The sequence below is a fragment of the Eleutherodactylus coqui genome, chromosome 3 (genome assembly GCF_035609145.1).
Source record: "Eleutherodactylus coqui strain aEleCoq1 chromosome 3, aEleCoq1.hap1, whole genome shotgun sequence".
Lineage (NCBI taxonomy): Eukaryota > Metazoa > Chordata > Amphibia > Anura > Eleutherodactylidae > Eleutherodactylus > Eleutherodactylus coqui.
This window is the reverse complement of record NC_089839.1, coordinates 259336364-259480542: the sequence shown is the minus strand read 5'-3', so window position 1 is coordinate 259480542 and position 144179 is coordinate 259336364. Positions and strand designations below refer to the sequence as shown.

At 44.9% G+C, this 144179-nt stretch overlaps 1 protein-coding gene across 1 annotated transcript; it reads right to left on the bottom strand.

Annotated features, from left to right (window-relative positions):
- Positions 1-84010: 84010 nt before the first annotated feature.
- On the bottom strand, positions 84011-130218 carry CDC7 (cell division cycle 7). Its single transcript, XM_066597342.1, has 11 exons — positions 130112-130218; positions 123111-123185; positions 121589-121724; positions 119908-120001; positions 110643-110785; positions 107366-107591; positions 106805-106900; positions 103522-103697; positions 99964-100046; positions 87853-88002; positions 84011-84472 (listed from the first exon to the last, which is right to left on the bottom strand). The coding sequence occupies exons 1-11, from the start codon at positions 130131-130133 to the stop codon at positions 84087-84089; spliced, it is 1587 nt and encodes a 528-aa protein (XP_066453439.1). The 5' UTR covers positions 130134-130218; the 3' UTR covers positions 84011-84086.
- Between the last annotated feature and the right edge of the window lie 13961 nt (positions 130219-144179).

Below are 144179 nucleotides of genomic sequence, written 5' to 3'. Positions count from 1 at the left end.
GGCGTTTCCCATTCTTGGGCTAGTGCATCTAGGGCTAGAGGTTGGTCTGCTGGATCTAGGGAGAAGAAGTCCTGGCATTTTGTGTTTTTTCTTGAGGCAAACAGGTTCACTTGTAGCCCCCACTGGTCCGTAAGATGTTGGAATACTTCCGGGTTGAGGGACCAGTTTCCCGGATCCAGTTTTTTCCTGCTCAAGAAGTCCGCCACCTGATTTTGAGTCCCTTTTAAATGGACCGCCGAGAGGGATGCCGTGTTGACCTCTGCGCAGGATAGTATTTTGCTTGTCATATACTGCAGGCAAGGATAGCGGGTACCTCCCTGGTGACGGAGAAAGGAAACCGTAGTCATGTTATCTGATAATACTTTCACACTTCTGCCTCGTAATACATCCTCTGATCTAATCAGGGCCTCCCAGACCGCCATTAGTTCCCTATAATTGGATGAGTGGGTACTGGTGGACCTAGACCAGGATCCCTGCAAGGCTTCACCTGCCACTTGGGCACCCCATCCTGTACCGCTGGCGTCCGTATTTATAGTGACGCATGGAGAGAGTGCCCACTGGACTCCTTTCCTCAGGTTTGATGGGGCCTGCCACCAATCTAGGGATTTTTTTACCCATAGTGGTAATTTGAATTTTTCTTCCAGGGATTCCTGGGAACGATCCCAGGTCGTCAACAATTTTTGTTGTAAACTCCTGGAGTGAAACTGCGACCAGGGAACCGCCGGAAGACAGGACGTCATTAGGCCCAGAATATGCATTGTGTCCCTTACTGACACCTCTTTTTTTCTTCTGGAAATTTCGAATCTCTTTCAAGATGTGGGAAATTTTTGATTCGGGTAGAAAAGATCGATTTTTATTTGAATCCAGCAGGATCCCTAAAAAAATCTTTTTGGTTTCTGGGACTAGACTAGATTTGAGATGTAGGATGGATAGGGATGTGGAAATACGCATCTTTTAGGTCTATAGTACACATAACGTTACCCTGACCTATTAATGGGACCGTTGAGCGTATGGTTTCCATTTTAAACGTATAATTATTTACATAAGCATTTAACTTTTTAAAATTCAAAATAACTATATATTTGCCGTTTGGCTTTGGGACCAAAAATAGACGTGAATAATAACCCTGGCCTTGTTCCGCCGCAGGGACAGGAATAACTGCTCCTATATTAATCAAATTAAATACACCCTCCTCCAATTTTGCTTGGAGGTTAGGGGGCTGCAGTGGTGTTATGCAGAAATTATCGGGGGGATTCGAGTTTAGCCTAATTTTATAGCCTGTAGAGACTATCTCCAGAACCCAGGGGCTTTTTGAGATCTGCAGCCAGTTTTCTGAGTATTGGAGAAGTCTCCCCAGCACCGTGACTTTTTTATCTCGGGTCAAATCTAGAGGGAAACCCCGAAGTTCTCCCTCTTCCCCCTTTCGGGTAGGACCACCTACCCGTCTTCCCTTTGCTTTTTCCCCTTGGGATATATTCTTTCCGAAAGGGAATGGTTTTCTTGGGCAGGTAGTCTGTTGGGAAGCCTAGTTTTTTATCTGCTGCTTTCTCCAAAATTTTGTCCAGTGTTGGCCCAAAAAGATATTCGCCCATCAAAGGATCGTGCATAGCCTGGACTTGAACGTCTGGTCTCCTGCCCATGATCTGAGCCATAAGGCGCTTCTGGCCGCATTTCCTAGGGCTGCATTTCTTGCCGCGAACCTCACGGACTCCCCTGATGCGTGCGCTAAAAAAGCTGTCGCTTTTTTGATTAGGGGTAGGCATTTGACAAGCTCTTCCCTAGGGGTTTTTAAATGTAGGTAGGAATCCAGCTGATCCAGCCACAGGTGCAGGGATCTTGCCAACGATGTGGCCGCTATGTTGGTCTCTATGACCGTGGAGGCTGATTCCCATACGCCTTTCAGGAACCCCTCCATTTTACGCTCCATCGGATCTTTTAACTGGGAGCAGTCTTCAAAGGGGAGCGCCGTCTTTTTTGTCAGTTTTGCGACTGGAACATCAACTTTGGGGATTATACGCCATAGAGAGGAATCCTCCGCCGTAAAGGAGAGTCTCTCTCTGAACTCTTTTTGGATGCTGGCTCCTCGTGTGGGTTTACGCCACTCGTCTAAGATCATGTTTCGCAGGTTTTGTTAACTGGAAAGCATTTCTTGTAGCGAGTTCTGAGGCCCCCAAATATTTCATCTTGCACTGATCTGACCTGCGGTGTATCAGTGAGCTCCATGGTGTTACGAACTGCGGAGATTAGTTCTTCCAGGTCTATGTTTGAGAAAAAGAACTTTTTATCCCCTTCTTGTATGGGGGTTGACACTTCCGAGGAGTTGTCCGAAAACTCTCCCTCGGAATGTTCAGGTGAAGAGATCCCATAAATTTCGGTGCGGGCCCTTTTCCGGGAGGGTCCTGGCTGGGCATCGAGGGTTTGCTCTTTTAATGCCTGCACCTCTTCCCGCACCATTACACGAATACCCTGTAATAGGTTATGTTGCTCGTCATTAACTATTTTGGAAGTACAATCATATGGGTCTCTTGGTGTTATCGTCCCCTTTTTTTTTTTGCGCATAACGCACACCTCTTGATCCTTTTTTTCTCCTGCTTAGTTTTTAATGCTTTCTCCTATAAGGAGAAGTCATTACTAATACCAGGTGTGAAAAACTTCATTACTCACAAAACATGTCCCCCTTGTTTGTCCAAGTGGACTACTTACAGTTGGCACAATCTTATCCCCTTCAGCACTATCCATACTTGCTCAGCCAGGAGGGAAAAGCCAACTTAGGACATGAAGAGGATCGTTGTATTTGAATCTGGCACCTTTAAGCGCCCGTGCTACGTCTGACATCATCCCGCCGACGTCTGACGTCATCGCGCACGACGCGGCGCCGCCCCATACCCGGAAGCCGGCTGCCGCGCCACCGCTAGACGCCGGGGAGTAGGAGCGCAGAGCAGTCACCCCACACCTGCCGCTCCTTCCCCACTGAAGATGCTGATCTGTGGACGGAGCGAGGAAGCTGCCTCCCCCGGCCGGATACCCCGCGCCCGGTGAGTAGCACTTGCAGCTCCCCCTGCCTCCATCCTCAGCACGGAGAACTCCTCCTGTGTCCGTTTGGGACAGGAAGACACTGGAGTCAAGCGGTGGGAGGTGGCTTTTAAAGAACTCCTTCTTCCTGTCCCAAGGATCACAGGCGGAGCAACCTCCATGTGTGCTGTCATAATGGACGCTATGGAAAGATCCATTTTCAAATGACTCCTGATTCATCCCAGCATTGCCTTATAATGGGGTCTGTCAGGTTCCTTAGGGATTCCAGTATTTTTGAACAAAAGAATAGCCCTGCACATTGTGCTACTCTTGCCTCCAAAATACTGGAATCGCTGACGATAAGAAAAAACTGTCATTTGAACAGACTCTGAAGCTTTCGCCATATGTTTTGACATATGTTTCAAATAAGGTAAATTTGTTTTCACAAGACAGGAAGTCATGAGAAGACCTTTGCTACTCCAACCCAACGCTTAACCGTCTCTGTATGCTGTATGATAGTACTTTTCTCCTACAATCAAAGCGGAGTGGTACTTTTCTTATTAGACTTTCTTTCAGGAATTGCAGGATTGGTGATAGATGCAGAGAAAACAAAGGCAACTCCACTGGACATTTATTGGTTTCCTGCTCTTAGAAACCAAGCTTTTCACTTCATGTACAAATATATATGTATCCAAGGGAATTATTCATTCAGTTATTTATTAGGACTTGCATGTAAATTTGTGGTTAGAAATCAGTTATAACTCTCATTATATGATGTAAGCTGTATCTCTTGCTTTATATACTTTTATGAAAAATGGAAAATTATACACAGGTCTGCAATGAAAAAATTGTAGTATATTTAATTAGTGGGTTTAACAGTATTTATTTGTGCTGATTACGGTAAAAATAGTGAAAAAATTCCATCACCCCTAGATAAGTCACAAATTTCACTGAAATTTTCTTATTTTCAGGGTTTTTCAGGTTCGGTACGTGTACGACAACGAATCTAAACTGTCTGCTAGGCATGACCTTGAATGCAGTCAGTAACTCAGTGTGGAGCCAGCCACTGTGGTGGACGCATCAAACAGTTTTGTGATACGGTATTTAGAAGAAATGGCTACTAGAAGATTTGTCAACTCTCCTAACTGTTTCTGTTATATTTGTGGGTCTTATACCGTCAAGAAGCAACAAAGGAACATTTCTAATTTTGTTCAGAAGGTGTATTTTGCATACTTTGGTATGAAATTAGGGGACCAAGATAAATCTTGGGCTCCCCATATAGTGTGTTCTGTGTGTGTTGAAGAACTGAGACAATGGTTTCGTTTTGGAGTACCCATGGTTTGGAGAGAGCCTAAAAATCACAGTGATGACTGTTATTTTTGTTCTTGTTCAGTGCAAGGTTTCAATTTAAAAAACAGGAAGGACATTTCATACCCAACCAACATACGTTCGGCTATTCGCCCTGTTCCTCATGGACCTGACTTGCCTATTCCTTCACCTACGGATACCCTGGACAATATTTTAGACGCTTTAGACCAAATGTCACATAGTAGCAGCGTTAATGATGACAGCTATGATCCAGGTACCAATGACCCTGAACTTTTCTCTCAATCAGACTTGAACGATTTAGTACGAGATCTGGGCCTACCAAAGGATTCAGCGAAAGTGTTAGGGTCTAGACTTAAAGAAAGACATATGTTAGCCTCCGGTGTTTCATTTTCATGGTACCGACTTAGAGAAAAGGAATTTGTCCCTATTTTACACAAGAGGGTGAACTAGTTTTCTGCAACAATGTACCTGGAATCATGGAAATGTTCAAAATAACGTATGACCCAGAGGAATGGAGACTTTTCATAGATTCGTCAAAAAGGAGTTTGAAAGCCGTACTTCTTCACAATGGTAACCAATATGCTTCTGTGCCTGTTGGATACTCAGTCCATTTGAAAGAATGCTACGAAAATCTTGGGTTTGTTCTTAATAAGCTCAGCTACTCTGACCATAAATGGACCATTTGTGGGGATTTGAAAGTTATTTCCATGTTACTAGGTCAACAAAGTGGATACACAAAGTTTCCATGTTTCCTCTGTGAATGGGATAGCCGGGACAGGAAACAACACTATGTCAGGCAGACCTGGCCAATCAAAAAGGCTCTTATTCCTGGAGTTAAAAATGTTGAAAGACAAAGTTTAGTGGATCCTAAAAAGATCTTACTTCCACCACTTCATATCAAATTGGGACTAATGAAACAGTTTGTGAAAGCATTACACAAAGAAGGAGAGTGTTTCAAGTATCTTTGTGAACAGTTTCGTGGTCTATCAGATGCTAAGCTGAAAGAGGGAGTCTTTGTTGGGCCTGACATAAGAAAACTTTTAAAAGATGAAATCTGTCACTAAAATGGAAATGGAAGAAAAAAATGCCTGGAATTCATTTAAACTTGTTGTAACAGGCTTTCTTGGAAATAAAAAAGACCCAAACTACAAAACTTTGGTTGCTGAATTGTTACAAAACTACAAAATCTTGGGCTGCAATATGAGTGTCAAAGTCCATTTCCTTCACTCACATCTGGACTACTTTCCAGAAAATCTTGGGGCTGTAAATAAGGAACAAGGAGAACGTTTCCATCAAGATCTAAAAGAAATGGAGCGCAGATACCAAGGTCGATGGAATGTTAACATGATGGCAGACTACTGTTGGATGTTAAAAAGGGAAAATTCACAAGAACACAGCCGAAAAAGTACCAAAAGAAGCTTTGATGGAAAAAGAAAACGTTTTTACAAAGACTTATAATAACTTTGCAACACATGTGTATCACTATTATGCTTATTTTAGCTAGGTATTGTTTTTGTTTTTTTTTTGCTTTTACTTCATGTTAAAATAATAAAAACAAATAAAAAAATTTCCGTTTTTTGTATTTTTTCCAAATACTTCAACTTTATTTTGTAGGCAAGCCTTACGTGATAGAAAAAAAACCATGTCATTTTTTAAATCTGTGCAAAAAACTATATAAAGATAATTTAACAAAATCAAAACACTTTTTAAAAAAGTTTTTTTTTGCAGACCTGTGTAATTTCTCTTCCAGCACCTTTGCAATTCACTATCTGGCATTAAGCATTTGGCTTCTCTAGTAACAGGGACATGGAGACACTGCTAGTCAGAGGCGTAACTTGAAGCTCCTGGGCCCCAATGCAAAACCTGTAACAGGGCCCCCAACTATAATGCTTTATTCATAGTACTGGGCTCCTTATATGGAGAAGAGAGGCCTAATGGGCCCCCTAAGGCTCCTGGGCCCGGGTGCAACCGCATCCCCTGCTCCTCTATAGTTACGCCCCTGCTGCTAGTTACAACATGCAACAGAGGGGCAGACATTCAGATGTTGCTTTGCAGCTGATTGAGATAGGGCTAGGCAATGCATCTTGGGAAGTGTGGGAGAGGAACTGCCATCCAGTACAGTACTGACAGAATGTCTGGCAAAGTAAGCCCCTGATCTGTATGTCAGTGGCATAGGAAGTGGGTTGCGGCTGGTGCCAGCCACACTGGGTGCTATCATCGAGGGGAGTAACAGCTCCCTGTACTCCTCCACTCCTCACTGCAGCATCAGCAGCACTCAGCAACCACCATAAGGAGCCATCCTGAAGACCAAAGGGGGAACGAGGCACAGAGGAGCCTCTCTGGGAGGAGAAGCTGGGCCACCCCACCGCAGACAAAGGGGCGAGAAGAGGGGAGACTGATAGGAGAGAGACAGCTGAGGGGAGAGATAGTGGAGAAATAGAAATGACAGGACATCAAAGACAACTGAGGAGGGAAACATGATAGGAAAGAGACTGCAGAAAGAGACATGATGCAGCGTCCCATAGGGTGACCCTAGATACAGGGCATATGTTGAGGAGTGGGGAGGGTAAGACGCTGGCTTGTCAAGGCGGCACTTACCACGCTCCCTCCCGGACAGACGCATGTAGCCATGGCCAGGGCAGCGCTGGGCCTCTTCCGCACACCCCCAGGAGAGGGATGACTACTAAACAGTAGAACGGGGATAGTAGTTGTCATGGGTAATGCCACCATTCCAATACACACCAGAATGAACTTTGGCAGAGAATAAATGAACGGCAGACAGATATAACGTACCTCAGATCCCTGGGAACGGCCAGGGCCTGGAACAACTTTACTTAAACAAACTCAAGCAGTACAAGGCAAAATAGACAATCTTCCAAGTGCAGGCATTTAGACAGACTTGATTGGGAGTACCTACACACAGCACAAGGGTACCTCCGTGGTGACTCAGTTAGAAGGTCCTGCCAGTGACCGCAGGGATAAGTGTATTACTAGGGCACTTGTGTAGCAGTAACCAGTAAGCAGATACATCGTTAGCTCGGAAATTGTTAAATCGCTCACATTCGCTGTATAAGTGAATGAGAACGACTGAATGATCAGTATTTAAACAGAATGATTAGTTAACGAGCAAACGATAGCTTTTATGCCTGCAGAAAATGAACAATAAATGATAAGCTAATGAATTATCATTCGATCGTTGACTGCATTTAAACGGAACGATTATCATTCACTTTCACTCGTTTGAATGAAAATGAACGATAATAATCGTTCTGTTTAGGAGCATCTTTACTTGAATAGGAAGGCACAGATATGCTACACAATGGTATGCTTCATGGGCCCCTGAGGGCCCTGGAACATGGATTTCAATTTTGTGTTTGAGATGGAGACTAAAACCTAATTGCAAAGTTAAAGAGTAGCATGTGAGAAGCAGAAATCAACTTTTTGCATCTCTCCACGTCCCGCGGGACCACGGCTATGACCAAAGTAATGAAAGTGTACTCAACGTGGCCTCATTGTGCTGCAATAGGGGCAGATATTTCGACTTCTGTACCAAATCTGACTTTAGCCTTAAAATTCTTGTTAAGGCTATGTGTTTCATTAGCATCGTGTGAGAGAAAATTTTTAAAACTAAATTTAATCAAGAGCTCTTAGGTCGACTATGAGTCAGGCTCGGCTCTCTGGCTTAGCCATCTTATCAATTGAAAACTAAGTAGCGAAAGGAATTGATTTTGATGATGTGATTTCAACATTTGCAGAGAACAAAGTTAGGAGACAAAGGTTTACCACAATGTTAAGTAAATAAACCAGAAAATTACACTTGCATCTGTAAATATCTTGTTTTTCTTCTTTTAATAATTTCAAAATTAGGGAACAGGGATTGAGAAAATAAATTCTGCGTTGGGTCCCACCTGACCTTGTTACGCCACAGCTGTAAGTGGATTGCAAACAGCAGGGCAACAGAAAATTAGGAAAATTTACGAGGGGTGCTGATAAGTATTGAACCTTAGCTAGAAAAAAATTGAACTAGGAAGTCGAAACTCCCCCACTATTCTACATATTCCCCCAGAATGTAAATGCACTTGTGGCGTCTCTTGTGAAGTCCCTGCAAATAGAATTCTTTTGAATATTGGTCAAACCACTCATTTGCAGCATTAGTTGCCTCCAAAACACCACCAAACCATCGTCCCTTTAGGTGTTTCTTGAGAGTAAGGAACAGATGGTAGTCAGACGGAGTCAGATTGGGCGAATAGGGCAGATGGGGCATCAGTTGAAAGCCTAAGGAGGTCATTTTTGCAATACTGGCACCTGCAGTGTGTGACGGGGCATTGTCGATAATGAACAGTAATATGTTGTCCTGATGGCTGAACCCTTTGGGGGTGCTGATAAGTATTGAGCCTTACCCAGAAAAAAATGGGCAAGGAAGCTGTAAATTGCAGTGTGTACTTGTTTATTTGTCTATATTCAATGATGCAAAAATCAACTACTAATATTTTTAACTTATCTTTTTTTTCCGGCCCAAAATGAACATTGCAGCATCTCCAAAGACGTTCAGTGTGGAAGAGCAGAGGACCATAATCAAGTTCATGTTTCTCCAAGGGAAAGGTGCCAAGCAGATCCTTGATGAAATGTTACAAATGTATAGAATAATGTAGTTGACTACACTAATCGAGACTCTAAATGTAAAATAAATGAATGGAACCCTCGTCAAATGGATCCATTTCACTAATGACAGTGAATGGATCCATTTGTTTCCGTTCGGGGGTCCCATCATAAGGTTGTTTTCGGCACCTGTGATATAGCCCTCAGACGGTTTCGCACAGTGTAGTGCAAAATGTGGTGGGAATGCTTCCTTAGTAACAGAGAAACATAGCCCACGACATAATGCACATACGTGACTACATGGATGCTATATACAGTATGCCCTGCTCCTGCTTATCATGTGTTTTCTCCCCTACATGTTTTCTACTTTCTGAAATGTGGCAGCAAATTCTTTGTTAATTCATCTTTTTTGCAGAACTTTTTATACAGTTCTAATTAGCATTCTCTTAATATTAACATCATTAGTTTTGTACGAACATGAAAAATATTAGCGACCTTTTAAAATTGTGGGAAAAAAATGATGGATGCAGCCCACATAAAAGTGCAAATAGACTTCATAAGCAAATTCTCTTCAAAGGGTCAACCTCTGTCTTCTCTTCAGTCCCTTATGGACCATCTGCTTCAAAGAGCACAGCCTTTAACTAAGCCATAAAGTCTTCAAAAAGATCGGCATGTGTGCCTGGATTTAATACGAAAGTCATATTTACCATTAACTATTCAAACTTATTCAGTTTAGGACTCTTCTCAAGAGAAGACCAACTATATTATCACCAGAAAAGGAAAAAGGGACTTGTTATTTGTATAGCACCAACTTATTCTGTAGGGCCGTCAGGTAATTTGTTTATAACCCCCAGCAGGCTGGGTACTCATTTTACCGACCTTGGAAGGATGGAAGGCTGAATCAACCTTGAGCTGGCTACCTGAACCATTGCGGGGATTGAACTTGCAACCTTCAGGTCTTGAGCGAGGGCTTAGGATAGCATATTGCTGCCTTAACACTCTGTGCCATTTGTAGCCTGTGCACTGTCTGTGTAAGTCCATGAACAGCAAACAGCCCCATTATAGCTTATGAGGTGATACACATGCACACTGTTTCACATGGACCCCTGGGTCACATGGACTGGTCTTTTGGGCAATACTAGCAGTTGCGCTAGTGTGCCTCTAGCCTAAAGGCAGCTTCACACGGGTGTATGCATAATTAGTGATTACACATGCCTCAGTGCAATGTATTTGCGCTGTGAATGAGTCTTTTTTGCGTGCGTATCGGCATTTTAAACTGTAATTTTTCCTCGTGCAAGGTATGTTTTTTTTTGCCCGTGGGACACAACCACACCCGATTTAAATGGCTATTACACACTTGTTCTTTTTCCCATGGAATAGTGCGGCGCATTGCACATCTCCTTGCATATTATACTCTCCTTTGCGCAATCCCCATAGACTTTTATTGGTGTGCAACTGCACACAAAAGTAGAGCATTACGGAAATGAGTAAAAACTCATTAACATCAATGCTTTCTATTCTCTGCATATTACGCACACAAATTTTGCGCATGCAAAAACGCTCACAAATACGCCCTTAAAGTAGAATTCTAGTTGAGGTTCAAAAATATTTGAGCCACTACCACTTAAGAAAGGCTTATTTGATATCTATTTTTCCCATTTCGACTGCAAGGGTTATAAACTACTAGCATGATTTGCATAAGTGAATGAAGATCCAATCATTCACTGAAGTGGAATGCTGCCAGATTTCTTCCCTGGTTATTTAACTGAATTACAGAATTTGGGGGCCAGTGTCTATGGTGGTATAATATTTAGACATTTCAGAAAACGAATGAAGATTTTCTAGATTGCTGTGTACTCATGTCCACGGGCAAAATAGGATTTAAAATCCGCAGCGGATCACCCGCATGCGGATCCGCATCCCATAGGGATGCATTGACCACCTGTGGGTCGATAAATACCCGCGGATGGTCAATAAAAGGGAATTTTTAAAAAATGGAGCATGAAAAAATCCAGACCATGCTCCATTTTCGTGCGGGTCTCCCACGGGGACGGCTCCCGCAGGCTTCTATTGAAGCCTATGGAAGCCGTCCGGATCCGCGGGAGACCTAAAATAAGAATAACTTACCCGCAGCGGACCGGGCAGTTCTTCTCTTGTTCACGGCCGGATCTTCTTTCTTCGGCTGGGTGGATGTGCCCGGCGTATGCGCGCGGCACGCAGCCAGCGTGCCGAGCACATCCACCGGCCGAAGAAAGAAGATCCAGCCGTGAAGAGCAGAAGATCTGCCCGGTCTGCTGCGGGTGAGTTAATTCTTATTTTAAGCGCTCCTGTGCGCGGGGCAGGAGGGACCCGCTGCGGATTCTCCATGTAGAATACGTAGCGGGCCTGATTTTCCTCGTGGACATGAGGCCTTAAGGTTGATGAATGAATTTTGAATTCTTCTGCACTTTATATATTATCCTTCCAATTACCATCTTCTCCTTAGCCCTTGCTAATTCCAATACGAAACAAAAAAGGGATAAAAAAAACAATACCTCTGCAGTGCCACCTATTGCAAGGCAGAATTCCTGCAAGTCAACATTAGACTCTTTATACAAGCCTTGTAACAATGAGAGGGAATTGAAGGCCAAGCCAGAATCCATACACAGACAGCTGTTTTGGGGTGTTCGCTCCTCAACAGTGTACAGTAGGTTTCTGGCTTGGCTAGTGAGAACCCTGTGATGTGGATCAGGAACGCTATCTTTTCTGCTTAGGGAGAGAACCTAGAAGGTAAGTGAACGAGGAGACTTATAATGCTATTCATGCTCCTCTGGGTAATATTCAAAAAAGGGAGATGGAACAATACCTCCACAGTGCCACCTATTGGAAGGCAGCATTCTTGTAAGTCAATGTTAGCACCTTCTAGGTGCTCTCCCTAATAAGAAAAGATAGCATTCCTGACCCACAATAAGAAACAATGACTATTGTACTAAGATTGCAGAGGGGAGGCATTCCAGTATTTGGGGAAGTCTACCCGAAGTCCAGTATAAATTCTGTACGTGCTCCTCTGCACAGACAGTATTTGTTTCAGGGATGAATAAGATGACACTTTAATATTGTAGACTGTATTGCACAATAGCGATGTATTTTACCTTAAGCTTACATTCGCATACATACTTGAGTGTCACATATTGAAATGATCACTCACCCAAGACTCTTTAGAAGCGAGTTCGGGCCTGGGGAACACCCATGACTGTGTAGTTACAGTCAGTTCTTGACTAATCCAGCTGAGGAAACACTTGGAAGAAACCCAATTTTATATTATTTCCCAAGGGATTCATTCATGTGATGTTAAACATTGGGGTAGGATGATTCACGTGAAGCCACTATCTGTTTGTGATTGTACTAATTGCTAATACTGCTATATTTCTTCCACATTGTAAAAGTTGCACATATTAATAGGTCATGATTGGGCGATTAAATAGTCAATGCCGTTACAGATGGAGAAATATGATCTCCGGTTGTCAGAAAAATCACTGATTAGGGACCATGTGTTTCATATTAACCTTTGTTTTAGAGAGCATTCTCTGCTCGGTTCATGTACTTATTGTTATAATACGCCTGGTCATGATGTATTTAATTAGGCCTGTATTAAAGTGAACCCTTAAGAGTTACAAACCATTAACTGTGTCCTTGCCAGAAATGTACATTGTTTCATTACTCAGAAGTAAGAAGCATAGTCAGAGAGTTCTATATCAGAAGTAGATTCAGTGAGGAGTGAACTACAAAACCTCAATATTGTTCTGTAAATTATGCTGCCCAGGGTTCAAGACCCGGCATATATGGTGATTTGCAGCATGCAGTGCCTTTTATAAGCATCACAATACCCATGGTTTTTTGTCAGGATGCACATTTTTTTCTTCCTATTCAAGGTCAGTTTTTGGTGTCTGAAATAGAATTAGCATTATATATTGCTACACCCCAACCTTCTGCTGCTCTACCGAACTGATCCTAGTCTGTAAGAGGGGCTCTCATCCTTAGAAGAACACTCATGCACTTGCAGATGAACAGAATAACTTTATTTTCCAACAGTGGCACGGCAATTTTTGAGCCATCTTTATACCAGGATCAGGGTCCTCAAAGTATGCCTGAGGTTCCCCCAGAGTTGGGTTAAGCCAAAGTGACTGTTGGCTTTGGCCTATACTACTGTGCTGCTATGGGTCTTTGCTAGGCTACCCTCAGCCTGCCTCATTTAGACTGAATGCTGCTTTGTGCCTCATCACTACTATGCTACTATCTTTCACAAATGTCCAACTGCCCATAGCGGCAAACTTACAGGATGCACATCAACATTCTGTGCACACATGAATATGGCCCCACTGTGTGGTTAAAACAGTTCTAGTCCTTGTCAAAAAAGGGTTACCATCCCTTTAAGGACTATTCACTTATCTCGTAGCAATGGTGCAACTTTAGCTTTAACACCAATTAGCTTCAGTATGCAGTATATAGTGCAACACTTAAACCTTTTCTTTTTATGCAGGAAGAGTGATAACTCGCTATGCTTGAACCTGTATTGCAAACTTGGCTTGCACTGTTACTCTTTGTCCACTCAGTAGGCTTGTATGAACAGATCCCTCACTAGCTTGGTTGAGTAGCCAGTCTCTCACTGTATACTGGTCACTCTATTTGATGGCAGACTCACTCAGAGCCCTCATACACCAACCCATGACTTTCCTCCTGGTCTCTATCCTTAGTTTACTGACATCTCATGCTTCATCAGCCTCTCTATCTCCCCAGCATTTGCCTTCAGCATACTGGCATCTTATGGTGGCCGTACTCAGGCCTACTTGCCCAGCATACACTCAGCAGGTCCTCCAAGCACTGCAAGTGGCTATATTGCTCACTGCACCAAATCTCCAAATTTAACACCTCTTTTCTTTCCTCCTCTCAGCATTCCAGTATAGCGCTGACAGCCACACCATATGCCAATACTTTATCATCAGGCTCTGCGTCGGGCCACACTGGAACCCGTTGCCTCCTCCTGCAAGCTGGAAGCCAGGAAGTTATGATTCCCAGTGCCTATCGGGACTGAGAGGGTCTGGTGGTAACCCTGCTACATGCAGCAGCCCATCAGCAACCAGTCACAAAAGGTACACCAGATACATTAAAATATGTAAACCCACAGGGGCAAAAATGGAGAAGAGCATAACAAATAGGGAGCAAAAAACTTACAGGGAAATATACTCTATTTTACTGTAAATGGGAAATATCAGGGTTGTGCAAACAAACATTCAGCTGTATTAGAACCATCTTAAACCATCCATAGTCAAGAGAACTCTGTATACAAGAGTGCAAGTGGCAATGTCCACTGGATTCTTTGGCCATTGAGTGTATATAAGGCAGTATTGGGGCAATTTTGTACACATTTTTTAATCCAAAAACGAGTCAACATAAGACAGTACAATAAAGCCTACTGCTACAATCACACATGCGATTTTTGATTCTATTTTTACTTTAAACTTCCCATTCCCTTCTGAGTCACTCCTGGCATTGGCTACAACAATTGCATGCATGAGTAGTTTTAGAAAGCTTTGGCAAAATTACTCACTTTTTAAAATTGGATCATTAAAGGCGTATTCCGGGACTACACAATTGATGATCTATTCTCAGAATAGGTCATCAATACTAGATCAGCGGGGTCTGCTGCTCGGGATCCCCACCTAGTGCCTGGGTGAAAGTTGTAGCCACTTCTTAGGCCTAGGATATCATGTTCATCAGTCACATGGCCTGAGAACAGTTCAGTTCCATTCAAATCAATGGGATTGAGCTGTTATACCAAGCAAAGCCACTCTACAATGTACAATGTTGTGCCTGATATGGACTGAAGCAGCTGCAACGCTCAGCCAAGCACTGCTGTCACTTCAGTCAGCTGATTGGCAGGGATCACTAGTGGCGGACCCCCTATGATCAACTATTCATCACTTATCCTAAGGATAGGTCATCAAGTTCAGTTCCGGAAAAACCATTTTAGAACAATATTTCTGTCAGACATATTGGCATTCCTATGGTAATATACACAGGCACATTGTCTCTCTTCTCTCTATACCATAAAGTCTAAATGGATGCTTTGGACTTCAGCCTTAAAAAACAATTAAATGACTGCGCTAATTAGCTCAAGAAAATCTAAAATGTGACAATTGAGCCTGACGTCTAGAATTAAGGTACTTATTCCTAATAAGATTTGATCATTTGCCCAAATGTAATTCATTCATAAGGCGTACGCTGTCAAGTGAGCGGGTCTGGGCAGAAGAAAGGGTTATTTCTACAGTACAACTTCAGGATAATATCTCGGAGGCTGGATATGTTCTAGGCAGTTCCAAACAAAGCTGAAGCTGTCAAGCCGCACACAATTGAATTATAGTAGCAAAATAAAATCAGTGAAACATTTTAACATGTTAGATTTAAAAAGTGCTTTAAATGAACCATCTTTTACGTATAAATCAAAAAATTGACATTTTTCTTTCATGAACCTTTCAGAAGGAATTTACACTATCACATTGTAAATGTTTTATCTGGCAACACTCCTTATCCCAGCCATTGCCAAGTCTCAAACTAGTGAGGGGCATTTTGTAGAAGAGCAGGAGTATAACGATGGACTAAAGAAAAGTTTAACTGCTGGTCCACTTTATAATGTACAAGTGATGGCCTAAATGTGTATAGAGTTCTGTATCAAACATGTCAGGAAAGCTGTTAAACTTGCATTGGAGATACTATTCGCTAAAGGCCCATTTACATGTAACGAATGTGTGCGAATCGTTCAGTGTAAATGGACAAGAATCGTTCCCTTGTGGATTGTGGTTTGTTAATCTGACTTTTCAGTCAGCTTAGAAAAAACATCGTATTTCGCTGGCTTCTTGTCCCGTGTTAACGCTCCCTGCCCAGCGTTTCACATAGGAGGGGAAGCGCTGAGCGAGAAGCGGACGAGCAAGTCTTTCTGTATAAATGCTCTGCACAAGCGCTGATGGCCAGGGGCGTAACTATAGAGGGTGCAGGGGATGCAGTTGCACCCGGGCCCAGGAGCCATAGGGGACCCATAAGGCCTCTCTTCTCCATATAGGGAGCCCAGTACTATGAATAAAGCATTATAGTTGGGGGTCCTGTTACAGGTTTTGCATTGGGGCCCAGAAGCTTCAAGTTATGCCTCTGTGCAGCATGGTTTAGGTATGGGTACAGGTACAGATACAGATACAGATAGAGGGGGGGCTCCAGCTCACCTTTTGCATCAGGGCACCTGAGCCTTTAGTTACGCCCCTGCTGATGGCCTTAGCGGCGACGTCAGCAGTCCTTTAAAAGACTGTCAGCCCGTGTATATAGGCCCTTAATGTGGTTTTCCAGAGACTTTGGGCCATTTTGGATGGAACGATTGTCGCTCAAAAATTCATTCAAACAAGCAAAAGTGAACGATAATTGTTCAGTCTAATTGCAGCCAACAGCCGAATGCCAAACGATACCGCTCACTTTTCGATCATCGATCATTTTAGCCTGGATTCACATGAGTGTAAGCGTATTTGCATGGGTTTTTGCAAAATGAAAGTTGCATATTTGTGCACACAACTATATTTTGTACTGTACTTTTTGCGCACTAATGACAGTGAATGTGATCATACTGAAATCCAACAGGCTGCAGTCATAGAAATTTACATGTCGCTGTGCAACCATATTCATTTTAATTAATTGCAATGTCGCAGCACGATACTGCGATCTTATGTTACGCAGCTACAAGTTTTGGCGTAGCCCAACCCTAAATAGAAGAGATGGAAGATTACTGATGAAGATCCACTCATATACCTGCAATTCGGGAGTGGTGTGGATACTGTAGGGCTTTTTATGGGTCAGTGGCCAACAGGGACACTGAATGCGGGAGCCGGGTGACTGCAGTATCTATTCCTTTTTTAGCTGTGCTCTAGTGAGCCATCACTCTGTGCATATCTCCTGCATATCAACAGTGACAATCTGCACTTCTGCCCCATTGACTCCTCAAACTTCCCCTGAGGTAATAGCAAGATGATCAGCAGAGACTTGGCGGTGGCTAAGAGAGGCTCCCTGCTATGCCTGGTCACAGGGGAAGGGCAGGCCTAGCAGGGTACTTCTCAAGGATTGGTTCCAGCTTCCAGCTCGCCCACCCATATTGCCCTATGGATATTCCAGAGAGGCAGCACCCTAACGCTGCTGGGACTGTCTATGAGAACACAGATAGTGGCCTCTTTCCACAGCACGGGGCAGTGTTCTGAATTCACTGCAAAATGTTCTGTGTGAATTCTGCCTCTAAAAACCCCTGCGCAATTCATGGCATTCGTTTTTTCCATGGATCTGCATGCGGATTTAGCCCTGTTAAGAACTAAGGGTGGCTTCACACGCGCGTGTTTTTGTGCGTGCATACGCACGCACAAAAACACGCTTGTATTTGCAACATTGCATTCCCTATGGTGTGTGCACATGTCCGTACTTTATAGGATAGGACATGCGTGCACCATTGGGAATGTGCGCATTGATTTCAATGGAGCCACTGCTGCCGGCGGCTCCATTGAAAACAATGCTCTGCCGGCATCCCTGCATTCTTTTTCAGGGAAGGGCTTTACCTATAAGCCCTTCCCTGAAGAAGAAACATTTCAGTGTAAAAAAAAGAAGAAAAAAAATTACTTACCTCTCTGCCGCTGCCGTGACCCCCGCAGGGATGAAGAACAATGCACGCAGGTGCATACACCCGTGTTTTTGTTCGTACATGGGTGCGCACCTATGTACGCACAAAAACACGCTCGTGTGAAGCCACCCTACCAGGTGACTTTGCCCACTGACAGGGCTAATTCGAGTGTGGACTCTGTTCTATGGTTTTTGAGACAGTTTTTAGAGGCGGAATTCGGACAGAATATTCTGCAGTGAATTCTGTGGTGTGAACATACTATTATACATACATAGAAGCACTTTTACATACATATTTGCTGAACTGTACAGAAGCCTTAAGCAAGTGTGGAAAAAAATGCTGTAAAGTAAGAACGCTTTCAAAAATAGAAGTGTTAACAAAAGCGTGAACAAAAGAGAAATCTAAATCTAATCAGTATTTGGTGTGACTGACCTTTGCCTTCAGCATTAATTCTTCTAGATACACTTGCACACAGTTTTTGCAGGAACTCGGCAGATGCCTCCCTGATGGTATTACATGATGGATAAGTATCTGCCTGTATTTCACACCATTAATCCTGACCAAATCCACAATTCTATTTGCTGAAATGCAGCCCCAAACTAGCAAGGAGCTTCCACCATGCTTCCCTGCTGCCTGCAGACACTCATTATTGTACTGCTCTCCAACATGTTTCACTGCTGCCTGCAGACACTCAATATTGTACCGCTCTCCACCATGCTCCACTGCTGCCTGCAGACACTCATTATGGTACCGCTCTCCACCATGTTTCACTGCTGTCTGCAGACACTCATTATGGTACCGCTCTCCACCATGTTTCACTGATGCCTGCAGATACTCGTTATTGTACCGCTCTCCACCATGTTTTACTGCTGCCTGTAGCCACTCATTATTGTACCGCTCTCCCGCCCTTCGGCAATAAAACTGCCTTCTGCTACAGCCAAATATTTCACATTTTGACCAGGGTATCTGCTACCATTTTTCTTCAGCCCCTGTTTTTGTACATAGTTCAGTTGGTTGTCCTTGTTTCTACATTAAAGGTATGGCTTTTTGCCCACAATTCTTACATAAATTACATCTCTGGCAGACTTTTTCGAACAGTAGATGGATGTATCTGGGTCCCACTGGTTTCTGCCAGTTCTGAGCTGACGGCACTGCTGGATATCTTCTGATCTTGATGGAAAGTAATCATGTTGTGTTTTTTAATTTGCTTCAAGTTTCTTTGGCCAACCACTGTCTCTACGGTCTTCAATGTTGGTTGTTTCTTTGCGCTTCTTCATAAGAGCTTGAACAGCAGATTTTGAAACCCCAGTTTGCTTTGAAATCTTTGTCTGAGAGAGACCTGGCTGATGCAGTATAACTATCTTGTGGCTTGTTGCTATGTTTAGTCTTGTCATGGTGTATGACCTGTGATATTAAACTGTCTTCCACAACCTCAGCTTTGTAGCAGAGTTTGGCTGTTCCTCACCCAATTTTAATCCTCCTACACAGCGGTTTCTGTTTCACTTAATTACTTTGTTTTACCCTACATATGTCAATGATGGCCATTATCACCTATTTTTTTGTAACTGATTAATCATACACGTGACTTTAAATTTCTGGTAGAATACATGGTCAATCTGCCTCTGCCTGTAATCTGACGTCTGTGAGCATGTTGAAAAGTTTTGCCATTGTTGTATGGAGCCTTATTTACAGTTTTCTTGTGCTTCCTAGGTTCTCGTCACTCTGAAACAATGAGTGTGATCTTGTACCTGGCCAGGTCACTTGTCCATTTAGTGCTGTGGATGAGGGCAAAAGGCTTTGAATCCCTCCACCCACCACAGATAGGTATTTGCTTACCTCTTCTTGCTCCTTTCTTCTTGCTTTGATGTGCATCATTATGTCAGAGCCTGGCTGGTGTATAAAATATGCAGCACTCTGAAACAACTAAATCGACAGGTAAAAGAGATTCAAGAGCAGGTAAGGTGCAATTTTTTGGTATTTTTAGATGTACAGATGAACAGAGCACTTACAGTGTTTCAAAGTGTTTTTCTGAAACAACTCGTTTAAAGAAGTTGTCTCTTCTTGACAAGCCTTTCGTGACATTAACTTGTCCTACCAATTAGAAAATTTGCGCTCAACAATACATTCCTTCTGCAGTGGCTACTACAGGGTAAATGTATGAACAGGTGAAACTTTTCTGATTCCCCTCATCTATGACATCTACTTTATATATCTTAACAGAGCAGGTGGAAATATATTGTATTCACAAGACAACCCCTTTAAGGGTCATTTGTAAGTGTACTTACCTCAATGATATCCCAGATCAGAACCCTTTAAAGACCATGGATTTGTAGGAAAGACTGCAAATTCATACAGATCCTAACCTAATCAGTTCTTTTTGGATAGCAGTTCCGCCTTCCTCATGAACTCCAGTGTGGAGAGTAGTGATAACCTCTGCTTTATATTGGAGGGGTATTCCTGTCTGAAGCTTATACCAGCTATTCACTGGACAGGTGATAAAAGCTTGATCATTGAAGAGCTGCCAACTGGGACCCCACTGATCACCAGAATGGAGGGTTCTGTTCCCCTTAGCCTCAGGGCTGCTGCTAGAAGCTATTCTAAAAACTTAATAAAAGACAATCTCAGTCATGGCCAATCATTAGATCATTTTTAATTACATTTATACCAATATGGTGGCTTTGCCTCTTTGAAGATTTGATAAGTGTGCTATTTTAGAAAGTAATGAATTCCAGAAGCAAGCTGCTGTTTTGCCACATTTGTCTATGTTGCACCGTCCAATGTCAACTGGGTTCTGCAAGGGGAAAAATACTTATTATTATTTAGTGCATTTAAAGGGGTTTTGCAGGGAAAATAATATTGATGACCTATTCTCAGGATAGGTCATCAATAGTTGATCGGCTGGGGTCCATTGCTTGGAACCCCGACTGACCGGCTGATTGTACGCCTGCTAACAGCGCCTCAATTACACAGGGGTTAGAGTGGAAGTATCTGTACTGACCTCTGTGTAGTTGCCGGTGCTAGTAACAGTGCAAGTGCAGCTATCAGTTAGATCAATGCAAGCCCTGCCTGCAGTTACAAGTGCCGGCCACTACACTAAGGTTGGTGTGGAGACTTCTGCTGCATCTGCTCCGACCCCTGTGTCATTGTGGCGCTGTCAGCAGGCGCTCAGTCAGCTGATCGGATGGGGTCTCAAGCGACGGACCCCAGCCGATCACCCATTGATGACCTATCCTGGGGATAGGTCATCAATAGAATTCTCCTTGGGAAAACCCCTTTAAGCTTTTATTTGGAAATACTTTTTGTCAAACTGTTTTGTCAGATCCATTTTTCCTATGAGCATAAATTAGTAGCAGCATTATTTTTATGGTATCAAAGGATTTCTGAATAGAAGTCCAAATGTTTTTGTCCCCACTGATGTAAGGCACAGGCTGTGTTCACACCACATTGTTTAATACATAGTTCTGTGTATGAAGAAAGACTTCATAGGAGGGGCAAGGCAAGTCAGCGGTAGGACTAGGCACGGGGCCATTCTGCCCTGTGCCCCCCTGTCCCACAGCCCCATAGCAGTTGTGTGGTTTGCCTACACTGGCGACACTCTGCTGGTTCACACTAATCTGTTGGGATACAGTATAGTGTCTATATGGAATGCAGCCATCCTGTTAAATCACTGTCTCTTTTTATTTTTGGTAGTCTTACTGGTGACACTGTACATGGGAGTCAGTGCCCCAGGTTGTTGCACCCCCAGCCGGATGTTAAAGTAAGCCCTGCTTATAATGTCCAACCACACAGGGATGCTATGTCCATGGACTCTAAGAGGTCCCTACAAAAATTAGACTTTGGTTATTCAAACCTACTTGACAACTGTCTAATGTGTATAGGGGCGGCTCAACTGTTTCCCCGACAGATGATGTTGGGGAAAAGAAGGATTGGAGTCATTGAATTTCAGTGCCAAGCCTATTGTTTCCTGGGAGATTAGCCGGCATCAGAGCTGTCTGGCTGCAGCTTACTTCCCTAAACACATGGACATTCGGCAGAACAGAACATTCATGAGTATGGGGCACCTGGGGGAAACAGCTGTCGGACAAATGCTTGTTTGTCCGACAATAGTTGACTGTGTATGCGCTGACTAATAGTCTGATGTTTATGGGATACTTGCATCCATATACTTTCCCTTTCATGCTAATCTACTATCTAGTCTAATAGAGGGGGGTCTTTGGTGGGGTATCCCCATCTGCAATGTCCATATGCGCTAATAAGTTAACTGTTTAATGCATCTGATAAAATTAGCAGAACATAACTTGTAGGGTGTTTCAACTTCTTCGTCCTGTATTTATTGGGCTTATATAATGGAAATCAGTTTTGTACTCTGCTATTTACTATTTTAATGAGGATCCCCAGCGTTGATTGCTTGTAACATTTAGTCCCTGTTTCCATGTGTGTCCTGAAGAGAGATGATATCATGCTTTCTGGAAGCCATTGTTCCGTCATGTCATCCAATCTGCTCTATAGCCAAGCACGAAACCCAAGGAAAAGAAAACATATTGTCGTATTGTTTCACACCTGACATACAGAGAGTTAAATGAGGGTCTGTTATCCATGTGCTATTACTTAGTTTATTGTTGTTTCGGAATAATTTCCACATTTAACTAGGGCTGTGCTGCATTTCCTTTTATATTTTTGCAGAATCTTTAAAACGTTATTACTTTCTGTGTGCTTTCTACAACTTTAATCTCCTAGACTATAAAAAAGGATTATGAACACTTGGAAGATCTGTTAACATTTCATATTGCACTTAAGTGACACGTTTATTTTAAGATGAAAAAGCAAAAAAGAACAATTGAAGTCACAATGAAGAAAAATATATTTTTTCAGTATAGTATTGATCTATCAGGGAACCAGGGAAACTTCTAGTAGACCTGAGACCATAAAGAGACCCAGCCACAATAAGGTCCATGAGGATCAGCAGTGCAGAGCTTCACTTTCACATTACTTATGGGTTATTTCACATAAAAAAAACTATTAAATAATAATATCTGTATCTGATATAGAGCCAACATATACAGGAGTGCACAGAGAGCACTCCCACCCTGATAGTCATTTTGTCATAGCACGGCGCTGTAGCTTAAAAGCACGTAAAAGGAGCCGGTGGGAATGTGCACTGTATGGGCTATCTTTCCTGCCTGGCCAGTTTTCCGTGCCGGAAAATCGCCCATCTGAATGGATGCATTAGAATCCAGTGCTTCAGATGGTCGCGATTTTCAGACGGCGTCTTATCATGCAAAATCGCCACGATAAAACGCTTGTGTGAAACTAGCCTGAAGGTGCGGATTCCAAATATGAAGTCAGAAATGATGCATCGGGTCAAAATGTCTTACAAATGAAAAATGTCTGTTTGCACATTGTTTAGTTTAAATTGAGGAATTGCCAAACTTGTAAAGAACATGAAAAGAGTTTGGTACTGTGTTAGCCAGTAGAGCAAAATGTAATTGTTCCCAGTAAGAGAAACCAAGTAATCCTGTAGATATGATACCTTGTAATGGCTAACAAAATACATAATGTTCATGCAAGCTTTTGGACTTTTACTCTCAGTCCTTCATCAAGGTATAATGAAATAAATCTGAAGAGGCATGCATATTTATACACACATACTTATCACAAGGCACATTGTTGTCATTGAATAGTGTGATTGGCTGAAGCCACGTGCGCCTTCAGCCAATCACAGCCATTCAATGCTGTCATTGAATGGCTGTAACTGGCTGACGGCGTGTGTATTAGCTTTCTGGAGGCGGGGATTTCAAGCCCCGCATTCAGAAAGCAATGCTGCGCCGGGGACGAGGAGCGAGCGACATCCTGCCGGAGCGCGACAGAACGCCGGGGGAGGTGAGTAATGATTTTTTTTTATTATAAGACATACCCCGAAAGTAAGACATAGTGGGGCTTTTGGGGATAAAAAGAAAGTAAGACACTGTCTTACTTTCGGGGAAACACGGTATGTCTTATTTTCAGGGAATGTCTTATTTTCAGGGAAACAGGGTAGTATCTAGTCTAATCAACCAACGTTACTTAATAGTGTAAAGTGAAGTGTCCTCCGGCATTTACCTCTGGTTTCCTCTTAGCACAATAACTATCTTGTAGACGCTCAGTGGAGGCCATGACTTACATCTGCGGCTTCTGCTTTGTAGGACTAGTTATATTGTCCCGCTTATTGTACTCGTGCTACTTATTGGGTTAATTGGATGTTAACGCCTACTAAAGTAATTATACTGCAATAGGTCTTGCTGTTTAATCTCGTTTGAGTCATGGATATCTTTGATTCAGTCTTCAGATTCTAGTTCTTTTGTTTCATTTATCAATCATATAGATATGTCACATGTGTCCAACAGACAGATGATGAAGGTTTATCAAAACCAAAACCTGATTATCAAAGCAAATATTGGCGATTTCTGGGAAAACTGGACCTGGGTAGAATAAACAAATGTGATATTTCAATTCAGCACATAGAAATCTATAAAGATCAAATGCTATCATGTGGTCAGCAAATTCGATGTAGACCAGTGTTATATATCAATGTTATTCACTTTCAGTGTATGTATTACTTCATAGTTTGTATACTGGATAGAGATGAGCGAACGTACTCGTTCGAGCTTGATATTCGTGCGAATATTAGGGTGTTCGGGATGCTCGTTACTCGTAACGAGTACCACGCGGTGTTCCGGTTACTTTCAGTTTCCTCTCTGAGACGTTAGCGCGCTTTTCTGGCCAATTGAAAGACAGGGAAGGCATTACAACTTCCCCCTGTGACGTTCAAGCCCTATACCACCCCCCTGCTGTGAGTGGCTGGAAAGATCAGATGTCACCCGAGTATAAAAATCGGCCCCTCCCGCGGCTCGTCACACATGCCTTGTGACTTAGCTGAGGGAAAGTACTATCGTGCTGGAGCTGCTGTAGGGAGAGCGTTAGGAGTTAGTGTAGGCTTCAAGAACCCCAACGGCCCTTCTTAGGGCCACATCTACTAGTGTGCAGTACTGTGTTAGCACAGTATTTTTTTTTTTTTTTCAAAAATTGGATCTGCAGAACATTGCGCCCTGCAATAGGGACAGAAGTGGGGGTTAGGCAGGGAGAGTGTTAGGAGTTAGTGTAGGCTTCAAGAACCCCAACGGTCCTTTCTAGGGCCACATCTATCCGTGTGCAGTACTGTCCAGGCTGCTGTTAGCAGTGTTGCATATTTTTTTTTTCTTCTCAAAACCGGCTGTGCAGAGCATTGCACCCGGCATTAATACTACAGGGATAGAATTGTGTAGGCAGGGCCAGAAGACATACATTATTCATTGAATACACGCAGTGTGGGTGTTCCTTGTAAAAAGCAGGGAAAAAATTCTATTTGGCCTGCCTCTGACAGTACTCAGGGCTCTGTGTACGTGTGTGCTGTGCGCTGAACATTCAGAAAAAATCAGACGCAGTCAGCTACGTTTTACCGCAGGCGTGCGGCAATTTTTTTCCTGCATGGGAAATCCCTGATCTGCTGTAGGTAGCGAATTACTTTGCATCACTGCAGTTCTGGGACAAATTGGCAGGGCCACAACACAGTTATTAAACTTAGTATTCATTGAATACACGCAGTGTGGGTGTTCCTTGTAAAAAGCAGGGAAAAAAATTTATTTGGCCTGCCTCTGACAGTACTCAGGGCTCTGTGTACGTGTGTGCTGTGCGCTGAACGTTCAGAAAAAATCAGACGCAACCAGCTACGGTTGAGTGCAGCCTTGCGCCAATTTCTTTCCTGCCTGGGAAATACCTGCTCTGCCACAGTTAGTAACTCTGCAACAGTAAAGTTCTGTGACAGTTTTGCAGGGCCGCAACACAATTATTAAAATTATTATTCAGTGAATAGACGCAGTGGGCCTATCCTTTTAAACAAAAGGGAAAAAAGTATATTTGCCCTGCCTCTGACAGTCGTCAGGGCTTTGGGTACGTGTGTGCTGCGTGGAGAACGTAAATAAATCAGACGCAACCAGCTACGGTTGAGTGCAGCCTTGTGCCAATTTCTTTCCTGCAGGGCCGCAGCACAGTTATTAAAATTATTATTCAGTGAATAGACGCAGTGGGCCTATCCTTTTAAACAAAAGGGAAAAAAGTATATTTGCCCTGCCTCTGACAGCCGTCAGGGCTCTGGGTACGTGTGTGCTGCGTGGAGAACGTAAAAAAATCAGACGCAACCAGCTACGGTTGAGTGCAGCCTTGCGCCAATTTCTTTCCTGCCTGGGAAATACCTGCTCTGCCACAGTTAGTAACTCTGCAACAGTAAAGTTCTGTGACAGGTTTGCAGGGCCGCAACACAGTTATTAAACTTAGTAGTATTCATTGAATACACGCAGTGTGGCTTGTCCTTTGAAAAACAAGGGAAAAAATTGTATTTTGGCTGCAGGCTTGCGCTACTTTCTTTCCTGCCTGGGAAATCAAATCACTGGTAATACACCATGCTGAGGGGTAGGGGTAGGCCTATAGGACGTGGACGCGGGCGAGGACGCGGAGGCCCAAGTCAGGGTGTGGGCACAGGCCGAGCTAGTGTGGTGGCCAGGGGTAGAGGCAGGGCCAGACCGAATAATCCACCAACTGTTTCCCAAAGCGCCCCCTCGCGCCATGCCACCCTGCAGAGGCCGAGGTGCTCAAAGGTCTGGCAGTTTTTCACAGAGACGCCTGACGACCGACGAACAGTGGTGTGCAACCTTTGTCGCGCCAAGATCAGTTGGGGAGGCACCACCAACAGCATGCGCAGGCATATGATGGCCAAGCACCCCACAAGGTGGGACGATGCCCGTTCACCGCCTCCGGTTTGCACCACTGCCTCTCCCCCTGTGCCCCAACCTGCCACTGAGATCCAACCCCCCTCTCAGGACACAGGCACTACCGTCTCCTGGCCTGCACCCACACCCTCACCTCCGCTGTCCTCGGCCCCATCCAGCAATGTCTCTCAGCGTAGCGTCCAGACGTCGCTAGCGCCACAGTTTGAGCGCAAGCGCAAGTACGACGCCACGCACCCGCACGCTCAAGCGTTAAACGTGCACATTGCAAAATTGATCAGCCTAGAGATGCTGCCATATAGGCTTGTGGAAACGGAGACTTTCAAAAGCATGATGGCGGCGGCGGCCCCGCGCTACTCGGTTCCCAGTCGCCACTACTTTTCCCGATGTGCCGTCCCAGGCCTGCACGACCACGTCTCCCGCAACATTGTACGCGCCCTCACCAACGCGGTTAATGCCAAGGTCCACTTAACAACAGACACGTGGACAAGCACAGGCGGGCAGGGCCACTATATCTCCCTGACGGCACATTGGGTGAATTTAGTGGAGGCTGGGACAGAGTCAGAGCCTGGGACCGCTCACGTCCTACCCACCCCCAGAATTGCGGGCCACAGCTCGGTGGTGGTATCTGCGGCGGTGTATGCTTCCTCCACTAAAGCACCTTCCTCCTCCTCCTCCTCCAACGCAACCTCTGTCTCGCAATCAAGATGTGTCAGCAGCACGTCGCCAGCAGTCGGTGTAACGCGGCGTGGCAGCACAGCAGTGGGCAAGCGTCAGCAGGCCGTGCTGAAACTACTCAGCTTAGGAGAGAAGAGGCACACGGCCCACGAACTGCTGCAGGGTCTGACAGAGCAGACCGACCGCTGGCTTGCGCCGCTGAGCCTCCAACCGGGCATGGTCGTGTGTGACAACGGCCGTAAGCTGGTGGCGGCTCTGCAGCTCGGCAGCCTCACGCACGTGCCATGCCTGGCCCATGTGTTTAATTTGGTGGTTCAGCGCTTTCTGAAAAGCTACCCCCACTTGTCATACCTGCTCGGAAAGGTGCGCCAGCTCTGCGCACATTTCCGCAAATCCCACACGCACGCTGCCACCCTGCGGACACTGCAACATCAGTTTAATCTGCCAGTGCACCGACTGCTGTGCGACGTGCCCACACAGTGGAACTCTACGCTCCACATGTTGGCCAGACTCTATGAGCAGCGTAGAGCTATAGTGGAATACCAACTCCAACTTGCGCGGCGCAGTGTGAGTCAGCCTCCTCAATTATTTACAGAAGAGTGGCCCTGGTTGGCAGCCATCTGCCAGGTCCTTGGAAAATTTGAGGAGTCTACCCAGGTGGTGAGCGGCGATGCTGCAATCATTAGCGTCACCATTCCTCTGCTATGCATCTTGAGAAGTTCCCTGCAAAGCATAAAGGCAGACGCTTTGCGCTCGGAAACAGAGCCGGGGGAAGACAGTATGTCGCTGGATAGTCAGAGCACCCTCCTGTCTATATCTCAGCGCGTTCAGGAGGAGGAGGAGGAGCATGAGGAGGATGAGGAGGAGGGGGAAGAGACAGCTTGGCCCACTGCTGACGGTACCCATGCTGCTTGCCTGTCATCATTTCAGCGTGTATGGCCTGAGGAGGAGGAGGATCCTGAAAGTGATCTTCCTAGTGAGGACAGCCATGTGTTGCGTACAGGTACCCTGGCACACATGGCTGACTTCATGTTAGGATGCCTTGCTCGTGACCCTCGCGTTACACGCATTCTGGCCACTACGGATTACTGGGTGTACACACTGCTCGACCCACAGTATAAGGAGAGCCTTAGCACTCTCATTCCCGAAGAGGAAAGGGGTTCGAGAATGATGCTATACCACAGGGCGCTGGTGGACAAACTGATGGTAAACTTCCCATCCGACAGCGCTAGTGGCAGAAGGCGCAGTTCCGAGGGCCAGGTAGCAGTAGAGGCGCAGAGATCAGGCAGCATGTACAGCGCAGGCAGGGGAACATTCTCCAAGGCCTTTGCCAGCTTTATGGCTCCCCAGCAAGACTGTGTCACCGCTCCCCAGTCAAGGCTGAGTCGGCGGGAGCACTGTAAAAGGATGGTGAGGGAGTACGTAGCCGATCGCATGACTGTCCTCCGTGACGCCTCTGCCCCCTACAACTACTGGGTGTTGAAGCTGGACACGTGGCCTGAACTCGCGCTGTATGCCCTGGAGGTGCTTGCTTGTCCTGCGGCTAGCGTCTTGTCAGAGAGTGTGTTTAGTGTGGCTGGGGGAATCATCACGGATAAGCGTACCCACCTGTCAACCGACAGTGCCGACAGGCTTACACTCATCAAGATGAACAAAGCCTGGATTTCCCCAGACTTCTCTTCTGCACCAGCGGACAGCAGCGATACCTAAGCAATACGTAGGCTGCACCCGCAGATGGAAGCATCGTTCTCTCTCACCATCCAAAACGGGGACATTTCTGCTTCATCAATCTGTGTATAATATTCCTCCTCCTCCTCCTCCTGCTCCTCCTCCTGAAACCTCACGTAATCACGCCGAACGGGCAATTTTTCTTAGGGCCACAAGGCTCACTCATATAATTTTTCTAAACAATTTTTATACGTTTCAATGCTCTTAAAAGCGTTGAAAGTTTAACTTGAACCAATTTTTCGTTAAACTGGGCTGCCTCCAGGCCTAGTTACCACTTGAGCCACATTAACCAAAGCGATTAATAGGTTTCACCTGCCATCTTGGTTGGGCATGGGCAATTTTTCTGAGGTACATTAGTACTGTTGGTACACCAATTTTTGTGGGCCCTCGCCTACAGTGTAATCCAATTGATTTTTTGCCCACCTGCATTACAGCTGACGTTACATCAGCTGTGTTGGGCACTGCAATGGGATATATTTATGTACCGCCGGTGGGTTCCAGGGAGCCACCCATGCCGTGGGTCCACACGGAGTTGTAACTACATGTGTCCACTTCTAAAGAGCCCCAGTCTGACTGGGGCATGCAGTGTGGGCCGAAGCCCACTTGCATTAAACATGACATTACCTCAGCTGTGATGGGCAATGCAATGGGATATATTTATGTACCGCCGGTGGCTTCCTGGCACCCACCCATGCTGTGGGTCCACAGGGAATTATAAATGCATCTGTTTCCACTTGTAAAGAACCCCAGTCTGACTGGGGCATGCAGTGTGGGCCGAAGCCCACCTGCATTAAGCACGACATTACTACCTCAGCTGTGTTGGGCACTGCAATGGGATATTTCTATGTACCGCTGGTGGCTTCCTGGCACCCACCCATGCTGTGGGTCCACAGGGAATTATAAATGCATCTGTTTCCACTTGTAAAGAACCCCAGTCTGACTGGGGCACGCAGTGTGGGCCGAAGCCCACCTGCATTAAGCACGACATTACTACCTCAGCTGTGTTGGGCACTGCAATGGGATATTTCTATGTACCACTGGTGGCTTCCTGGCACCCACCCATGCTGTGGGTCCACAGGGAATTATAAATGCATCTGTTTCCACTTGTAAAGAACCCCAGTCTGACTGGGGCATGCAGTGTGGGCCGAAGCCCACCTGCATTAAGCACGACATTACTACCTCAGCTGTGTTGGGCAATGCAATGGGATATTTTTGTGTATCGCCGGTGGGTTCCAGGGAGCCACCCATGCTGTCGGTCGACAGGGACTTCACAATAGGGAGTTGTACCTCCCTGTGTCTATGAATTAAAAAGCCCGGTCTGACTGGGGCATGCAGAGACACCTTGACAGAATGAATAGTGTGTGGCACATAGGTTCCCCATTGCTATGCCCACGTGTGCAGCTCCTGATGGCGGTGGCACAGGATTATATTTCTCATTGCTTCTGTACAGCATTGTGGGCTATCGCCCCGCCCCTTTTAAAGAGGGTCGCTGCCTAGCCGTGCCAACCTCTGCAGTGTGTGCCTGCGGTTCCTCCTCATGGCAGACGCACTTCTAAATAGACATGAGGGTGGTGTGGCATTAGGGTAGCTGAAGGCTGCGCAGGGACAGTTTGGTGTGCGCTGTGGACGCAGGGTCGTGCAGGGGGGGGTTGGGCAGCATGTAACCCAGGAGAAGTGGCAGTGGAGTGTCATGCAGGCAGTGATTGTGCTTTGTTGGAGGTAGTGTGGTGCTTAGCTAAGGTATGCCATGCTAATGAGGGCTTTTCAGAAGTAAAAGTTTTTGGGAGGGGGGGGGGGGCCACTCTTGCCGCTATTGTGGCTTAATAGTGGGACCTGTGAACTTGAGATGCAGCCCAACATGTAGCCCCTCGCCTGCCCTATCCGTTGCTGTGTCGTTCCCATCACTTTCTTGAATTGCCCAGATTTTCACACAAGGAAACCTTAGCGAGCATCGGCGAAATACAAAAATGCTCGGGTCGCCCATTGACTTCAATGGGGTTCGTTACTCGAAACGAACCCTCGAGCATCGCGAAAAGTTCGTCCCGAGTAACGAGCACCCGAGCATTTTGGTGCTCGCTCATCTCTAATACTGGATTCTTAAGGTAGAACCTGTTCTCAGAATCCAGGTCAGCTAATAGTTAAACCTTCTCCAACTGGCTTTTTTTTTGGTCATGAAAGCTATTAGGGCTCCTTTGAGTATTAATGGTGTGAATTATCTGGTTTTCGTCTGTGACTGCTCCGTGCTGCAGTGAAAGCCATTTCATTGTGAGTCATTGTCCTTGAGGAGTTCAGTAAGACTTGCATGTTACTAGATCCAGCTAGGGAACAGCTAGAAATGCAAAGCATATAGGATGCAGTGATAGCCTTATGACGGGGCCCTAACTTTATACCTTTTTTTTATATACAGCTTGGCCTCAGTCCATCATGTTTTCCATTAACACCTGCTTTTCCTGTTACCCGTAGGTCAATACTGTTACCCATTTGGGTATTTAACAGTCCAGTAATGAGTACAAAGTGTTTTTTCCTTATTTTCTTTCTGCTTATGCAACTTTTTTTAACCATTTTGTAAAGCGCAGCTGTTGTAGACAACCTCCCTGTGAAATATCCACAGAAAAGACGTGCCAAACTGTCTCTTGTGCAGGTCTGCCAATAAACACTACCAATATAATCCTAAACAAGTAAAAATAATAAGCTGTGTCTGAGTGTTTTCAATATCTTAATTGTCTGGTTTAAGTGGATATAAATATAAGTAAAATAAATAGAGAAAATCACTTAAAGGGAATGTGCCATCAGAAAATGGGCCGTTGTTTACATCAAGTTTCTCTTTCTGCCTGAATAAATTGATCTTGCTCTTTACAATGTTGCACCTCTACTCTTTTGTCATCAGTGATAGGATGGACCCCATAGCAAAGGAGAATTGTCCCATCAAAGCTCTTGTAAAAGGGCAGGCTTCCTGCTTGTTGCATCTACCCACATCACATTGGTATTATTGTATCTTGATGCCACCGGAAGTAGTGGTGGAGCCAAGAAACAGGGAGTTTAACAGGCGGTTGCTGCCCTCTGTTCCTGAATAGCTGTCTTCCTGTCCTCCCACTCACAGGTCCTGTAGGCACCGACGGCCGTCGTGGAAGAAGATGAGAGGCGGCGGTGGGGACTTATGAGCGCTGCTGGGCACTAGGTGATGCCATGGAGGAAACTGACAGCGCTGCTGTGCCACAGAGGTGACAGCGACCGGTGGGGAGTTGAGAGTGCTGTTGTGCCACAGAGAGCTGAGCGTCGGCAGTCGGCACTTAACAGCGCTGCCGTGGCACGGATGGGTAAGGGCTGCAGAGCATAGGGTTGGGGGAAGGGCACTGTGCAATTAGCAGAGCTGTTTGCCGGCAGCAGAGGGGCAGGAGTGTATGTGCAGGAGCCTATAGCAGTACAGAGCAGCAGAGGGGGGGCGTGGTTTTATGAGCGCAGCACTTTTGCCGCAGCAGCGGGGCCAGGGTGGATATGCAGGAGCGGTGTGTATTCACTGTTGGCTGCCGTGGACGGTTAGGGTTAGGGCTGGTAGCACCTACATTAAGGTAGCCAATTGGAAGCTAAGGGTGTAACAGGGGCATTGCTGCCTCCAAGCTTTATCAAAGCCCTAGCCTCCGGTGGCGTCAAGATACAATAATACCCATCACATTATGCAGGCGAGATGTAGTGTAGTGAAAAAGACTAGAGTAGACTCTAGGATTACATCAACTTTTTGCTTTCCGGTTTCCTCTTGTGTCCTAAGAGCAAAAAAAAGGAAAAAATGTATCCAGTAAGATCCCCATTGATTTCACTGGGACTTATTTTGTTTCAGTTTGCTTCAATTCCGTCTGCTGTCTTTTTTTTTTTTTGACGAGAAAAAAAACTGACCTGCAAGATTCTTTTTTTTCCATCCAAAAATTGGATGGAATTGACCTTTTTCTTTTATTGTACTCTATGGGGGATGAACACAAAAGGAAGATATTTCATTTGTGTTCTGCTTAACAAATCCATTTAATTGCCGTTGTAAAGTACAGCTACATTTCAATTAAACAAAAAAAATGGATTAGTTAAAAACAAATTAAAGCGGATGTTGGCTTTTACACGGGCCAACTATCTTCTGAAAAGTTACTGAAAATGGGGATTTTAAGTGATAGTTGTCTCATGTAAATGCGGGATCTGACAGGGGGAAATTGCTCATTAGTTGCTAGTTGCTCAATAAAATGAAACGACTAGTGAGCAACTTCTCTAACGTAAACAAGTTATCGCTCATCTTTGAATGGCTGTCTGTTCACAGTGAATGGAAGTTGTCGGCCGGTAGAGATCTCGTGTGTGCTCCACCTGCATTCACCGAGTGACTGTCGCTCCTATATGAAAGCATAGGAGAAATAGTTGTCCTGTGTAAAAGTACCCTTAATGATGTAAACTGAAGGCAACTATCCATTTTTTGGCAGACCCTTCAGCTTCAGTTAGATATTCTTTTTTTAAGAAAAAAAATGCAATCTGTTAATCTGCCCTGCAATAAATGTGGCTCAGAGGTTAGCAGTGTTGGGGGTCCTAGGTTTGAATCTGACGAAGGGCAACATCTACATGGACTTTGAAAAACTCATGTTTGGACCTGGAACTCTAGTGCTGCTAGAAAACAATACTAACCACTGAGGTATCAGGCTTCTTACAATATTACATGATGTAGTCCCTAATTACTTAGAAGGGTTGTTGATTTAGGAATTATTCCAATTGCAAGATTAGAGTCAGGAAGGAATTTTTTCCCCTAAATGGGGTAAATTGGCTTCTACTTCATTGTTTTTTTTTGCCTTCCTCTGGATCAACATTGGGGAGTTAATAGGCTGAACTGGATGGACATATGTCTTTTTTTCGACCTTACATATTATGTACTAATGAATAAATAAACACTGATGTGAACTCGACCGAAGGGCTCTTTCTCACGAGCGCATATACGGTGACGGCATTTTTACATTTTCACACCTACTGTGTATAAGCGCCTGAATTGGCTTTTTTCCGCGATCACGGCCAGTGTTTTCCCGTCCATTCATAAGCCCGCAAGCGTCACTTTTAGCGAAAAAATACACCACACCCCAAAAAACCCTCGCTCTGCCAAAATCCTTAGGGTGCCTTCCAGTGCCAATATAGAGACACCTGTTAGCTTTTTGCAGCGTTGGACGCTTTCAAAAATGCCTCCCCCTCCCTTCTCTTTCCCTGCTCCCATAGGAGTCTATAGGACCCGCCGACTTATATTGGCCCAAACATAGTTCCAGAACTATGTTTTGGCTAAGTGTATATACACCAGCTGCGTATATGTCCTATTTTCACGCTGCCGTCGTATTTATGCGCTGTATATGCGCCCGTGTGAACGGCTGCATTGGAAACTAATGCTTCACATGGGTACTGTATATGCGCCCGGGCGTGAAAACGCGCCGTATATGTGCTTGTGGGAATAAAGCCTCAGGCTAAAATAATTATAACTAGAGATGAGCGAGCACCAAAATGCTCGGGTGCTCGTTACTCGGGACGAAATTTTCGCGATGCTCGAGGGTTCGTTTCGAGTAATGAACCCCATTGAAGTCAATGGGCGACCCGAGCATTTTTGTATATCGCCGATGCTCGCTAAGGTTTCCATTTGTGAAAATCTGGGCAATTCAAGAAAGTGATGGGAACGACACAGCAACGGATAGGGCAGGCGAGGGGCTACATGTTGGGCTGCATCTCAAGTTCCCAGGTCCCACTATTAAGCCACAATAGCAGAAAGAGTGCCCCCCCCAACAATTTTTACTTCTGAAAAGCCCTCATTAGCAATGCATACCTTAGCTAAGCACCACACTACCTCCAACAAAGCACAATCACTGCCTGCATGACACTCCGCTGCCACTTCTCCTGGGTTACATGCTGCCCAACACGCCCCCCCCCCCGCACGACCCAGTGTCCACAGCGCACACCAAAGTGTCCCTGCGCAGCCTTCAGCTGCCCTCATGCCACACCACCCTCATGTCTATTTATAAGTGCGTCTGCCATGAGGAGGAACCGCAGGCACACACTGCAGAGGGTTGGCACGGCTAGGCAGCGACCCTCTTTAAAAGGGGCGGGGCGATAGCCCACAATGCTGTACAGAAGCAATGAGAAATGTAATCCTGTGCCACCACCATCAGGAGCTGCACACGTGGGCATAGCAATGGGGAACCTATGTGCCACACACTATTCATTCTGTCAAGGTGTCTGCATGCCCCAGTCAGACCGCGTTTTTTTATAAATAGTCACAGGCAGGTACAACTCCGCAATGGGAATTCCGTGTGCACCCACAGCATGGGTGGCTCCCTGGAACCCATCGGCTGTACATAAATGTATCCCATTGCAGTGCCCTGGACAGCAGAGCTAACGTCAGATTAAATGCAGGTGGGCTTCGGCCCACACTGCATGCCCCAACCTGACCGGGGTTTTTAATTCATAGACACAGGCAGGTACAACTCCCTATTGTGAAGTCCCTGTGGACCGACAGCATGGGTGGGTGCCAGGAAGCCACCGGCGGTACATAAATATATCCCATTGCATTGCCCATCACAGCTGAGGTAATGTCATGTTTAATGCAGGTGGGCTTTGGCCCACACTGCATGCCCCAGTCAGACTGGGGTTCTTTAGAAGTGGACACAGGCAGGTACAACTCCCTATTGTGAAGTCCGTGTGGACCGACAGCATGGGTGGGTGCCAGGAAGCCACCGGCGGTACATAAATATATCCCATTGCATTGCCCATCACAGCTGAGATAATGTCATGTTTAATGCAGGTGGGCTTCGGCCCACACTGCATGCCCCAGTCAGACTGGGGTTCTTTAGAAGTGGACACATGCAGTTACAACTCCGTGTGGACCGACAGCATGGGTGGGTGCCAGGAAGCCACCGGCGGTACATAAATATATCCCATTGCAGTGCCCAGCACAGCTGATGTAACGTCAGCTTTAATGCAGGTGGGCAAAAAATTAATTGGATTACACTGTAGGCGAGGGCCCCAAAAAATTGGTGTACCAACAGTACTAATGTACCAAGAGGGCAGGTAAAACCCATTAATTGCTTTGGTTAATGTGGCTTAATTTGTAACTAGGCCTGGAGGCAGCCCAGTTAAAATAAAAATTGGTTTAGCTGCAAGTTTCAACGCTTTAATGAGCATTGAAACGTATAAAAAATTATATGACTGAGCCTTGTGGACCTAAGAAAAATTGCCCGTTTGGCGTGATTACGTCAGGTTTCAGGAGGAGGAGCAGGAGGAGGCGGATGAATATTATACACAGATTGATGAAGCTAAAAGGTCCACGTTTTTGATGGTGATAGAGAACAATGCTTCCATCCGCGGGTGCAGCCTATTGTTTAGGTATCGCTGCTGTCCGCTGGTGGAGAAGAGAAGTCTGGGGAAATCCAGGCTTTGTTCATCTTGATGAGTGTTAGCCTGTCGGCACTGTCGGTTGACAGGCGGGTACGCTTATCTGTGTACCCTCAGCAGTGGGCCAAGCTGTCTCTTCCCCCTCCTCCTCATGCTCCTCATGCTCCTCCTCCTCCTCCTCAACGCGCTGAGATATAGACAGGAGGGTGCTCTGACTATCCAGCGACATACTGTCTTCCCCCACCTCTGTTTCCGAGCGCAAAGCGTCTGCCTTTATGCTTTGCAGGGAACTTCTCAAGAGGCATAGCAGAGGAATGGTGACGCTAATGATTGCAGCATCGCCGCTCACCATCTGGGTAAACTCCTCAAAGTTTCCAAGGACCTGGCAGATGTCTGCCAACCAGGTCCACTCTTCTGTAAAGAATTGAGGAGGCTGACTCCCACTGCGCCGCCCATGTTGGACTTGGTATTCCACTATAGCTCTACGCTGCTCACAGAGCCTGGCCAACATGTGGAGCGTAGAGTTCCACCATGTGGGCACGTCGCACAGCAGCTGGTGCACTGGCAGATGAAACCGATGTTGCAGGGTGCGCAGGGTGGCAGCGTCCGTGTGGGACTTGCGGAAATGTGCGCAGAGCTGGCGCACCTTTCTGAACAGGTCTGACAAGCGTGGGTAGCTTTTCAGAAAGTGCTGAACCACCAAATTAAAGACGTGGGCCAGGCATGGCACGTGTGTGAGGCTGCCGAGCTGCAGAGCCGCCACCAGGTTACGGCCGTTGTCACACACGACCATGCCCGGTTGGAGGCTCAGCGGCGCAAGCCAGCGGTCGGTCTGCTCTGTCAGACCCTGCAGCAGTTCGTGGGCCGTGTGCCTCTTCTCTCCTAAGCTGAGTAGTTTCAGCACGGCCTGCTGACGCTTGCCCACCGCTGTGCTGCCGTGCCGCGCGACACCGACTGCTGGCGACGTGCTGCTGCTGACACATCTTGATTGCGAGACAGAGGTTGCGGAGGAGGAGGAGGAGGGTGGTTTAGTGGAGGAAGCATACACCGCCGCAGATACCACCACCGAGCTGGGGCCTGCAATTCTGGGGGTGGGTAGGACGTGAGCGGTCCCAGGCTCTGACTCTGTCCCAGCCTCCACTAAATTCACCCAATGTGCCGTCAGGGAGATATAGTGGCCCTGCCCACCTGTGCTTGTCCTCGTGTCCGTTGCGGGAGACGTGGTCGTGCAGGGCTGGGACGGCACATCGGGAAAAGTAGTGGCGACTGGGAACTGAGTAGCGCGGGGCCGCCGCCGCCATCATACCTTTGAAAGCCTCCGTTTCCACAACCCTATACGGCAGCATCTCCAGGCTGATAAATTTGGCTATGTGCACGTTTAACGCTTGAGCGTGCGGGTGCGTGGCGGCGTACTTGCGCTTGCACTCCAACACTTGCGCTAGCGACGGCTGGACAGTGCGCTGAGAGACATTGGTGGATGGGGCCGAGGACAGCGGAGGTGAGGGTGTGGGTGCAGGCCAGGAGACGGTAGTGCCTGTGTCCTGAGAGGGGGGTTGGATCTCAGTGGCAGGTTGGGGCACAGGGGGAGAGGCAGCGGTGCAAACCGTAGGCGGTGAACGGCCTTCGTCCTACCTTGTGGGGTGCTTGGCCATCATATGTCTGCGCATGCTGGTGGTGGTGAGGCTGGTGGTGGCTCCCCGGCTGATCTTGGCGCGACAAAGGTTGCACACCACTGTTCGTCGGTCGTCTGCACTCTCAGTGAAAAACTGCCAGACCTTAGAGCACCTCGGCCTCTGCAGGGTGGCATGGCGCGAGGGGGCGCTTTGGGAAACAGTTGGTGGATTCTTCGGTCTGGCCCTGCCTCTACCCCTGGCCACCGCACTGCCTCTTCCAACCTGCCCTGCTGCTGCACTTGCCTCCCCCTCTGAAGACCTGTCCTCAGTAGGCGTAGCAAACCAGGTGGGGTCAGTCACCTCATCGTCCTGCTGCTCTTCCTCCGAATCCTCTGTGCGCTTCTCCCTCGGACTTACTCCAATTACTACTACCTGAGTGATAGACAACTGTGTCTCATCGTCATCGTCCTCCTCACCCACTGAAAGCTCTTGAGACAGTTGCCGGAAGTCCGCAGCCTCATCCCCCGGACCCCGGGAACTTTCCAAAGGTTGGGCATCGGTCACGACAAACTCCTCCAGTGGGAGAGGATTCGGAACCATTGCTGCCCATTCTGGGCAGGGGCCCGAGAACAGTTCCTGGGAGTCTGCCTGCTCCTCAGAATGTGTCATTGTAATGGAGTGAAGAGGCTGGGAGGAAGGAGGAGCAGCAGCCAGAGGATTCAGAGTTGCAGCAGTGGACGGCGCAGAATTCTGGGTGGTCGATAGATTGCTGGATGCACTTTCTGCTATCCACGACAGGACCTGCTCACACTGCTCATTTTCTAATAAAGGTCTACCGCGTGGACCCATTAATTGTGAGATGAATGTGGGGACGCCAGAAACGTGCCTCTCTCCTAATCCCGCAGCAGTCGGCTGCGATACACCTGGATCAGGAGCTCGGCCAGTGCCCACACCCTGACTTGGGCCTCTGCGTCCTTGCCCGCGTCCACGTCCTCTAGGCCTACCCCTACCCCTTAGCATGCTGTATTACCAGTAGTGCAGAAACAGAACGCTGTAATTAAATGCGCCGCTTATTGGCCTGTGGTTGGAGGCTGACTTCGCTTACGGAACGCACAGCAGAGGCAGGAAAGAATTTTGCGCAAGCCTGCTGTAACACTTAGCTGGCTGTGTATGAATTAGGACAACTACCCCCAGCAGAGACCCAGTACAGTCAGGACGGTCACAGGCAGCCCAAATAGATTTTTTTTCCCAAATTTTTTTGGAAAAGCCCACTGCCTATATAGACTGTATATGTCTTTCACTGTCCCTGCCTCACCACCACTACTGGCCCTGGACTATGTAAAATTACTGCAGGACGCAATGCTCTGCACGGCCGATATACAAAAAAAATAAAAAATGTGCAACACTGCAAAAAGCAGCCTCAACAGTACTGCACATGGTCAGATGTGGCCCTAAGAAGGACCGTTGGGGTTCTTGAAGCCTAAAATAACTCCTAACGCTCTCCCTATAGCAGCTCTGGCACCAGCAGCACTTTCCCTGATCTCTGTCAGAATGCATCTGTGGCGAGCCGCGGGAGGGGCCAATTTATATACTCAGGTGACACCTGATCTCGCCAGCCACTCACTGCAGGGGGGTGGTATAGGGCTTGAACGTCGCAGGGGGAAGTTGTAATGCCTTCCCTGTCTTTCTATTGGCCAGAAAAGCGCGCTAACGTCTCAGAGATGAAACTGAAAGTAACTCGAACATCGCGTGGTGCTCGCCTCTAGTAACGAGCATCTCGAGCACGCTAATACTCGAACGAGTATCAAGCTCGGACGAGTACGTTCACTCATCTCTAATTATAACCAAAGCTCTGATTCCCTGCTCTGGTGGAAGCACATTTTAGCTCTGTCCCCATCCTGCTGGGTGCCATAGTAGTGATGTGTCCTGCCTCTATGGTAGGTAAATTACCGTTTTGCTTCCATGCTCCAGGTTGTGAGCACTAAACTGCAAAATGACATGAGATTTATAGCAGATATAGACATGATGAATTTATTATAATACATTGCGTTCCTGTGCTAATCTCCAGCCACCAGATTTAGCTGCAGTGTTTTGCTTGGTGTGCAGTCCGGTACTTGGTGTAAGGAATTCAACAGCTGCGAAACAGATTCATGGGAAAAATAATAACAGCCAGATATGTTTTTGTTATTTTCTCATGTGACTTGGTGATAAATATGTTCTTGTAGATGTCAGTTTCTATAACAATATTAGAAAATCAAGTAACATTTTTGTAGCTAATTTTAATGAAATGCAATGATTCAGGGCAGGTTCAGGTGCAGTACAGCTGAGTTTGTCATTTCGCCCAAGACTGCATTCAAACTTGGCTTCAAGTAAACCCACACTACAAGATTTTTAACAATGGTCTTTCTAGGGTAATCATAACTTGAAACTAAAAAAAAATACAATATCACTTTTAGTGCTGATTTGCTGCACTTGCATTATGATTGGCTGATAGTCCAGCCAATCAGCATGTGCACTTCAGTGATAAAACGTCTATAAAATCAACGATTCACATTGGGTGCAAATAGAGCTAATCAAGGAACATCGTATTATTAACATTAACTGTCTGTCTAGTGCATCTCTACCAGTGATGAGAGATTAGTGGAATAATGAGTTGAGATCAGGCCAATTTCATCAAAGTCATCATGAATCGAGGTGGACGATTCCAACTCATTAAATTCACTGGGAGTAAAAAATTGGGTTCACTAATTTGTCCTTCATAAGGTCCCCAATGGAGCCAAAGCCCCCCAATGTGCTCCTCCTAGAAAGTGGTAAAAATAGTGTACAGTGTTATAGGGGTTACTTGTAGTACAGGGGTGTCACTGAAAACAAAAGAATACCCACGTAGGATCTCCTAAATCAAAAATTACATCAAAGAAGGCAGAAGGTGTAGTGTTTGTTTTAAAACCAATATGAAAAAAGGTTTGGTACCGTGTTAGCCAGTAGAGTGAAGTGTGATTGTTCTCAGTAAGAGAAACCAAGTAATGTTATAGATATGATAGCTTTTAATGGCTAACAAAAATACATGATGTTACAGCAAACTTTCGGGGATATCTCGCCCCCTTCGTCAGGCTAATGAATGAAACTAGTTTGGATGGCACATAATTATAACATACAGATGCAGAGGGTAGGGGGACACATTCCTCTTAATCTTGGGTGTCCCCCCCCCCTCCCCTCTGCATCTGTAGGAGGAAACATGGCAAAAGGAGGAGAAGGAGTGCAGCAGCAGCATCACTATTACCATAACAGCACAGTGTTGTCTTAGATATAAATCTATGCTCAGTCATATGTAATTAAAAATTGCCAGCATGCTAACTAATCAGTGGAATCTGCCATGGGGATGTAGAGGTCAGGTGAAAACCACACCTGGTTCATCTCTATAAACGTCAACCAATCCATATTATCTGTAGACAGGCCAATGCATCTGTCAGTTATCATATCCACAGCTATGCTGAACCCCCTATCTGATAGCACAATGGCAGTGGGGCACACAAGCTCCTCTAAAGCATGTTGTGCAAGCTCTGGCCACTCGTCCAGCTTAGACACCCAGAAGTCAAAGCGGTCAACCATGACTGAGTATATCCCTGCAGGAGCTGACATACTTTTGCACCATCATGGATAAGTAAATAAGTCCTGCCTGTAACTTTGAGTCCTATCTGGTGCTGTTGCTGCCATATGTGGCTTCCTGCTCCTCCACTATGAGCGACAGAGCTGCGATCCATTGCAAATGCATCCCTGCAGCCATGGGCAAATGTTCTGCTCAAGCTGCTTAACAGTCTGTCCTGATACTGCTGCATTTTGAGGTCCCTCTCCCCATCCGGAATACAAGTTAGGGAGAGCGCCATGCCCATGGATGAAAATAGTAAATAATTCCGGTAATACTTCTTATCGGCTGTTAGGTGGAGCAACAAAAGCTTTTGTGTCCCGCCTACACCTGGAATCCAAGTTAGCCTTTAAGGAGTTTCTTTAGTGAGGGACCTTCCGTAATATCCAAAAAAAACATATATATATGTGCATCTGATAACTACACAACCATGTCTTTTTGGAGAGCAGCAGCTAAAAAAGGTGCCCCAAAATTCTTCCAAAAAATGGGGATGATGCAATATAAAAACAAAAGAAAAAAACTTTTTTCCAGCTGCGCTTCAATGCAGACCCTCAAAGGTATATAGGGAATGAGCTACTAAAAACACTTGTTAATAGTAAGCCAAGTTTTATTCCCAAAAGACATACATCAAAATAAAAGTGGGTTCAAAAGATAAGCAACGCGTTTCTGCGTCAACTGACGCCTTTATCAAGCATATAGCACTTCTACCCAATAGCATATATATATATACATATAAAGCATACCTTAATCATAAGTCCCGATACGGTGCATCTGGTTCACTCCCTGCACCACGCTGGACGCTAACCTCGCGTGTGTGTAAGGGGCAGAGTTTCCAACAGCCCCGCTCACGTAATCTGACAGATCCTGAAACGTTCATGCGTTCCATGTCGGGTACCGAGCCGTGTCATGCGTCATCGTCCTCAGTGGCCTTCAGGCGTTAAACACGCCCACTAAGGACGAGTGCTTCGATATACCTTGTGCGCTCTATGAAGGAGCGTGATGACCTCATCCACGCCACGCCCCCTATTGGAGGGTGATGACGCATGGCACGGCTCGGCACCCGACATGGAACGCATGAACGTTTCAGGATCTGTCAGATGACGTGAACGGGGCTGTTGGAAACTCCGCCCCTTACACACACACGAGGTTAGCGTCCAGCGTGGTGCAGGAAGTGAACCACATGCACCATATCGGGACCTATGATTAAGGTATACTTTATATGTATATATATATATATATATATATATATGCTATTGGGTAGAAGTGCTATATGCTTGATAAAGGTGTCAGTTGATGCAGAAACGCGTTGCTTATCTTTTGAACCCACTTTTATTTTGATACATGTCTTTTGGGAATAAAACTTGGCTTACTATTAACAAGTGTTTTTAGTAGCTCATTCCCTATATACCTTTGAGGGTCTGCATTGAAGCGCAGCTGGAAAAAGTTTTTTTCTTTTGTTTTTATATCCCCATCCGGAATGTGATTTATCATTTTGGCCCTGTAGAGGGGAGCAAGGAGGGTGACTACCCAGTAATGACCTGATGTTTTGATGTGGGCTATGCAACAGTCCTTCTGCAAGTACTGCAGCAAGTAAAAGTGTACGAAGAGGTGAAAGAAGAGGAGAAGGGGACAGACAGATAAATGTCTCGCAAGTCTCAGGGGTACTATGAAATGTGGACCACCACTTTTGGTTTCATGTCCCTCCTACCGGACAATGATCCAGTGTGCTGTTAACGATATGTAATGAACCTGGCCATGCTTACTGGACCATGTGTCTCTGGTCAGGTGCACCCTGCCACTGACAGTGTTCTGCACGGCCAGGGACACATGATCACTCACAGGGTGATGCAGGACAAGGATGGATATTTGGGCAAATAAATGGTGGCAGGGCATCTGGCACTGTGGGTTAGCATGCAGCATTATGCTGCAGAGGACATTTGTGTCCACTAGCCTGAACGGCAGAATTTCCGTTGAAAGCAATTGGGCAATGCTTGCATTCAGGCTGGAATTTTTTTTTAACATTCCCATAGCTGGGAGATGAAATGCTAGCTGGTGACATGAGACATACTGGAAAATGGCGCAAATGTCAATGTCAGTGAAGGTGGTGATGAGGGTGGTAGATAATGGAAGAGATCTCTGTATGGACCCTGATATACTTATACGTACAGTAGCTATTGGGTTGCCCCTCAGCCACCGTTTTCTTTAAACTAAATAACCCCAATTTTGATAACCTCTCTGGCATGGTGTAGTCCACCCATCCCACTTGGCTTAGTCTGTTATCTCCACCTTTTTGAAACAATCATCATGGAACACTAAATGAAAGAGGCTGAATGAACTGTAAGAAATATGATGGAAGTACTTGAGAAAATGAGGAAGATTCCAGCCAGCCTTTTATAGTACATTTGTGGCCATGCTATCGTATAAGTAACTATGTTACAACTACAGATATATTTTTAGTTTGGGGCTGAGCCCAAGATGTGAAATCCATCCTAATAGCAAACACATTATTTAGTCTTAATTGAATCAATATCCTTGTTTTGCGCTCCACGCCCTGACCTCAAGTCTTTATCTCACACTTCAAGAAATCTCCCAACTGGGGATACAAAAGTGAAACATACAATTAGATTCATTTTGTGGAATCAGTGAGAGATCAGCCTTCTGGTGACATCAGCGAGGGCTTTGCCTCTCAGCACATCAGGGGTTTAGAATACTTTTAAAACTTTACTTTAATAGTTAAAACGAGGATCAGCTGTATACAACATATATGTTACTCTACAATTCCCGATTATTGGATTACCGTTATTATTTTCTTTTTGTCTATTACATACTTGCACTTTTCTTGTGAATTGCCATAAATCTTAGCCCGATTTATTTAGTTTTGCCACTGTTTCATTAATCATTGTGATTTACAATATAGATTGTAAAAACTCCACTAAGGGCATTCTATGAAGGATACATATTTGCATTAGAGAAGAAGGACCATATATCACTGTTGACAATGCCTTGGGTCATACATAGTAAGTGACAGCAATGTTAACTGCAAATTATCTGAAAAGTATAAGTTGTTACTCCCTGAATTAAAATACTATAAACCTGAGGACTACAGAATAGCTTCAGTGTACTCCTTAATAGTCCAGCCTCATATACTTAAAGACTTGGTAACTCACTGGTACATGCATGTCTTTGACTATGCTAACATTGGGGTATAATTCTCCCCCCCGCCCCCAACCCCCCCCCCAAAAAGTTAAACAAAATAAAAGCTAACCAATATGTTATATGTACCCCAAAGTGGAACCATTAAAAGATACAACTCATCTCACAAAAAACAAGTGGCAAGGGACTTGTTATTTATATAGTGCCAATCTATTCTGCAGCGCTTTCAGGTAATTTATTACCCCCCAGCAAGCTGGGTACTCATTTTACTGACCTTGGAAGGATGGAACAGCCTTGAGCTAGCTACCTGAACTATGCAGGGATTGACCCTGCAACCTTCAGGTCATGAGCAAGAGCTTAGGACTGCATACTGCTGCAAAATAGGCCTGTCACTAAAGGTTAATGCCCTATATTTGAAATAATACCCTACTTTCCAAAATCAATTTCACTGCTGAACTAGATGGACATATAGTTTTTTTTTTCAGCCTTATATACTATATTACCATCTTTTTAATGCTGAATTCCCCTATTTTGGCTCAAGTGAGCAGAAATTATTTCACTGTTGAAAGCATTCAGCCTATTACCGTTACTGTATTGGTAATTTACTTTCTTTGTCAAACCACCTACAGGAAAAATAAATGTAAATTTTTATTGACATTAGAAAAATTTAATCAGTTTAAAAGCCATGATTAAAAGATAGAACAGCATAGGTATCAGTTACTACTGTACAAACATGTGGCAGTCCCATCCCCAATTTATTGTGCAAACATCATAGTATAACATGAACGGAATACTTAAAAGGGATATTCCGGATCTATAGTTACTATATTGTAATAATTTGAGAAAAATTAATAAAACCATTTGAAACTAAAAGGGATATTCCGGGCACAAACTGTAATTTTAAAATTTATTGTACATCATCACAATAAGTCATTCTGTTTTAGGCTCGCTGTACCTGGTTTAGCTACTTTCTTCATTTTTTATGTCACGTGACCCTCCACTTGGAAAATATCTCCACTTCCTCTGACGTCTTGTCCATATTTGCTACTTCCTCCACTGTCCATAGCCTCTAACTTCCTGTGAGCAAAGCATGATGGGAGGACAGGAGCGGAAGCACTGTGCTGTATGGTACATGTGCAGTTCAGAGTGCTGGAAGCTCCTTTCTGTCTGCTTCAGCCGCCCTCTCTGAAACTCTAAGTGAGGAGGAGGTCGGTGCTGGTAAGTTGCAGGACCCGTGATCTGTGGGCGGAGCTCTATGTATGTCAGCAGTTATAGGTAACAGTCTATTGCTGTGTTTACTGCAGAAGAGATGCATGTAAACATAGCGGCAGAGCGGCCACTACACGGGACGAAGAAGAGGGTCTAGACCTGCAGATAAAAGGTACAGGTTGCCGCAACTTATAAGATAATTCTTTATTATTGCAAAAAAGACTTCTTGCCGCAACTTAGCTGTACCTCCTAGATTTCAGCATTTTCAAAATGTTCATTTTGTGCCTGGAAAACCCCTTTAAATAAAGCACATAAGAGGAAACAGCATGCAGACCACTGAGTACAATGTTACCGGACCTCCATATGCATTTCGCATCCTGCTTCTTCTGAAGGTTCAATGTGTGTTGGGTAGTGGGAAGCCGGTTACATTGTACTCAGTGGTCTGTATGCTGTTCTCTCTTGCAATGTGCTTTAAGCATTATGTTCATGTTATATTAAGATATTGACAAAGAATTGGGGTTGAGACTGCCACATGTTTGTACATGGCTTTTAAACTGATTACATTTTTTTAATGTTAATAAAGATGACGTTTTGGTAGACATGTTTGTTCTGTGTGATTTTTGCTGCAGGTGAAATCATTTACTTGTAAATTAATTACTAAGTTATCTTTCTAAAACTATTTCTGGTGTGAAAATGTACTAATATAATGTTAAGTAAAAAAAGAGCAAAAAGACAAGCTATTTGCATATTAACAAAAAAGGGCTTGTGTGCGGGGAAAAAATTGGAATTCTGTTAGCTTTAATTTATGTATGTCTTACATTAGACATGAAAGTGACAAAACATCAGGACTACATGTGCCAAGTATGACAATGTAAGGCTGTTTTCACACCTGCATTAGGGCTCAGTTTGGAGTTTCTGCCTCTGCTCAATTTGTGGAGGAGAGAAACTAAAATAAAACAAGAAATGGATCCGTTTTTATCCCCATTGATTTCAATGGAAAGGCTTCAGTTTTCTCACCTTCCATTAGGTTTCAATTTTTTGGGATGGGAAATTAGCGAAGCCTGCAGTCTTTTTTTTCCTGGTCAAAAAACTAAAAGCTGATAATATGGAAGCAAAGGAAAGCCTTTCTGTTGTTTTGAAACCCCAATGCAGAAAAAAAATATATTTTTTGTTCAGTTTCTCTCCTCCAAAAACGGAGCCTAGAGACGGAAACCCTGAACTGAGCTCTAACCCAGCTGTGAAAGCAGCCCAAGGCCGCCTGCACATGGCACTTCTGGATTTCGGCTCTGACCGCAGCTGGTCACCCCGCATACCTGTATTTCTTCTTCTTTTTCTGTACTGAGGACGGTCCGGCCAGTACAGATTTTCCCGAGCCATTGTTATGTGTTATTTGTGGAATGGCCATGGGTCGGCCGGCTTCCATTGACTTCAATGGAAACCGTCCCTGCAAAGCTCACACGAAAATGGAGCATGCTGCGATTTTTCATCCGCGAGTGGAAATCTCAATTGATTTCCCTTCGTGAGCATGAAGAATCACTTTGCCATAGCATGCTATGGGCAGTATTTGCTGCAGAACCTGGTGGCAGATGCCCGCCGTAGATTCCGCAGCAAAAATCCACCCCTGTGCGTGAGGCTTAATCCTATGATGTGTGACAAAGTTCAGTGAACCCAAAAGACTACAATACAGCAAAAAACAGCTGAAGACAACATTGAGTTGCCAACGAGGAAGGCTGAAACAGCAGTCTGACAAGATTTGTTTTAAAAAACATCCCATGGTTCAAAACGCACCAAAACTGGACCACTGAAAACTGGAAAAATATTGCCTGTTGTGGAGAACACAATACTTCTGCTTCATATTCGTGCAACTATTCTACACAAACACTTTGTATCCCTAGAGCCATCATGTGTGGGATTAGCATTTTAAAATGGTATTATACATCTAGCCAAATGGTATCAAGAATGGTACCAAGTGAAATACTTCGAGGCAGAATAGGGTGTTGAGGGGGTTGCCTCATCAGAGCTGCCATGGCAATCCACAGTAAGCAATGACCAATCAGACATTTTCCCTATGGTGGAAATGTAATATGACAGGGCGGGTATTCAAGCTCATAAGAGGAAAATCCAAAGCAGGGTGACTTAATATGGCACCTAGATCTTGACTTGCCTAATGAGTAATTACAGACTATATTACAAGATGACATTGCCATAAAAGCTGCAGGAATTTGTCTCGATTTGGACTTTGGTCTCTACTATTATGAAACCATAACAATAAAAACGAGACGCCATGTCTATGTCTATTCAGTGTTTGCTTGTGGTCTGTGTCCTCATGCAAACTCTTACTGTTAACGTTTTATTTCTGGCATCATAATAAAGAAGCATTTCCTCTATTGAAGTTTTATAGCATGCTTTAAAAAGGTTATTTAACTTTTCCTATATTATTTGCTGCTTGTCGTATATAGAAACAATCTGGTAGTGAAGAGGGAGTAACAATCGTCGCCTCTAATTTGCAAGGAGTTGTAGTAAGTTCTTATTTTAGAAATATTTAAAAACAACTGCATCCTAAAAAGAAAATGGTTCGTGGACTGCAGTGGGTAGGAACGCTTCCAATATGTCCTGCATTCAATTGATAAAATATTTATATACCACCATCATAGTTAAATAGCCATAGAGTCGGATCACCCAGAGAAGTGCCTTCACTCTGTGCATCGGCATCCAGACAACAAGATGAGGATTCGCAGATAACTTGGTCAACTACAAGCTGTATATAAACTCCAAAGTCTTGCAGAAAAACAGGCCAGCACCAGTTCAATTTAAACTTAGCTTTTTTTATTCCTTCAGTTAACCCTTTGCAACCCAATTTTGGATTCAGGGTTTCCTAACAGTCTTTCTCTTTTTGCTGTTATACAATGGTGCCATCTGCTGGCTATAGCCAGTGTGTGTGCACCAGAGAGGCTACGACAGCAGACTGGCTGGCAATAGACGGTAAGGATACCCTGTCGGACGTTTTTTTACATTGGAGCTGTACAAGCTTCAATCAGAATGTAAGAAGATGTCAGACAGTGGATTGGAAAGGGTTAATATATATTCGGGCGGCGCCGGGGGGAAGAGGGGGTTGCAGAAGGGAGTGGGGGGGGGGGGAGAGAGAGAGCTCAAGAGAGAGTGGCAACCACTATTACGTCATCAGGATATTGAGAAAAATATCACCTTTGTAAAGAATACGCAAAATTATTTTTTATGATTTTATCACCGGATCACACTCGTTACTATTGAAAATGAAGAACTGCAGAGATGCACAAATTCCATAAGATCTAAACCTTCAGGCACCGGAAGACTGTTTTACTATCGGACATCAGGTAAACCTTTGTTTTATAGCATTTCAAGAGATAGAGATACCATCAAACATGGAGCCTGGTGACAAAGCCTATTGAGCTGAAAGGTATATTGGGACATACCTAAAGAAGTGATTTAGAACATCATCAAACTACTAACAACCATTTGTATGTGAGTATGCAAAGTGTGTGTGTGTGATTCCTATGCTCCACCCCTGGTGACGTAATTGAAGGTCCTACAACATATATAAAACACAGAGTCTCACCGACAGAAGAACAAACACAGTTAGGGCTCTTAAAAAGGGGAGGACAAAAATAACAAAATGAGAATACAACTAAACCGCTATTATCACAGACACAACTCAGCAGTCCTGACAGAAGGCACCAACCTACCGCCACCACAGAGATCCGGTGGGCTAAAGTTCCTGTGGGGATTCACTGCTGTGGGAGGAGCCAAGCTGTGTTAGTCCTGTGTGGTAATCAAGCTGCTGTGTGTGTGATGTGTGGGGATCATAATGCATGTACCATGTAGCAGAGCTGTGTGGTGCATTGCACCACCAGAAACACTGGTACTACAATGTCCTACTCAACTCAGCAGTCCTGACAGAACACACTGCCCTATCACAGAGATCCTGTGGGCTGAAGGATTTGTGGTGATGTCACTGCTGTGGGAGGAGCCAAGCTGTGTTTGTCTTGTGTTTTAATCAAGCTACTGTGTGTGTGATGTGCCACCAAAAACTCTGCTACTATAATGTCCTAATAATTACTAGTTGTTAATATATTGACAATATGTATAGTAGTTTGGGTAGTTAGTAGGGATGAGCGAGCACACTCGTCCGAGCTTGATGCTCGTTCGAGTATTAGGGTGTTCGAGATGCTCGTTACTCGAGACGAGCACCACGCGATGTTCGAGTTACTTTCACTTTCATCTCTGAGAAATTTGCGCGCTTTTCTGGCCAATAGAAAGACATGGAAGGCATTACAACTTCCTCCTGTGACATTCCAGCCCTATACCACCCTTCTGCAGTGAGGGGCTGGGGAGATCAGATGACACTTGAGTATTTAAATCTGCCCCGCCCACGGCTCGCCACAGATGCATGCTGACAGAGATCAGGGAAAGTGCTGCTGATGCTGCTGCTGCTATAGAGACAGTGTTAGGTGTTATTTTAGTCTTCAAGAACCCCAACGGTCCTTCTTAGGGCCACATCTGACCGTGTGCAGTACTGTTGAGGCTGCTTTTAGCAGTGTTGCACAATTTATTTTTTTTTGTATATCTGGCGTGCAGACCATAGCGTCCTCAGTCTGCAGTCATTTTACTCAGTATAGGGGCAGTACTGGTGAGGCAGGGAAAGAGGTATACTGGCTATATAGGCAGTGGGATTTTTCCCCAAAACTTCCAAAAAATACAATATTAGGCCTGCCTGTCACTGCCTTCAGTTTACTGCGTCTCTGCTGGGGGTAGTGGTTGTTGAATTAATACCCAGCCTTGCGCATAATTGTTTCCTGCCTCTGCAGTGCATTACGTACGCGAAGTCAGCCTCCAACAGGGCAATCGAAATACAGTGCATATCACAGGCAGTGTGGTTGCTCCCACAAAGTTTAAAAATATACAAGATTTGGCCTGCCTGTCAGTGCCTTCCGTTTACAGCGTCTCTACTGGGAGTAGTAGTTGGTGAATTAATACCCAGCCTTGCGCATAACTGTTTCCTGCCTCTGCAGTGCATTACATACGCGAAGTCAGCCTCCAACAGGGCAATCGAAATACAGTGTATATCACAGGCAGTGTGGTTGTTCCCAAAAACTTCCAAAAAATACAATATTAGGCCTGCCTGTCACTGCCGTCAGTTTACTGCGTCTCTGCTGGGGGTAGTAGTTGTTGAATTAATACCCAGCCTTGCACATAATTGTTGCCTGCCTTTGCAGTGCGTTACGTACGCGAAGTCAGCCTCCAACCACAGGCCAATAAGCGGCACATTTAATTACAGCGTTCTGTTTCTGCTAATCTCCTAATACACCATGCTGAGGGGTAGGGGTAGGCCTAGAGGACATGGACGGGGGCGAGGACGCGGAGGCCCAAGTCAGGGTGTGGGCACAGGCCGAGCTCCTGGTCCAGGTGTACCGCAGCCGACTGCTGCGGGATTAGGAGAGAGGCAAGTTTCAGGGGTCCCCAGATTCATCTCACAATTAATGGGTCCACGCGGTAGACCTTTATTAGAAAATGAGCAGTGTGAGCAGGTCCTGTCGTGGATGGCAGAAAGTGCATCCAGCAATCTATCGACCACCCAGTCTTCTACGCCGTCCACAGCTGCAACTCTGAATCCTCTGGCTGCTGCTCCTCCTTCCTCCCAGCCTCCTCACTCCATTACAATGACACATTCTGAGGAGCAGGCAGACTCCCAGGAACTGTTCTCAGGCCCCTGCCCAGATTGGGCAGCAATGGTTCCTCTCCCACCAGAGGAGTTTATCGTGACCGATGCCCAACCTTTGGAAAGTTCCCGGGGTCTGGGGGATGAGGCTTGGGACTTCCGGCAACTGTCTCAAGAGCTTTCTGTGGGTGAGGAGGTCGATGACGATGAGACACAGTTGTCTATCAGTGAGATAGTAATAAGGACAGTAAGTCCGAGGGAGGAGCGCACAGAGGATTCGGAGGAAGAGCAGCTGGACGATGAGGTGACTGACCCCACCTGGTTTGCTAAGCCTACTGAGGACAGGTCTTCAGAGGGGGAGGCAAGTGCAGCAGCAGGGCAGGTTGGAAGAGGCAGTACGGTGGCCAGGGGTAGAGGCAGGGCCGGACCGAATAATCCACCAACTGTTTCCCAAAGCGCCCCCTCGCGCCATGCCACCCTGCAGAGGCCGAGGTGCTCAAAGGTCTGGCAGTTTTTCACTGAGAGTGCAGTCGACCGACGAACTGTGGTGTGCAAGGTTTGTCATGCCAAGATCAGCCGAGGAGCCACCACCACCAGCCTCACCACCACCAGCATGCGCAGGCATATGATGGCCAAGCACCCCACAAGGTGGGACGAAGGCCGTTCACTGCCTCCGGTTTGCACCACTGACTCTTCCACTGTGCCCCAACCTGCCACTGAGATCCAACCCCCCTCTCAGGACACAGGCACAACCGTCTCCCGGCCTGCACTCACACTCACCTCCGCTGTCCTCGGCCCCATCCAGCAATGTCTCTCAGCGCAGCGTCCAGCCGTCGCTAGCGAAACTGTTTGAGCGCAAGTACGCCGCCACGCAACCGCACGCTCAAGCGTTAAACGTGGACATAGCCAAATTGATCAGCCTGGAGATGCTGCCGTATAGGCTTGTGGAAATGGAGGCTTTCAAAAACATGATGGCGGCGGCGGCCCCGCGCTACTCGGTTCCCAGTCGCCACTACTTTTCCCGATGTGCCGTCCCAGCCGTGCATGACCGCGTCTCCCGCAAAATTGTACGCGCCCTCACCAACGTGGTTACTGCCAAGGTCCACTTAACAACGGACACGTGGACAAGCACAGGCGGGCAGGGCCACTATATCTCCCTGACGGCACATTGGGTGAATTTAGTGGAGGCTGGGACCGAGTCAGAGCCTGGGACCGCTCACGTCCTACCCACCCCCAGAATTGATGGCCCCAGCTCGGTGCTGGTATCTGCGGCGGTGTATGCTTCCTCCACTAAACCACCCTCCTCCTCCTCCTACACAACCTCTGTCTCGCAATCAAGATGTGTCAGCAGCAGCACATCGCCAGCAGTCGGTGTCGAGCGGGGTGGCAGCACAGCGGTGGGCAAGCGCCAGCAGGCCGTGCTGAAACTACTCTGCTTAGGAGAGAAGAGGCACACAGCCCACGAACTGCTGCAGGGTCTGACAGAGCAGACCGCCCGCTGGCTTTCGCCGCTGAGCCTCCAACTGGGCATGGTCGTGTGTGACAACGGCCGTAACCTGGTGGCGGCTCTGCAGCTCGGCAGCCTCACGCACGTGCCATGCCTGGCCCATGTCTTTAATTTGGTGGTTCAGCGGTTTCTGAAAAGCTACCCACGCTTGTCAGACCTGCTCGGAAAGGTGCGCCGGCTCAGCGCACATTTCCGCAAGTCCAACACAGACGCTGCCACCCTGCGCACCCTGCAACATCGGTTTAATCTGCCAGTGCACCGACTGCTGTGCGACGTGCCCACACGGTGGAACTCTACGCTCCACATGTTGGCCAGGCTCTATGAGCAGCGTAGAGCTATAGTGGAATACCAACTCCAACATGGGCGGCGCAGTGGGAGTCAGCCTCCTCAATTCTTTACAGAAGAGTGGGCCTGGTTGGCAGACATCTGCCAGGTCCTTGGAAACTTTGAGGAGTCTACCCAGATGGTGAGCGGCGATGCTGCAATCATTAGCGTCACCATTCCTCTGCTATGCCTCTTGAGAAGTTCCCTGCAAAGCATAAAGGCAGACGCTTTGCGCTCGGAAACGGAGGTGGGGGAAGACAGCAGGTTGCTGGATAGTCAGAGCACCCTCATGTCTATATCTCAGCGTGTTGAGGAGGAGGAGGAGGGGGAAGAGACAGCTTGGCCCACTGCTGAGGGTACCCATGCTGCTTGCCTGTCATCCTTTCAGCGTGTATGGCCTGTGGAGAAGGAGGAGGAGGATCCTGAAAGTGATCTTCCTAGTGAGGACAGCCATGTGTTGCATACAGGTACCCTGGCACACATGGCGGACTTCATGTTAGGATGCCTTTCTCGTATCCCTTGCGTTACACGCATTCTGGCCACTACGGATTACTGGGTGTACACACTGCTCGACCCACGGTATAAGGAGAACCTTTCCACTCTCATACCCGAAGAGGAAAGGGGTTCGAGAGTGATGCTATACCACAGGACCCTGGCGGACAAACTGATGGTAAAATTCCCATCCGACAGCGCTAGTGGCCGAAGGCGCAGTTCCGAGGGCCAGGTAGCAGGGGAGGCGCGGAGGTCAGGCAGCATGTACAGCGCAGGCAGGGGAACACTCTCCAAGGCCTTTGCCAGCTTTATGGCTCCCCAGCAAGACTGTGTCACCGCTCCCCAGTCAAGGCTGAGTCGGCGGGAGCACTGTAAAAGGATGGTGAGGGAGTACGTAGCCGATCGCACGACCGTCCTCCGTGACGCCTCTGCTCCCTACAACTACTGGGTGTCGAAGCTGGACATGTGGCCTGAACTCGCGCTGTATGCCCTGGAGGTGCTTGCTTGTCCTGCGGCTAGCGTCTTGTCAGAGAGGGTGTTTAGTGCGGCTGGGGGAATCATCACGGATAAGCATACCCGCCTGTCAACTGACAGTGCCGACAGGCTTACACTCATCAAGATGAACAAAGCCTGGATTTCCCCAGACTTCTCTTCTCCACCAGCGGACAGCAGCGGTACCTAAACAATACGTAGGCTGCACCCGCGGATGGAAGCATCGTTCTCTATCACCATAAAAAACGGGGACCTTTTAGCTTCATCAATCTGTGTATTATATTCATCCTCCTCCTCCTGCTACTCCGCCTGAAACCTCATGTAATCACGCTGAACGGGCAATTTTTCTTAGGCCCACAAGGCTCAGTCATATTACTTTTGTAAACAATGTTTATACGTTTCAATTCTCATTAAAGTGTTGAAACTTGCACCTGAACCAATTTTTATTTTAACTGGGCTGCCTCCAGGCCTAGTTACCAATTAAGCCACATTAACCAAAGCGATTAATGGGTTTCACCTGCCCTCTTGGTTGGGCATGGGCAATTTTTCTGAGGTACATTAGTACTGTTGGTACACCAATTTTTTTGGGCCCTCGCCTACAGTGTAATCCTAGTAATTTTTATGGGCTTCGCCTGCACTCATGCTACAGCAAGGTGTGTGGGGTTGGCCCACACTTTTGCTACATAAATGTAACTGGGGCCTTGTCTATACTGCAACTACTGAAATGTGAAAGAGACTGTTATCTCCCTAAACTGCTGCAACGGGAATGTTACTGTGGCCTGTCTTGACTGCTACTACTACTGAAATGGAACTAATACTGTGCTCCCCCTATACTGCTGCTTCGGAATTGTTACTGGGGCCTGTCTTGACTGCTACTATTACTGAAATGGAACTAAGACTGTGCTCCCCCTATACTGCTGCTTCGGAATTGTTACTGGGGCCTGTCTGGACTGCTACTACTACTGAAATGGAACTAATACTGTGCTCCCCCTATAATGCTGCTAGTGATATGTTACTGGGGCCTGTCCCTAATGCTACCGCTGAAATGTTACTAATTCTAGGCTCTGCCTATACCACTGCTAATGCTATGTCACTGGGGTGTGGAAACGGAGTCTTCCCAAAGACATGATGGTGGCGAGGCCATTTCCCACCAACGCGGTTACTGTTAAGGTGCATATAACCACGGACACGTGGAGAGGACACGTAGCGCCTTAAAAACATCCCCCTCCTCCTCCAACAATGAAAACATTCTTGCCAAATACCTTTGCATTGGTCCGTCTGGTGGCAGTCCAAGAATTTCACCTTTACCGACACAACAAGAGAGCCCCCCCACCATCCCCCCGCCACGGCCCACTTAATCCTGGCCACCTTCCGAAAACCAACTAAATAAAACCGCGCTACTAGGTCCGCAGTCGCCACCACATTCCCACCAACGCGGTTACTGTTAAGGTACATATTACCACTCTGACTGGGGCATGCACTGTAGGCAGAAGCACACCTGTATTGTATGTGACGTTAGCTCTGCTGAGCAGGGCACTGCAATGGGATACATTTATGTACCGCCGATGGGTTCCAGGGAGCCACCCATGCTGTGGGTCCACAGGGACTTCACATTAGGGATTTGTACCTGCCAGTGTCTATATATTAAAAACCCCGGTCAGACTGGGGCATGCAGTGTGGGCCGAAGACCACCTGCATTTAATCGGACGTTACCTCAGCTGTGCTGGGCAATGCAATGGGATATATTTATGTATCGCCGGTGGCTTCCTGGGACCCACCTATGCTGTCAGTCCACACGGAGTTGTAACTGCATGTGTCTACTTATAAAGAACCCCAGTCTGACTGGGGCATGCAGTGTGGGCCGAAGCCCACCTGCATTAAACCTGACGTTACCTCAGCTGTGCTGGGCACTGCAATGGGATTTATATATGTACCGCCGGTGGGTTTCAGGGAGCCACCCATGCTGTCGGTGCGCACGGAATTCCCATTGCGGAGTTGTTCCTGCCTGTGACTATTTATAAAAAACCCCGGTCTGACTGGGGCATGCAGTGTGGGCCGAAGCCCACCTGTATTTAATCTGACGTTAGCTCTACTATCCGGGGCACTGCATTGGGACAAACTACAGGAGCAATACAGCGCTAATGAGACGTGCACAGCTACGCTAGCATTGGAGTCCGCTGTAGGCCCGCGATTGCTGAGGGTTTGTGCAGAGGCCTATGTCCTGGGTGCAGTGAAAGTCCACTTCCTGCCTAGGATTGCTGAAGCTGGGGGCCGAGGCCTATGTCGTGGCCGTGGTGCAAGTCTGCCATGTTTGGCCGGTCAGATCAATTTTTGGTTCATGTCTTGGGTTTCCTAGGACCCACCTATGCTGTTGGTGCAAACTTAGCTCCCATCGCAGTGTTTGACCTGTCTGGCACAAAGACACTGACTGACTTGGGTAGGGGGCAGAGCGCAGACGGCTTTCCCCTTGCAGTGTGGATTGAGCTATGCGACACCTTGACAGAATGAATAGTGTGTGGCACATGGGTTCCCCATTGCTATGCCCATGTGTGCAGCTCCTGATGGAGGTGGCACAGGATTGGATTTCTCATTGCTTCTGTACAGCATTGTGAGCTATCGCCCCGCCCCTTTTAAAGAGGGTCGCTGCCTGGCCTTGCCAACCCTCTGCAGTGTGTGCCTGCGGTTCCTCCTCATGGCAGACGCACTTATAAATAGACATGAGGGTGGTGTGGCTGTGAGGCCAACGTGTGGCATGAGGGCAGCTGAAGGCTGCGCAGGGACACTTTGGTGTGCGCTGTGGACACTGGGTCATGCGGGGGGGTTGGGCAGCATGTAACCCAGGAGAAGTGGCAGCGGAGTGTCATGCAAGCAGTGATTGTGCTTTGTTGGAGGTAGTGTGGTGCTTAGCTAAGGTATGCCTTGCTAATGAGGGTTTTTCAGAAGTAAAAATTGTTGGGAGGGGGCGGGCACTCTTGCCGATATTGTGGCTGAATAGTGCGACCTGGGAACTTGAGATGCAGCCCAACATGTAGCCCCTCGCCTGCCCTATCCGTTTCTGTGTCGTTCCCATCACTTTCTTGAATTTCCCAGATTTTCACAAATGAAAACCTTAGCGAGCATCAGCGATATCCAAAAATGCTTGAGTCGCCCATTGACTTCAATGGGGTCTCTTTATTCGAAACGAACCCTCGAGCATCACGAAAAGTTCGACTCAAGTAACGAGCACCCGAGCATTTTGGTGCTCGCTCATCTCTAGTAGTTAGTCGTTTTCAAGACTGATTTGGCATCTGTTGTGTTGTGGGTGTATAATATTTGCGGGTTATGTAACTGATACATAAGGTAATCGGTTGGTTGGCTTGCGTTTTTAAAATTCATCAAATTTAGAATAGTGGTATGAAAAAGAGCCTGCGGGGCTTGTCAATGAATATGCCGACATCGTTTAAAAGCAGAAATAAAAGCAATGTGTACATTGATGCAGAATTTTTTCTGAAGGACCTAAAGGGGCGTTTCCATTATCTAAAATTGCTTCACAGCCACTCTGCACTTCCTGGTTGCTGATGATCAGGACATGTGACTGCTGTAACCAATCACTGACCACAGCAGTGACCTTCTATAGCCCATGATTGGCTGCAGCAGTCACATGTCCCGGTCAGCAGCAACCAGAAAGTACAGAGTATCTGTGAAGCAAAACCCATTTACGTATTATTATATTATTTAGCGTCACATCAGGTTTGCAACACAACAAAAAAAAGTAAATGCAATTTTTAAAACAAGCATTAAACATGTTTTGTTTCTGAAAAACATCTTTTTTAATCCCAATAATTTAAAGAGCCACTCCAGCGAAAACACGTTTTTTCATGCCTGCACTCCTCACCTAATTGCCTAGCACATTCTGGACATATCCTATGTATATTGCAGTCACTTTTGTGCAGTGCAGCCTCCTGTTTGATGCTTATTAGACACCATTTTGATGTGGAGATTTTTTCTAAATTATCCTAACTGAAAAACTGACTTTTTGAGAGGAATATAAAACCAAGTAATTCTCATGTGGTCCGAATGAGATCACATGACCAACTTCCATGACTCCAGGAAGTTTCAGATAAAAAGGAATAACTAACCAAGGTAATGCTAACCAACATATATACAGGGGGCTCGTTACATAATGATGGGAATACACATTGACGGTCTAGCCTCAGGAAAAACAATCAGTGTGTTATTGCTTGTGGCCCGACCCTTCAGATTTTCAATAATAGACAGAAAAAAAAGGAGCCACAGTTCTCCATTGAGCGCGACAGCCCCTTCATTGTTATCCAGGCACAATGGAGGTGTTCATATATGCAGCTATGCCTCACACTACATATCCTCAGAATGCTATGGATCTTTTATACTGCTTACTGGTGGGGGTACCAGGGGTCATCCCCCTCCAAAAACACACTGACAACCGATCCTTTGTTTTATTGAACCCTTTTAAATTGTTGAACTAGTTATTGCACAACTTGAGGAAACAGAATATCGGCAGAAGTATGGCTTGAAGCTTCAGGTCCCTCACCATCTATATAGGTCTATGCTATGTATGCTAAATGACGTATAGTTTAGAAGTTTTTTTTCAAATTTCACTTAACCTTCTGTCCCTTTTTCAGTTCATCTTACAATCGGTTCATCCCACAGTTGACATAAGCAGTTGGAAATCAATGATAAAAGATTGAAGTCTGGCTCTGTCTGGAACTCTGTCCAATCTGTTTTCAATTAACATTAATGTGAATGATGTTATATTATGTTGCAGTGACTTAAGAGATAAATAGAAAACCCCTGCAGAAAGACAAATGCAGAATATTTCCATCCTGTGCTACAGTATATTTCCACTGGAAATGATTTTAAAAAATCACCATTTGTATTGTCTGCTTCAAATTTAAGAAAAATAGACACCAATGGAGTCTAGGTTTACATCTACTCAATTATTCTGTAAATGTTTACTGTGAAACCATATTGTGTAGTGATAGTAATCATGATAACTTATTTATATCAAAGACATATTGCGGGCCTGAAGTGTAGTACTCGACTCCACCAAAAGGGTGCGCATCATATGCAGCCCAATCAAGGGTTAGGCATACACATTTATAATGTTTTTTTAATGACTACATTAAAACCTCTGTGAGATGACCAACCAAAATTGTAGCATGGTGGTCTTCTCAAAGATGATGGCATGCATAGTATATGATGGAACTGAAAATGTGTTACGGTAAATCTAATCTAAATAAAAAGCTGGTCTTTTGGAAAAGTTTCAGTGTATTTGTAAATGGGAAGATGGAACAATGCCATTACAGCATCACCTATTGGAAGGCAGCATTCCTGCAAATCAATGTCAGACATTTTCACACGCCTTGTAACAATGACTGGCTTTGTCTTAAATTTCCAGTATCTTCTGCAGAAGGAAAAGATGAACATGTACAGACTGACTGTTTTGGGGGGTTTGACCCTCATCACTGCACAGTAGGTTGCTGGCTCAGCTGGGTGTGAGGTCTATAATGTGGGTTAGAAAGAGTATAGCTCTTCCATAGGGAAAGTAGTCATTGCTGCAAGGTTTGTGAAAAGGTCTGACTTGCAGGAATGCTGCCTTCTAAAAGGTGGCGATACAGAGGCATTGTTCCATCTTCCAATTTGCATAAATTTCCCAGAGCAGCATGCATGGCCTCATAAATCTCCTCAAACCTATGTGCTCTCCCCAAGGACAAACTATACCCTTTCTGACCCACGTACTTGTATTCACGATTGCCATTTTTGCCATTAATTGTAGGTAAAAACAATTGTGTCTTAGCAGAATAAAAAAATAGCAAGAAAAACATCTTCTAAGATCTCTTTTAGTTTTGGCAAAATATATATAGATGGAACACAGACCACAGGCAGTAAAATGTGTGTGCACGTGCACACTGAATGCAGATATGAGTCCAATGCATGGAATGCGTGGCAGCTTCCCAGGCAGAAAGTAAAGGATTGGGGCAGGTAAGCATTGAAAAGCACATCCGAGATTAGTAACCCCTGCTCTAAGGGCCTATAGGATCCGAAACGTTCCCTTTAAGTGAGTAGGTAAACAGAGGATGAATACGCTATATAATGTTTGTACATGACCAGGGCACTGTGTTTGCACATGCAGTAAAGCAATGGAGGTAAAGCACTCTAGTGTATAGGTACAGCAGGAGAGAAGTATTGGTTATAGGAATGAGAGATTATGATAAAGTCATGTATAATTATACAGCATAGGCAAGACTAAATAGTGCCATTGACAACGTAGCCACATTACATGCTGTAGCTCCCTCTCTGTATATGGGTATACCACCATGCAGCCATGACATTATGGTCTAAGGGTAAATGGATCTGCACTACTATTTAGCATTGTGAGACAAATTAAACCATAAACTAGGTAGATCTCATTTGATAGCCATATGCTAATAGTTTCAGAAAAGCAACAGAGTTTACTAAAACACTAAGTTTGTAATGTCAGACTTATGACGCATCTCTCACTCACCAGGATTAGATAAAATGTCATGTCTGAAATTCTAATGCCTTGAGAATAACAACATAATAAAGTGACAACGCTCACCCCACATATGCTTTGGGGTGGAGATAGTTGGCGGTTTTGCAATTGTGAAATGAATGTTAGTGAAGTAAATGCTGGGTAGCTTCATCAACATATGTTCTTGAATGCATCTTGACATAATGTTATGCCTGAAAATATTTAATAACGATCATTCTCTTTTGTTGCTCTTATGCCTAAAGCTGCCCATTTGCATGAAATTTTCAGCAATCATCCATGAGATTCTTTGTACAAATGGTCCCACCAGCAACATGCCAAACTAAGCTGGCCAACGAGGGACACTGGGGCAAATGTATTATTGAAAATGCAGGTATTAGTGTATCTTGACGCCACCAGAAAGCTAGGGTTTTGACAGGGCTTGGATGCAGGCACCCGTCACACCCCTAGCTCCTGGATCCGATAACAGCGGGAGGAGTGACAGGAATGGTGTGGAGCCCGCTGCTGCCTTGATCTGTTCCAGGACCTGCTTAGAGGATGTCTAATAACAGCCTATCATGAACACGGGGCGTTAACCCCCTGTCAAGCACCTTCTATCTTGACACCACCCACACTTCCGGCGGCGTCAAGATACACTAATTCCGAAAATGCACTAGTTTGCAGCTCTGCACCACATTTCTGATGTGTTTTTGGCATTTTTACACACTTTTCACTAAGTCCAAAAAAATAGCTTGACTTCCCAGGAAAGGGGCATGGCTTTGCTACAAAAATGCATGTGGATTAATGTGACTTATCCCAACAAATACACCAAAATTTGGATGCAAAATCTGCTGTAAAACTAATGCAACTAATGGGTGTTATAAACAGAATGGACATTTAAAAATGTGCCAGATTTATCATCATTTAGTGTGCGCCTCTGCGATAAATTTTTTTAGAAATTTATTTTTATTTTTTTGAATGTGAAGAAAGAGACACTGGGCTTGTGCACAGTAAAGCATGATTAGCCAAATTTGACTAATTAATCCTAGAAGTTCAAGGTCTCGACACATGGTAAACTAGCACCGAGCCCAAAAAGAAAAGACATCACATAGCTCTATAATAAGAATATATGTTATAATTTTTGTAACGTAATGCTGTAAAAGCAAAAAAAAATAAAAAATTGCCCGGTGGTTAAGGCACAAAATAGACCAGTACTAAAGGGTTAAACTTTGAATTAAAATACATCTGAACTAGGCCTAAGTGTCAGTACCTTCTACAAGGCTATAAATCTATAAATCCTAGTAAATATCTCTATAATAAATGTAAAGTGGCTTCTTCTTTGTGTTAATTCAATACATTTGTAATTTCATGATTTTTTTTAAAGCTGCTGGGAAAAAACTAAGTAAATAAAGCTGCAAGTTGTTTTGGCTTGCTAGATCTATTCATCTGTAGTTGGAGAACTTCAACTACAATTTGCAAACAATGTTGTCCCATCAAAAACATCGTAGCTGCTTATTTCCAGGGCATATTCAGTCTTTATCCTAATATATTGCAGACTGTTTACTATTCTCTCCGGGGATTTACAGGGCATTGTACTCTTCCAGCTAGCCTATTCTAGATACATATGGTAACATTTTGCACTGCTTCTTATATTTAGCAAAGCAAGATTTTCCAAACTGGACTCAAATTAAAATTGTTGTACACATCTGCCGTTTCTATGGGATGGCAAGTAACTAGAAAAAAATGGAAAAAAATATGGAAATAAGGGGAAAATAAAAAATACTGTCACATCATATAAGAAGAACCAAAGTTGGTCTGATTTTTGGAAGTGAAGTACAGCTTACAACACACTTCAGACCTACTCTGGGGTCGTTCAGCACATCGCTCCTAGCCAAAGTAATAAAATAATGACCTGCTCAATTGTAGTATGTACATGGAGGACAGTTCAGATTATATTTACAGAGCTGTTTCTACTGAGAAGATGGATGGCAAATAAAACGCTTGCATATATTTTTTTTTCTCAATTATTTTGCTTACTTTTTATAATTCACTATTCCGACACGGCTCATAGGCAACCTCACTAGCAATTTTGATCTTTCGCAAATGTTATTGTAGGTATTGAGGTGACTATGTTGTATTCCTTTTAGCATTTCATACCCGAGACATTCTAAGCTTTTTCTGGAATTTGCACTCCATACTATTCTTTATTCTAATGGCTTCATCCATTCTGGACATGCATTCCTACCCATTTGTCCATGTGCAAAATAAATAGTAACATGTCTTGGGGCCAATTTAGACGCAACGATTATCGCTCAAAATTCGCTCCAAAGACATCTTTTGAGCGGTAATCATTGTGTGCATTTACACGGCAAGATGATCGCTCAAAATTCGCTCAAACAGCAGTTTGAGTGACAGTTTTGAGCGTTCACTTTGAAGGCTCACGCCGTATGCAGAAGACAAGTGGGACCGCTATCTTCTGCATACAGCTGTTGTCTTCTCGGAGCGCTCAGCTGGTATACAACTGACGGCTCCAAGCAGGGTATGCAGAACACAGTTGGAGCGCTGTCTTCTGTATACTCCTGCTATGTCCACGGAGCACTCAGCTGGTATACAGCTAAGCGCTCCGAGCGGGGTATACAGAAGACAGCTGGTGCGCTGTCTTCTCCATACTTCTGCTGTGTTCTCTGAGCGGGATACCAGCTGAAACAATAGTATCAGTGTTATCCCGCTGAGAACTCAGTGCGCAGTCCTGATAAGAGTCATCATTGTCTTTCAGCTTGCTGAAGGACAAAGATGAGTGAATCTTAACGAAAACTGCACGATGGCTGCGCATTTAGAGCCAAGGATTCTTGCTCAACAGACGGCTTTAAGCGGATTTTGAGCGAGAATCGTTGGGTCTAAATGGGCCTTTATTCTGATCCATATCAGAGAACAGAATTGGGCATGCAATGTCCTCTGCCCATGGGCATCAGAGAGCACACTTTATGCCATCTGATTTGAGTTGCACTCAAGAATCTTGGGCGCAACTCCCATACACCCGTGTGGATGGGCTCTCAGGCAGATTTTAAATTAGAGCAGAGTTTAGCTGGATCCTACATGCCCTGAATTCATTTGGAGGCTTAGGCCCAAAGAGATGCAAGTCTGTTAATGCAAGGTCCCATCTAAAGCAGTCACCTTGTTGAGACAGATGGGCTCTCACACGTTGACCAAATGTGCGCCAAGAACCTCAAATTTAAATACATTGAAATATAGCAGTAATGTATTTCTAAACTCATATATTCAGTGTTCTCATAGTTCTTGGCACTTGTAGTGTGCCGTTACACCCCGTTTTTATGTTTGCTTTTCCATTACAGCTACAGTAACATGCACACAAAACTTAACTTTAGATGTGCGTCTAACCTTGTTATGCATTTATGCCTTGTAATAAACAAAAAAAAAGTTAAGCCTAAGATAATGACCACTATGTAATAACAATTACCAGAAAAGTCTCAGCAGTAATAAGATAATTGAAGCATGGTATCTTCAATCCCACACTATTATCTATAACCACTAGGGAGGATTAGAGATTTGGATACAGCAAATGTGGTCAAGAATCTGAAAGTCACAGAACAAAAACAACTCCATACTTATTCAATAGTGGAATATTTAATGTGATCTTCATGAAGGTATTTGATACTGGCGATTGCTCAGATTGCCTGGTGCGATAATTAGCAAGTAAGTAATTGTAAGTGATTATACAAAATGTTTTAGCAATTTGGTTGGCTTACGTTGGCATTTCTTTCTTTGCTATGGATCATTGCGTTTTGTTGATCCAGAAACTTTCTTGCTGGCCAACAGATGTCGCCAAGGTGTCCTCAATAGGATACTACCCAAGACCTTCAGTGGTGGTTGCCAGCTATCAGACTTTCTCATCTCAAAAGGGCTTGGGGATTTTAGTTAACTGTAAACTTAAATGGGACCAACCAGTGTCAGGGAGCTGCTGTCAAGGCAAATAGGATCATTCAGTGCATCAAAAAAGGTGCAGGGGCATGTGACACTGTTCTTCAACTTTACAGATCACTGGCCAGACCACACACAGAAAATTGTGTACAATTTTGGGCACATATCAGAACTTGAGCGGATTCAAAGGTAGGCAACTAAGTTAATAAGTTAAATGCATGGACTACAATACCCATAGGAGGCTAATCAAAAGAAGTTATTTAGCTTAGAAAAAAAAGGTGGCTGAGTGGCGACCTAATAGCTATGTATAAATATATCAGGAGTCAATATAGAGATCTCTAATAGGAACTATTTATACAAAAGACTGTGACTATAACAAGGTGCCATCCTCTAAATCTAAAAGAGAAAAAAGAAAGGAGGTTTCTACACCAACACAGATGGGGATTCTTTACTGTAAGGGCAGTGATACTATGGAACTCTCTGCCTGATGACGTGGTGATGGTCAACTCGCTATAAAAAGGTCAAGAGGGGCCTAGACGCCATTCTTGAATGCAACAATATTACATGTAAGGGTCCTTTTAGATGAGCGACGTCAACACTAACTCATTTGCTCTCATGCAGCCTGTTTAGACAGGCAAATGTATCATCGGCTTGATCAAGTTCAGTCTTTCACATTCATTGTATAAGTGAATAAGAGGGACTGAACGAACGCTGTTTAAACCAAACGATAAGCTAATGAGTAGTGATGAGCGAGCATACTCGCTAAGGGCAATTGCTCGAGCAAGCATTGCCCTTAGCGAGTACCTGCCCGCTCCAGAGACAAGGTTTGGGTGCCGGCGGCGCGCAGGGAGCTGCGGGGGAGAGCGGGGAGGAACGGAGGGGAGATCTCTCTCTCCCTCTCTCCCCCCTGCTGACTGCCGCAACTCACCGCTCCCCCGCGCCGGCACCCGAACCTTGTCTCTCGAGCGGGCAGGTACTCGCTAAGGGCAATGCTAGCTTGAGCAATTGCCCTTAGCGAGTATGCTCGCTCATCTCTACTAACGAGCCAACAATGGTTTTTATGCCTGCATAAAGTGGACAGACAAAAAGCGAACGATTATTGATCTGTCTAAAAGCACCCTTATAGCCACTAGATTATTTTAGAAGGATGGTTGATCCAGGGATTATTCTGATTGCCAGATTCGGAGTTGGGAAGGAATTTTTTCCCCTAAAATGAGGAAAACTGGCTTCTACCTCATGTTTTTTTTTGCCTTTGCAGGATAAGAGGGTGAACTGTGACATATGTCTTTTTTTCTTTTACATACTATGCATGTTAAATACCTGGGAGTACAAAGAACACTGGTGCTCTGTTGCAAAGACGAGGATCCTGAAAAGAAAATGTAAACAGCTAATTTCTTAAAAAGAAAAGCAAAATGAGTTACATTGTAGAGAACAATTCATTACACAAATTATAGCAAACAGTATAGTTTTTACAAGATGAGGATTGCATTCTACTTATTTGCAAAAGTTGGTGCTGTGTTTTTTCCTACCTACATTAGCCTGGAAGGAAGCATATGTTATTTATTGGAGTATGGAAAAGATATGCAACAGAGCGAGCCATACAGTAAAGCTTGGCCCAAGGTAAAGATAAATTATGTCTGAACTAATGATGGGGTGATAATAGACATTCTGCAAATCTGAATGTCTAAATGAGTAATACATTGAGTTGGACAAGAACACCATATATGTAGTTTATTTTTCCTAGCTTTATAATGCCCATTTCTATTGACAGAGACAAGAATGCAAAATTTTTCCATAGGCTCAGACTATCAACAAGTGAGAGCACATCAGTCGAGTACAACTGCTTTATATCTCCAAAGTTTAAAGCAACAAAATGTCAAAAAGATTACAAAAAGGTATGCGAATTCCACATCTTGACTGCTCTATCATTTCAGTTAGAACCAATTTAAATTGCTTGTGAAATTGGTAGTAAAAAATAAATAAAATACAATCACTGTATATACAGCTACTACTGGCTAATGAATTCTCTAATATACCAGTTGTGTTTACATAGTTCCAACCTTTAACATCACTGTACACAAAATGTATTTACCCACAAGTCAATCTATGCCAATGCAGGATTCAAAAATGTATATATATATTCCTTACGTAAGACACAAACATACAATAGGACCAATCTTCATAGGAAGCCAATCGGTATAATTTTGGAGTGAGGGAGGAAACCAAAGCCCCACGAAGAAACCTACACATACACTAGGAAAAATATTAGTTCCGACTGGAAGTCATATCCACAACACAATGGAAGTACAGATCAGAAAATGCGAGTAAACACAATGCTATATATGCAGGTAAATACGAGCAGATTCTTTGCAAACAGTTATTGGTGGTCATTGGAAGCATTTGTATAAAAATTATGCACAGAGTGATTTTTCTATAGCATAAAATTAAATGGGGACAATACAAGTAGGTTTCTGGGTCCCAATGCAAAAATCACATTAGGATAGAGGAGCTGTGGGGGAAGAGGAGCGATAAGTCATCCTGATCATTGACCTGTATGCAGAGAGGAGAGATAATCATACACAGACATGAATGATGGAGCTAATAGTGGGACATCTGCTGCTGTTTATACACATATACAATGCTAAATCTAGCTGTACACTTCTACACGATGAGGTTATGTCTATACATAGAGAACTGCAGAGATTCTCATCTCTAACACAGCCTATAGAACACACAGTACATCAGCAAGGCTCCACCCACCAGTCCTGAAAGAATGGAGAATCAGATATACACCATTCAAAAGGGGTAGGAGACAGTAATGTTCACTTAGAAGCAGACTGTATATTATTGCTAGGAATATAATATACATTTATATATTATAGCTTGCTTATAGCAACTTGTTCTCTCCACAATAACCTTTACAAACCTATCAGAACTAGCATTCCTTACTGGTCTACTAGTTTAATCCCTTAGTGACCACCCCATTGCCGTTTTACGTCCTGGCTTGCTGGGCTTTAATCCCCAGGGACTAAAAAACATGCCCTCTGCGGGGAGTAAAACCCTGCAAGCTGTGGACGTGACAGCTCCATGCTGCCAGCTCCGGGAGGTAGCCAACAACTTGGAGCTGTCATCCCGGGCCGCGGGACCCCCACCCCAGTCACATGAAACTCCATGAAAAGCAAAGAAAAGTTAAAGATTTAGTTGCCCTGATGGATCAGGGCTAGAGATGAGCGAACGTGTTCGGCCTCGCCCCTTTTCGCCCGAACACCGAACTTTGCGAGGACTTCCGTGCTCGGGCGAAAAAAGTTCGGGGGTCGCCGTGGCAGCGCGGGGGGGGGGGGGGTGTGCGGTGGGGAGTGGGGGGGAGAGGGAGAGAGAGGGCTCCCCCTTGTTCCCCGCTGCTGCCGCCCGCGCCGCCGCGCCTCTCCCCGCCCCCCAGCGCCCCCCGAATCTTTACGCGCGAACACTGAAGTCCTCGGAAAAGCCGGTGTTCGGGTGCGTAAGTACTCGTTAAGAACACGTTCGCTCATCTCTAATCAGAGCATAATATTATGCAAACAGACATAATATTAGGGCAACATTGGGTATGTTTTGGGGTCATTTATGGGGGTTCTCCATTGTTTTGGCCGCTCAAGGGCTCTACAAGTGGGCAATGGGGCCTAAATCACCTTCAACAAAAAGTTTGTTCTGAAAACCACTGCCTGCTTCTTTTGGTTTGGGCCCCGTTGTGCTTTAGAACAGAAGATTAGGGCCACAACGGGGAATGTTTCTGAACACCGGACAAACAGGGGTATCCATTTTGGGTGAAAATCCTCATTTTCATGTGCACTACAGCAAAAAAAACCTGTCTTTTAAATGACCTACTTGCAAAACTGTGAAATTTTACATTTTCTCCTCTAAATTGCATTAATTCCTGAAAAGAAACTGGAGTTAAAATACTCCTGACCCCCCTCAGTGAATACATTCAAATGCAGATTTTTTTTTAATTGGGTCATTTGTGGGGTTATCTATCATTGTGACACCTATGAGGCTTTGCAATCTTGGCTTGGTGTAGAAAAACAAAGTGTTCCTAAAATGTTAACTTGGTACATCTTCTAAATGGTTGAAAAAAAAAGTTTTTCCAATGTGCTTCCAGAATAGAGAAAACAGATGGAAATATATATCAACAAAAATGTGTACAGTATGTTTGCACATATTTGAGATATTGCAGTTGGAAATGTGAAAAAAATGACAATTTTTTCTAAAATTTCCCAATTTTCCCGCTTTTAATAAATATACACAAATTCTATACGTCTATTTTAACCACCTAAATGAAGTACAACATGTGGCGAAAAAAACGTCAGAATCACTTGGATATGCAAAACCTTTATGGAGTTATTCTATGTTAAAGGAACATGTCAGATTTTCAAAATTTGGCCTGGGCATTGAGGCGCAAACAGGCTTCGTCACTAAGGGGTTAATGTTCCTTTATTATACTTTCCCCACTGGATGTAAATATTCTGTGGAATAAGGATTGACTTTATTGGCAAGTGAAGGAAATGCTAGACAACTGGCAAAAAAAACCCTCAAAACAATGTCTCTCAACATGGTGCCTGCTCTATATGAAAAGTAACAGTAAATATTATATATGAAAAATATCTGTGGGTTTGGCGGCTGGCTCATGCACATTGTCCCTGCAGTGAAATATAGTATCAAATGCTAATTGAATCCAGTGCATGTCATGTAGCGTATGCTTACATCATGTTCTTAAGGGAAGGAGATACTGCAGATTTTTCTTTGGCGAATACAGGGGGGTGGGGGATAAAGCAGAAGCATGCTCTTGCATGCTACCTCGACTATCTCTCAGAGGGTCATAGCAATTTAATCTCCACTGATTGTACTGTATGTTAATGGCATATCCAAGTAATATGCCTATAATGTCTTTACTGAGATAACTCCAGTAAAGTTTTCCTGACTTTTTAGATTAAGCAGTCATGCACATAATACCTTTCTGGCCATTATTTGTCCTGTATCCTGCATTTATAACCCGTGGCTCCTCTGCAGGCTGTATATCTAATGTTCAGTTCTCTCTGAGCTGGTGGATGAAGCTTGATATTTTGCTGTGTCCCAGGGGCATAGCTAAAGGTTCAGGGGCCCGGGTGCAAAAGTTGTAACACCCTCACATGTTTCTGCATACACTGTTAAATACCGCATGTGGATTTAAACAATACATGTGGATTTTTAAAACTGCATGCAGGTTTTTGATGCATTTAATGGTGTGTAAAGCGTGCAATCATATGCAGGAAATACCGAGGTTATATCAGCATGATCCATGTCACTATATACAGGGAGATGTATGACATACCAGCTGTACATATATAATTATATACAGGCGATGCCCAGGGTACACCAGCATGATCAATATCACTATATACAGGTGTATATTCAGTATATGCATCCCCCTGTATATATTGATATTGACCATGTTGGTATACCCTGGCCATCTCCTGTATACAAGTTATATTATATAATTATATACAAAACATACTTAGGTTACACCAGCATGTTCCGTTCCCCACTATCAGGCACCGCCGGCCAGACCAACCACGCAGCCAGCTGTGCACTGACAGACTGCAGTTGCGGCAAATCACAACTGTAGTCTCTCTGGTATTGGCTGCTCGTTGTCCCAGGTAACATTCCCTCCCCTCCCTGAGTGCCACCCAAAGCAGGCCCGCGGTGGTGAAACTGCATATGGCAGGGGCTTATGGGCCAACCTAGCTAAGGGGCCGGGTCACAATTGCAACCCCTAGGTGTACGCCAGTCAGGGTTCTATACACCGCACATGGAAAAACCAGTAGATACTGCTCTGTCTACAGCACACATACAAAATTATGAAGTACTGAGCAGTATAGATGTGATTTTTACTAGCTGTAACACAGCAAAATAACGCATATTAGCTGCCACAGATGTCTCCTTACCTCCCTCCCATCTTCTTCTATGGGTAGCACGATTCATCACTCCACTCCTTATTATCTTCTTGTCAACTCTGAAAAGGGCCATTTAGACACAACGATTATTGCTTGAAGCCGTATTTTGAGTGATAATCGTTGTGTCTAACTACACTGACATTGTGCAGTTTTCATTATCCCGTCGCTCATCGTTGTCTTTCAGCGTGCTGAAAGAAAACGATGAGTCTTATCAGGGATTCACAGCAGGATACAGCTGATACTATTGTTTCAAGCTGTATCCCACTCCCATCTCCATTTTTCAAAAGCCATAACTTTTTTTATTTTTCATCGACATTGGGCTTGTTTTCTGCGTGGCAAACTTTAGTTTTTAGTGGTGCCATTTTTGGGTACATAGACTATATTGTAAAACTTTTATCATTTTTTTATGATCGCAGGGAGAGAAAACGCATCACTTCTGCCATAGATTTTTTTTAAGGCATTAATTATGCAGCATAAATGACACAATACATTTTTTCTGCGGGCCGGTACGATTATAATGATACCAAAATGCTTATATTTTTAGGTTTTTCCAATTTTCTTGAATAAAAACCCTTTCTTTGGAATTTTTTTTCTAAATCGCTGCATTTAAAGTCCTATAACTTTTTTATTTTTCCATGGACGGAGCTCTGTGAGGGCTTTTTTTGCGAGACGAGCTGTAGGTTTTTTTGGTACCATTTTGATCACTTTTAGGCTGGATTCACACGAACGTATATCGGCTCGGTTTTCTCGCCGAGCCGATATACGTCATCCTCATCTGCAGGGGGGGGGGGGAGGATGGAAGGGCCAGGAGCAGGAACTGAGCTCCCGCCCCTCTGCACTATTTGCAATGAAAGGAGGCGGGACAGGGGCGGGGCTACATTTTGAGAATTAACCCCACCCCCACCCCGCCTCTCCCCATTGCAAATAGTGCAGAGGGGTGGAGAGGAGGCAGAGAGGGGGCGGGAGCTCAGAGCACTGCTCCTGGCTCTTCTAGCCTCCCCCCCCCCCTGCAGATGAGGACGACGTATATCGGCTCGGCGTGAAAACCAAGCCGATATACGTTCGTGTGAATCCAGCTTAATTGTGTTTTTTTTAAATGCTTTTTACCGTGCAGGACAAAAAGAATGCTCACCTTATCATACGCCTCGTAAGGGACACGACGACAGCAGATATGTGGGATTTTTAAATGCTAATATGAGGAAAGGCACAAAAAGGGTACTTTTAGCTTCTTTTTTTTTACATTTTTATCTTTTCTACATTATTTTTATTTTTTTGTTCACACTATGTGTGTCCCTCTGGGGGACTTACACCATAGCACCGATGATCGCTATGATACGGCATTGGAGGACTTCTCTCCTGCAATGCCTTATCACTTATTACAGCGATCACAGGCAGTGGTAATACAAGACGCCTGCAGGTGGCGTCCTGTTACCATGGCAACCAGCTGGGCTCTCGCGCTCCCTCTGTGAACCCTTCCCATGCCGTGATCTACATAGATCGTGGCAGGGAACGGGTTAACAGCGGGGGCTGCAGCTCCGATGCACCTCCTCTGTGACAGCTGGCTCCCGCTGCTGGATAGTGCGAGATTTCTTTTAATCTCGCGCTATCCACATGACATAAGAGTACGTCCAGTTGCGGTAAGTACCCCGCTGCCAGGACGTACCCTTACGTCCTGGAGCAGAAAGGGGTTAATAAGAGTCATTTCCAACATCATATGGAATTATAATAAGGGAATTGCTAATTCCCAATTATTTAAAGTGTGTTTAATTATAGCGTTCCACTGTAAACATTATGGAAAGACTTGTAGGAATAAGCTGATGCTTAAAATAATGTGACAATGAGCTGGCCATTTCTACATTTCAGTTAGGTTCTCAGGATTTTTCTAATTATTTTAAGTATAAATTCTAGGGAATTGGCTTCCTAGCACTCTTGTCCTGGTGGTATTAGTAATGAGTTGTTTGATTGGGAGCATGTGAACACTACAAAAAATAGATTCGCTTCATTGCCCATGGGGAAAGATTGAGACAATAAACAAGACTTTTTTTTATCCCCCCCCTTCCCCAACTGCATGACTTTCTGCCCAGCTGCAGACCAGATCACACTGCTAGAAAGTCTATACAAAACTTTTGTTTTTAAAGGAAGAGACATGTAAAACAATGAAGCAATTACTAATATATATTACATACACCCACCTTTTTAAAGTATAATTTTAATTAAGAATTTGCAAGTATAAAATAAAAACTAGAGAAAGTCCGCATATACAGTCCTGTGCAAAAGTTCTAGGCAGGAATGCTGCAAAATGCTTTAAAAAATAGAAGTGATCATAGTTTATTTCTGTCAATTAATAAAATTCAAAGTGAATGAACAAAACTGAAATCTAAAGTCAATTCAATGTGTGTGACCACCATTGGCCTTCAGTAGAGCATCAAGTCTTCTAGGTACTTATACACATTTTGTGAAGGAACTCAGCAGGGAGGTTGTTTCAAACATCTTTGCAAACTAACCAGAGATCTTCGGTGGATGTAGGGTTGCTCATAACCTTCTGTCTTCTCATCTAGTCCCAGAAAGACTCAATGTTGAGATCAGGGTTCTATGGGGGCCACATCACTTCCAGGACTTGCTCTTTACGCTGAAGATAGTGCTTAATCACACTGGCTGTATTTGTCCTGCTGCAGAATTTTTTTTAACTAATCAGACACCTCTGTGATAGTATTGCATGATGGATAAAGATCTGCCTTTATTTCTCAGAATGGAGGACACCATTAATTCCGACGAAATCCCCAACTCCATATGCATCCCTAAACTTGCAAGGAACCTCCACCATGCTTGACTGTTGCCTGCAGACACTCATAATTGTACCGATCTCCAAGCCTTCAGTGAACAAACTGCCTTTTGAGTCATGAGTCCAGAGCACCTGCTGCTACATTTTGTGCACCCCGGTTCCTACCTTTGCGCGCATGGTTAAGTCACTTGGTCATGCATCTATTTAGAAGGTATGGCTTCTAGCTGCAATTTTTACCACTTCTACACAGATTTCCCTGAACAGTAGATGGATATACCTAGTTCCTGCCAATTCTGAGCAGATGGCACAGCTATATAACTTTCGATTTAGAAGACAAGCAGCATGGCAAGTCCTTCAACTGCTGCACTAAGTTTCCTTGGCCAATCACTGCATTTATGGTCCTCAATGTTGCACATTTCTTTCTGCTTATTCAAAAGACCTTGAACAGCACAGCTTGAAACCCCAGTCTGCTTTGAAATCTTAGCCCGGGAGAGACATTGTGTCTTGTTTACCGTACTATGCTCAGTCTTGCTATGGTGTATGACCTGTGACTCGAAACGGTCTTCCAAAACTTCACCTTTCTAGCAGAATTTGGCTGTTTCCCACCCAGTTTTAGGCTTCTTAAACAGCCTTTCATGCTACAGCTGATGACTATTTCAACCTCCATATGAAAAGGAGGAGCATTTTCACCAATTTAGTATAATTGCTTAATCATACATCTAACGATAATCCTACAAAATCCCTGGCTTTGTGCAAGTGTGCCTAGAAGAAATGATGCTGTTTTGAAGGTAAAAGGGGAGTCACACCAAATATTGATTTGATGCAGATTTCTTTTTTTCCATCTCCTTTGCATTTTGTTGCATTCTGAAAGGGAATCTGTCACCTACCTTTAGCCCTATAAGAGAAGCGATTCACTGAGTCAGGGTGCGGGCAGACGAGCGCATAAACGGCGCGTTTTTGCGACTAAACGTATATACGTGACCATCTGAGGCAATGGTTTCGAATGTATTCGTTCACATGGGCGATTTTACGGCGCGTAAAAACGGCAATTCGAAAAAAAACGGAACATATGCGACCGAAATACGCGCCAACGCATATTCGATCGCCGAAAAGGCCGTTTGCAAAGTAGGAACAAACGAAAATACGCTTTCTAGCTCTGGTCGTGATCGGTGAAAAACAATCGCTCGGGCGATTATACGTTGCGCTCGTGCGAACGTAAATACGCCTACGCTCGTCTGCCCGCACCCTCAGGGGGATGTAAGTGTTTTACTTGCCTCCCCTGCTGTTCCTCCTTTGCAAGTGCTGGAAGCTGCTACTCAATGCATTGAGCAGTGCTGCTATGTAGTCCGCATGCTCTAATTTTATAAAATCTGTTTTTTCTAATGGCACACAGCAAAAGTGTGCCATTAGAAGTGTAACACCGCCATTGGAAGTGTAACACAGGTGTTTAAGAAAAGAAAAAAAAAAGGTAAAATTAGCAAAAATAATTTTTCCCCCCACTAATTTCAGTATTGGCTAAAACAGTAAGTATGCAAGCAAAAAAGAACTGGCCAGTAACCATACTTTGGTAGGCACTTGTACTCCTCACTGGCCAAATTTCAGCTTATTTAAGCTATTTGTTAATAATTTATAGGTTCCTAAACTTGTGGATTAGAGTTGAGTGAACATACTCTGCCGAGCTTGATGCTCGTTCGAGTATTAGCGTACTCAATGGTGCTCGCTACGAAGGAGAGAGAACACAAAAAAAAAAAGCTCGGCAACCGGCAGGTCCCATACAAAAATGCTCGAGTCTCCCATTGAAGTCAATGGGGTTCGTTACTCGAATAGAGCTCTCGAATTTTATGAAAAGCTCGACTCGAATAACGAGGACCCGAGCATTTGGGTGCTCGCTCATCTCTATTGTGGATAAATTTTGTCACGATAACATTTACCATCCACTTTGGGCCTTATTGGCTACCAAACCAATGCTTAGGGAGCACTGTCTGTAATATTTTTGAATTCTACACAAAAAGTTGACCGAGTTTCAGTGGATTAGATTTGAAACAACCTCTGCGAGGGAAGAGTGACTTTTATACAAAATGGCTCTAGTGCCTCAACCAAGCTATGCACCAGGCTGAAACTTTGCAGAACTTCATACCTTTCGTGTATGAACAGTCTGTAAAAATTTCAGCAAAATTGAAGGTGGTTGAGCAGGAACCCTCTCCTAAATTAGGCCAGTTGACATGGAATGACCCAGGTGTAGAATTGGATTGCTACTATGGCATTAGTACTACCTGAATTAAAAATTTAGTCAGTGAAATCTGCATCTGAAATATAACAATTGTGCAGTTTTATTCAGGTATGAGATGTATAAGAGTGCCACGATGTGTGTTTTTGCTACTATAGCTTACATGCACTTTTTCATTTAATTTACTTGCAGGGAGTATTGATAAAGTTGGTTTTTCTTGCATTTGCAAGGAAGTTGTTGCCTCCATGTCTGTTCTGCACCCTACGTCTCTATCTGTTCCAGGTGTTTTAATTAGAGTATATGGTTTGAATTCTACTTACCCCGATTTCATTTGAGGCTTGGGGCCTAGGAGAAGTGAATGTGTTTTAGGCGAAGTCCCGTATGAATGCTGATCGCCTGGCTGTGGCAGATGGGCACACATGTTTTGATCAAGATATGTGCCAAGATCCTTGCATTTTTAAGCAGTCATTAAAGGGGTTGTCCCGCGCCGAAACGGGGTTTTTTTTTTTTTCAATAGCTCCCCCCCCCCCGTTCGGCGCGAGACAAACCCGATGCATGTGTTGAAAAAAAAAACCGGATAGTACTTACCCGAATCCCCGTGCTCCGGTGACTTCTTACTTACCTTGCGAAGATGGCCGCCGGGATCTTCACCCTCGGTGGACCGCAGGTCTTCTGTGCGGTCCATTGCCGATTCCAGCCTCCTGATTGGCTGGAATCGGCACATGTGACGGGGCGGAGCTACGAGGAGCAGCTCTCCAGCACGAGCAGCCCCATTCAACACGGAGAAGAGCGGACTGCGCAAGCGCGTCTAATCGGGCGATTAGACGCTGAAAATTAGACGGCACCATGGAGACGGGGACGCTAGCAACGGAACAGGTAAGTGAATAACTTCTGTATGGCTCATAATTAATGCACAATGTACATTACAAAGTGCATACCCCAACTTTGTTTCGCGGGACAACCCCTTTAAATATAACAGTTGTGTAGTTTTAGTCAGGTATGAGCTGAATATTTAGGCTGTCTTTAGACAAGAAGTTTTTGATTCAGCATCCACAGGAGTAAATACAAAAGAGAACTACAAGTAACTCCTCTATATTTTGCTCTTCTTTTGGATCTACTTTTTGTTTTGGCCATCTACCGTATCTAACCCTTGTTTCTAAGAGTTTTCCCGATTCTGTAGGCTAGAGTCCTCTTCTTGGAAATAATCACTTATGCGCTGAAAAAGCAGCAGTCACATGACCAGCCCAGCTTTTTTCTAGTGTATACTCAGTCAAAGCAAACATGGAAATAAATACAGGATAGTATAAATCCTATTTAAAATTATGGCTGTGAATGTTTTGGGAGAAAGGCGACTGGCTGTACCTCAAGTTTGAGGGGCAAAAGCACAAAGGATCACATTTGGCATTTAACCCTTTGCAATCCAATTTTGGATTCAGGGTTTCCTAGGGGGCTTTCTGCCATTATGCAATGGCGCCATCTGCTGGCTAGAGCCAGGACTGCGGTATGGGACATGCTGGAGAGGCCTCCCACAACAGAGCGGCCAGTAATCTACAGTAAGAATACCCTGCCGGACGTCTTCCAACATCCGAACTGTACAGCCTTCAATCAGAATGTCTTTAGACGTCAGACAGTGGATTGGAAAGGGTTAAAAACACTGTAAATTGCTTAAACAAGAGTTCTTGGAATGTTGAGATAAATGGGGCCAGTACTAAATATGGTTTAAAAGAATTGCTTTGCCTGCGCCTATTGTACAAGTTTTTTTCCCGGTAAATACATTACATGTATAAAATGCAGTGATGACCTTAAAGGGGTTGTCCCGCGCCGAAACGGGTTTTTTTTTTTTTCAAACCCCCCCCCCGTTCGGCGCGAGACAACCCCCGATGCAGGGACGTACAGAAAGCTCACCGGAGCGCTTACCTTAATCCCCGCGCTCCGGTGACTTCTATACTTACCTGTGAAGATGGCCGCCGGGATCCTCTGCATCCGTGGACCGCAGCTCTTCTGTGCGGTCCACTGCCGATTCCAGCCTCCTGATTGGCTGGAATCGGCACGTGACGGGGCGGAGCTACACGGAGCCCCATAGAGAACAGGAGAAGACCTGGACTGCGCAAGCGCGGCTAATTTGGCCATCGGAGGGCGAAAATTAGTCGGCACCATGGAGACGAGGACGCCAGCAACGGAGCAGGTAAGTATAAAACTTTTTATAACTTCTGTATGGCTCATAATTAATGCACAATGTATATTACAAAGTGCATTAATATGGCCATACAGAAGTGTAAAGACCCACTTGCTGCCGCGGGACAACCCCTTTAAATCTTGGCCTTAAATCTGTGAAACTGGTTTGTGGTAAAATACTTCGATCCACTTATTTATTCCAAGAGAATTGTCACTGTGGTTACAAAATTAAAAACTCCAACCACAGACACTAAGGGCAATAAAAGCAACATTTTCAGACATATGCAAATGTTTTCCAACTGGGATAAGCTGCAAACAAGATGGTAATTTGTAGCATTTATAGGAAAAAAATTTAATAAGGGCGATTTCATACAGCCAGTTTGTTTTAGCCAATGCCAGAAGTGGATTCAGAAGAGGTGGAAAATATAAAAGGACTTGGACTTATCCTTCCTGCTAGATCCACTTCTAGCTTTAGCTCAAAAAACTGCTACAAAAGCTGCATTTTAAAAAAAAATCTGTATGAAAGCCCTCTTAAAACTCAATGGTATTTCCCAGTGGGAAACATCAGACCCATAGATAAAGTGCCAAGTAGAAGTGAACTTTGGGGAATGACCCGCTTCCTTAATGTCTCTGATAGCACCCAGCGATTTTATTCCAGCCATGCTTCTAAGACAGATCGTAGCAACAGCAGCATGTAAACAATTAACAGACTCTCAGTCTATCATATGAAGATCTCACTTATTTTATTATGTGATTTTTTTTTTAAAGGTTCTCCTGCTGGAAAGGTAGCGGAGCCTATGATTGTAGCATTCCTATTTTTGTTTTCTTTAGTTGACAGCTTTCAACCCCTTCTCACCCCATGATGTACATGTACGTATGGAAGGGGTTCCCACAAAATGCTGTACATTTACGACATATGGATTGTGCAGGATCAGAATCGGACCCTGCATCCTCTGCAGCGGTAGGGATCAGAGAACACTGATCCCCTTTGTTAACCCCTTACATACTACAAAGTTGATCATGGTATGTACAGAGTTAACAGGAGGAGGAAGCTCCCTTTGTAATGTCACCAGACTTCCATCATGAAATCACAGAAGGCCAATAGGTTTCCTTATTGTTGACAGCCCATGACAACTGTACATCCAAAAGTAGTAGAGATGGCAGCAGTATAGGTGTAAATAAAGAATCTTTATTCCTCCCAGTGCAAAAAAATGACGTTTCGACTCGTTGGAGTCTTTATCAAGTACTTGGTAAAGACTCAGTCGAAACGTCGTTTTTTGCGCTGGGAGGAATAAAGATTCTTTATTTGCACCTATACTGCTGCCATCTCTACTACTTTTGGATTTGCTGTAACCTTGGTCTGCTTTAGATCCAGACCTCCTGTTGGCTTTGCATGACACCTGTCCGGCCCTAATGGGTGAACAATGTGCTGCTGGCATCTAACGCATGTTTTGTGACACACAACTGTACCAATACACTGAACACCCTGTATTCCGTATGGAAAAGGCTATGTGGGGAAAAAACAAAAAAATAAAAAGCCAAAATGCTTTTTTTCGTTCATTTTGGCTCCCCACCAAAAAAAACAAAAAAAAAAACATCACATCACTCGTACTGCAAACCGGTAGCAATAAAAACTACAGCTTGCGTAAATCTCAAATGATTCCGTTTGCTAACCAACTAAAGAATTTATATAGATAAAATACATTGAGCGCGAGACTAAAGATCACCTGATGTAACACGTTATGAATCCGCTACGCCTCTTTATTAGCAATTACTAAACTTAGTACATGCAGTGATTGCGGTCTCTGGGTCGCTTGGTCATGCGCTGTCTGATATCATCGAATGGTAATAAGTATTCTTAAGGCTTATATATGTATAAAAGATCAAATAAAGTAAAGCCGATAAAATGATTCTATTTGGTCTAAAACAAAGCCCATATTTAGTCTGTCTGGCTACTATTTGTGTGAGTGAAGGTCAATTGCAGCTTTTTCTTCTTCAGTCCTTGTAATCTTCTCAACAAAAACATCTAAAAAAGTGTATCAAGTAAGTTATAGTAAATGGAAGGAGAACAAGATGGTTTAACAGACACTGTGGTTTCTCTCACAGGGTCCACCTTAGGGCCCTTTTCTATGGAATGATTGTTGTTCAAGAAAGAAAAAAAAACCATCAACGCTGAATCATGCAAATTGGAATGATAGCACCGGATCACAGGAAAATAATTTGTCTACAACTTGGGGTATTTTAGGTGTACTATAATAAACAGAGTATGTAGAGTCCAAATCTGTAGTGGGATTTTGCCAAGGACATCAGGTTCTGAAGTTATACACTGTCATTAGCTATTTATACAGACACGAGAAACTTACTTTATGTTGCTTATACAGCCACTGTACATAAGTAAATTGCACTTCAAACCTGAGAGATCACAAAAACTTGTTCACATTAATAAATCTACAAATAAAAAAGTTCACTTGAGTCTTCAAGCAATGCACATACACTGTTCAAAAGTGCTTTAGGCGCGTGAGTCTGTTGACCGCTGTAGAAACCAGTAGCAGTTGCCCATCATGTTGGAACTGAAGTGGCCTTGATATCTTTTTTCCATGGTGGCAATATAGCTTCCAAAATACAATATGGAGGACTTGCAGATAAGTCGCCAGTCAGTCTGTGCAGCACTACAAGAGGGTCCACAAATCCTCCCCCTGATTGCTTTAGAGGGTGAACTAATCAGGGGTCAAACCTGCATGTGCGGTGGACTTGTCCCAGAATTTTTGAGAAAGGTGATCAATTTAATCTCCAGAATTCTTCATAAACCTTTTCATGTTACTCCTCGCAATTATTCCAGCACATACCACCAGGATGCAATAACGCGTTACATAAGTTAGTGCAAGTTTGCATTGCTGCCAGAAAGCCCATTGCTTCTCAGTGGTTGTCGACTTGCCTATCAATTCATGCTGTCAGTATGTGGGTCTCCAGACTTATGTAATATGAAAAGTTGTTTGCCATAAGAGGCACAATAGAGGCTTTCCAGAAGACCTGGCAAGTATGGTCCACTTTTCTCCACATTCCAGGCTTGCCTTGTCCATTACTTAGCTAATGAAAACCTGTATGCCACTACTTTGTGGTCAAGCTCGGTTTTGCATGTCTTCTGTGTAAATACCCTATCCCCTGAGAGGTTTGGCTTTCTAACTTATCTTGTACTGTTTAAACCTCTTAAAATATTTTAACAAAACAAAAAATTGGCAGAAGTGTTTTTTCACTCTGTCCCCAATTAATAAAAGTCACACTATATGTACCCCCAAAACGGTACAAATAAAAATAAAACTACAGCTTGCAATGAGCAAGCCCTAACATGGTCAAGTCGAATAAAAACAAGAAGTTATGACTGTATTAAAAAAAAAACTAATGAAATTTCCCCCCAAAATCGTAGCTTTCTTAAGTACCAAACTAGGTTGCATCCTTAAAAGGGTTCTGCGAATTTAAAAAAAAAAAAAATTCTCTATTACCTCCCAGGGAGTCTTAGTGCACCTTCTCCTGGCTCCTCCAGTCCCCCAAATCCTCTTCTTCCTGTTATGCAGTGTCCATTCTCAGGATTTTCCTTCCTGCAGGTCAGTGTACAAGACGGTACTAGTGACATAGCGTTCACTGCCTAGCAGGGCAGGGAATGCTGAGCTATTGCCGAGACTGCGCACATGCACTTGTCTTACCACGAGTGTTCATATACACAATTGCAGCGAGACAGCGCACATGCGCAGTCTCTGCATTCCCTGCTAGGCAGTGAACGATACATCCCTAGTGACACCATACATTGTCCTGCAGGAAGGAGAATGCAGGCAATGTACACAATGTTACAGGTAGAAGAGGATCTGGCCGGCTAGAGGAGACGTAACCCTGGGGACTGCAAGAGTAGATCGGAGGGAAGAAGTTGCGGTAATAAGGCTGCCTGGGGAGGAACAGGTAAGTGTGAATTTTTAAAACTCATTTCAGAACCCCTTTAAGGCATTAAACGGTTCTTCAGTGATGAGCACGCAAGGGAAGTTGCTGCTCTGAAATTTTAACCCTGTGTAGGTTAGGTAAACCTTAAGCTGTTGGTATCACGATGTGGGCAGTGCTCCCACATGTGATTCATCACAGAGTTTGCCTGCCTGTAGCTTGCCCACTTTGGATGCCACCTAGTGCTGCTGGTATTGTTGCTGCTGATGGCTTGACCTCTAGCTGTGGTGTGCACATGTCTATCGCGGTGCATGGTAGATTACTGTGCCTATGGGCACAATAGGATGACTTCACACAACACAGCATCTGTTGGGGGTAGGAGCTTTAAAAAGAAACACTAGACAGGGAGTCATCCTGGCTAATATGCTGGGCAACAGATCTTCCCGTATAAAAAGGTAGCTAGGTGTTGCTGCCCGAGTTAACAGTTAGTAGATTAAATACACAATCTTCTTTCTGTAATGCAGATGTCCAGCTCATAGCTCATCTTCTGCCATCCAGGAAACATTGTTTTATTTCTCCGAGTAAGGCTGTCTTCACAAAGCGAGGAGAGGAGAAAAAAAAAAAAAAAATCCGCACAAGATTTGTGCATTGCGAGACACACAAATATGAACCCCATTCTTTTGGCATGTGAATTCCCCACGGATGCGAGGAGTTTTCATGGTGGGGAGCGTGATATGGGGGCAGGATTCACTGCTCCATATCGTGCTCGCCATTGTTAATTTAGCCTAAGACTCCCGTAATACCAGCAGTTCGTCTGTGTAGACCGTTTAATTCACTTTTTTTCTTTTTAAACGGACTATATATAGATAGCATACAGATCCATATTATTGTGTGGCAACACTACCAAGTTTCTTTTTCCCACAGATTTACCCTTTTTTTTTATAGACGTAAAAACAATGGATGCATATGGCGTAAAAAAAAAAAAATAAAACTATGGAGGCACGGCCCAAATTCGAAGGCCACACACAGCTAGCTGCACACTGATGGAAAAAAAAAAATTCTGTTTCTTGTATACGTAGCACAGACAATTTTTAAACTCACTGTGCACCTAGCCTAAGGGATTTCTTTCTTAGCTGACCAACTACTCAAATTATTCCTACTCATGGGAGGTACATTATATGTACCCCAAAATACTATCAATAAAAACTATAGGTTTGCAACAGGGAATTGTGAAACAATGTGTTATTTTTATGCCGCATAGCCTCACTTTGTGTGCCCTAGACTTTTCCACCCCCCCCCCCCCCCCAAAAAACAGCACATTTCAGGTGTGGCTCCTTTTCTGCATACATTTTCCCATAGGCTTCTCTACAGGATAAGCCTTTTGTTATCCTGTAGAGAAGCCTAATATTTGCCCTAATTTGTTATTAGGGCAAATATTATAGGATATTTGCCCTAATAACAAATTCCAATCAAGAACTAATTGATATAACAGGACAATACCATAAACATAGAAAAACAATTTGACAAACCAGCAGGCTGCGTGAACTAGTAATGTGTGAGGAAACAGTACATTTGTAGGCACCAGCAGAGCGATTGCCAAGTTTGGACTCCGTTCGTTTAGACAAATAACACTTCAGTGACGTGCTGTGCTGAAATTATATAAACAGCAGAAATTACCAAGATCTGGGCCCCAGGGCTTTGTGGGTTTCAACGTCTTATGCAATCAATACTCCAACATCTGCAATCATTTTAATGCTGGAGCTCGTGCCAGTAAAAAGTACACGATTAACATTACGGACTCAAAAAAAAAAAAATCAAGCGGAATAAAGTTTGATTATACTGCACTAATCATTCTTTATCCGTATCTCAGATAAAACCAGCTATTTCTCCATATTAACACCTTATAAGGAAAGTTTCTAAGAGTCACAGAAGTGTAAACATCTCAGACAGGATTTTCATCAAGTATTTACACTACAATCTTTTTTTCACCCTGAAAATGTTTACTGACTTCGCGATAACAAAGACGCACTGCAAGAACATTTCTGACAGGGCATTAAAAATATTTGCCTCGGAGAACGTGCAAGATTTTCGATTGGCCTTTATCCTTAATGTTTTGCATCTCTACAAATCAAACAAAGCTACAATAAATGGATTCTAATGTTTATTACAATAATTTATAAAATACGCCATAAATATACATATAAAGAAACAATGTGTTGACCAATCAGAAGAGGTCTTTAAACAGTGGATGTAACAAAGCCTCTTCTGCGGTGATCCGTGTAGCGGGATTCATGTCGAGCAGTCTGTCTAGGAGATGGTAAGCCTCATCGGGCACCTTATCCCAGCCATTCAAATTAGACTGTCCAGAATCCATGTTGGCATTAGAAGAAATGCAGTCATAGCTTTTATTGGTATTGGCAGGTGGTACGCCAGTCTGTTCTACAAACCATCCATCTTGATTTTCTACCATTCTCATTTGTAATGCAGCTCTATGTTTCTGGACATCGGATTCAGTCCCAGATGTTGGGGCTATGCACACTTGTCTCAGTCCTTCACATAATGCCCTTAAATCTTTTGCAGGAAGTTCTTTGCTACAAAGCACAGTTTTGCCTAGAAGGAAAATGAAGAAATCTCCAGATTTATGCATATTTATAATAAGTTTTTTTCCCACCTCCGAGTACCTACATTCCTCTTTGCCCATTCCCTTCATCTTTTACATGTTGCAGACAATACTTTCCATAACCGAAATTATTCTAGCCTTAATACATTGGTTATAAGAGTGTAAAGTTAATGTCCACTTGCATCTTCGATGCGCGGGAGATCCGCAAATCAAAGCCGCCCATAGGGATGCATCAGCGTCTGCAAATGATTTAAAAGCATGCGGATGCCACTTTCTCCCCGGAGTGCGGGACTCACTCTGAGGGAGGAAAATTGCAGCATGCTCCATTTTGGCCGCGGATTCCACAGGATGGCTTTAATTGCTGTCATTCTGTTGTGCCGCGAATTCCGCATGAGAGCAGGAGTCTCAAACATACATACGTCCAGCATGTGCAGACACATCCGCCGTGCTGAAGAAAAAAAAGATCCGTCTGGCACAGAGAAGATCTGCACGGGAGCAGGAATAGTAGGAAAACCTATTTTTCTCCCAATGTCTGTGGGCATACAGGGATTCCGCTGCATGCAAGTGGACATGAGGCCTAAGGCTAGAAGGAGATTTAATGCCATGCATGTTATGTGGGGGTGGAAAGAGACTGGTACACACTGTATTTATCGATTGCTCATAGGCAGGATGAAAGGAGAGAAATAAGGAAAGGTGACCAAGCTTGTTTGTACATTGTGCACCTTTTATACAAAAGAAACCACCACCGAGTTCGTATTGACAACCAAAGTTGATTATACAGGAATCAGAGTATGCAAGATTAAACTGCAATAAAAAAATCCATAACTTATTCATACCACACTGAAATAAAACCTGTGAAATGGTTTTAAGTTGAAGTAACCTTCCAAATTGCTTACTGAAGTAAATTTCCCTTAACCCATTCAAGACCAGAGATTTTGGTTTTCCATTTGTGTTTACTCGACTCGTGTCAAAAAAGAAAAAAAAAAAAAAGAACTTTTTTACATTTTGCCTGGAAAATAGTTGTACAAGATCATAGACTGGTAGAGTTGGAAGGGACCTCCAGGGTCATCGGGTCCAACACCCTGCTCAGTGCAGGATTTTAGATCTTTTTTGTGGAGTTATATATATTTTTTTATTGTGACCATTTAACAGAGTATAACGTGCTGAAAAACGTTTACATTTTTAAGTGGAGTGAAAAATGCAACAGCACCATTTTTGGAAGTTTCATTTTTACAGCAATCATGGTGTGATAAAACATGTTCACTTTATTCTATGTCTCAGTATGATTGCAGCAATACCATATATAGTAGTTTGTAATTAACTACAGTAAAATAGTTAACGTCCTGATTCAGTATTGTAGTATATGTACTTCTGCAGACAATTAAGCCATGTTACAGGCATGGCATAATAGGCAAAACACATGGCAACCCTGAGGGTCTTCACAAGGCCCCAGGCTGCCAAAATACCTCAGCAGCCAGCTAAGGATAGCAGGTTGACCAGTCGGGTGACAACATTCCCTGTTTTGCCCTTTAAATGCTGCTATCAGTACTGAGAACAGTATCTAAAAAGCTAACCACTGGAATCAGTTATCTCATCTCCGGCAGTTGCAGCTGTGTGTCAGTTGTTAAAGACAACAGACAAGCACCATGTATAGACATTCATTATAAAACGGAGGCTGGCAAAGCAGTAAAAAAAAAAATAAAAAATAAAAAAATGGGAAAGTGGAGAAGATTCATAGGGGCAGCCCCACGATGACTTGGCTAAAATTTACAGATAAGAGGCCTGCCAATCTAGCTCAGCATTTCCCAAACTCCAGTCTTCACGGAACCCAACAGGTCATGTTTTGAGGCTATCCTATAGACAGAACACCTGTGGCAATGTCTGAGGCGAAGACAATTACATCACCTGTAAATAAAGGAAATCCTGAAAATCTGACTTTTTGGGGTCTGTGAGAACTGGAGTTGGGAAACACTGATATAGCTGATCCAGGTGGAGATAAACCTGAGACAGGAGGTAATTATTTTTCTTCAACATAAGCAGCTTCCTCCATAGCGCCTTTCCAGGAATATCATTAATGCACATTGTTTTTTTAATAGTTGACACATGAACAGAAGTTCTGAAGTTTGTATAGTCCCCCGTAAGTCCTTTGGTATTACCCACGGGTTCTCTCACCTCTTTAACCACTTAAAAGGGATTGTCCCGCGGCAGCAAGTGGGTCTATACACTTCTGTATGGCCATATTAATGCACTTTGTAATGTACATTGTGCATTAATTATGAGCCATACAGAAGTTATAAAAAGTTTTTCACTTACCTGCTCCGTTGCTAGCGTCCTCGTTCCCATGGAGCCGACTAATTTTCGCCGTCTAATGGCCAAATTAGCCGTGCTTGCGCAGTCCGGGTCTTCTCTTCTCAATGGGGCTCCGTGTAGCTCCGCCCCGTCACGTGCCGATTCCAGCCAATCAGGAGGCTGGAATCGGCAATGGACCGCACAGAAGAGCTGCGGTCCACGGAGGGAGAAGATGCCGGCGGCCATCTCCACCGGTAAGTATAGAAGTCACCGGAGCACGGGGATTCAGGTAAGTGCTGTGCTGTTTATTTTTTAAGTCCCTGCATCGGGGTTGTCTCGCGCCGAACAGGGTGGGGGGGGGGGGGGGGTTTGAAAAAAAAAAAACCCGTTTCGGCACGGGACAACCCCTTTAAGGAACAGACGTTTTAGGGATTTTACCCATGTTTGACTGCTCTATTTGTTTCCCTCAGCTACAAAAAGGTTTGCTGCATTCCCTCCCCCCCCCTCCCCCCCAGCAGTCTTATATAATGCTATGTATAGTCTAGAATAAAATAGTTAACACAAAATACACAACCATGACCTCATTGTTTGATGAGGTAAATCAAATGTCTTAGGCCAGCTGCACACGGGCGGAATCGCATTGCGGAGACCGGAGCGGGCACCCGCCTCCGAATTCCGGAGCAAATATCAACCACAGCATGCTATGGCAAAATGTAATTTCCTCTACATGAGCGGATCTAGATTGCGATTTTCCACTTGCAGAGGAGAAATCGCAGCATGCCGTGTGGCTCCTGTACAGACAGCTTCCATTGAAGCCAATGGAAGCCGTCCGACAGGTGGGCCTTCCGCAATCATCACTGTGGAAAAGTCGCAGGATCCGCGTCATCTCCTAGCAATGAAGACTGCTGACAGGTACCTGGGAGTCATCTGCTGGGCACAGGGTCGGATTCCGCATGCGGAATCTGACCCAGACGTGTGCAGATGGTCTTCGGACTACTTGACTTAATAGTTAGTCAACAGTAAAAATGGATGTCCGGATTAGCAAATGTTGACTTGATGGACTTTAAATTGTAATCCTTACCAAACTGTTTAGCAGCCAAAACAGTCTCTCGTGAACCACGAATTGTCATGATTTGAGCCAGAGCATTCATATCATCACCAGCATTGAAAAAGTGATATCTTCCACTGAGAAGGGAGAGAAAGATGATGCCTGCAGACCACATGTCGATAGCTGCAATGAGATTCATATAAAATATTTAATCTCCATTTAAGAACTGCAATCTGTGAGCCAGTAAACATTGTTTTTCTTTCATTTCAGACCCAGATGAAAAATACTGTACCAGAAACTACAGTGACAAACATATCAAACTATCATATAGACATTAGATATTTAAAGCCATTTACAGTATATATAAGTCGCTCATTTTGGCACACACCATGTTTTTGTGCAAAGGTTTGTGACTTACCAACCTTACCACTTTTGACAAAATTATCAGAAACAGGGTGGGGATCAGTGAGAGGGGCATGTCTGTTTTACAATTTATTCCAGAAATTGGCATAGATTGTAGACATCTACGCCCTTTTGTAACCTCAAATCTATAATTTTTTTTAACATTTCCAAATGAATGGTTTGCAACTAAAAGGTTTTCTTGGTTTGTAAAGTAGAATGTGGGTCCGGATTTTCATAAACACCATATAACTCACATTTTAAAAGTTTTATATCTGGATATCAAAACGTATATGTAGTTTCTTTATTCCAGATGGAGGCATCAGTGACTGGAGACGGTGCAGACACACAGACACCAGCAATATTTCCACCTTCCTCAGCCACGTGTAGTGTGCATCTCACCATCGGTATAAATCATCACAATTAGCTGATGATCACATGATACACATCAGCTGCAGACTGATAAAGGCAAAGTGAATAGAGCTCTATTTGTTTTCACTTATGATCGGCACTGGTACAGTGAGGAATTAAGTATTGGGATTTGTTTAAAGGGGTTGTCTCGCGGCAGCAAGTGGGGTTATACACTTCTGTATGGCCATATTAATGCACTTTGTAATGTACATCGTGCATTAAATATGAGCCATACAGAAGTTATTCACTTACCTGCTCCATTGCTAGCATCCCCGTCGCCATGGATCTGTCTAATTCTGATGTCTTCTGGCGTTTTTAGACGCGCTTGCGCAGTCCGTGCTTCTGGTTGGTGAATGGGGCCGCTCGTGCCGGAGAGCTGGTCATCGCGTCATCATCGTAGCTCCGCCCCGTGTGCTGATTCCAGCCAATCAGGAGGGTGGAATCGGCAATGGAACGCACAGAGCCCATGGTGCACCATGGGAGAAGACCCGCGGTGCACCATGGGAGAAAACCGCAGTGCATCCCTGGGAAAGGACCGGTGGCCATCTTAGGGAGAAGATTTTTATAACTCCATATTTCGTCGGATCGGTGAGTAGCAAGCGGTTTAAAAACCGCTTTAAATTGCTATTTTATGCCAGGGGGGGGTGACAGGGGGAATGGGGTAATGTAAAATTTTGATGTTTGCCGCGAGACAACCCCTTTAAGTCTGATCCTAAATATGGGACTTAATCAGCCCATTTTCGGTTAATTCTTTAGTGCAAACGGATGTAACACCTATGAAAATGTAAGCAGATGTTTCTGCATACACAGGAGGGGTGGGGTGTGTTAGTGGTGATGTGGGTGGTTGCTGCTGTTGATGTGCATCTATACTGTCTCCTGCCTCGGTTCACTTTTGGAATGAAGAAACTATATATGCACTGGGGGTGACAGTTTTTTGTTACTGTATGTAACAGACATTCAGATATAAAAACTTATTAAATGCATGTTATATGGTGTTTGCATCTTTGTGAAAAACTACATTGCACTGCGGATATTGGCATTTATGACAACACCTGTATGGACTAATCAGGCTAGAACAAAAAAAGCAAACTACACTTTGAAAAAACTTGATAGTTCAGACATTTGGTGGAGATCTGGGTGCCGAAATCCCCACCAATCACTAGAATGAAAGGGCAAAAGTGCTCAGCCGAGCTCAGTGCCCCTTTGACTGATCAGCAAGCAGCATATAGACTGACTTCTCATACACTGCTGCAAGGGCAGCCAATCGAGCACAGTGTTCAGATGAATACATTTGACCCTTCATATTAACAATCCGTGTGGGCCCAGAACCCGGATCCCACTAAAACTTCTGACATGGCTCAAATACGCTGAAATTTTCCAGTGATTTTAAAAGACTGCAGCAAAAAGCAGCAACACAACTGTAAGAGGTGAATAAATCCTAAAGTTTTTTCCACTGTATCAATATGTGCATACAATTCAAGAAGTATTGCTATTAGGAGAAACAGGCCATTAAATATTAAATCTATATTAGCTTAACATATTTACATAATTAGCAATTCACATAACAGTATGTAACACCACAATGTGCTGGTTTGATGACAATGTGCTTTGTATTCTTAATAAAATGTATTTTTTTGGAACAAGATGAAGCGTTAAAACATTTCCATAAGGAGCCCAAATGGTAAATTAATTATTCCAGCCAGTTTTCAAGTGATGAATGTCAGCATGACATAGAGGAACTTCACTGCATTGTACAAAACTGTATATTTTAATACAGTAAGTATTTTTTTTTAAATTTTGTTTACCTTTTGAAAGGGAATAAATAAAGTGGCCGCACCAGTCGCTATACATGACATGTTTACCTTGCTGTAAGCATGTTTAAACGCTTACGGCCTAAGAGCTCACTCATCCGAGCGTATTCTGGCTGTGTAATACATATGCAACATGCGTATTCAGTGTATTTTACCCAAGCATATTAGAATGTGTAAAATACGCACAAAAAAGGGGGCGGAGCCTGACCGAGGAGAGCAATGGCTGCATGTTGAAACTGCTCCATTGCTGAGACAGAGAAACAGACGCCCCACAGCAGCTATCTTTACCTATCATGGGCAAACTAACTAAAGAAAGGAGTGGAGAACCCCTGGGGACCCCCCGACCGGCCCGAGGACAAGCTGATCTACAAAAATACCTGAAGGAAAGAGCCTCCCACTCTCCTCGTGCTCCAAGTAAGATAATGCCGGCAGCTACAGCAGCACCTCGGACAGGGAGAGAATGTGAGTCATCCTCAGAGGGGGAGGAGGAGGAAGGGGTTTCAAGAGGATTTATGAGGGATCTCATCAGCAAAGCCATGAGCCCAGTCCTTGCTGAACTGACAGTAATAAAAGAAGAGATAAGACACATGGGGAGGAGGGTAGAGGACCTGGAGGGATCTACAGCAGCCATTTCCTCCCATGCAATAGAACTCTCACAGGCTCTAAAGGCGCAGCATTACCACCTCAACAGGTCCCTCCTAATGCAGGAGGACCTGGAGAACCGCAGCCGCCGGAGTAATGTTCGTATAAAGGGGGTCCCGGAGACGTGGGCGACGGAAGCCCTCCCTAAAGTCATCCTAGAAATTTTCACATCATTAGTGGGCCCTGAAAAAGCCGCTACAATGACCATAGAAAGAGCCCATAGAGCCCTACGTCCACAACCGGCAGCGGGGGAACCCCCCAGGGACCTGATATGTAAATTGCTGTCCTTTCCAGACGCTGTGGCCATCTTAGAGGCAGCAAGAAATCACAGGAGCTTGCAGTATGCTGGTGCTGCGATACAGCTGTATCAAGACTTATCCCCTACCACACTGGCCAAGAGACGGCTTTTAAGGCCCCTGTTGGACGCTTTAAGGGTTAAAAACGCCAAATATGCATGGCTATTGCCCTTCGGTTTGGGGGTAACCTACAAAGGGAAGAGGATTAATATCAGAACACCAAGTGATTTACAGAGCAGCTGGAAGTTTTTGGAGCTAGAACCCATTGACCTGCCGAACTGGCTCCCCCTACCAGATTTCCCGGATCTGCCTCACCTACCATCAGCAGAAAACTGGAACATAGTGCCATATGCGAAGTCGCCTAGAAACAAAAACAAGAAAAAAGCCAGAGAAGATAATACAGGAGACAATCCATGAGGGATCCCCCCCTCGAGATCCCCACCCTGGAAACTAGTCTGATTTGAGGACTTGGATCATCACAGGACTACCGCCACAAAAGACCATTGCGGGACTTTACCCCCTATATTTCGCCCTCAGTATCGACAACCCGGACTGGCCGGCACAGGCGGAGCCCCCCCTCTAACTTCCCCCCACCCCCACATACCCCACCCTTACTAACATGCTAAGGGCACCTTCGCCCTCCCACGATTGTTCTTGCACCATGGCGCATATGCAAAAAGGGGCGCCTGTCTGTCTACACCCGATCAGGCACTTAGAGTGTTATTTACAGTTAATGATATATAGTTTACACCGCCAACCGACGGACGAGGGTAACCGTTAACCCAATTATTGTCCGTACATCTCACTTATAGTGGGATAGATAACTTTGTTTGTTTGTCTACTTGTTGTGTGTGAAAACCCCCACCCCATTTACACCCTAACCTTTTTTCCTACCCCTGCCTTCCCGCACTTTCCCTACCCTACCCCAGAATCTCCAGTCTCTCTCACTACCGACAAAACTCCAAATAAGCATATACTGCTGACACAAGAATACCACCTTTCAGTGGCCTCCAGGGACATCAGAGCCCACAACAAACAGATCCACCAACAACTCACATAACCTCTTTATATTTTTGAGCTTGATTTCATTGTCTTACTCTTTAGATGCAGGGAGACGTCTCTCACACCGTTCATGAAGCGGAACCTCTGCGGTGCACGTCCTTCAACGTCCGGGGCCTCAATACACCACGGAAGAGGTATGGAGTTTCCCAACTACTAAGAAGGTACAAAACAAAAATTCTGCTCCTTCAGGAGACACACTTCAAAGGAGACAGACGCCTAGCCCTCCCGGGGAAACAGTTCCCGCATTGCTTCCACAGCTCCCACCCCCGATCGGCTTCCAAGGGTGTATCGACTCTATTTCATAGATCAGTCAATTTCACTCTTCAGTCGGAATACTCCGACGAAGAGGGGAGGGCCCTATTCCTAAAAGGCACCTTAAATGGGGTAAAAATAACTATAGCTAACCTGTATGCCCCGAATACTCACCAAGCAGAATGGCTATCCAAACAGATTAATATCCTTAAAGAGTTTGCAAATGGTATGATAATACTGGGAGGGGACCTGAACGTAACCCTTAACCCTCACCTTGACTCCTCCAGGGGTAGATCCCAGGTCCCGCAGGGTCGCTTGAGTAAAGTTATTAAGGCCATGGGAGACTTGGGCTTGGTGGACGTTTGGCGGACGCTAAACCCCTCGGATAGGGACTACACCCACTTCTCACAGCAGCATAGGTCCTACCAAAGACTCGATTATATATTCATATCAAACACCCTCCTCCCAAATATAAAACGGGCTAAAATAGATGTCATATCAGTGTCAGATCACGCGCCAGTACATGTAGACGTTGAGATTATACATGAAGGCCCAAAAGAGTGGGTATGGCGAATGAATGACACTCTCCTAGATAGAGAAGAGGACAGGCAAAAACTCTCAGAGCTCCTGGAAGAGTACTTTCAGCTGAATGATAGCAAGGAAGTGAAGACTCCCATAATCTGGGAGGCCCACAAGGCCTACATGAGGGGTCTACTCATTGCCCTTGGGACTAAAAGAAAAAGGCAACTGAACCAAGAAATAGACACTCTTCTTAATCAAATAGCAAGACTAGAGAGGACAGCCAAACACTCCCTAATCAAAAACAATCTTATAGAACTAACAGAAAAAAGGAGAGAACTGGGGCGACTGATCAGATCGAGATTCAACAAAAAACACCTATTCCTCAAACAGTCGGTCTATATGCAGGGGAACAAAGGTAGCAAATATATGACAACATTACTTAAGAAATCCCAAACCAGAAATCATATTAATGCAATCAAAGTTCAGGGGGGAAAAGTAGTAACTACAACCAGGGAAATAGCTAAAGCATTCCAAGCATTCTACAACAAACTATACAACCTAAGAGACCAACCTAACCCAATAGAACAAGAATCCTTCAAAAACAATATTGACGAGTACTTAAGAGCCCTAAAACTTCCTAAATTAGATGAAGAAGCCACCCAAACCTTGCTCATGCCAGCCTCAGATCAAGAAATGGAGGATCTAATTACCTCTAGCCCGTCGGGCAAGAGTCCTGGGCCGGACGGCTTTTCGGCTACCTATTATAAGACCTTTAGAAAAAACTTAATCCCCAAACTGAAAGACCTCTTTAATTCCTTAATGCAGGGAGAGGAGCTTCCGAAACAATCTTTGGAGGCGCATATCACCCTCATACACAAGGAAAATAAGGATCCGGAAATATGCTCAAATTACAGACCTATCTCTCTCATTAACATGGACGCGAAACTTTGGGCAAAGTTTCTAGCGAAAAGAATGGAGGACTTGGTCCCAGCCCTAGTCCATAAGGAGCAGGCGGGGTTCGTGAAGGGAAGAGAGGGGAAAGACAATTGCCATAAACTGCTACATGCGATGAGACTAGCGCAAATTCGCAAAATCCCTCTGGTCTTGCTAGGTACCGACGCCGAAAAGGCATTCGACCGCGTGAATTGGTCGTACCTAGAAAGAGTTTTGGCGAACTTTAACTTCCCAAAGGACTGGATATCGGCAATATTTTCCCTATACGGCAATCCTTATGCGAGACTGAGGATTAACAACTCCCTCTCTCTCCCCTTCGCGATCCGGAACGGAACGAGACAGGGGTGCCCATTATCCCCGACCCTGTTTGTCCTGGCACTCGAACCGCTGTTACAGGAAGTTAGACTGCACCCGGGCATAGAAGGCATTAAAGCCGGCCCGCATCAACTGTCGTCAGCGGCGTTCGCTGATGACATCATGTTCCTAGTATCCAACCCAACGAGAGGGATCCCAGAATTGGTCACAATCCTTGAGAAATTCAGCACATTCTCAGACTTTAAAATAAACTATTCAAAGTCTACTATACTCAATGTATCTATACCCGCAAAACAGAGCACCACCCTGAAACTCAAATCACCCTTCTCCTGGGAGGAGAACTCGATAGAATATTTAGGGGTAAAAATTACAAAGAAAGCGGAAAACCTATATACAACTACCTTTCTACCACTTCTCCCACAAATAAAGAACTTACTGAGACGTTATGATCTACCGTACATCTCGTGGCTAGGCAGAAAAAATATAGTTAAATCATATGTACTTCCCATCATTACATACAAACTAAGGATGTTGCCTATCCACATCCCTCAAACTTTCTTCCATTCCCTACGCAAACTATTCTCAAACTACATCTGGAAGCAAAAAAGACCACGCATAGCTTATAGCTTACTGACTAAAAGGAGAGGGGAAGGGGGGATCGACATGCCAAATGTCCCAGACATATACAGAGCTATTCAACTCAGCAATTGGGTGGACTTGACTCATGCGACAAGAGACCCCCTTACCCAAGCCCTGGCAGGTAACACACACGGCGAGACTATGACGGAAGACCTATGGCATCCGACAAGACGTAGGTACACCTCCAAGGAGTTCAACCCATTGCTGAGGGCCCCCTGCGAGACCTGGGATATGTTGCGGACCCGGTTGGCTCCGGACCCTTCTCCAATGGCCCCTCTGAGTACCATCTGTCCCCTCCTGGGCATCACTTCTGACCCCAGCGTTAGAAGCTTGTGGAACAGGTGCACAGGTACCAACCTGGGCGACCTGCAACACCTAAGCAGTAGCAACCCAGGGGAGGCCCTTCGCCTTTTGGCACCAGACCTACGCCTGTCCTTCCTGCAGGAAGCTCACATAACCAGAACCATAGAGAAATTCTTTAAGGGGTTTAGATCTACAAGACCCACAACAGCATTTGAAAAATTTTGCTTGGAAGGGGCTCCCAAACGCAAACTAATATCCAATCTTCAAAAGAAATTTATCTCTCCCACCACAAGCTACAAACCAGCCTATCTTAGTTCTTGGGAACGTGAGCTAAACATTACAATTACCCCGGAAGACACAAAAATAATACTGAGATTAGCCTTTGGACTCTCACCGTGTGTCCTCTCGCAAGAAGGCCACTATAAAACATTGGCGAGATGGCACAGGACACCACAGTGGCTTTACTCACATAAACTAGCTACACAGGAAAAATGCTGGAGATGCGATGCAGATGAGGGCTCCCACAGACATATATGGTGGGACTGCCCAGTGCTCTCCGCCTTCTGGAGGGATGTGGAGGCAGCGATTAAAAGCGTTAAACCAGACTTTGTATTACTACCCGAAATCATTTTTCTATGGAAGCCAACAGCCACATTCCACCCCCTTAAAGACAATTTGATCGCCATCCTCATTGACGCAGCTAAAGCACTCATTCCGGCCATGTGGCTCCAAAAGCATTCACCCACGGTGTCACAATGGAGGGATAGAGTAGACTTAATTTACAACCTAGAAGAACTCACTAGCTGGAAACGAGGTACCCATGACAAATTCATGAAGGACTGGGAGCTGTGGAAGCGAATGTTGGTACCCCAAAATAGATAAAAAATGTTGGGATAAATGGCGTAGGCCATGGCGCACTGACCGAAGGGAGCTTCAGGCCTCTATTCCCCACCGGAAGGTGGCCTAGCCACCCAAGGCTGTAAAAACATGATACGCGCCCCGGACGTTGAGGCGGGACCAGATGAGATGAGAGAAAGTCCCTTACATCCCCCGGAGGGGATCAGCCCCACACCTGAGAGTAGGATGAGAAGACAGTGAAAGTAAGTAAAACTTTGCACTAAAATACATATGGAGATACCCCCCCCCCCACCCCCACTACCCTACAATCTTCCTCCCCCCCCCCCACTCGCCTATCCCAACCCACCTTGCACACGTTAGTTCATTTTTTGTTAAAAATTATTGGAGACAATCGGGATATAAGTGGAAGACGCAATAGGAACGGAGCCTAATATCCAGACACTGTCCCACATCATACGACGCCCAAAGTTATTTATGATTGCAATAGTCTGTACTTGCATAACTAGATATATTGGATGCAATCTTGATCGAAAAGCATACTGTATATGGATGTCAATTGTTATACCTTGTACACTATTATTGAAAAATCTTATTAATAAAAAGATTAAAAAATAAATAAATAAATAAAATACGCACAAAAATAGGACATGTGTTTTCTTTTTCCCACGTGTGTGAAGAGACAGATTTAAAGTGTTCCAATGTACCGTATATACCGGCGTATAAGGCGACGGGGCGTATAAGACGACCCCCCAACTGTCACCTTATACGCTGGTATACAGTGGAGAAAAAAAAAAAATTTATTACTCACCTCCCACGGCGTTCTGTCGCGCTCTGGCAGGATGTCGCTCGCTCCTCGTCCCCGGCGCAGCATAGCTTTCTGAATGCGGGGCTTGAAATCCCCGCTTCCAGAAAGCTAATACACACGCCGGCAGCCATGACATCTTTGAATGGCTGTGATTGGCTAAAGCACACGTGGCTTCAGCCAATCACACTATTCAATGACATCATTGAATGGGTGTGATTGCTAACACGTGCGCCTTCAGCCAATCACAGCCATTCAATGATGTCATTGAATAGTGTGATTGGCTGAAGCCACGTGTGCTTTAGCCAATCACAGCCATTCAATGATGTCATGGCTGCCGGCGTGTGTATTAGCTTTCTGGAAGCGGGGATTTCAAGCCCCGCATTCAGAAAGCTATGCTGCGCCGGGGACGAGGAGCGAGCGCCTGCCGGAGCGAGCGACATCCTGCCGGAGCGCGACAGAACGCCGTGGGAGGTGAGTAATAAATTTTTTTTTTTTACACTTTTTTTTTTTTGTATTACCGGCGCATAAGACGACCCCCGACTGCAGAGCAGATTTTTCGGGGTTCAAAAGTCGTCTTATACGCCGGTATATACGGTAGATAATTGGGGTTTAGCACTGCTTAATACACAGCCAAAACAAACTCGTGTGAGTGAGCTCTTGTTTCATTTGGGTCATATTATTTAGGAAGCAGAAAGCCTCACCACAGATGACTTTAGGGTTTAAAATTAAGCCATTTGTATTGAATATAAGTATACAGAATACATGTAGCAAAGACATTTCAGAGTAGATTGGCCTTTATCAGGCTAAAATGAATACACAAAATATATTATATGAACTCCCCACATCATCTCTGTTTTAGGTCATTGGCAAAATGAAAGTCTGTCAAAGGATTATCTATTACATTCCTTGGCATAACCAGGTCATTTGGTCACAAAAGCAGTATGAGATCACATGGTTACCCCTGCAAAATCCTCTCCATCCTATGATTCCTCAATCCCAATGCTGGCATGTGCAGCTGAATACAAGTGGGTGGGCATTGCATGTGATAGGGGTCAATCATATTTTTAATAACCTAACATAAGAAAGATAAGGAAACAGTGTAATAAATGTGACATTAGTTATTTGGTTATATAATGTTATGTATTATGGAAATGAAAAATATGTAAAACATTCCGGAAGTTGCTAATAGAATTTGGATATAGAATCATATATCAAAAAGTATATTTGGATGATGATTTTAAAATACTAAATGTATGAGTAATTAGATTTCATTCAGCCATCTTGAATACAAGTCTGAACTCTTGACCAGGTACTGAATACTAAGTAGGTGGCTGAACCAGTTTTTATGTGTAAACTAGAAACAATGCCCCCCTCTTTTGATGTGCAAATTGTTGAAGATTACATTCTGGTTTGGGAAGAAGTGTAATTAAGAATGTACTCAGACAGTATGGAGTCATCTGTATGTAACTGTTTTATGTCCACTTCAAACAGTTTTGCTGATACATTTTGTTTAGAAGGCTTTTTATTGTAATCTGTTGGAATGTAGACTTGGTCACCAAAGTAGATTGAAACTTGGTATCAGGTAACATTTGGAAACGCCTTCTTTCCATCTTGCATAAAAACTAGCAAATGTTCAAAAATAAACTAGAATTCATACTGATATCACTAGACTGTGTATGTGTAGTGGCTTCTTATGGTTCTCATCTACGAGTACTCGATATAATATTTCCTCTTAATTTGGACTCAGGCAACATTCGCATTGGTCTCCGTTGACAGACCCCCAACACATGCATAATATATGTGGTGAAATCACGCTCATAGGAATGCGCACAAAAGGTTGTAAACTACATACTATAACAATCCATCATGAACACTAGACTGCTTTCGCTACTGTATTAGGGCCCAGTTCAGAGTTTCCATCTCTGCTCAGTTTTTGAAGGACAGAAACTAAAATAAAAACCAGACTCATCCCCCCCCCCCCAACACACACACTTATTTCAGTGAGGTTTCAAAACAAAAACATTAATAGGCCTCTGATTTCACTCAATCAGGTTTTGCTTTTTGTGAATAGAAAATACTTCTGCAGACTAATATCCCATAAAAAAAATAAATAAATTAAAAAAAAAGAAACCCAGAAACCTCATGGAAGTCACAGACTGAAGCCTCTGTTTTCTTTTTGTTGAAACCCTACTGAAATAAACAAGGGAAAAAAAAAGAATCATTTTTCAGCTGTATTGTTCGCTGAGCTATAGTACCGGTGTCCTGCTCCGCCTGCATAGCTCTTTAGTAACTAGCTACTATAGACTATGCAAAGATGATGGCTCAAAACTGTCACTCAAACTGTCATTTGAGCGATTATCTTTCAGTGTAAATTGGGTCCTACATTGTGTCTTTTTTTTTTTTTTTTTTAAATGGCAATTAAAAATATGTTGCTGCTCTGACCCCTGTAGTGGTCAGTGCTTGTAACTGCAAGTACACCTACCATTGGTTTCAAAGTCCCATTGACATTAGCAAGCAATTTTGGTCCATAATAAGGACCAAAATAGGACATGCTTCTATTTGTTTTCATGCAACTAAAAGTACACGTGTGAAAAACATGTGTCAGAGTAATCCAATCCAAAGCAATGTGTTTAATCTCTCTGGATTGTGCACAAAACCCCCCCCAAAACTTACTTATTACAATGCGCAAATATGCCTGTGTGAATGAGCACTTATAAACAACCATTGAAGGCAATCATTAAGCTGAAGTGGCCCTAGGTAAAAATGAGTTTGACACCTGTTGTCGAATATGGTCTCTTATTAACTGCAGAACTGCCTGGTAATTAAGACTCTTAAAGGTTGGTTCAAAACAAATGGGAAATGAAAAATAGCTTACCTGTGGTTTGATTAGGACACTTTGTTAACACTTCTGGTGCACGAAAGCCAGGTGTGCCAGCTCTTGGAGCAACTTGTCTGGTTCTTAATATGAAAAGATAAGAGGGGTGGGTGGAAGCTCAACTTTATAATAAATTAATATCAGGCAGACACTTCAATTAGCATTCTAGTAGCATGTGAATGTTCATATGTACAATTACAATATGTTTAGAAAGAAAATTCCACAGAGGGTTTTTATTTTTCAAGCAGGAACTGCTTAGAAAATATTTTTACAGTATACCCTTTTTTTTTTTTTTAAAGTCCTGCCCCAAAAAGTGGATAGAATTGTACCCAGTCTGGGCTATGCTCTTTTATGTAAATACATCAGTTGCACAAACTTCTCCTTTAGTTTGTTACAATACATCAGACTGGAATAGTGTTCAAAGGTATTATCTGGGGACATAATATGCAAAACTTTGCTCAGCCTGCAGTATTCAAACATTACATACTCAACCTTCCACGCTCGCTCATCTCTGCCATCTTGCCGATTACTGGCGAGCTTCACTCCTGAGAAGGGAGCGATGATGACCAAACACTGGGTCATGTGAGCTCTACAGCAATTCACTGGCTGAAGGGAGCCGCTGTGGTCACATGGCCTTTTTGTTGGAGACGTCATTGCCGGCTCCCTGCACCCGGTAGAATAGACCAGTGGAGCATGTACTATGTTCTTTTAATACTGCAGGCTGGGTAAAGTTTTACACAATATAATGCCCCTGGATAACCCATTTAAAGTTATTTGCTGAAATGGAACAAATAGTACATATTCTACTTAAAAGGGAATGACCAACAAGCTAGTGCTTATAGATGGGTTTTTCTTAAAGGAGATGTCCCGAGGCAGCAAGTGGGGTTATACACTTCTGTATGGCCATAATAATGCACTTTGTAATATACATTGTGCATTAATTATGAGCCATACAGAAGTTATAAAAAGTTTTTTACTTACCTGCTCCGTTGCTAGCGTCCTGGTCTCCATGGTGCCGACTAATTTTTGGCCTCCGATGGCCAAATTAGCCGCGCTTGCGCAGTCCGGGTCTTCTGCTGTTCTCTATGGGGCTCCGTGTAGCTCCGTGTAGCTCCGCCCCATCACGTGCCGATTCCAGCCAATCAGGAGGCTGGAATCGGCAGTGGACCGCACAGAAGAGCTGCGGTCCACGGAGGAAGAGGCCATCTTCAGCGGTGAGTAGAGAAGTCACCGGAGCGCCGGGATTCAGGTAAGCGCTGTGCGGGTGGTTTTTTTAACCCCTGCATCGGGGTTGTCTCGCGCCGAACGGGGGGGGGGTTTAAAAAAAAAAAAACCCGTTTCGGCGCGGGACATCTCCTTTAAGCTTGACTTCCTGTGCTTTTATATGGCACGATCATTGCTAAAAAAAAATTGTTTAACCCATTAAGGACCAGGTGCGGAAAATATACGGCGCCTGGTCCTGGGATCAGAGCACCGCCGATAGTAAAACTACGGCAGTGCTTTAAGCCTCCTGTTAGTAACAGCTGAGAAGGCAGGAGGGGTTTTTAAACCTTCCTGCCTTTCCTTCCCCTAGTACACAGCGCTCAATGAGCACTGTGTACTAGAAAGTGAAAGCAGAACTGTAGCTTTTATTCCGGTAGCAGTGGGGTCATATGACCTCCGAGGTTCCCTGCTACAGCAGAGCTGGAGGGTCAGACTAGATTGTGGCCAGCTCTGCCAGTGCCTAATGTCACGCCAGGGGTTGTTAAGAAAATAACAAACCCGACGCCAACAAAAACAGTCGCTGTATGCGCCCTGTAAACAAAAACCATACATACTATATATCAAAACGTCCAAAATAGATAGAGGAACCTGTTTCCATCCTTTTTTTTTTTTATTTAGTATATTTATGCTAAAATAACTATAACTGTTAAAGATCTTTTTTTAGCATTTTACCCCCAATAAAACTAAAAGAGGAAAAAGTCAGTGAAAAAGACTTAAAAAAATCACCCTATGTCACGGGGGAAAAAAAAAAAAACCGCACTAAAAATAATTTTGGTAGCTAAAGGAAACAAAACAGGGCAGTAAAACCGCCACATGGGTAAAATCCCTAAAATGTGTCTGGTCCTTAAGGTGCAAAACAGCTTGGTCCCTAAGGGGTTAAAACGAGTGAAAGCGAATGATAATCTTCAGTCTTAACAAGAGCCAACGACAAGCGATTGTTCACTTTGTTTGTCGTTCATTTTATGCAGGCATAAAAACAATCATTGGCTCATTCAGTTATTGTTAGGTTTAAGAAGCAAATCGCATAAGTGAATGCAAGGGAGTAAACAACGAATATGAAAGACTGAATGATTCTCAATTGAACAAGCCGATCATACATCTATCTGTATCAATAGGCTGCACGAGAGCGATAGAGCTAGTGGTGGGGGTCACTCGCTCAAACAAAAAACGGCTTGTCTAAAAGTACCCTTAGGCTGGGTTCACATGGAGCGGAATTGCCACAGAATTTCCATGCGGAAAGTTTGCACGACAATTCCGCCTGCGGCTACTAATCCCGGGATTAGCCAGCAAAGTGGACGATATTTTGCAAAAATCTCGTCCACACGCTGCAGTCAAGCAGCACGAAAACTGACATGCAGAGCGGAATGCAATTCCGCAGCATGTCAATTCTTTTCTCTTTTCCGCAGCGGCATTTCTCCTCTCTATGGGGAGAGACAGCCACAGTGGAATGCCGACGATTTAAAAATCACTCCAAAACCCGTGGGTTTTGAAGCTGCATTTTTCCAGCGGAATTCTAGTGGTTTTTCGGCGCGGCTATTCTGCTAAAATTCCTTCCCGTGTGACCCCAGCCTTAACGTGCTGTGATATCATTGTGTGCTGTGCTATGAGTGTAGTTTAATAACACTTTAAATTACTTTACAATGTGTTCTGTTCGGTTAAGATGAGGTAACTTTCTGTTCCATGCCATGACATGGCCCATTTAGACAATTATTGCTCAAAAGCCATATTTTGAGTGATAACCATTGCGTCTAAACATGCATTTTTTGTGCACGATTCCTTAATCGCTGATTTTTAGCAAGCTAAAGATCAGCGATGACTCTTATCAGCGATGCATGCCGACTTCTCTGCGGGATACTGGCTGATTGCATTCATTAAGCAGATTTCCCGTAGGGAGCTCTCAGCCATAGTTCCGAGAACCAAGCAGCTACTGCTGTTTTCAGCACTATCAGCTCAGCGGGATACCTGCTGACAGCTCCGAGAGCAAAGCAGCCGTTTGCATATACAAAGCAACTGCTGTTCTCGGAGCAGTCAGCAGTGTCCCGCTCCTCCTGCACTTAACTCTTTTAGCTAATTAGCTACTTAAGAGTAATGCAAAGATGATCCCTCAAAACTGTCACTCAAACTGTCATTTGGGCGATCATTTTTCAGTGTAAATGGGCCTTTAGATTTGTCCCATCTGTATAGAAACTCTATAAGCTTATAAATGTTTGACAGAATCAGAATGTTGTAATACTATAATAGAGCTGGCCCAGCTAGTGTACCATGTGGCTTTACATAATCATTAAAATAGATTACCTTGCAAGGCAAATACTGCAGACTTGATCCCTTGCATAACAGTCACAGGTCATGCTGGTTGGGCAAGTACTGGCAGCTTTCCTGGCCACTGCTCCACTTGTGTTCTTTGCAGCAACACTCTTTCGGGCTGCCAGTTTCCTAGATACTGCATCTGTTATCTTGGATTGCTTTATGCTCTGTAGTGTAATGGCATGAAAAAAAAGATTTTGAAGTCACTATAAAGTCTCCTATAGTAATTATGGGGCAGAGGAAGTCATCAATGCAGGATACCATGGGTATAGACTTATGCCATGAGAAGGCATAATACATGAAAACATGACTCTTATGAAGGCTTTTCACAGTCTACAGGCACTCTGCTAATAATCAGTTTGTGCTCCAGCAGTAATTAAACAGATGCAAAAGCAGCGAACAGAAGTAAACTGCACTGCAAAACAAAAGCAAAAGAAGGGCTAGGGGCTTCACCCCAAATGAAAACTACAAGAAAAAGATTTTACAGCAAGTACAAGAATACTGTTCTCTTGTGCCCAAATGGATGAGAGCATGAAGCTGCATCCTAGGAAATGGACCAGCACCAGGTTGGAGTGCACCATATCTGGGAAAAGGAATCCCATGCATTCTCACAGTAAACTTCAAATATATTGAACTGGATACAAAGAACAGCTGGAGGAGGAAGGCAAGCATCTGATGCAGTATCACCTAATCCTGAAGGATAAAAGGTGGGAGCAATGGAAAAGAGCTGTCAAGGCAAGCCCAAACCTCCTTATTTCCCCCTGTACTAGAAAAGAACTACTGACTAAACAGAAAACTAAATATGTAGAACAGATCTGGAAAATTTTCTACTGATATCAAGCTAAAAAAACGAAACAGATTAGATCAGTGCCTGTAGGCTCTGTATAGCCTACATAGAAGGGGCCAACTTAAAATTTTTTTTTTTTTTTAAAGTACCCATAACAGACTTTGGCTTCTTTCACACAAAAGCATATCGGCCGGCCGTTTTCACAGCCGCCCGATATAAGCTACGTTAGTGAAAAGTTTGGTGAACGGGCGCACAAATCAAACATTTGTGCGCCCCTTCAATTGGCCTGGTGAGGCCAGCGCAAATGCGCCGAGCTCACCAGGCCATCGCCCACTCCCCCCCCCCCCCCCCCCAATCACAGGCTCACCTCTTTCTTCCCGCTCGTTCTGTGCAATAGGAGAGGGCGGGACAGGAGCGGAGCCAAGCACTTAGCTCCATCCCACCCCTTGTCCATAGCATCAATGGGAGGAGGCGGGGCAGACACGCTTAGCTCCACCCCCATCCCACACTGCTAAACTCCCTCCCACCTACGGCCGAGCCTTGGGCTTCCATAGGGGCCCATGCAGCGGCCGACGTATTCAAAACAGTTCCAGGACAATGTTTTGGGCTGGACGTAAAAACGCCCGGGGCTATATTGGCTTGGCCGGGCGTTTTTATGTCTCACAAATACGCCCATGTGATCTGATGCATTGGAATCCAATATCGTGAAATGGCCAGTCGACATGCGCTCATGTGAAAGAAGCCCCAAGTTGATAAAAGTGGACACTTTCAACCAAAATAATTGTTTTAGAAGACAGATGACAGTCAATCATCTGGTAAGAGGTCAATCACATATGAATGTTTCATTTGATATTTGGACAAAAGATCTTTGAATCAAAAGGAACATCTTTTATTAAAAAGGATGTTCCCAGAAAGATCTTTCACCCGTTGCCATTTGAACTGTAACGGCCAATACAGACTAAGGGTGCGGGCAGACGAGCGCATAAACGGCGCGTTTTTGCGACCAAACGTATATACGTGACCATCTGAGGCAATGGTTTCGAATGTATTCGTTCACATGGGCGATTTTACGGCGCGTAAAAACGGCAATTCGAAAAAAAAACGGAACATATGCGACCGAAATAACGCATATTCGATCACTGAAAAGACCGTTTGCAAAGTAGGAACAAACGAAAATACGCTTTCTAGCTCTGGACGTGATCGGTGAAAAACGATCGCTCGGGCGATTATACGTTGCGCTCGTGCGAACGTAAATACGCCTACGCTCGTCTGCCCGCACCCTAAAATACGCAAGGCTAGGTTTGCATAATTAAAGTTGACCTAACAATCATTTATCCTATGGTCGTTCATTTAGTAACCGGCTTCTCCCTAATGTGTATGGCCAGCTTTAGCGTTGAGACTGACATTAGCACAACCTATACCCATGGTTTTTTGTGTCCCTCAATGAAATGCACAAGTTTATATAACATGTAAATACAAGACAGCACAAGCAGTTAAAAAAAAACAGCTTGAAGCATTAGGTAAATTATATTTTCTAAGCAGGTTTAAATATGACAGTACACGTCAATGCAGAACACTGAAAATGGAAACAATTAAAGAGAAAAAAAAAAAAAAAACAAAACTAAACATTTAAAGATTACAACAGTATAAAAGGATTCGGTGAAAATTGAATCTTACAAATGTTTTCTAAGCTTTAAACAAAAAATAAAAACTTACTAATCAGCTTCTTTTATGCAGGATGAGCTGTATACATTATTGCATTGGTTATTTTATACTCCGCCTTTGAGTTGAAGTTTTTTATAGCATTCATGTGACGAATAAAAGATTGCGCTATGGGTGTACCAATTGGGCGACCGAGGAGGCAAAGACTGAAATTCTGTGGTCAGGGCTGTTACAGCAGAGTGGCAGCTATATTACTAGCTATTATTTACAGTACCAGTGTTTCTGGTGGCACATTGCACCACTTATATAATATAGTGAAGAACATCACATGTAACTCACTGAAAGACCCATGACGACATCGTCATGTGATCAGGGGCAGAGATCAAAGCTCCAGTGGTTCAGCTAATCGCTTAGGTGAAATCGTGCCACAGATGAAGGACCTGTGATGACGTCGGGGCCATGTGATCAGGGGGTAAAGCATGTAACTCACTATCGATGAAGGTCCTTTGACGTCACCGTCATGTGATCAGGGGCAGAGCATGTAATTCACTCACGGATAAGTGGTCGTTTGTACTTTGACTACAGCTCCTGTGCTTGCACCATCCCCACGCTCTACATTTATGGGCTTTTCATTAAACTCCTGCATTTTGACCATAAGTATACCAAATGTTTTAAAACTCTGATAACTGATGTTACTACTGGGCTTGAGTCTCTGCATTAACATACCGAAAGTAAAAACCACTTTAAAAAAAAACAAAAAAAAAAACCCTGTCTTTTTTGCCGACATACACTACGGACTGTGTGCTTTCATATTCTAGAACTTACTTTTTCAGCATTAACTTCATGGATGACAGCACTATGAACATTAAAATTCCTCTCTCCAAACACAGACCTTTGCGTTGATCCGCCAAGCAATCCTTCCTAGAAAACCCATCCAAAGAGAGCACAATAAGAATTATATCTATGACAATGTACAAAACAAGATAATATACTTAGAGAGTGAAATAAAATGGGAACAGCTGCATGCATGATTCCAGGCACATAAACCCATTCCATGTGCAAGAACACCACTGTCTAGACAGAGTAATAAACATCACAATAAGCAACATCATCATCACAAACACCCCTTGGAACACACACAGTACTTTTACAAATGTAGACAGATTGTGAATAATGCAACAGATTTGTTGAAGGGGCGTGGGGGTGCAGGGGACACGCACAAGTTTTCTGTTTTAATGGCGAGCAATCAACAACCACCCTAAATTAAATGTGGCTGTGCAGCGGTGATGAAAACAGAGACATGCACAAATATTTTGCATCCCGGTAAGAGGGATTACAGTTCAGTTGTCATTTTCAGCATATATAGAAAAGTAAAAAACTCAGAACCTTTCCACTGTTTCCTGGATTTATCTGTGAATATGACCAATGTCTTTTAACAGACTGTTTTGTTGAGGAAGGTAGAACTACTTCTCTAGGTACTGGTATATTTCCTGAAATTGTGTGAAGATTACTTTGTGAGCAACTCCCCTGTTTTTTGGTCTGGAGGACTTTAAGAAGTTCTATTTGAGTGTCTGGAGTTCCTTGGGCCAATCCAAAATCTACCAGTGCATACCTAAAAAGGGAAAAAGGGATAGGGAGGGTTTAAGAAAAGACATTCCACCAACATTTTACAATACATGAATCCGGTGTAATGTACATACACACTGTAGTTCAGTGCTAAGGCACTACACAGCTCAGAATGTCACACTAATGCCCATTAGTAGCTTCATTTGTGTGCATATGAGTCTCCCTTTGCTGAATGCAAATAACAGTGAGTGGTCTGTTATCTGCATGCAGCACCATTGTTCTCCAGTGGGACAGCAGCTGAAACAATGTTATCAGCGCTCCCCGCGGAGAATCACAGCGTGCAGTCCCTGCCGTCAGCTGGCCGAATGGTTTTTATGTTTAACTAAAAATTATTCTGCAGAAAAGCAAACTACTGTAGCATTTCCACGCAACGATTATCGCTCAAAATGCATCGTTTGAAGAGATAATCGTTGTGTGTAAATGGGCCTTAAGGCATGCAGTGCAGGGCAATTAGTGTTTAATTCCCTTACTGGTTACTTGTATCTGTATTTTTTAGACTGTCAAATTCCACCTCTCCCCATTGCAAATAGTGCAGAGGGGCAGAGAGGAGGCAGAGGGGGCGGGAGCTCAGTTCATGCTCCTGGCTCTCCCCCCCCCCCCCCCCCCCGCACATGAGGACGACGTATATCGGCTCGACGTGAAAACAGAGCCGATATACTTCGTGGGAATGCAGCCTAAAGCACAAAGGTATGATCATGAAAAGTGTACTTCTGACTCGAGCCCTTGCTCCTGCAGATTGGATAATAAAGTCGGCTTGCGAGTTTTTGGACAAAATATTAACCAACACCGCGTATTTATCAGTATTTGTTGGTGCATATCAGTAACATGCAGTGCAGCTTTGAATACTGAGGGAGCCCAGGTTGCCAGCGGGGTTCACCTATGAGGTGTGGGGGAAGCCCGCTAGATTGAAATATGGCATCACTAAGAGGTTGTATGCTAATATGGAATCACTAATAGGTCGGTACCTTGCACCTATGTAATTACTCCTCCATATAATAGTTTGGCTGTCTGCATGTTGAGGGATGTGGTGCATTTACCTGCCCTCTTGTATTAGTACATTGGTTAGTATATGGCCATTTTGTGTGATTTTTTATTTTTTGTCTGGAGACTTTCAAAATCATATGTAAATTATGGCATGGTTGTGAAGGTGCTGTCATATTGGCCATTACTCGTCCAAGCAATTGAATACTGCTTTAGTGCATAAACGGCAGAAAATCATCCAGAGCATCAGTCACTGTTCATAGTTGGGGGCAGGTGCTCCCAAGTCAGAGGTACAAACTGCATTATTACTACAGCATGTACAAGTCATCAAGAGTAACAGTGTGTAAGGCCATAAAAAAAGGGCCATCCAGTTCAGCCTATTACCCCCTCCAATGTTGATCCAGAGTAAGGCAAACACAAAACAAGGTAGAAGCCAATTTTCCCCTATTTAAGGGGGAAAAAAATAAATTATTCCTTCCTGACTCCAATCTGGCAATTAGAATAATCCCTGGATCAACCACCATTGAAGTTATTAATAACAAATATTGTATCGCTCAAGTAAGGCACCCAGGCCTGTCTTGAACGCTTATCAAATTTGCCATCAAGACGTCGTTGGGCAGAGAGTTCCCGTCTCACTGCTCTTACAGTAAAGAACCCCCTTCTATGTCGGTGTAGAAACCTTCTTTCCTCTAGATGTAGTTCTGGGTATAGATGATAGAATAGATCTCTGTATTGTTCCCTGATATATCTATACATAGTTATCTGGTCACCCCTCAACCATCTTTTTTCTAAACTAAATAATTCCAATGTTGATATCCCCTTTCTGGGTATTGTAGTCCGCTCATTCCATTTATTAACTTAGTTGCCCGTCTTTGCACCTGTTCAAGCTCCGATAGGTCATTCTTGACTACTGGTGCCCAAAACTGCACACAATATTCAATGTGTGGTCTAACCAATGACTTGTAAAGAGGAAATACAAATGTTCTCATCATGTGCCCCCATGACCTTGATGCACTCCATGATCCTATTTGCCTTAGCAGCAGCTGCCTGCAGCTGGTTGCTCCTGTTAGGCTTACAGTTAACTCCCCAAATCCTTTTCCATGTCAGTGTTACCCAGTGGATTCCTATTTTAAGGTTCTCTTTAAATGGCACATACAAATGGAAATCCGCAGTGCTTATTTTACCACAGCCAAATCGGTGGTGAAAAATCTGCAATGTTTTAAGGCACAATGTGGATGAACAAACAAATATAATAGATCTCTCTCTCATATACATTAAATATATATAATAAATTAAGTAAAAACATATTTGGCTCGTTCACTTGTCATTCCGTTTAAACACTTCTCATAGGAAATGTGAACAGTGAACGACAAGTGAATGATTCTTGTTAAACAAGTAAACGATAAATCTGCCCGTCTAAACAGGCTGCACAAGCACGAACGAGATAGTGATGACTTCAGCAGCTAGTGTAAACAAGAATTATGCAGTGTAAGGCCTTCTGAGCATGGGCGGGTCAGACCTCGCTTAAGGGATTTCCGCAGCAGAGTTCGACCCGGTGCCAGGCTGGTGACCCCAGCTAACCTGTCCGGCGGCTTCTGCACACGCTGCGGATGTGCCGGCCGGCACTCCATCGTGTGTGAGCAGAAGCCGCCGGCGCTGGGGACGCATAACCTGCAGAACTGCCGCGGGATGGACGGCATGCTGAGATTTTTTTCCTCCGTGAGTGGAAAATAGCTATCGATTTTTGCTCGTGGAGATGAAATTATGTTTTGCCGTTAATTACTATGAGCTGTATTTGCTGCGGTGTCTGGAGGCAGACGTCCGCCACGGACTCCACAATGCGAATATGTCTGTGTGCAGGAGGCCTTAAGGAACCTTACGCGCAGCTGCTGACGCTCATGTAATAGCACCCTACAACAGTTTTGTTAATACATAATACTAACATTTGGAGCTGATGAAACATGTACTTCAACCAACAGCTGATTAGGTAAGAGAAAAAAAAAAATGATAGTGTCTGCATTGTGTTTATCGCTTCAGAATAAAATAAATCACTCACTGTTTTAGTCGTCTGTTGTACAAAAAGTTACTTGGTTTAACATCTCTGTGAACAATACCAAAACGGTGGATACGTTTTAAAGCTTTAAACAAGTTAAACATGTACTCCTTTGTTTCCTGAAAACTTAATAAATGCAAAACATCCTGTAACAGAAGAAAAAAAAATCTTTATCAAGATATGCCATTTAGCCACAACAGTAAAACCACCTGCTTAATGTTGTATAGGTCCCCTTTGCACTACCAAAACATCTCTATTCTTTCAAGGCACGGACACCACGAGTCATCTGAAGGTGTCCTGCAAGATTCGAGAAAAAGGGCTTCATGGGTGAAACATGTTTTTCCAGCGTATGCCAGATATTTGATTGGATTGAGACCTGGTTGGAAGTTGGAGGACAAGTCACCAACTTGAGCTCTTTGCCATGTCACTAAAAACAATTCCTGAACAACTTTTTCAGTGTGGGAGGACACATTATCTTGCTGAAAAAGACCTTCTGGGGTGCAATTGGCCTTACAGAACATTTGAGATAAATAACTAATATATATATATATATATATATATATATATATATATATATATATATATATATATATATATATATATATATATATATAAAACTTTTGGCCTCCGTCTAGTGATTGAAGGTTCCCTGGACATACTCTAAACAGTGCAAAAGTAGCCTTCATTATCCTCAATTCTGTATCAATGATTTTATGTGTAGTAGGATCAGAAGGAGACTGGAAGCTGGTCAAACTCAATCCACAAAGTGACATTTTACAGCAGGGGTGCATTACATGCGGCCCCAAATATTTGGACACAAAAATATCTATGTGTGGCCACTTTCATGGAGTGAATAGGGTGAAAAGGGTGCACTGTGTAGCCATGTCTGGGTCCCCTATATATTAGGACAAGTACTAAGGGTGCACTGTGTAGCCATGTCTGGGTCCCCTATATATTAGGACAAGTACTAAGGGTGCACTGTGTAGCCATGTCTGGGTCCCCTATATATTAGGACAAGTACTAAGGGTGCACTGTGTAGCCATGTCTGGGTCCCCTATATATTAGGACAAGTACTAAGGGTGCACTGTGTAGCCATGTCTGGGTCCCCTATATATTAGGACAAGTACTAAGGGTGCACTGTGTAGCCATGTCTGGACTTCCTATATATTAGGACAAGTATTAAGTGTGCTCTGTGAAGCCATGTCTGGGTCTCCAATATACAGTGGTGCCTTGGATTAAGAGTTTAATTCGTTCCGTGACGGAGCTCTTAACCCAAAACACTCGTAAGTCAAATCAATTTTCCCCATTAAAAGGAATGGAAAAGCCATTAATCCGTTCCGGATCGCGAAGCTCTCCCACTGATTTCAATGGGGATGGCATTGCCCCACTGAAAGCAATAGGACGCCGGCACCCCCGCAGTGATTTTCGGGTAAGGGCGGCTAGATACACCTGAGCCCCGGCAGCGGCAGACAGGTGAGCATATATTTTTTACTACAGATAGGGAAGGGCTTATATTTAATGCACTTCCCTGAAAATCACTGCAGGGGTTGCCGGCAGGCCATTGCTTTCAATAGGGCCACCAGCAGCAGTGGCAGCCCCATTGAGAGCAAGGCTCTTACCCAAGTTTTGCTCTTAAATCAGAGCAAAAATTCAGGAGAGAGCCTGTCCTCAAGTCAAAAAGCTTGCCAGCTGAGGCACTCTTAATCCAAGATATCACTGTATTAGGACAAGTACTAAGGGTGCACTGTGAAGCCATATCTGGGTTCCCTATAATTAGGAGAATCAAGTCTTTTGACCTGTTCCACACTCCAAAAATTAGTATATGAGTTAGGGGCATTGTATTTCCATGCAGCACTCCATTGTAATTTGTAGGACTTATGAAATACCAGGCCGTTACCTTCACATCCATCATCTACAATGGAGAGAGCCTAATGCATCATCTCTTCCTCTTTGGAGTGCTGATTGGAGGAGAGCAACCCCCATTCTCCCAATAGATAGGAGTCTGGAAGTGGAGCTTACTTCGATTTATTATGGCATATACCTAGGATATACCATAAATGTCTCAGATGGAAATACCCTTGCGGCCCTTGGAAGTGGTTCAGTATCGCAATGTGGCATGGCACTTAGATCAGAAAAAGGTGTGCACCTCTGTTATGGAGTCTGGTATGGGGTGGAATTGCCAGTTGACAACTGAGGGTAAAATAATTACAATAAGACCCAAATTACTAGGTGACACAGGCAAAGTAAAGAATGAGAAAATATAGCAATCACAGAGACCACTTTTTCCAGGCATACCATCTACAGGAGATAACATGGGAAGGGGTTATATACACATGGAGGCCTGCATACATGTAGTTGACTGCTACACAAAAAAAGCCCCTTTTAGCCTGTTGTACAGAATGTCACTTAGGCCTCATTCAGACGAGTGTTTATGTGCATACATACGTCCGCACAAAACTAGCGTCTATGTGTTCACATGTCCGTGTTTTACAGGCGTGCAAACGCACGTACCTGCAAAAAAAATAAAATAAAAATAGGACATGCGTGCACCATAGGCCCATGGTGCGCATCAGTTTTCCCCGTAGGGAGTCCCCTTGTCACTGAACACACTGACAAGCGGACTCCCCGCGGGTAATAAAGAATCCCCTGCCACAGCTGTGCCAGAGTATCGCGATGTTCTGCCATTGCTTTCAGTGAGGCCGCCGCTGCTGCCGGCGGACCCATTGAAAGCAATAGGATGCCGGCACCCCAGTGCGATTTTCAGGGAAGGGCTTTAAATATAAGCCCTTCCCTGAAAATCATTTCTAGCTTGTGTAAAAATTAATAAAAAGATATACTCAACTCTCCACCACTCTGCCAGCAGCGTAATGAAGTTCTTTCAGGAGGCAGAGATTTAAAATCCCTGCCTGCTGAAAGGGCTGTATCCGACTGGCTGAGCGCTCAGCTGGGAACAGAGCAGAGAAGACGTGCTGAGCCCCGACAGCGCAGGAAAGGTGAGTATTTTTATTATTTATTTTTTTCTTACACCAACTAGGGATGATTTTCAGGGAAGGGCTGATATTTAAAGCCCTTTCCTGAAAATCACTGCAGGGGTTGCCGGCAGACTATTGCTTTCAATGGGGCCGCCAGCATTAGCTCCAAACCGCGGCTAAGTGCCGATTTACTGCATATTTTATCAAATATTGTGGTGCAGCAGATGTCACCATTTCAATTGAATTCAAATTGAAGGTGTGAAATCTGCTGCAGATCTGCACCAAAATCCACAAGGTGTGAATGGACCCCAAGTGGCATTTTTCAACATAAAAACAACATTTAAGGCTGCTTTCACACAGGCTACAAAATCACGCCCATGCTTTCCTATGGGTTTCTTCAGTTTTTTTTTTGTCTGATACTATGTTGCTAGAATACTGCCACGATTTGCGATGTGTTGTAGCCTTCTTGTTTATCGCACAGCACAAACTAGTGATTTTTGTGCAACGCGATTTTAACATTGAAAGTCCCATTAACTTTCTCGTGGAAAAAAATGCACAATTTAATTGTGGGCAGCAGTTTTTTCTCAGAAGAAAAAGCATCACTGACGCTACAAAATCGTGTACAAAGCTGCGATATCGCAGCGATTCTGTAACGCCAATATCACTGTTGCAACAGGCCTTAGGCCTCATGTCCATTGGCAAAATGGAATTGTGGAATCCGCACAGATGATCCGCAGTTCAGTATTCTCATAGACATGCATTGTGTATCCGCAAGTAATTAAATACCTGCGGATGTCATTTTATCCCGGTGTGTGCGGTTTGCACAAGCGGGATCAAGTAATAAGAAAAAAAAAAAGTTGCAGCATGCTTTACTTTCTGCGGTTTTGCCACAGGGAAGTCAACGGAAAACACTGCGTCTGTACCGTGAAAAAGCAGGACATTAAAAAAAAAAAAAACATTGTGCATGAGCGCGACTGGGGTCCCGAGCGCATCCATTATGCAGAAGAAAGAAGATCCGGCCGCAACGAAGGAGACCCACGCCACTTCCGGATGGGTGAGTAAATGTATTTCCCAGGACGTCTCCACGACAGCACCACCTGAGATCGCCTCCTCCTGATAGGACAGGAACACACCGAGAGGTTAAAATCCCTCCCCCCCCCTCCTCAGTGTTTTCCTGTCCCCGAGAGGGGCTGGTGGAGACGCCAGCCCGAAGAACGTACCGGCAGATCGGAGGGCAGTGGTCCAGCCTGTCCTCACTTCTTGCAGAGAGGCTCCCGGGACACCACATGGGGTGGTTCCCCCCGGGCCAGGTTCCTCCCGCGGCGGCCCATGGGGGAGTTCAATGCGGGGCTCCAGCTCTCCTCTGCGCCGGCTTAGGAACGTGCGCGGCGCTTCCGGCTTCCCCTTAACGAGCAGTGGGGGGGGGGGGGGGGGATGTGACGAGCGCGATGACGTCACCGCGCAGGGCACGGCCGGCGCTCAGAGGGGGCAGGGCTTAAAATTAAAGGCACCAAATTAAAAAAAAAATAAAAAAAAAAAAAAGGAGGATTTAAAAAGGAACCTGAGAGAAGATGGCACTGAGCGAAGAAGCCATTCAGTGAGTATTGGCTTACTGCCCCAGGAGTGTCTGCAGCACCAGTGACAAAGCAATGAGTGCTCCAGCACCAGAGGTCGCGGAATGTTCAACCGCGGCAGCAACCGTAAGTAGCCAGTGGGGCAAAACAAGGCATGCATATTCGTATATGTTACTAATAAATGTTGCATCCTTACACGCAAAATTTTGTTTATCTGCCAGGGGGATAAAAGATGCCCCTCCCAGAGCCAAAGCTAAAAAGTGCGCAGAATGCGGCGCAAGACTACCGGCTTCGCATGTGAAGCCATTATGCAAAACATGCATAGCCAAGCTGGTCAAGGAGGAATCGGGGGGATTCCTCGAGGACGTCAGGAAGCTCGTCCGAGAGGAAGTGCGGTCAGCACTGACTACTCCTAAAAAGCCACCCAAGGGGGCATCGGGGGCAAAACGCCGAAGGAAGGCGCATAGCCCAGAGGAGCACTCAGACTCTGAGGAGAGTTCGGGATCTGAACCTGAAGAGCTGGTGCTCGAGGAGTCCTCAGAGGAAGAGAAATACCAAAAATACCTCTTCCATAAAGAAGACCTAACGGAACTGATCAAATCTGTTAGAGCCACACTAAAAATGGAAGAACCCAGGGAACCCCGTTCAATGCAGGACGAGGTCTTTGGGGGGTTAGGAGAGAGGAGGAAGCATACATTTCCGGTCCACAGCAACATAGCCAAATTAATACTCAAGGAGTGGAAGAAACCCGACACGGGATCCTTCTCTTCTAAGGGGGTTAAGAGGCGCTACCTGTTTGAGGAGGGGGTATGTGCGAATTGGGAGGAAGTACCCAAGGTGGACGTCCCAGTGGCTAAGGTGGCTAGGAGGACAACATTGCCCTTTGAAGACGCCACACAGCTTAGAGACCCAATGGATCGGAAGGCGGAGGGCCTATTAAGAAGATCCTGGGAGGCAGCTGCCAGTACGCTCAGGCCAGGGGTGGCAGCCACGTGTGTCTCCAGAACCCTGGGAGTGTGGCTAGAGCAACTGGAGCTGCATATCTCTAGCAAAACACCGAGGGAATAAATTATAGATTCCCTCCTTATGCTAAAAATGGCCACCAACTTCCTGGCAGACGCAGCAGCGGAGTCGGTGAAGCTTTCGGCAAAAGCAAAGGCCCTAACCAACTCGGCCAGAAAAGTCCTGTGGCTGAAGTCATGGTCGGGTGACCTAACATCAAAGAATAAACTGTGCTCACTCCCCTTTCACGGCCAGTTCCTCTTTGGACCGGATCTGGATAAAATCCTAGAAAAAGCGTCAGACAAGAAGAAGGGATTCCCGGAAGAAAAACAGCGTAAAGGGAGGACCTTCTTCCGGGCCCCAGCACAACAACCGGAACCATATAGAGGCAAAGGCAAGACTGGCCGCTGGAGTTACCCCAAGGGAGACAGAGGGAGGAACTTCCTCTTCAACCCACACCAGGGGGAGCCAGCCAAGCAGAAGCCCTGACGCCATCCCAGTGGGGGCGAGGCTGCAGAGCTTCGCGGATCGGTGGGCCTCGATTTGCAGGAGCCCGTGGATCCCGGAGATCCTGCAGCAGGGATACCGAATCGAACTGGTATCCCTCCCCAGGAGAAGATACATTACCACGCGAGGTCCAGTACAACAACTGCACCCACTCCAGCAGGCGGTACAGGACCTACAATGTCTAAGAGCAGTGTCCCTCGTGCCACAGGAAGAGGAGACCTGGGGGCATTACTCCAGTCTCTTCCTAATAAAAAAAACCCGGTGGAGGTTCACGCATGATAATAAATCTAAAACCCCTGAACGTCTTCGTCAAGTATCGAAAGTTCAGGATGAAATCCATCACATCAGCAGTAAGGTTGATCCCCAAGGGTGCCTACATGGCATCGATCGACCTGAAAGACGCCTATTTTCATGTACCTATCCACAGGGACTCAAGGAAGTACCTAAGGTTCGCGCTGGAGATGGGCAAGAAGACAAGACATCTCCAATTCAGATGCCTGCCCTTTGGAATCTCCTCAGCACCCCGCATCTTCACGAAAATCATGGCGGAAGTTGCAGCATACCTAAGGCAGAGGTCGATTCCGATAGTCTCCTACCTGGACGACATACTAATTATAGCCGAGTCCAGGGAACGCCTAGCAGAAAACTTGGCAACAGTGCTCAACCTATTACAGTTCCTAGGTTGGATAATAAATTGGGAGAAGTCCAGCCTAAACCACAGCACGGAGAAGGTGTTTTTAGGCATAACACTCGACTCAGAGGCCCAATGCTCCTTCCTCCCCGAGTCAAAGGGGCAGAAAATCCGATACATGGTGGAATCCTTCATGCGGAGACGGTCATGCACAATCCGGGAGGCTATGTTCCTCCTGGGAAGTCTAACGTCATGCATCCCGGTGGTAGCATGGGCGCAGGCACATACCAGACCTCTGCAAGCAGCAGTCCTCTCAGTATGGGACGGCAGGCAATCCTCGCTAGAAAGCAAAATGCAAATCAGGAACTCGGTAAAAATATCCTTGCGATGGTGGACGTCCCTGAGAAACCTAGGAAAAGGAGTCCACTGGATACTGAACCCGGCGGTGCAGGTCACGACAGACGCAAGCTCCTGGGGGTGGGGGGCGCACGTCGGAGACCAGCTCCTACAGGGCCCATGGCCACTGGAGACGAAGCACCAATCCTCGAACTACAGGGAGCTACAAGCGATCTGGAAGGCCCTACAGCACCTGGGGGACACGGTAAAAAACCAACACATACGAGTACTATCGGACAATACCACGGCAGTGGCCCATATCCGACACCAGGGGGGGCACGAGGTCGCCAGCTTTACAAAGTATCACACAAAGAATATTTCGCTGGGCAGAGGGCCGCATCATCTCACTGTCGGCAGTACACTTGAAGGGATCTCTGAATCAAAGAGCAGACTTCCTCAGCCGGGGGCGTTTAGATCCAGGGGAATGGTCTTTATCCCAGGAGGCATTCCGGATGGTGACGGACAAATGGGGTCTCCCACAACTGGACCTATTCGCGTCAAAACAAAACGCCAAGGTGAAGAACTTCTTCTCCCTCAGGCGGGAGGACCGACCGACAGCGGTGGACGCCCTGAGCCAGGACTGGGGAGGAGAACTGGTGTACGCATTTCCCCTGATCCCACTAATCCCAAGGGTACTGCAGCACTTCAGGTCACAACCGTGCACCCTGATCCTGGTGGCTCCCTTTTGGCCAAGAAGGAGCTGGTTCAGCCTCCTAAGGAACCTGAGCATCCAGGAGCCAGTCACCCTTCCGGCTCAAGAGAATCTCCTAACGCAGGGACCCCTGAACTACCTCGACATAAGCAGACTCCATTTAACAACTTGGTTACTGAAGAATCCATACTAAGGGGCAGGGGATTCTCGGACAGGGTAGTCAGAACGCTAATGGCAAGCAGGAAAGATACTACCAACCGCATATACCAGAAAATCTGGAAGAGGTTTACCTCTTGGAAACAGGAGAGAGGCTCCTCGAGCAACAGTGCGGACGTCCCTTTGATCCTGGACTTTCTACAGGACGGCCTGGATATGGGCCTCGCCCCAAGCACCCCAAGAGTCCAAACGGCAGCCCTTAGCACCCTATTTGACACTAAGTTAGCCGGGGACAGGTGGATCAGTAGATTCCTAACAGCGGCAGATAGGCTACGACCCAGGTCCACCAAGATATGCCCCGACTGGAATCTTAATTTAGTCTTGAGGGCCATGACAGGGGAACCCTTCGAACCAATTGAGGGGCTCTCAAAAATGCTCACAGTGAAAACTATCTTCCTAGTGGCAATTTCCTCAGCCAGACGGGTCAGCGAGCTACAAGCCCTATCCATACGCCACCCGCTCCTCAAGATTACAGACAACAAATTAGTCTTTAAAGCAGACCCGACCTTCTTACCTAAAGTGGTATCCCCATTCCATAGGGCCCAGAACATCGTAATCCCCCTCGTTCTATAATCACCCAAAAGACAAGAGCGAGCCCTAAATTGCTTAGACGTCAGAAGAGCGGTCCTGACGTACATCGAGGCTACAAGCCCATGGAGGCAGGACGACAACCTGTTTGTCCAATTCTCAGGCCCTAACAAGGGAAAGAAAGCAGCTAAAAGCTCTATAGCCAGGTGGATCCGCCTGGCCATTAGCGAGTCATATAAGGCTTCGGGGAAGGAGGCCCCCTCGGCTCTTAAAGCCCATTCCACGAGGGCAATAGCGACCTCATGGGCCGAACAGCACCCGTACATTCCCTCCCTAAAAATAATATGTGTATATATGTATATAATAAAGAAAAAAAGAGAAAAAATACCAGATAGGTAAAAAGTTTAAGTTAGCTCCTACCCCAGCAGTTTCATTATAATACACTGAGGAAGAAAGGACGGGGGGGGGGGGGGGGGGGGGGGGGGTGATTTTAACCTCTCGGTGTGTTCCTGTCCTATCAGGAGGAGGCGATCTCAGGTGGTGCTGTCGTGGAGACTCCTGGAAGCCCGATTATCGGGTAGGTATAATCCTATTTTTTTTGGGCTCATGTCTGTGAGCATGGGTGGAATCCGCTGTGGGATTCTGCACTGGGAAACAGTGCGTGCCTGTGGATATGAGGCCTTAGGAAAGTTAAGAGTTTTGCTAGGTTTCACGGTGGCTATCACACAATGCTAAGTTGTCTGAAAAGTTGTGATAATTTAAAACGATGCATGGACAAATGTAATCTTACCACAAAACATTCATGCTCCAAATAAGGCATAACAATAACCACATGATCATTTTTTCTAAAGCAGTATTTTACTCCCATAACATTGTCTTCACCCCTAAAGAAAAGACAAAAAGTTAAAATATAAATAAGAAGCTCCACAAGTAACCAGTATACCAATTAAAAGAAAAAGGATTAGATATAGTAGATGAAAGGAATATTTAGAGGCAAACAGACAAACTTTAGTCATAATGAAGTTGGTCTGTAGTCTTTCACTCCGAGAGCTTCTGTAGAAAGTGCATAAAGGGCCTTTTACATCTGCCTGAGTGAAGGTTTCACCAATCATCTAACTTATTTGGCGGGTGATTGCATCTTTTATGCAGTGCCAAAAACCATTCTTCTTGGAATCTAATCGCCCATTTAAATGAGGATGTGCTGCTGACAGAGATAAACAGTAGGGTTGAATGATCGTTCACCCCCGCCCCCCCCAAGTGCGAGATATAAAAATCGTAGCAAGTCGTATTTGCACGAACAGAAAAAAAGTCAACATTAACCCATTGAAAATAATGAGTCACTACAACGCGCAAGTTCTGTATGTCTCGCCAACTGCACAGAATTCACGTGTTATTCTTGGACGTGTAGATAGGGCATAAGAATACTTGCTCATCTTGGAATGCCAAATTACAGTCTACATGAAAACAAAATACCTTTGCTCTGGTTGCTACCATGTCGAGTCATTATGCACTATGGAGTGCCAATTTTGCTTTTGCATGCAAACAGGGAATGTCATCAGCTTTATATTTTGTTACTTAAAACAAATAATTTTCTTCTTTTCTGTGCTTTAAAAACTTGTGTGACTTATACAGAGCATTTTCACTTGCAGCAGAAATGCGTTAAAAAGGAGTGGTCACAAAATAAACACTTAACGCCGAGCCACAGGACAGATGAGTGTCCAATTGCTAGAGGTCCATGTCTCCATTTAAATGAAGAAATAGCTGAGAATGTACGATTAAATGCCCATTTAGACAACGATTATCGCTGAAAATTTGCTCAAAAGCCATTTAAGCGATAATCGTGTCTAACTGCACTGACATACAGTTTTCGTTAAGCCGTCGCTTATTGTTGTCTTTCAGCATGCTGAAAGACAACGATGAGCCTTATCAGGGATTCACAGCAGGATACAGCTGATACTATTGTTTCAGCTGTATCCCACTCCCTGATAACAGGCTGGATATGAAGAACAGAGCTGTCCAGCATCATTCTCTATACCACGCACGGAGCACTCGGCTGTATAACAGCCGGGCGCTCCGTGCAGAAAACAGCTGGATGCAAGAGACAAGCGGGGACACCCTGACTGTCTTCTGCATCCTCTGCTCCGAGCGCTCAGCTGTATAACAGCCGAGCACTCGGAGCGGGGAACAGCTAGATGCAGAAGACAAGCGCAGACATCCCGCTTGTCTTCTGCATCCTCCGCTCGCAGCACAAGGTGATCACTCATCTTAGGCGATCATTTTGCGCTGTAAATGACAACGATTATCGCTCAAAAAAGACATCTTTTGAGCGATAATCGTTATCTCTAAATGGGGCTTTATTTAAAGACACTAACAGAAATAGCCCAATGCTTGGTTATCTCCCTGTGGATACGTTATAAGTGTTGATCTTGCGACAACCTCTTAAAGCCACTGTGCTATACTAAAATACTTACCCAGCCAGAGTCAGGCATTGTAGTTCTGCTGCTACTCGAGTTGGGTGACTTGTAGGTATCAAATGTTTTAAAGCAAATTTTCTATCTTCTCCGGACATTAGTCTTGCAACAGCCAAGTAAACACAACTAAATGTACCTATGGACGAAAACGCATATTGTCATTCATTTACCCAAAACTGTAATTTGTATGTTGTATTAACACTTGTATAATTGTAAGTTGTTTGGACATCGTTAAACTATAGCATTTTAATCAGTTTATTTGCTGTACGATAATACTGCACAAAGCGTGAAAAATGGTCAGAACAGAGGCATACAACTACTTTCTGTAGCAAATAGCTTATGGATGTCCATAAAAAGACTATCGATATTTTTGTGTCGATGTCCCAACCTTACTGCACCCCATTCAAGCATTGTGTCACCATGCAGCAGCTTGACTTTCTGCATGCACACCTCTCAGACATTAATTGGAGACAGGTACGCAGAAAGAGTCAAGCTGTCACCACACACAAACTTTGCAAGGTAATCGCTCTGGAACAGGGCACCCACAGAGTATGAAATATATTTCCTCAGACTTCCAATTGCCTCAACTTGGAGCCCTTAACTTGGTTTATACAGCGCAAAGGTGATGACTGTGTCCTTTTAAGTGCCCGACAGTCATCTCAACGATCGCTTCCTGAATGGTGGTAGTGCGCTCAGGGGATCTCTTCCAGCCACCCGCCTACATTCAGAGTAAGCAGACAGTCCATCATACATGAACAACTTTTTGTTTACATGGGACAGTTATTGGCAGGTTTTTATGTCTGCATAAACTGAACCACAAACGTTAGGTGAACAAATTATCATTCGTCGTGCAATCATTGGCCATGTTTACATTAAACGATCATACAGCTTTGCGCAATCTAATGACTAACTGAACAATAATCGTTCCATGTAAAGAGTCGCTCAACGATTAACCAACTTCCCTGTATGAGCATGCCACAATGATACCTGTCAATCACGATGTAGAAGCATCCATCAGACTCCTAATCCCACAGTGAGTAACGATTTAAATGAATAAATTCCAAGTTAAACAAACTGCTTTTCAGCCCTTTGTATAGATTTGACAGCAAGGTCAAGTGACAGGTTTTAGTGTAGTGTCAAAGTGACCATGCTACAATGAAAAAAAAAAAATCAAAAAAACAGATTCATGTGAGATCTTCAACAAAAGTCTCAGTATAGAACAGAGCTAATCAGTGGATAAAACTCCCATTCAGGCTAGGAACTTTGCTGAATTCACAGTTGAAAATTTTTATAGAGATGCGCGTTACTGCAAAAACAAGCTACTGATGAAAACACTCTTTAGGTTCTGGTCATATCTGCATAATTTCTGTCCAAGTTACAGTGTCATTATCTGTCTCAATGGATTTGATGGGAAACACAATCACTATTCTTCCATACAAGAATGACATCTGCAATGGAGCCTCTGGTACAGATGTGAACATAGTCCTAAAACACACCATCTACTTCACATAGTTACACTTACCCTCTCCTATTTTCCCCATTACATAGAAGATGTTGCGGATTTGTGGAACTGCTGCATAAAGCTTCTCAATCTCTCCTGCAAGTAAACAGGTGATATTACTGAATAGTATTACTTTATCCTACTATTTGCTTAAATGAGTTGTCCAGTTTCCTAAAACACATACAGAAGCTAAACCTGTCAAGATCAGATTATTATTTAGTTTATTCATTTGTCTCACTCCCGCTTTCCAAGAGCCATAGCTTTATTTTTTTTTTTTTCCCCCAATGACATAACCTTATAAAAGCTTCTTTTTTGTGGGATGAGTTTTGTTTTTGATGGTACCATTTAGGCCACTTTCACACGACAAAAAACACAATTTTCTTGCGATTAGACAGAGCTACAAATCACGTGGATGTGAATGGACCCATTTTAAGCCCTTGCTTTCCAATAGGTACATTCACATTAGCGATGTTTTGTAGGCTGCTACATTGCAAGAAAAAAAACCCAAAGTTGCCGCATGCTCTATACAGCCGTGCTTTGCGATTTTTTTGTAGCCCATGTTTCCCTATGAAGCCTTCCTTTCTGTTGAATTGTATGAAAATGCAGTTTTCGTGCAGTGCAACCTTTACAGTGGGAAGTCCTACTATCTGAGCGCTAAATAAAAACCCTAGCTGCATTAAAACAATACATCACCTAACAGGTGCTGTCCGTTCCACCGTACTTCTCCTCCACAGCTCCTACACTTGTTTCTAGTCTTCATCAGCGCTTACTGGAAGAGCAGGCTCTGATTGGCTCATCGAGCGCTGCAGAAATTGGTTCTCAAGCGTCACCGCTCAGCCAATCAATTGAATGGCTGTGATTGGTTCTCAAATGCCACGACTCAGCCAATCACAGTCATTGAATGCAATGGCTGCGATGGGTTTATTGAGAGCTGCAGCGATTGGCTGAGCTGCAGTGCTTGAGAACCAATCAGAGCCAGCGCTTCCTGGAGGTGGTTTTTTTAAAACAACTGACTAGGGCTTATATTTCAAGCCCCCCGAAAATCCCAGCAAAAGACACAAAATCGTGATATCGCCGCAACAAAATGCAGCGACATCTGTGATTTTCTTGTGGCAATATCGCTGTCTCTAGTATGAAAGAGGCCTTATTGTACTGAAAAACTTTACATTTTTAAACAGCGTGAACAAAAAAAAAAGCCTCTGTTACAGCATTCATGGTGCAGAAGAAAATGACATGTTCTCTTTATTCTGTAGTATGATTGTGGCAATACCAAATTTATATACAGTGGTCCCTCAACATATAATGTTAGTTGGGTTTATAGGACAACCACAGTATTTTAAAAATAGTCTGAAAACCATAACTCTATGGAACTATTGTAGGCTGCAACCATAACTCTGGAAAATTGGCAATTGGTTCTGAAGCCCCAAAACATCAATCAAAGATAATACAAAAGAAAGAGTAAAGAAAATGAAGCAGATAACGAATAAAAAATAAAGCAAATCCTTACATATACAAGTCAGAAAGCTGCTGGAAGCTGTAAATCCCTGTACCGTACACGTGTAAGAGGAAAATAAAGTTGAGCGGCCCCTCAGTGAGTGTCCAAAGGCTAAAGATCAGTACAGAACATGTAGTACCGTTCTGTACTGCAGAGACACTAGACAGCCAATCAGTGCAGGAACATCAGCAACAAAGGCGTTTTACCACTGAAATGACCATAAATGATTGGTTGGATGTTCAAGCAAAGTTCATGTTCTATTGCCATATTCTGAAACCCATAACATTTTCTTGTGGGGAGAGCTGTAGTTTTCATTGGAACCATATTGAAGTACATAACACTTTTTGATCACTATTTTTTTTTGGAGGGGACAGGTTGAACAAAGAAACAATACGGAGAGCAGGTGGAAGAATTGGCACCGTATGTGCTATCCTTTCTGGCTGGCCGATTTTACGGAAAATCGACTATCTGAACAAATGAATTGTAATCCAATGCTTCAGATGGCCGTGATTTTTTTTCATACTCACCTGCTCCCTGATTTCCGCGCGGCATCTACTGAAGAATGTGTATTGCACGCAAATCTGACTCTTCATATTGCTGTGCGTGTGCTTTCCCATAGTCTTGTATGAGAGAGTGCAAGCCAGAATTAACGGATTACAGCAGCCGCTGGTGGGATATGTAGTGCAACGGATCCAGAATTTTGTTGTGGCCTTCATTACACTGAAAATCAAATTGCGCACTTTATTTCCGCATTCTCTTTTTGAAGCCGATAACTGAAGCCGATTACTCAACCTTTATTCTAAAGGCCTCAGTCACACGTGAATATGCTAGTTTGGTCCATGAAAAACACGGCTTTCACTGCATGTACAGGAGCTTTTGGCGTGCATTTGCGTTCTTTTATTTCCATTCACCACATTTTACATGCATATTGAGAAAAAAAAAAATTCCCAGTGTCTCCTGGCAACGTGTAAAAAAGGGAGTGACTACACATGGAACATTCGCTCTCATTGCAAGCTTTTTCTACACTCCCATAGACTGCCATGATACAGCCCAGAACAGGCCATGCTAATTTTTTTTTTTGAACGGCTCATTCACAGAACTGCGTTATCACTCAGTATTAGGCCACTCTCACACAGGCGTTTTTTTTGTAAACAGTGTTTAACGCCTGCTAAAAACCCTGCACAGAGCCTCCATTCATTTCAATGGGGCTTCTTAGAGGAGCGTTTTAGAGAAGAGTTTCTAACATGCGTTAAAACAAATGCTTCTTGGGCGTTCAGCGCGTTTTAGTCGCCTATTGAAATAGAGTTGCGTTAAAAAAGCTGCAGAATGTGTGTACAGCATTTTAAACGCTGTTTACTATGCCACTGGGAAGGCTAAAGTCATCAGCGCGCTTTGCCTGCGTAATTGCACATAATAGGCAGTACAAACGCAGGAAAAAGCACATAAAAGCACTGACAAATACTTGTGTGAGAGTGGCGTTATGCATGAGATGCACAACCGCATGATACACTGTGAATGGAGTCAAGGAGAGTACATGGATTTTCATTGATCTGTTCACATTAGCGTGTTAGCATTGCGTGTAGATACGTGCGTGAAAAGGAACACAGAATGCGCCATTTCTCCCCTTAACATGCACGGACAGCCCTGTTCTTTACTACGGGCAGCGCATGCAACACTGTGTATACGCAATACACTGCACATGCAATGCCGCTAAGGGTGCCTGTCCACGGGCGTGATTTCATTGACTATAGACCGCTGGCAAATCACGCCGGCCGACGCTTCCCATAGCATTGCTATAGACAGCATCGGCAATTGTCCACGAGTGGAGAATCATTGCAATTCTCCGCTCGCGGCGGGCAATTCGCAGAATGCTGTGAATTGCCCCGATTCTCCGTGGCCAGCCTATCAGATAGGGCTGACTGGCAGAGAATGGGCAGCGGCTCCCGTGGGACTTCGCATCGCCCGTGGACAGAGGGCCTAATGCAGAGAGAATTTACACCCATGTGAACAGACCCTAAAGACATTCACATTTGTGCTATGAATTTGTTTTCCAGCTGCATTATGGAAGCAAGAAAACGTAACCACTTGGCCAAGCAGATCCATCTTATAACAGCGCAGAACGGCTCTTGTTGACTATATAATGGGTCCATTCAGCTGTCTGGGATCTTCACAGATATCAGGTGCCGATGCGAACACAGGTAGTTTACAGGTAGTACATTGGTAGAGAACTTGAAGACATGATGGGAGAGATTTATAAAACTGTCTAAAACAAAAGCTGTCTTTGTTGCCCATAACATTTCTTAGAACACCTTCAGACTGGTGATCACGAGAAAGTCGCGTCTTTCTCCTCCCACGATTTTTGAGGACCAGTGCTGCTTTTTTCAGCAGAAACATCGCTGCCGCATGCAATTTTCTTGCACAAGGTTGCTGCGATTTTTTAGCACGAAAGTTAATAGGGCTTTCTAATGTTAAAAATGCATCGCACAAAAATCGCAAGTTTTTGCTTTGCAAGGTGATAAATCTGAGGCTCCATAGGGAAACATGGGAGCAAAACGCAAGATAGGACATGCAGCAATTTTTGTTTTTGTTTTTTTTTAAACTCCGCATCATGAGTGAAAATATCGCAAATGAGAACAAAACCCATTGGTTTCATAATTCTGCGTTTTCACTCAGTCCTGCATCGCACAATTTTTATCGCAAGTGTGAAGGCACCCTATAAAGCCCAGTGTCCATGGGTGGATTTGAATTGCAGATCCACAATTCAAGACACCCATAGGGATGCATGGGTGTCCGCAGCTAAATTAAAGTATGCGGATTTGTTTTGCATACCTTTTGGTGCGGAAAACAAATTGCAGCGGACAGGCTGCGGATTCCGCGGGAAAGCAGGAGTTGGAACAAAGAAACCACAACTCTATTGCGCATGTGTACCGACCGGCATGTGCAGCGGCTTCCGCACACATCTGCAGAACAGAAAAAAAATGACCCGGATGGGTAACCAAATTTAGATTCCTCTGCGGGCTCTTGCATGCGGACTCCGACCCGCCCGATGTCCATGGGCAGATTTGATTTGTGGAATCTGCGTCGGCGATCCGCAAATCAAGCGGCCCATAGGGATGCATTAGTGTTCGGAAAATAATTAAAGCATGCGGATGTGATTTTTTTTTTCCTGGCATGTGGGTCACACGTGTGGGTAAAAAAAATTAATTAAAATCGCAGCATGCTTTATTTTCCGCAGATTCCCACACAAACTGTCTTCCATTGAAGTCAATGAAAGCCGTCCAATCTGCGGCACACCTGCAGCTGACACTGAACGTTCTGCGGATCCACGGGAAAGCAGGAGTTTAAAAAAAAAAAAAAAGGTACTGCACTGCGCATGTGCGCGGCGTACCGAGTGCATCCGCAGTGCAGAAGAAATGTCCAGCCGTGTACGTATAAGACCCGCATAGGTTCTGGGCAGGTAAGGAAATGTTTTTTAGGCCTCGTGGCTGCAGGCACGGGTGGAAACCACTGCGGGATTCCACACTTGGAAACTGTGAGGGGCCGTGGACATAAGGCCCTAAAAAACGAAAGCTGCTCTGTGATTTTACGTCCATAGCAACCAGAGAGGTTTTCCTCTTTTATGGCTCATCCACAAGAGCCTAATATGCAGTGAATAGAGCTCTTAGAGTTCAATGCGTTCTTTACAGATGCAGATTTTTCATGCGACTTTCGGTCACATGAAAAACCCTGCAGCCGGACCCATCTTGGTGTGCATTTTCATCGTAATAACCCATTGTGTGCAAAAATACGCAGGAAACCTTAAACACAAAACCCCCAAGTGTTCATTTTTTTTTTCATTTTTACACGCTTAGGCCTCATGTCCACGGGCAAAATCAGGCACGTTGCGGATTCTCCATGCAGAATCCCGCAGCTGGTCCCTCCTTTCCCACGGACATAAAGCCTAAAAAGAAAAATTACTTACCTGTCCAGATGCTGCGAATCTGCCCTCCGTTGCAGCCGGATCTTCTTTCCTTGGGCCGGCGCATATGCCGTGCACTCTCTTTTGTAATCTCCTGCGCTCAAGAGCAGGAATTCAGCGCGGGTGTGCTGCGTGCCGACAACCCCTATATACCATCTTGGTGTGCAGGAGCGCTTAATACGCGCCATTATAGCGCAAGCCGCACTGGGGTTTTTTTGCATGCGCATTTCTGGCACGGTGTGCGAGAGGCGCCGTCAGAGTCTAGAGGCGATAGTCACGCGCACAAAATCCGCACGCAACACGCAGTAAGCATACGCCTGTGTGAGAGGCCATAGGCCACTATCATCTATTTTTTTACTGCGCCGTTTTAAACGCCCCGGTAATCGCGGTATAAACCCTCCCATTGATATTAATGGGGCCTCCGACGTGCGCTCGAGCGCGGTGCTTTCTAGTGCGGCGATTGTCAAGCGCTGCCTGCTCTATTTTACCGCGGCTCATCACAGCGATGGGGTGCGTTGAACCCTCTGCAGGAACCAGCGTTTGAAAACGGCGGTGAAATCGCGACGTTTTGCCGATGGCATACGCAAGAGCGGGCTTAGAGCTCATTCACGTGTAAGGATTTGAAAGGTGTATGACGCAATTATAATACGCGGTACATCACAGCAATTCACATACAATGATTTTCGCACGTCCCAATCACGAGCGTTGCTTCAATGCGTATGATACGGGCGTAAAAAGCAAAAAAAAACATGTCCCTTTTTTCCGTATTATACGCGCTATTGTTCTCTCAGAGTTTGTATTAAACGCCGTACATAACAATTGGGCTGGGTTCACACAGGGCGGTTTTGCCGCAGCAGATCTGCCCGCGGCCGCTAATCTCGGGATTAGCCAGCCATGTGGACGAGATTTCTCAGAAACCTCGTCCACACAGGACGGCCAATCCGCTGCGGTAAGTCAGGCTGAAACCGCGGCTGCGGCGGCCGCAGCCGCGGTTTCAAAAGATGCAGCATGTCTAGATACTTTTTTTTGTTTGTTTATTTATGTTACGGCCGCGCTCTCCTCTATGGGAGCACCGGCCGCAACGGAAAAGCGAGCGGCCGGGCTGCTTCAAAGCCGCCGCGGCTTAAACCGCGGCGGTTCTCCCGGCGGAAATCTCGCGGTTTTTGCTGCGGCCAAACCGCGAGATTTCCGACGGGAATCCGCCCTGTGTGAACCCAGCCTTACATTGCATATCCGGCGTTTATCCGCACGTACGCCATGTACACGCAGGTTTTACGCCTACACTCATGTGAACGAGCCCTTAGATAGGCGGCATATAGACGCATGTGGGGGGGGGGGGGACGGACGCTGAAAAGCACAAGGAAAGGCTGTATTTCATCCCACGAACACACCACATATCTACAGACCGCAGTACGTCCGTGTGAACGCGCCCTCAGCCGGCTGCATCACTCTACCTGCATGCTCCGGAGCAGCTTACAATGAAACGAGAGCCACAATTCTCCTCTAGTCCGCCATACACCACCGTACAGGCGGACTAGAGGCACAGCAGCCGCCCGGCGCCTCTCTTACCTGTCACATCGCCACCAACCATCTTCCCAGGATCTCCCCTCACAGAAAGGCGCCAAACTTCTCCTCACCGGCAGCTGCAAAACATAGAAACATCCCGCTTTCCAGATAGGGGCGTGGCGGTCTTCCGAAGCTGCCCCTTCATTGGACGAAGCCGCTGACATACGTTTCTATGGTCCAATAGCGAGCAGCGGATGAACACTTCCTCTGAATGTGATTGGATATTTAGGGTTAGTGGGCGGGGATATTAGTGTGAGGCGTCGAGTGAAAGTCGTGAGGTAAATGTTCGCTGCGCAGACAGGTAGTTGTGTCCTCCTCTCAGGCGGGCGTTCGTGCTGCTGTCTTCAGCATGTCGCAAGGGTAGACGTCCCTAATAATGCAATAATACAGGATATACTTGCCTAATAAAGTAATAATACAGGGTATACGTGCCTAATGTAATAATATAGTGTATATGTGCCTAATAAAGTAATAATACGGGGTATACGTGCCTAATAATGTAATAATATAGTGTATACGTGCCTTATAAAGTAATAATACAGGGTATATGTGCCTAATAAAGTAATAATACAGGGTATACGTGCCTAATAAAGTAATAATACAGGGTATGAGTGCCTAATAAGCAATAATACAGGGTCGACATGCCTAATAATGTAATAATATAGTGAATATGTGCCTAATAAAGTAATAATATAGTGTATATGTGCCTAATAAAGTAATAATACAGGGTATACGTGCCTAATAAAGTAATAATACAGGGTATACGTGTCTAATAAAGTAATAATACAGGCTATACGAGCCTGATAAAGTAATAATGCAGGATATACGTGCCTAATAAAGTAATAATACAGGGTATACGTGCCTAATAAAGTAATAATACAGGGTATACGTGCCTAATAAAGTAATAATACAGGGTATACGTGCCTAATAAAGTAATAATACAGGGTATATGTGCCTAATAAAATAATAATACAGGGTATACGTGCCTAATAAAGTAATAATACAGGATATACCTGCCTAATAAAGTAATAATACAGGGTATACCTGCCTAATAAAGTAATAATACAGGGTATACCTGCCTAATAAAGTAATAATACAGGGTATACCTGCCTAATAAAGTAATAATACAGGGTATACCTGCCTAATAAAGTAATAATACAGGGTCGACGTGCCTAATAATATAGTGTATATGTGCCTAATAAAGTAATAATACAGGGTATACGTGCCTAATAACGTCATAATACAGTCTATACATGCCTAATGAAATAATAATACAGGGTATATGGGCCTAATAAAGTAATAATACAGGGTATACCTGCCTAATAAGCAATAATACAGGGTCAACGTGCCTAATAATGTAATAATATAGTGTATATGTGCCTAATAAAGTAATAATACAGGGTATACGTGCCTAATAAAGTAATAATACAGGGTATACGTGCCTAATAAAGTAATAATACAGGGTATACCTGCCTAATAAAGTAATAATACAGGATATACGTGCCTAATAAAGTAATAATACAGGATATACGTGCCTAATAAAGTACTAATATAGGGTATATGTGCCTAATAAAGCAATAATACAGAGAATACCTGCCTAATAAAGTATTAATAAGTGGGCTTTAGGAGCAACACTTCAAGCTAAAAAATATATTGCAGCAATTACCCAGATATAACATGCTGTGATTTTTCCTCCGCAAGCGGAAATTGCAATTCGTTTTCTGCAAGTGTGTAGGAAAAAAACGTTTTTGCATAGCATGTTCTTAACAGCATTTGCTGTGGATCCTCAGTGTGGGCGCCGACCGTGGATTCCACAATGCAAATCCGTTTGTGTGCCGCCGGCCTTAGTGAGAGGGATCTGGGCGACAGGAGTTTCCACCGTACTGTGGAGAAGAAACCAGTGTGGTGGAAAATCCTGTTGCGCAGATTCCTCTCACTAACAGCCGTATTTGAAGAAGGGTCTGCGTCCCCAAAACGCGTCATATATGTCTATTTTTAATAAAAGTAATAAATAAGAGAAGTGGGTAATTTCCTTATTGGAATATCTTTTTTAGCTTGAAGTGTTGCTCCTAAAGTCCACGAATTTCTCCTTTTATTAAGCATAATTATCGCCCTGTTCATACAGTTTGGCGAGCAGCGAGCAGGCAGTACCTTACTTTCGTCCCACACGGATAGAAAGACCTAGCAAAAGTCGCTCCACCCTACCTCACTCTTCTACGAGAGTAAGGGCAGGCTCACACAATTGTAATTTAATTGCGTATTACGCATGCAATATACGTGGTGAATTGAGTCAATAAAAAGTACATTGATTTTCATTCATGCTCGCATATTCATTGCGTATAATACACACGTAAAAAAGAACGCATCATGTTCTGTTTTACCGGGTATTACCTGCAATAGAGCCCTATTCTCTATGGGTGCATATGAAAACGCAGTACATACGCAACTACATTGCGTATGTACGGCGTTTACTATCCATGTTGCTAGGAAACAAAACAAGAAAAGTAAAAAAAAAAAGAGACCAGGAATGAATTAGATACGCTGTCATGCGTAGGCGTACATGATGATCACAGGCTACACGCCAGTAAAAAAAAGTTGTATACACAGCGTTTTACCATACGCTTGTGTGAGCCGGCCCTAATATGTATGTTTTTTAGATTTTGTTGCATATTACTATCTACTGACTTGTAATATACAGTTGCTAAAATACAAAAAATGCTATTTGGCTCAGCAGGAATCATTCCTACAGTACTTTAGCTGTATAACCAAAGATGAGCAGATATGATTTACAGTCCTGTGAAAAGTAAGGACCATGGAATTTTTTTTTTTTAAACATTGTGGATCCATTGTGCCACAAAACTGATTCAGCTTAGGACTAGATCTGCGGGTTGTACTTGAGGTCCCCTAGTTTCCACCATTCAACCCCACCAATTGAGTTGTGGTCTTCACTGCTGGGATTGCCAGTTCATTACCCCACAAATAGTTTTGGTTGTGAGGCACCTGACACAAACTGGTCAGGGTGACCGTAACGCAGTTCCGGAGATTGTAGACAGAGATGTCATAGAACACAGCCGAGGTTCAGGACAGGCAGAAATCTTACATAATAATGAAACAAGTCATGGGTCTGGGAAGATAGCAGACCGAATAAGTGTGTACAAAAACAAGCTGAGGTCAGGAGTGGAAAAGATGGAAAGGTAAGTGGAACATGCCCGGATCAAACATCAGGAAAACTCTCAGAATACTCTGACACTAGGGAGACTAAAGCCTTGTTTAGACACAAACAAGATGACTTTTGAGCGATAATCATTGTGTGCATTTACAGGGCAAAGGTGATCGCTCAAACATTGAGTGATCACCTTGCGCTCCGAGCGGGGTATGCAGAAGACAAGCGTGGCACTGTCTTCTGCATCCAGCTGTTCTCTGTTCGAAATGCTCAGCTGGTGCTCACCCAGTACTGATCTTCAGAAAGAATCAGTCGCTAAAAAATATTTTGGCACCATCCTGTCCAAAAGAACATTTAAAAATCACAGAGGCCAGTAGACGGGTGGGTCCTCATCGATGTGGATCACAAAAATGTAAGTGTTGTGAGGTAATACAGCATGGTCGTAGGGATATATACATCTCTCCAGACATTCCGAGTATTGTATTTAGAGAACATCTAAACTGTGGGTCTAAATACATAATTATTTATCTGTTAGAGTGTCCGTGCAATCTACACTATATAGGTCAGACCACAAGGTGCTTACGGGAAAGAATAAACCAACATAGGTTTAATGTCAGAAAAGGATACCTTAAGCATAGTGTGTCCAAGCATTTTAACATGGTACACAATAAAAATCCTGATGTTTTACTGGTAACTCTAGGGGAAAAATTGAACATGGAAATTTTAATAAATTAAAGCAACGTGAAATGTATTAGATATTCAGACTAGATTGTCTGGTACCAAGTGGGCCTAAATGAGGTTTAAGAAAAGCTCCAGCAAGTATCTTAAATATATGTAATTTCTCGCTTGTGTCATTGGGCGACACAGCCAAGACTGTGGGTATAGCTACTGCCACTAGGAGGCGACACTAAGCACAAAAAAGTGTTAACTCCTCCCGCAGGCTATATCCCCTCCTGCCGACATGAGGCTAATCAGTTTTAGCTTAGTTTCATAGGAGGCAGATGGTCTCGTCTGCGGAGATTTTTCTTTTTTAATATTTTTGATCTTTTTTGTTGGAATGACCAGGGAATAACGTGGAGGCAGGAATCTCCCCGTTAACCCACCGAGGACGGCGAACACAGGTGCACTCAACCCTCTGTTGTCTGCCAGGTCCCTCAGAAGGCAAGGAGGCACACTCGGCCACCAAACTGAGTGTGACCCACCAGCCATAGAGCCCCCCAATATCCTAAAGGGAAGGCGATGGCGGGGAGGATGCTCTGCTGGAGCCGGGCCACCACCCTACGTACATCAGGAGGTAAGTATGTGGATTTGTTATGTTCCTCCTCCTGTCCCCTCTGCAGCTCCTTACGCTCCGGGTGTTCTCCTCTGTTTCACGGCTCAGAGACCGCAGCTGCCTGAACTGCGGCCACTATGGTGGGGCCCCAGGATCCACCCCTCCAACTCCCGCGCACCGGACTGTGTATCGCGGCTCCCGCGGGCACGGCTTCTTTCCTGGACGCGGCACTTCATCGGCGGGCCGCGGCCTCTCTTCTGTGGGCTGCTGACCTCTCCCCGCGGGCCGCGGCCTTCTTCGGACAGGCCGCAGCCTTGCGTTCCACGGGTCGCGGCCTTGTGTTCCATGTGGCCCTGCAGTACTCTCGGGCTTTACTTTGGACGCGACTAGTGCTCCGGGCTCGCGGGACGCGGCCCAGCATCGTCGGGACGCGGCCCCGCATCCGCGGCCCCGCATCGTAGGTCCGCCACTCTGCATACGGACCGTGGCATGCGCTCGTGGCACGCGGTGTCCCCAGCTGAAGTCAGTAGGACTTTGCTCTGTCTCCCAGCGGCGTGGCATCCCCGGGGGAAGCTCCACGGGGCTTCAAAATTTAGCCCCCAGTTCTGGGCCTACTTAACCCCTTAACGACCAGCCCATAGTGTTTTTACGTCCTCCCGAAGTGGGCTCTATTCTCTGAGGACGTAAAAACATGCTTCCTGCAGAGAATAGTGCCCCTCGGGCTGTGGACGTGACAGCTCCATGCTGTCGGTGTCCGCAGGTAGCTGACAGCATGGAGCTGTCATCCCGGGCTGTTCGGGCACCCCCCCGGCATTGCGATCGGCGCTATGCAATGGATAGCGCCGATCGCAAAAAAAGTAAACAAAAGTACACAAAAGTTAAAGATTCAGCTGCTCCGATGGATCGGATCCATCGGAGCAGCTGAAATTACTCACCCAGGTCCAGCACGCTGCTCCCCGCTCTCCTGCCGCTCCGGGGCCCGAAGCCGGTCTTCTGCGCATGCGCGCCAGGCGGCATTACGTCAGCCGCATGCGCAGAAGGCCCGGCGGCGCGGGAGATTTAAAATCTCCTGGCTCCCGGCTCCTGTAGGTAGCCGGGAGGCAGGAGATGTCAGCGGGGACTGCGGTGAGCGGTCCCCGGTACCGCGATCGCCGTTATCCAATGGTTAGCGGCGATCGCGAAAAAGTAAAAAAAAAGTTTTAAAAAAGTCAGTTTCACCTCCCCTCATGGATCGGATCCATGAGGGGAGGTGAAAATACTCACCCCCAGTCCTCAGCGGTGTCCCGATGTCCCGGGACCCGAATCCCCGTCTGCGCATGCGCGCCCGATGATTGACATCGGGCGCGTGCACAGACGGGCTCGAGCCCCGGGGAATTTAAAATTCCTCTGCTCCTGGCTGCCATGTGTAGCTAGGAGCAGAGATTATACCGGGGACATGATCACTGTCATCCAATGGATGACAGTGATCATGTAGAGTGAAAAAAAAGTGTAAAAAAGTTAAAAAAAAAAAAAGTAAAAAAAAGTTTTGAAAAGTTTAAAAAGCGTACGTTTCATCTCCCCTCATGGATCATATCCGTGAGGGAGGATGAAAGTACGTACCTAAGGCCCCCAGATTTATCCGCGGACCTTACCACAGCTTTTGCACACGCGCCCGTCGCCAAAATGGCGGGCGCATGCGCAAAAGCTGTGGATTGCCAGGATAATTTAAATTCTCCCTGCTCCTGGCTACAAAACGTAGCCAAGAGCATGGAGATTTAATGGGGGTCCGCGGTGAGCGGTTCCTGGTCACGTGTTCGCCATTATCCAATAATGGCGATCACGTAAAAGTAAAAAAAAAAATTAGAAGTTTCATCTCCCCTCACTGATGCGATCGGTGAGAGGAGATGAAACTTTTTACCGGAGGCCTGCGTATTTGAATCCCGACGCGATCTTCCTCCGTGGACCTTCCCGAATTCTGCACATGCGATTGCCGGCAAAAAGCCGGACACATGCGCAGCAGTCGGGGAGCCCAGGAAATTTAAAATCTCCTTGCTCCCAGCGACCAACGGTCACAGAGAGCCTGGAGCAGTGACGGGTGGCCTCGTTGAGCGGTCCCCGATCACGTGATAAAAAGGTAGCGATCTACCTTAGGCCGGTCTCACATGACCGGATAGGAATTACGGATTCTGCATGCTTCTGATCCACGGTAATACGCAGATCAATCGCATTGGATTACACAATTCCGCTCACATTAGCGGGTCGGAATTGCGTAATCCACTCGCAGAAAAGAGAACGCAGCAGGTTCTATTTTACCGCGGATATCCGCAACATAGAGCCCATTGTGCTCCATGGTCGCGGATATACCCGCAGCCCATACGCAACTACATTGTGTACGGGCTGCCTGTACCCGCGTCATCGCTAAGCGATGGTGCGGGAAATACAAACAAAGGTGTACTGTGCATGACCGCCTGTGTGAGTAGGCAGTTATGCGCAGTACATTACGCAGCCGTACGCAGGGTCACAGCCGGGCTCACAGATGGGATCCGCTGTGGGCCTCCGCAAGCGGATTCTGCCTGCACCCGCGTGAGCCCGGCGTTATTCAGACCGCTACCTGTGATACGTATTTTACAAGAAGCCCCGGGAACGTTCGCCTTCCTGCAGTTCCAGGAGCACCTTGTTGAGCGCCTTCTGTGTGAGACCGCCGCACCTCATCAAGCTTACGGAGACTCACGGAACGCCACTTTTTACACCCCATACCCGCCACTGAGGTCATGAAATACCCCCAAAAAGCATGAGAGGAGGGGGGGGGGGGGATACCCGGTTTTATTGCCCCATGGGCCCATTCCAACCAGCCTCCGTAATTACCCCTGTCTTCGGAAATACTACACAGTTCACATTTTTACTTTTATCTAAGATTTGCGAACGCCAAAAAGGGCGCGGAGTGTGTGGGGGAGGGGGGGAATTTTTAGGGAGTCAATCTTTATTCTGTACAAATAAGCAATGGGGCCTGGAATTTATTCAGTTGTGCCCTAAAATCCAACAGGTGTTCCGTCCTTTATAGGCCTTGCCATGCGTTCTGTAAGTAGATTAGGGCCACAATGGGTATGTTTCTGAACTCGGGACAAACGGGGGTATCCATTTTGGGGTGAACGTCTTCATTCCTATGTGCACTGTACAAAAAAACTGTTTTTAAATTGAAAAAATTGCCAAAAAAATTGAAAATCGTAACTTTTTCCTTCTGCTTTGCTTAGATTCATTCAAATACTGTGGGGTCAAAATACGCAGTACACCCCTAGATGAATTCGTTAAGGGGTCTAGTTTTCAAAATGGGGTCATTTGAGGGGGTTCTTTATAGTTTTGGCCGCTCAATGGCTCTATAAGTGGGCAATGGGGCCTGAAATTTATTCAGTGGTACCCTGAAATCCAACGGGTATTCCTTTCATTGTAGGCCTAGCCATGGGTCCTGTAAGTCTATTAGGGCCACAATGGGTATGTTTCTGAACACGGGACAAACAGGGGTATCCATTTTGGGGTGAAAGCCTTCATTTATATGTGTGCTGTACAAAAAAAACTGTTTTTAAATTGACACAATAGCCCAAAAAATGAAAATCCTATTTTTTTCCTTTTGCTTTGCTTGAATTTATTCAAAAACTGTGGGGTCAAAATATGCAGTACATCCCTAGATAAATTCGTTAAGGGGTCTAGTTTTCAAAATGGGGTCATTTGTGGGGGTTCTATATGGTTTTGGGCGCTCAAGAACTCTACAAGTGGGCAATGGGGCCTAAAAGGACTTCAAGCAAAATCTATGTTCTGAAAGCCACCGATTACTCCTTTTATTTTGGGCCCCGTTGTGCATGCAGACATAAGATTAGGGCTACAATGGGTATATTTCTGAAAACAGTACAAACAGGGGTATCCATTTTGGGGTGTAAGTCTTCCTTCATATGTGTGCTGTACAAAAAAAGCTGTTTTTAAAATGACAGAATTGCCAAAAAAACAAAAATCCAAATTTTTTCCTTTTGCTTTGCTTGAATTTATTCAAAAACTGTGGGGTCAAAATACGCAGTACACCCCTAGATAAATTCGTTAAGGAGTCTAGTTTTCAAAATGGGGTCATTTGTGGGGGTTCTCTATGGTTTTGGGCGCTCAAGAACTCTACAAGTGGGCAATGGGGCCTAAAAGGACTTCAAGCAAAATTTGTGTTCCGAAAGCCACTGGTCGCTCCTTTCATTTTGGGCTCCGTTGTGTATCCAGACATAAGATTAGGGCCACAATGGGTATGTCTCTGAACACGGGACAAACAGGGGTATCCATTTTTGGGTGCAAGTCTTCCTTCATATGTGTGCTGTACAAAAAAAGCTGTTTTTAAAATTACAGAATTGCCGAAAAAACGAAAATCACAATTTTTTCCTTTTGCTTGGTTTGAATTCATTCAAAAACTGTGGGGTCAAAATATGCAGTACACCCCTAGATAAATTCCTTAAGGGGTCTAGTTTTCAAAATGGGGTCATTTGTGGGGGTTTTCTATGGTTTTGGGCGCTCAAGAACTCTACATGTGTGCTATGGGGCCTAAAAGGACTTCAAGCAAAATTTCTGTTTTGAAAGACACTGACTACTCCTTTCATTTTGGGCCCCGTTGTGGACTCAGATATAACAATAGGGCCACAATGGGTATATTTCTGAACACGGGAGAAATAGGGGTATCCATTTTGGGGTGTAAATCCTGATTTTCATGTAAACTATAGGAAAAAAATATGTCTTTAAAATGACAGATTTGCAAAAATATGAAATTTTACTTTTTCTCCTCTAAATTGAATTAATTCCTGAAAAAAAACTGTGGGGTCAAAATACTCATGACACCCCTCAGTGAATATATTAAGGGGTGTAGTTTTTAAAATGAGGTCATTTGGGGGGGTATCTATTATTCTGACACTCATGAGCCTTTCCAATCTCGGCTTGGTATAGGAAAACAAAGTGTTCCTCAAAATGCTAAAAAGTAATGTTAAATTTGTACGTCTCCTAAATAGTTAAAAAAAAAACAAAAGTTTTTCCAATGTGCGCCCAAAATAAAGTAAACGGGTGGAAATATAAATCTTAGCAAAAATTTCTATATTATGTTTGCACATATTTAAGATATTGCAGTTGGAAATGTGAAAAAATGACGATTTTTTCAAAATTTTCCCAATTTTGGCGCTTTTAATAAATAAACACAATTTCTATCGGTCTTTTTTTTCCGCCTAAATGAAGTACAACATGTGGCGAAAAAACAATGTCAGAATCGCTTGGATATGCAAAACCTTTCTGGTGTTTTTCCATGTTAAAGTGACACATGTCAGATTTGCAAAATTTGGCCTGGTCATTAAGGCGTAAACAGGCTTGGTCACTAAGGGGTTAAACATGCCCCTCCTGATGTCGTCATGGGTGGGCGGAGATGGGGTTAGAGCGGGCGCTCCTGGCCAATCCTCAGCCAGAGCGCCAAGGGGACAGGGACTTCAGTGACCCAGAGCTTGGCTCCGCCCCCTCCTTCACTCAGAGCGGCCATCTTCTCCATGCTGGGACTTGTGGACCCACAGACTGCCTGCAGCGAGGGTGGACACAGCCCTGACAGCCCAGAACCCCTGTTGGACCTGGTAGGCTCTGTCCTGGTGGCAGTTCCCCTGCACTATTCTTTTTCTGCATACTTCGCCAGCAGAGGCAGGTTGCAACATGCTATATACAGTACTATGTCTGACTCCAGAACCCAAGAGTCCGGACAGGGAGCAGCAAGAGCAATGCACTATGCTTCCTCTCACTGTAACGCAAAATTTCCATGCGGACAGGTGGAGCCTCGCTGTGCTGACTGTATCGCCCCGAGGCAGGCGCCCGTACAACCTAATACAGGCCCCCCCGCCCATGCAGCCCTCACTCTCGACAGAACCAGAGTGGGCTCGCTCCCTGGCGCAAACGGCCTCAAACCTTACCCTCGCATCTACCACGATTTTGGACAGGCTGGACCGAGCGTCCCCCCGGTTCCAGATGTGTCCAGGGGAAATGACACGGTCAGGAGAGATTCCTCTCACGCTAGACCGCAGAAGCGCACTAGATGACCCGGCTCACGGGACTCCTCCAGATCGCTGGCATCGCCGAACTGTGCTAACTCTTCTGGGGCGACTTCTCTACCATCCTCCAGAGAGAACAGCTGCGCTGAGGCAGAGCTTTCAGAGTCACCCTCTGACCCTGGCATCGAGATGGTAGACAGCCTGATCGTGGTGGTTAGGGACACTTTCCAGCTACCGAAACAGCCACCTTCCGCGCCGGCGCCGTGCCTTTCCTTTCAGTGGTCTCGGCGATTCCCGAAGACATTTCCGCCACATGAGGATTTTGACGTGGTTTTGGACAAGGAGTGGAAGTTGCCAGACAGACGCTTTGTAAAACCGAAACGTATGGACGTCCTGTACCACTTCCCGGAAGACTTGACTGAAAAGTGGGCGACACCGCCGACGGTCGACCCGCCGGTTCCTCGCCTGGCGAAACACACTACTCTTCCCATGGCGTATGCCTCATCCCTACGGGATACACGTGACAGGAAGATTGACGCTTTGGCTAAATCATCCATTGAGGCAGTAAGATCAGCACTTAGACTGACTTTCGCCTCTACCTGGGTTAGCAGGGCTACCGCCAAATGGGCTACACAGCTGCGCAGAGGCATACTAGCGGGCTCCGCACCGGAAGAACTGGCAGACATCGCGCGCCAGATAGAGCAGGCAAGCAGATTCATCTGCAAGGCTTCCTTGCTTGTGGCGAGGTTCATTGCTCGAGCATCTGCATCGTCGGTAGCTACACGTCGAATCTTGTGGTTGAAATCTTGGGACACGGATGCATCCTCCAAGGCATCCCTGACTAACATCCCCTTCGTAGGACTGCGCCTCTTTGGAGCTAGGTTGGACGAGATCATTTCAGAAGCCACGGGGTAAGAGCTCGCACCTACCGCAGAACCGTCGTAGACAACCAGCAGCTCCTCGACGGTCCAGCTTCCAATTTCGTTCTTTTTGCCAGAGTAGTCCATGCGCGCCGGAGAATAAAAGGAACCCCCAGAGGCAGGGCCAAAAGAGAGGACCATCATTCAAGCCTAGGCCCACATCGCGCACTAAGGCTCAGCCCCCTTAGGCCAGGGGGGACAGCTCCTGGCCAAAGTCGTCCGCATGATGGTCAGCCCCCACCCACTGTAGGCAGGGTGGGGGGACGGCTTTCCCAATTCGCTACGGTCTGGCTGGCACAGGTCTCGGACGCCTTGGTGCGGGAAGTTATCTCGGAGGGCTACGCGATAGTTTGCCGAGCATCCTCACGATCGCTTCTTCAGCTCCAGGATACCGGAATCACCGGTAAAAGCCTCCGCACTTCTACAGGCGGTCCACGAGTTACTCGCTCAAGGAGTTATAGTGCCGGTCCCAGCTTCGCAGCGGTTCACAGGTTTTTATTCAAACCTGTTCATTGTACCGGAGAAGGACCGATCTGTCAGGCCGGTCCTAGACCTGAAGAGGTTGAACCGATACGTGAGGGTGCGTAGTTTTCGCATGAAGTCCATTCGGGCAGTAATCACATCAATGGAACCGGGGGAGTTCCTGTCGTTAATCGATATTAAGGATGTGTACCTCCACGTTCCCATCCGACCGGCACACCAGTGATTCCTTCGGTTCATGGTTCAAGCCGAATACTTCAAGTCCGAGCTGCCATTCGGCCTGGCGACAGCTCCCAGGGTGTTTACAAAGATCTTGACGGCAGTGATTGCCCTCCTACATTCCAGGGGAATTGTCGCGATACCATATCTGGACGACGTCATGATAAAGGCCCCAACGTGGCAAGCCAACATGGAGAGCATTATAATGGACACGCTGAACAGATTCGGCTGGATTGTCAACCGGCAGAAGTCATTGCTATCACTGTCACAGAGCATAAAGTTCTTAGGTATTCACTTCAACACTGCCCTGAATCGGGTTCTGCTACCAGCACCGAAGAAGCGCCTGCTTCAGAGGCAGGTTCGCTCCTTGCGCACACATCACGCAATGACTATCCGTCACTGCATGAGGGTGCTGGGACTAATGGTAGCGGCCTTCGAGGCAGTACCAATCGCTCAGTTCCACTCCCGGGCCCTACAATGGACTATCTTGTCAAGGTGGGACAGGTCAGTGACGTCACTTGATCAGAGGATCAGGATACTGCCGAAGACGCAACATGCCCTATGGTGGTGGCTGGAATCGCCCCAGATCCATCTCGGCCGATCCTTTCTACTTTTTCAGTGGCACATCCTTACCACAGATGCCAGCCTCTCCGGCTGGGGAGGGACCCTAGGAATCTGGTGGCCCAGGGAACCTGGACCCGTCAGGAAGCCTTAATACCGATCAACGTCCTGGAACTTCGGGCCATATTCTGGTCGCTCCAACACTTCTCTCCGCAGGTGAAGGATCACCGAATCCGGATCCAGACGGACAACGCAACGGCTGTCACGTACATAAACCATCAGGGCGGAACCCGCAGCAGGAAGGTCATGGAGGAAGTCGAAGGAATCTTGGCTTGGGCCAAAAAACACGCCCCCGCGTTGTTGGCAGTCCACATACCGGGGGTGGACAATTGGATAGCCGACTATCTCAGCAGGGAAACGGTCGATCCAGGTGAGTGAAAACTACACCCCAAGGTCTTTAAGGAGGTGTGCAAGCGGTGTGGACGACCAGATGAAATCTCATGGCATCCAGGTTCAACCGCAAGCTTCCGAACTTCATGGCAAGATCAAAAGATCCCAGAACACGAGCGGTGGACGCCCTGGTAACTCCGTGAACGGAATTCCAGTTTCTGTATATGTTTCCACCCTTCCCACTTATTTTCAGGGTCTTCCGGTAATTCTCATAGCTCCGGAGTGGCCCCGTCCAACGTGGTACGCGGAACTCATCGCCTTACTGGCAGACGTCCTGTGGCCTCTTCCTCTGCGGGAGGACCTTCTCTTACAGGGACCCCTCTTCCACCACAATTTATTCACGCTACATTTGACGGCGTGGCTATTGAGGCCGCAGTCCTGGGAGCTAGGGGATTTTCGGAACCGGTGATCCGGACTATGATCAAGGACAGAAAATCGTCTTCTGCCAAGGTATATTATCGCGTGTGGAAAGGCTTCCTCCTATGGTGCGAGCAATGGGGCTTCCACCCTATGCATTTTTCGCTGGCTTGCCTTTTGTCCTTTCTCCAGGATTGACTGGAGATGGGGCTCAGTCTGAGTTCCCTCAAGGGTCAAATATCGGCATTGTCCATCCTCTTTCAGCGACCATTGGCGGCTAGGTCAGCAGTGCGCACCTTCTTACAGGGAGTCGCACACACCACTCCACCTTACCGATCTCCAATCCCGCCCTGGGACTTGAACCTGGTGCTCAATGCGCTGCAGTCCCAACCTGAGGAAAGTTTCGGCATGGGTACTGACCTGGAAGGGGGCTCTGCTTGTAGCGATTACCTCCATTCGCCGAGTATCAGAGATTGCTGCCTTGTCGGTGAAACCCCCATTCACAGTCTTCCATCAGGATAAGGTGGTATTACGCCCTATCCCTTCGTTTCTATCCAAGGTGGTCTCGGATTTTCATCTGAATGAGGATATCCTGCTTCCGTCGCTCTGCCCTTCCGTCGTTCTGGACCTG

What these genes read in the sequence shown, in the direction of transcription:
- CDC7 (XM_066597342.1), bottom strand. Translation starts at nt 130,133, where the DNA reads ATGGTTGGTGGCGATGTGACAG. An exon ending in GGTTGGTGGCGATGTGACAG is followed by an intron (nt 123,186 to 130,111) that starts GTAAGAGAGGCG and finishes GTTTACTTGCAG; the next exon opens with GAGAGATTGAGAAGCTTTAT. An exon ending in ATGAAGTTAATGCTGAAAAA is followed by an intron (nt 103,698 to 106,804) that starts GTAAGTTCTAGA and finishes ATTACACTACAG; the next exon opens with AGCATAAAGCAATCCAAGAT.